This window comes from Thunnus maccoyii, chromosome 3 (assembly GCF_910596095.1).
Source record: "Thunnus maccoyii chromosome 3, fThuMac1.1, whole genome shotgun sequence".
NCBI lineage: Eukaryota > Metazoa > Chordata > Actinopteri > Scombriformes > Scombridae > Thunnus > Thunnus maccoyii.
The window spans coordinates 7,989,038-8,097,276 of NC_056535.1; the positions used below are offsets into that span (position 1 = coordinate 7,989,038).

General features: G+C 39.3%; 11 protein-coding genes and 1 long non-coding RNA gene across 27 annotated transcripts; 2 read left to right on the forward strand and 10 right to left on the reverse strand.

The window, feature by feature from the left end:
* Positions 1–2,301: 2,301 nt before the first annotated feature.
* Positions 2,302–7,243, reverse strand: comtb (catechol-O-methyltransferase b). 2 transcript variants are annotated; one of them, XM_042406428.1, is made up of 6 exons: positions 6,846–7,243; positions 5,490–5,661; positions 3,258–3,375; positions 2,940–3,133; positions 2,725–2,856; positions 2,302–2,651 (listed from the first exon to the last, which is right to left on the reverse strand). In XM_042406428.1, coding segments are annotated over exons 1-6 (798 nt in total). In that variant the 5' UTR covers positions 6,848–7,243; the 3' UTR covers positions 2,302–2,471. The 2 variants fall into 2 exon arrangements, with proteins under 2 accessions (XP_042262362.1, XP_042262363.1); XM_042406429.1 differs by lacking the exon at positions 6,846–7,243 and adding an exon at positions 5,810–6,811.
* A 285-nt stretch (positions 7,244–7,528) lies between these two features.
* On the reverse strand, positions 7,529–18,535 carry LOC121894085 (SRSF protein kinase 3-like). 5 transcript variants are annotated; one of them, XM_042406423.1, is made up of 15 exons: positions 18,406–18,535; positions 14,111–14,393; positions 13,926–14,034; positions 13,753–13,840; positions 12,936–13,023; positions 12,606–12,712; positions 12,298–12,463; positions 12,077–12,102; positions 11,905–11,961; positions 9,951–10,317; positions 9,673–9,770; positions 8,564–8,671; positions 8,347–8,416; positions 8,171–8,263; positions 7,529–8,040 (listed from the first exon to the last, which is right to left on the reverse strand). In XM_042406423.1, exons 2-15 carry the CDS (start codon positions 14,337–14,339, stop codon positions 7,856–7,858), a joined length of 1,791 nt encoding a protein of 596 aa, XP_042262357.1. In that variant the 5' UTR covers positions 14,340–14,393; positions 18,406–18,535; the 3' UTR covers positions 7,529–7,855. The 5 variants fall into 5 exon arrangements, with proteins under 5 accessions (XP_042262357.1, XP_042262358.1, XP_042262359.1 ...); XM_042406424.1 differs by lacking the exon at positions 18,406–18,535 and adding an exon at positions 16,456–18,398; XM_042406425.1 differs by lacking the exon at positions 18,406–18,535 and adding an exon at positions 16,430–18,398.
* On the forward strand, positions 16,118–22,782 carry LOC121894088. Its single transcript, XR_006095478.1, has 3 exons — positions 16,118–16,175; positions 20,075–20,152; positions 22,063–22,782. It is a non-coding gene; the product is annotated as an uncharacterized LOC121894088 (long non-coding RNA).
* On the reverse strand, positions 22,059–34,049 carry ccdc120b (coiled-coil domain containing 120b). 2 transcript variants are annotated; one of them, XM_042406420.1, is made up of 12 exons: positions 33,670–34,049; positions 30,088–30,210; positions 27,205–27,363; positions 27,024–27,123; positions 26,432–26,562; positions 25,657–25,758; positions 25,442–25,562; positions 25,189–25,248; positions 24,696–24,849; positions 24,437–24,538; positions 23,129–24,157; positions 22,059–22,155 (listed from the first exon to the last, which is right to left on the reverse strand). In XM_042406420.1, exons 4-12 carry the CDS (start codon positions 27,070–27,072, stop codon positions 22,059–22,061), a joined length of 1,845 nt encoding a protein of 614 aa, XP_042262354.1. In that variant the 5' UTR covers positions 27,073–27,123; positions 27,205–27,363; positions 30,088–30,210; positions 33,670–34,049. The 2 variants fall into 2 exon arrangements, with proteins under 2 accessions (XP_042262354.1, XP_042262355.1); XM_042406421.1 differs by lacking the exon at positions 30,088–30,210.
* Positions 34,050–34,923: 874 nt separating this feature from the next.
* mbd1b (methyl-CpG binding domain protein 1b) lies at positions 34,924–51,054 on the reverse strand. 4 transcript variants are annotated; one of them, XM_042407039.1, is made up of 17 exons: positions 50,745–51,054; positions 49,553–50,125; positions 48,977–49,117; positions 48,333–48,474; positions 47,956–48,242; positions 47,710–47,792; positions 47,550–47,590; positions 44,237–44,377; positions 44,042–44,146; positions 43,600–43,620; positions 43,393–43,485; positions 41,067–41,228; positions 40,790–40,945; positions 40,592–40,672; positions 40,420–40,500; positions 38,831–38,929; positions 34,924–37,655 (listed from the first exon to the last, which is right to left on the reverse strand). In XM_042407039.1, the coding sequence occupies exons 2-17, from the start codon at positions 49,918–49,920 to the stop codon at positions 37,185–37,187; spliced, it is 2,472 nt and encodes an 823-aa protein (XP_042262973.1). In that variant the 5' UTR covers positions 49,921–50,125; positions 50,745–51,054; the 3' UTR covers positions 34,924–37,184. The 4 variants fall into 4 exon arrangements, with proteins under 4 accessions (XP_042262973.1, XP_042262971.1, XP_042262974.1 ...); XM_042407037.1 differs by having other exon boundaries at positions 40,790–40,966; positions 50,745–51,053; XM_042407040.1 differs by having other exon boundaries at positions 40,790–40,966; positions 44,066–44,146; positions 50,745–51,052.
* Positions 51,055–51,694: 640 nt separating this feature from the next.
* On the reverse strand, positions 51,695–58,275 carry cxxc1b (CXXC finger protein 1b). The gene is made up of 14 exons (XM_042406187.1): positions 58,102–58,275; positions 56,678–56,793; positions 56,484–56,584; positions 56,227–56,366; positions 55,507–55,662; positions 54,483–54,629; positions 54,250–54,357; positions 53,968–54,146; positions 53,130–53,337; positions 52,935–53,045; positions 52,773–52,822; positions 52,595–52,691; positions 52,301–52,453; positions 51,695–52,110 (listed from the first exon to the last, which is right to left on the reverse strand). Exons 1-14 carry the CDS (start codon positions 58,102–58,104, stop codon positions 51,964–51,966), a joined length of 1,716 nt encoding a protein of 571 aa, XP_042262121.1. The 5' UTR covers positions 58,105–58,275; the 3' UTR covers positions 51,695–51,963.
* On the forward strand, positions 56,847–61,456 carry si:dkey-245f22.3 (uncharacterized protein LOC492819 homolog). Of its 6 annotated transcripts, none has more exons than XM_042406190.1 (6): positions 56,847–58,061; positions 58,909–59,073; positions 59,839–60,009; positions 60,114–60,215; positions 60,309–60,545; positions 60,657–61,456. In XM_042406190.1, the coding sequence occupies exons 3-6, from the start codon at positions 59,868–59,870 to the stop codon at positions 60,941–60,943; spliced, it is 768 nt and encodes a 255-aa protein (XP_042262124.1). In that variant the 5' UTR covers positions 56,847–58,061; positions 58,909–59,073; positions 59,839–59,867; the 3' UTR covers positions 60,944–61,456. The 6 variants fall into 6 exon arrangements, with proteins under 6 accessions (XP_042262124.1, XP_042262127.1, XP_042262126.1 ...); XM_042406193.1 differs by having other exon boundaries at positions 59,033–59,073; XM_042406192.1 differs by lacking the exon at positions 58,909–59,073.
* Positions 60,978–69,843, reverse strand: tfe3b (transcription factor binding to IGHM enhancer 3b). The gene is made up of 9 exons (XM_042406188.1): positions 69,662–69,843; positions 66,753–66,978; positions 66,428–66,652; positions 65,796–65,891; positions 64,787–64,898; positions 64,604–64,660; positions 64,359–64,434; positions 64,029–64,176; positions 60,978–63,314 (listed from the first exon to the last, which is right to left on the reverse strand). Exons 2-9 carry the CDS (start codon positions 66,942–66,944, stop codon positions 62,850–62,852), a joined length of 1,371 nt encoding a protein of 456 aa, XP_042262122.1. The 5' UTR covers positions 66,945–66,978; positions 69,662–69,843; the 3' UTR covers positions 60,978–62,849.
* Positions 69,844–70,773: 930 nt separating this feature from the next.
* On the reverse strand, positions 70,774–75,228 carry gnl3l (guanine nucleotide binding protein-like 3 (nucleolar)-like). Its single transcript, XM_042403746.1, has 15 exons — positions 75,125–75,228; positions 74,993–75,036; positions 74,171–74,281; positions 73,939–74,055; positions 73,759–73,842; positions 73,493–73,628; positions 73,297–73,400; positions 73,010–73,154; positions 72,580–72,667; positions 72,315–72,492; positions 72,085–72,227; positions 71,860–71,996; positions 71,395–71,558; positions 71,093–71,267; positions 70,774–70,864 (listed from the first exon to the last, which is right to left on the reverse strand). The coding sequence occupies exons 1-15, from the start codon at positions 75,135–75,137 to the stop codon at positions 70,797–70,799; spliced, it is 1,707 nt and encodes a 568-aa protein (XP_042259680.1). The 5' UTR covers positions 75,138–75,228; the 3' UTR covers positions 70,774–70,796.
* Positions 75,229–77,385: 2,157 nt separating this feature from the next.
* opn1lw1 (opsin 1 (cone pigments), long-wave-sensitive, 1) lies at positions 77,386–83,162 on the reverse strand. 2 transcript variants are annotated; one of them, XM_042403762.1, is made up of 6 exons: positions 82,762–83,162; positions 78,473–78,769; positions 78,179–78,347; positions 77,923–78,088; positions 77,594–77,833; positions 77,386–77,499 (listed from the first exon to the last, which is right to left on the reverse strand). In XM_042403762.1, the coding sequence occupies exons 1-6, from the start codon at positions 82,808–82,810 to the stop codon at positions 77,401–77,403; spliced, it is 1,020 nt and encodes a 339-aa protein (XP_042259696.1). In that variant the 5' UTR covers positions 82,811–83,162; the 3' UTR covers positions 77,386–77,400. The 2 variants fall into 2 exon arrangements, with proteins under 2 accessions (XP_042259696.1, XP_042259686.1); XM_042403752.1 differs by having other exon boundaries at positions 79,420–82,828.
* Positions 83,163–90,789: 7,627 nt separating this feature from the next.
* Positions 90,790–94,144, reverse strand: LOC121894828 (blue-sensitive opsin). The gene is made up of 5 exons (XM_042407693.1): positions 93,766–94,144; positions 92,362–92,530; positions 92,095–92,260; positions 91,757–91,996; positions 90,790–91,412 (listed from the first exon to the last, which is right to left on the reverse strand). The coding sequence occupies exons 1-5, from the start codon at positions 94,142–94,144 to the stop codon at positions 91,308–91,310; spliced, it is 1,059 nt and encodes a 352-aa protein (XP_042263627.1). The 3' UTR covers positions 90,790–91,307.
* Positions 94,145–98,127: 3,983 nt separating this feature from the next.
* Positions 98,128–100,284, reverse strand: LOC121894784 (blue-sensitive opsin-like). Its single transcript, XM_042407629.1, has 5 exons — positions 99,906–100,284; positions 99,626–99,794; positions 99,348–99,513; positions 98,773–99,012; positions 98,128–98,229 (listed from the first exon to the last, which is right to left on the reverse strand). Exons 1-5 carry the CDS (start codon positions 100,282–100,284, stop codon positions 98,128–98,130), a joined length of 1,056 nt encoding a protein of 351 aa, XP_042263563.1.
* Between the last annotated feature and the right edge of the window lie 7,955 nt (positions 100,285–108,239).

Below are 108,239 nucleotides of genomic sequence, written 5' to 3' on the forward strand. Positions count from 1 at the left end.
GTTGACAATTTTCCTCTTATTCCAGTCAACTTGCAAGTAGAAAAAAAAATCATATAAAGGCACTTCTTACCTGCCCATTCTTCATTGAACAGTCTTGATTTTATCCATTACATGAGCTCTTCCAAACAGGCCTCCATCCATGGTGATTATATCTAGAGACAAGGCTCTCCTCTCCTCAACAAAAGTAAATCCTCTATCATCTCAGCCTGTGTGCACTCTCAAAAATAACTATAACCAGACTAAAAACAATGGTCTAAAAAACAAGTAGTTGTGATTTCTAAAAAAACAAAATGAAACACTGACTTTTGAGGCTTTAGGGTGTAGTATCATGGCAGAATGAGGGAAAAGTGGAAAAAAAGCGCAATATTACAGCAGTGAGATTCTACAAATCACTGCCAAATCCCTTAAAAGCTCTCTCTGTCTCTCGTTCTTTTCCCTCTGTGTGCATCTCTGTCCAGGCACTCCCCCCTCCTCACTCTCTCCCTCTCTTTCTCTCTGTTGAACCCTCTCCTCGCTCGCTCTCTCAGTGCACTAATGGCCACAGATTGGGATTATCATGCAGGCGTCTGTGAAGAAAGCACTAGGTGGACTAGCCCATATATTTTTTTTTTCATACAGCTGAACCAAATGCAGAACCCTCCCCCCCACCAGTATGATGGAACTCTGTCACTTTGAGAGATTAGATGAGCAGCGATTTGATTCATACTCTCACATACTAACATGTCCTACACACACACACACACACACACACACACACACACACGCACACACGCACGCACACACACACACACACACACTCCCTCTCTCTCTCTATCTCTAACACACCTGTCAACACTGGCACAATGGTAGAGAATATCAGTGCAGAAAAAAAGGTTTCTGCACCACAGAATGCAGCTGGATTAGATTTATTATTGATTTGAGTTGACGCTGTGGGAAAAGCAGCCCCCAGATCACTTTGCAGTTCATCACCTGTCAATTACAAGCTTGAAAATATTATCACTACTGCCGCCTACTGTACCAATACATACATCTCAAAGAGTGCTTCCAGGATTGAGACCCCCACCATCTGGTTTTACAAAGGAAATGAAGCACACGACACATGATTTCCCACAAGTTAAACTCTCACCTTTATAAAGATTAAAAGTATCAGGAGGGCAAGGTGTGCTAAATTTTAAAAAATATGTTTGGTCTTTCATTTTCTGTGCCGTTTGTGTTGGGCTTAACCCATAATTGGAGCCTGTGTGGCACTCAGCTGAAGAAGACATTGTTCATCCTGACCAACGTCCCTTTGAAATCAGCCAAAGATAAGTTTGGCCTGTTATTAGCAACGGTGTTGTTTGGTGCCTTGTATGCCAGGGACTTAAAATCAACAATAGATGGCAGGTAGATACTCCAATATCTTATAACCATGACCGTCTTGTAGGTGGTCATCTGATTAGTGAGGGAGTCCTCACTTTAAAAGATATTGTTGGACAAGATGGTCTGCTTACTTTCCAATTTAATTCCTCCTTTTTTTTCTACTTACTATTACGCACTGCACTACATGCTTATGGAAAATCCTTAAGTAAACTGCTAGAGGAATAAACTCAAGGCTTTACAAATTTATGTTAGAATATAAGCAATTGGCACTTCCTTTAAATACTTTATGGTAGCAAGACTTATCTGCCTTTAAAATAAACCTTAGCAGTCAAATGGCACTCTTTCATCTAGGAACTCCGATGTCAAATGATCCATTATAAATTCAAAATAAGTAATACATTTGCTCATTTTGCTCTAATGGCATGCCAGGAACTTTTATACATATGGTGACTTCATTCACTAGCTGCCTCAAGTGCTTTTACTAGATTGCACCAATTTGTAATTATCACTATCACAAAAGCAATTGTGGTTAATCGGCCTCATGTCAGCAAAAGAGATGATATCTGTATGGAAACTGCCACACATTATCCAAGTGAGAGTGGTTGCTTTCATTTTTGGGTGTAGTATTTCTAGAAGGCTCTGCAGCAAAAATTCATGGTGCTAAAATCTCCAACTGCGCACACTTAATGTAAGTTTATTTTGTACTTTTTTTCTTGTTTTGTTTTTTCCACCTGCCATGTACTGTGTGTATACTAAAATATATGTTTGCATGTATTGATTTGCAGTTCTGCTACTCCCCTTCGCAAGTTGTGAACAAACATTGCAAGTGGACATTATGTATGGAAGGATGCATCATTGGTGTGACTCTAGTGAACCAAAAAAAGGCATGCTATTGACCCATGTTCTGTTTACAATAAAAACACATAAAAAAATCCAAATGACTTGTTTTTCCTTTACTTTTAATTCCAAGTTAACACATTCAATGACATATTAGAAAAACAGATTTGCCTCTTGCCCATGACATCAGGCAAGCCTGCACAGTCAACCCAAGACAATGAAGGTCTACTGATTTACTAGTACCTGTGTAATACATGACACCTTTTTGTTAAAAACTACCCTAAGAATACAGACTTCTCCAAGCCATCCTCCACTTTGGTGTACTCCAGGTGAGATTTGAAGTACTGGCTCTCATATTGCGGGCTGCTACGGATGTACTCCAGGTACTCAGGAGCTCCAGGGCAGATGACGTTGTCAGCCAGCAGGATGCTCCCTTTCCTGAGGAGGCCACACTCCTGATGACAAAGCAAAGTGGGTGTCAAAAAGAGTTTATATTTGATAAGTATAACATGAGCATAAAAAACTTGCCTCTATCAACTTTGTGTCGGGAAGGTAGCGATCCTTCCAGTGATCCAGGAAAACCAAATCAAATGTTTTCACTCCAAACTGCTCCTTCATTTTTGGGATCAAGTCACCAGAAGATCCTTCAACTAACTGCACCTGGAAGAAAGAGATGCACTGACCTGACCTGTGCACATTGATTCATTTGTCTTTTCAGTTCATTTAAAGACAGCAGGGTTTACCTTGTCCTCTAGGCCTGCCCAAGAAATGACTTGACGAGCAATAGCAGCAAAGTCTGGGTTAAATTCAAGTGTGATGAGCTTGGCATGAGGGGGAAGCAGGCTGGCGATCCGCACCGTGGAGTAGCCACAGTAGGTTCCCAGCTCCAACACAGTGGCTGGGTTTATCTCAGACACCACTGAGTCAAGAATGCAGCCTGTGGCAAACAACATGGATATAAAAAAACAGAAAAAGGTGATATTAAAACATCTAACTGGGTCAAGTGAGGTAAGGATTTTACACCTGAATGCACACAGTCATATCACAGACTTAATCAGTACCTTTCTCATCCCCCACATTCATGGCCCACTCCTTATGTCTGCAGAACTGATCGATGGCTTGGACCACGCTGCGAGGGTCTCCTCTAGTGGCGTTCTTCTGTACTGCACCCAGGAGCCGCTGAAGAGAGGAGTTGGGGGGGAAATAACACTTGGCAATAAGGTTATTTTATTAAAGGCCATTAAGGTGTCACTTAACTGTCGCCCCAGATACATAAGTTAAATGGTTAAATGGTAAAAGAAGCTCCTTACAGGACAGGATTCATTGGAAATGTTTCAGCCCAGAGTAGTCTTCCTCAGGCAAATACATGAAACTTTCAACAAAGCTGAAATGTTTTAACATAAAGATAACACGCATCAGGATGGCTGACAGAATGGACTTTCTTAACAGCTAATATACTTTCACTCTTTTATCATCAGATGGACTTTTGTATGTATCAAATCTCTCTTATGTATGTACATACAGTATATTTAGATTTTTGGGGGGATTTTAATTGAATTTTTCTGCCTCATTCTCCTGCTTTCAGTGTCGTTTATGACCTTTTATTGTCTTTACTTTCCTAACTCTGGAAAAGGGTCTATGGTCTATCAATAAACTATCATTATTATTATTTATTTTACTGTTATTCATTTTATCATTATTATATGATGTTATAAACCTTCTCCTTCCCTTGAATGAGAAAGTGTGTCCAAACCTTTGCCTGATTGAACCTCTTCTCTTTGTGGGCTTTATGGGCACATACAGACTAGACTTGACTGACTCCTTCACTCTCTTAGTAGTTTTGTTACACTTGTTATGATGGGAACACTTGCATCTGATTGGTTTGTGTACATAGAGTTTGTTGTCCTCAGCAAGTGTCCAGCATACTGTCAAACTTCAACATGAGCAGAGGATAAAGTTAACAGAACACAGTATACTGTACATTATTGGGTTCCTAACTGTAGGAAGCCCTGTCTACAGATTTAAGTGAAATGTTATAACTATAGAAGGTTATGGTTCATACATTTTTTGTTATTATCTGTTAATTGACGATGGCACATTTCTGACACGATCAAAAGACAATGGGGCCTGTGCTTTGGGTTTTTTATTAGGTTTTTTGTGTTTGTTTTGTTTTGTTTTGCTTTAATTAGGGACAGATGAAGAAGAATCAGCCCTGATTAATTAACACAAAGAAACAGAGGAAAAAACACTTTTCAGTAGACAATAAACAAGCATGAATGGACATGTTTGTATATCCATGTACTATTCACTGTTTACTTTTTGGTGTATGGGTGTATGCATGTGTTACATGCTGGGGTTGATGTAATTATAAAATACTTTTTATCTTTTCATGATTGTAATATTGGATCTTTTTATTAGTTATTTGTTATTTGCTCAATTTCTGACACATGCAAAAATTTTCTTTGGTACGATTATGTCTTGTAAAACTTGCTATTTCGGGAGTCACTATTAATGCAACAAATGCAGGCAGGACCTGTTGTCATAGCAGGAAAAGCGCAGGTGCAACTAATAACATTAACGATGGTTCTGTTACAGTCAAGGGCCCCACTGAGCCAGCTTGCACAAAAGTAGGGCAGTGGGACATCTAAATGGGATGCAGTTGTTATTGTGGTATTAGTTACACCTGCGAAGGGCCTTTTGTTTCATGTTAAATCCACTCCTGAACTGCACCTGTCTTGTTTTCTTAAACACCAAGAGAGCCTGGATAAAAACAAAGGTCTGTCTGAGTTTTTACACCACTCTGTGAAAATTATTTTTTTTCCTTTTCCAATAAAAGTGCAATTTTACTTGGTCACATTATCACATTCATGTGTTGAAAAAATATCATTAATCAGGATTTAGCCATGCTAGCGGTGCGGTTCTACAGATGACAACGTCTGTCTGTTGGTCAGTCAGTCGGTCGACATCGGTCCACCACTTTGTTTCAGACTGAAATATCTCAACAACTATCAGATGGAGTGCCATGATTCTTCCACAGACATTTATGGTCTTCAGAGGATAAATCCAAATGACTTTTACGTCTCCCTGATCTTTCCCCTGGCGCCACCATAAGGTTGACATTTGTGGTTTTAAATGAAATATCACCACAACTATTGGATGGATTGTTATAAAATATCCATCCTTTTGCTCCTCAGGATGATATGCAATAACAGTGGTGATCCCATCATCAGGTCAAAATTTGAATTTGTCCAATACTTCGGTTTATGACCAAATACATGCAATCGACACCATACCTGTGGACGTGTAGACTGGGTCAGCGTGTCCAGCATCCGCTCCACTATGACATCATGCCAAATCAGAGCCAGTCCAGCATGATACTGCACAGCGGTGGGGATCACCCATCTGTACAGAACATACAGGAGAGCTGCTCCACCGGTGCAACTGTAAAAAAGAGTCAACCACATCCTACAAACAAGAAAGAGAGGGCATAAACATTAATTCAACATGGTTAGATGGTTCTGGTTAGAGGCTGGGATAAATGAACCAGAAAAAACGGACACACAATGCAATAAAAACACATCTGCATGAGGTGAATGAAAGCTCTCATATCTACCCTCACTCTTCCTCTCTCTTTGTGTTGGACTAATGAGATGGGTGTTTACTATTCAGTGTACCACTTCTGATTTCATTATCTGCTGCTGCTGCTGCTGCCAGGTCCAAGCTGCACACTCACACAATCTCAATGTGATGATATCACTGTGGGATATCATTTAATATCAACTGCAATAAGCACACAACACAGCGCTTTTTGTGTAGTTTCTTGAGCACAGATGAATTAGAGAAGAACAGAGCGAAAAGGAGGAGAACAGCACAGCCAGAATCCTGAACAAGGACTCTTGTGGGAAAGCAGTGATGCTGGAAACGGATTCACCTTGCAGTAATAATGCAACTGTGAAAGACCAATGGTAGTTGAGGTAATTCCTTTTGATTTGGAGTTTGAGTTGCATGGCAACTGGCTGGGGGTTAAGAGCTGTGTCACAAAAGGCAGAGCACTGGGACTTTAACCTTTACTTTGGCTTCCTCCTAGCATATACATAACCAAGAGGCCCAGAAAGAGAAACGCAGAGTATTCCTTGCAGGGCTTCCTGGCACACACACATACATCTTTAATCACCTCCAAATGTAGAAATGATTGAAGGGATGTGTAGGGACACTTGAAGGAAATACACAATTGCATAATACAAAGTTACATCCTGTGCATACAAACCAAATTCACTCTCTGTGCAAATAACATCAAAGGCTCTCAAATAAAAGAATAGGAAGGAGAACAAGAATATGCAGGTTATTTAAAATCCCCAAAACTTGTTCATTATTGAAGATATAACAAATCATTAGTTTTGAAAATGTCATGACTGAAGAGTATCACAGCAATGTCAGTTTTTTTGTTACTAAATCTAACATTTGGTGGGTCTCCACAATATTTCATTGTAGTAAGAGTGCACAAACAGTACAGTCCAAAGCGAAATTAAAACCAGATGGAGTCTTGTTCTCCCTTGAGCAACACAGGGGCAAACACTTGTTAGGCACAAAAAACCCTCCTGCATTTTTAAAGGGTCTCTCATTAAAATCTAATAGAAAATCAGACTTACATGTGTAGGCAGGCAGCGCTCCCTGTCCTCTTCTCACCTCTCTCTCCTCGCTGCTAGAGGAAAACTGACTTTCCCAACATCCGGACATATGCCTGCGTTTACATGAGACTAACTCCTCCCTCCGCTTCCTGCCATCCCCCTCTCTCTCTGGACTCTGTGAGAGTGCAAGGAATGCACAACAGACCAAATCTAACTTACATGCTTGACATTTACTGATTTACTAGGGCTCATTTTGAGTGCTGTTGCGACAAACACTATTTATTATTTCTAGATGTTAAAACCGATATTTAGCAAATGCTGAAGACCTCATTTTTTATTTTGATTACATTTTCACCCTCTTGTCATGTCACAACGGCTGCCTCAGTGTGATTATTTGTTACTCATTCTGTCCCTCCATTCTGCCGCTGCTCACTTTCCCCATTTAATCCTTAAATCAACCTGTCCTGCCTCAGCGTCTGTCTTCGGATCTGTGTATACACACCACGTGACAAAAGTGTCTTAAATAATCCGAAAATTGCTGAGCCCTTTTCCTTGTTGATTCATCCAGGTAATTCTTCAGATTGACATTTCTGAGATGGAGTGCTGTCAGAAAAAAATCCAGTTTTGCAGCAACTTGTACTGTGTTTCTTCAAGGTGTGGTCTTTTCATTACCTGTCTTAGAAATAACTACTGAAGAGTAAGAGTAATTTTATATCAATTTATTGAAACTCAAGAACCTTGTGATCATGTTAGAAAGCATGTTCCCTGTAAGACAAAACTTCTTGGTTATTGCTGTGCCTGAATTAGATATGACTGCCATTAAAATACTAAAAAAACAAACAACCCGGCTGGGTAAAGGCTCTTACTCAGGCTAGTAAATATTCATGAAAGCTGTGCTCATGATGCCAGCACCACACCACTACTGTATATCCCACAGTTGACCAGGTCCACTGTCATATCCAATGTGTCCAAGGCTGCTCCTGAACTGAGAGCTAGTCCACTGATGTCTGAACAAGACAGAGCCTGTGTGTCTATGAGGTGAGCCAAGGGTGTTTCAGACACTGGGCAGCTGTGGCTCTTTTCTCTGGCAGCAGCTCCAACATGGTCAGGAGGAACGAGCTGAACTGGACAGCTTCTTCCTGAGGCCACTCGTACTTATCCAGCAGGATTTCAAACAAGCTCCACGGCTTCAGCTTTGAGATTTGTCGCAGTTTTCCTGGACAGGGTAAAAATGATTCATTTTGCCAATACAGATGTTAACTATCACAGCTGATCACAGCTGCAGACAAATGAACTTTTTTGTAATTTTTTAAATAAGGTATTATATTTGGAGTAGTACATTTTACCTTTACGGTTGAAGTACCGTTTGGAATTTTTCCCTGAGAGGACAAACTGGGATGGAAGAGGTCCCAGCAGCTCAATGATGTGTGCAATGTGATCTGAAGGGACAGCGGCAGATACTGCATTATAAGCATATTTCATTCAGTCAAGGACAAAAAAAGATGCAATAAACAAAACAAACCTTCCTCGCGGGAGAATGTGCCTCCTGATTGGGGGTCGAACAGATAGTCCCCTGTGGCCAGCTCAAAAGCCTACAGTATACAAAAAGGGACAAAAAGACAGTTGTGACAAATTTAGAAATGCATTTGCTGGAGTGAAATGTATTTAAAAAAGGAGAAATTACATTTTTTTTTATAAAAATACACATCTACACACACGTGTGTAAGTACCCTGCTCACCATGCAAGCAGTGCTCCAAATGTCAGCCGGTGTGCTGTAGCCAGCGCCTATCAGGACCTCCACAGAACGGTACTGACATGTCTGGATATCTTCAGTAAAGTGTTTGTGCTGAAGGACAAGAGAGATAAAATGTAATGTTCCACTATAAAATCAACTGTAACTATGACTCTTATCCACTTTGTGGGCTACTATCCACAAAGTGGCTTTTAGTCAGCTGATAGGAGATACAGTCTGTCTCCAACAAGTCTGCAATCTAATAAACTGATGTGGTTGCAGACACTGAAATAATGTATTCACTTTAAGAGTGCTGCACTTGAGGGCAGAATACAAGAAGCTATAGTCTCTCAGAAAATATCAGACATTTTCCTAAGATGGGCAATTAGAGTCCATACGTTTGTAGCTCCCAAATCAAAAATGTATGAGGATCAGTTATGTCATAATGAATGAACTCTTGAATGAACGACTCTTTATTTTTCTTCTGCAAATTATTTTACAAGTTATTACAAACTTTTTCTCTCTTAATTAGTCTGATATGATTATCATGCCATAATGACATATGATACTATCTCAATAATTATTCTATTATAATATCTCAATATCATAATAAAACATACCATCAACCAGTACAAAGCTAATTAAAATATATTCCTAATAAACATGTTTTTAAAACATCATTGTCTCTGTCTCTGATTCTGCCAAATAAAACAAGAAGCATAACAACCTAGTAGTAGTACTGTAACACAAAAGATTAAACTGTACATCTCTCTCAGTCAGCCCACACAGTCCTGTCTCACTGGAAACATATGGCAGCTGTTTTTCACTGGAGCGCACAGTAAATATGGCTGTCAGACTGTGGTCTACAGAAAGCACCTGTCGTATTGGATGAGATGGAGGTGTTTTATAAACTAGACTCGTGGCCATTTATAAAAACACCTTATGATTCGCTTCATAGCTCCTGCATGTGTGAGGTGCAGGAGATCCAGATGCCAATTGAAAATGTTTCTATTGTCAAAATAAATTATGGATTGTGGAGGATTATGTTGCCATAGATGAGGTATGCAGATTTTATAGTTTTTCTCTTTTAGATCACCTGTTGAATGATCACTCACCACCCAGCAGGCATTGCCCAGGTCAGCAATCTTGATGAGAATTTTATCAGCATTCTGAGGCTTCAGTAGGTCCAGAAGTACATCAGAGTCACTGATACCTGACATACATAGAAGAAGAAGACTGATAAGAAGACTAGGATAAACTCTAGGATAAAATCTCATGTAGCTCATATAAACACGCCAAACAAAGCAGAGGTTCTTCTAACTGCTACTAACCACAGGAAGAGGAACATCATAAATGCTGACATCATAAAAAACACAAATGTCATAACACTAACCATGTGGAGAGGAAGGTGAAGGTGGAGGCGGCTCTCTGTCTGCAGTCTGATGTAATAACAGTGATCTCGGGCCAGAGACAGGAGCAGTTTTGTTGAGATCTGGAAATGAGCAGATGGAGTGTCTGTAGCTGTGAGGAGCTGAGTCCAGTCCATCCTCCAACAGCAGGGTGTGTCTCCTCAAGGTGAGGTTAGGACCCTGAAGCTTAGAGTGACAGGGGGAGCTAGGGGTGCTAGAGGGAGCAGTGACATCAGCAAACATCACATGAGGTTTGTCTCTTTGATTGTGGTCAGATGCACTCTCCTGTCCGCGTCGTCTCCTGTCCTTCCTTGTCAGTCGGTTAATCTGGGTCCTGGAGACCCTGCTGGACTGGACCCGGGGTGAAGTTAACAATCAGAGGCGAGCATGGAGTAAGAAATGTACATGAAAAATACTAAATGAATAATCACAATAACATCATGATTTGCATGTTTTGCACGTCATGCAAATCAAAGCTAAAATGTGTGAGATTAGAAAATGTATGATTTTAGTGCCCCTTGTGGTCAAAAATTACACTGCAGCAGACAGCAGCGCACCACATTTTCATTCTATCATTAATAAATTAAAGAAGTATTACGCACTCTGAACTTTTATGGACCCATTTTATCCCCTGTTTTCATAGTTTTTTCCCCCATAGGTGTTTATGGTATGCAAATAATTAGTGAATCCTGAAGCTGAAATTTTGAAGCTGTTTCTCTGCATATTGAAAAACATTCATAAAGAGAGAATATAAAAAACATGCGAAATATAATCATGGACTACTTCATTGTTTCTATCTCTGGCTTCTAGCTGTGGCAATTATAGTATTTTTTTATTTTGAATATAGGAGATGTCCAATACTGTAATATAAACATCGCACAAAAAGTAAGGAAATTTGTGTTTGGTAGATTATTTCTTTGTTGTAACAATGCTTTGTGGCAATAAATCTTATACCGTTGGAAAGCCTGTTTATTTCCCTGCATTTGTCGGTTTGTGGGGTTTATCAGAGACTACCTCCAGAATTTAGGAGTGGAAAGGATGGAATGGCCTGCCAGCAGTCCTGACCTCAACACCATTGAACACTTGTGGGATCAGCTTGGGCGTGCTGTTGGTGCCAGAGTGACCAACATATCCACGTTGGCTGACTTGCGACAGATGCTGATTGAAGAATGGGATGCCATCCCAGAGCAGAGTGTGACCAGGCTGGTGACCAGCATGAGGAGGAGGTGCCAGGCTGTTGTGGCTGTGTATGGTTCTTCCACACGCTACTGAGGCTCCTGTTTGTTAAATGGATAAATTGTTAAATTGCCAATATGTCTTGTTTCTTCAAACTTCAATCACTTTACTTACTTTTTGTGCGATGTTTATATGTATTTCTTGTTATCTAACCTGGTAATTTGCTCTACACTTGTCTTGACGCCAGTGCAGAAAGAAGCCATAAAGGTGTTTCCTTCAAATATATAGTATTAAGTTTATGTTGCAAACTGTAATAACCTCCTAATATTGTTTGGGGATTTCCACTGTCTCTTAAGGGTCAAAGTGTGATAGCCAGAATAGTACAGCAGGATGAGTATGGTGAATACCTGCTTTGGACCCCAACCTTCTAAAGAGTTCTCTGTCCTTACAGATCCCAATGTAACACCTGCTTTCTTTTTATTTATAAAAAAAATGTTGTGTTGCTGGTGTGTGTATGATTAGGATTCAAATATCTTCCTTCTTGAGCATCACAGCCATTATGAGTATATCAAACATGCCAACAGAATTGTACATGCAGTGCTCTTGTCTAGGACTGTAATCTGACTTAAGTGAGTTGAAAAAAGTTTGATGTCCTATGTTTTTACAAATTCAAATACACTCCAGATTGTTCCAGGTTTTAGGTGTTGTCGAGATGCAATTTAAAAGGTTCAAGTGCAAAACCAAAAAGAAAATCCATCTTACCCACTCCCCAAGAGTATGGAAGACCCCAGTCAGCTTCCCCAATAAGTTGGACAGACTCTTAGGAGGTCATGGCAGATAGGTACAGGTCATAATGCAGTTGTAAAAGAAATACAAATGTCTAAATAAAATGAATGAAATAATGAACAGAAGAACACATTTTATAGTTGCACACCTGTTTTTCTCTGGAGCTTCTTTTCACTGGCAGAAAGTGAAAGCAAAAGCAGGAGAAACAAGAGACAAAATGTGAAAGAAAAGTGGAAAGACGACAGCAGTAAAAAAAAAAAAAATCCTTCCATCAGCGTGTTACTCTGCATATTCACATAACGTATTCCTCTGGGATTTTACAGAGGATCTGTATCAAGCCTACATGATTGCTAATGGAGCATCACTAACCTGAGGATCTGGTGAAAGCAGAGGACATCGGCAGATGCCACAGCTTGGTGTTCGCCGCCAGTTTCTGAATGTAAGCCTCGTCAACTCTCAGGAGGATGTTCTCTGGCTTGATGTCTGTGTGTATAATCTTGCATTTGGTGTGCAAGTAATCTAAACCCTGCAGAACCTGCGATAAGGAGAGAAAATAGAGTCACTGTCACTGCCCATGGGGAACAAAAACAGAAGATAATGTGTTCACTACAAAGAGCTCAGTCAGTTGTAAAAGACAAAGAAGAGGATTAAAGGTGGAGTGAAGGGTTACACAGCACCTGTCTGAGGATGCTCTTAACACAGGGCAGGGGGAGACCAGTGTAGTTGGATTTGATGATCCACCACAGGAGCTGGTGGCCCAGCACCTCCAGAACCATGCACACATCTGGTGAGCAATTAAGGACACTGTTTCATACCATACAGCTTGAGTATTTGGAGAAGGCTAAAACACATGGACACAGTCTGTGCTGCTATGGCACTAGGTGGGTGGGGTAAGATCATGGTTTCATTTGTATGTCTCTAGACAAACTTGTAAACAAAATAATTTGCCTCACAGGTTACAGAGAAGGTGATTACGGGGGGACGTTATGCGTCTCTGTAAAGGATACGCTCTCCATTCACTCCTGAGATCCTGAAGTCATCAATGAGGTGCACCACTCTTTCACGTTTAGGATCTTTAGGGTCGCTGTCCCTTACCTGACAGTCAAATATTCACAATATATATCACAATATCAACAAAAGATTAAATGTATGAAAATGATTAAGATGTAACGGAGTGATACTGTGAAGCTGAGTAAGTGCTAACGCTTGGTGTATACACATTTAATAAACACAATATATTGTAGTTATAAGCAGATATAAGGACATTTTAAGTTTTTATTAATGTACAGTGTTTGTCAACAATAATAACTTCTCCTATGTATAAGACATATTTTATATTATTTCAACTGTTATCTGTTTATACAACAGCCTCCACTCATGGGTGCCCACGGGAGGAGTTATCGCACATTAATCAACATTTATATCTGCTTACTACTACATTACAGTGTGTAAAGCCATTTATTAACTATTTATATACTGCTAATGCTAAATAGGGGGACTTGTGAACATCTTTTCCCCATGATACATTTCTTTCATTATAAGATGTTACCAAACCTGGGAACTGAGATTTTGAAATGACATTAGACATTAATATTGCTTTCTGGGGAAAATTCAGATTGAGCTTTGTAAAATGCAAAGCTTTGTCACTCCAACACAACAACCACCACAGTGTTGATCTGACATTCACACACATTGCCAACACTCTGGCCAAGTCTACTACTTTTATATTGTATGAATACTCTAAAATGACAAAAAAAAATGTAAGTACATATCTAAAAAAAAAAAACAACAACAACAATTTAACAATGTGAAGATCTCACTGACACATTTAAGAAGTTTGATCTCATCCAGCGCCGTCTCTGTAAATATTTCAGCACTCTTCACCACCTTCAGAGCCACAAAATGCCCCTTCCTGCACACAAATTATAATGGCAGTCTATAATTAAGTTATATGATGTTTTATATATGAAAAGTCATAAGATCAATCCTGTACTTACTCCATATCCCAGCAGAGCCACACAGTAGAGAAGTGACCCCATCCCAACTTTCTGACCACTTGGTATCTGTCAACGAAAATCTCTCCAATCTCTACAGAGTAGTAACCACCTGCAACACAATGTGTCATCCGCATCAAGGTGAGCTTAACCAGCGTGTCAGGATTTAGATTCGGGGGGCTGCCTACCTATCCCATAGTCTGCAGGATTCTCCTGGTGCTCATCATAAGATGCCAGAAGCTCAGGTGACTGAGGGTGTACTTCAACAGCTGGAGGGCGGTGGGAGGGAGTGAGGGGCGAGGAGGCAGGTTTAGGACCTCCAGCTGTGCGTGGGGCAGGACGGCTGGGTTTGATGGGTGGATCAAGAGAGCCGGTTGAAATAAGGGCTGATATAGCAGCAGCATATGATGATGACATGTTCGATTGGAGCCGGGTGTGTTCAAGCACAGCTGAAGATGGCACTGGAGAGAGCTGCAACAGAAAGAAATGTGCATGCTTTCAAAAATAGAGTTCTTGAATCACGCTTAAATCTCTGAAACAAGAGTTCACTGTTTGTCTCTGGCAGTAACAGAGCAGTATAGTAATGGAGATGTAACAGAGAGTTTCTTAAACTACTGCAATTAACAGCTACACAACCAGATATCCCTAAACAGAGACAGGATTACACAACTACGAACACTAACACACTGCTGGCAAAGTTGCTAAACATAATGTAATGAGAATATATTCATGTAATCAGATATCTTGATGTGGCTTATCTATCAGTGTCTATTTACCAGTAACAGTATTAATTCAAGCTGCAAGCAGCGTTGGCCGGGACCTCGCACTCTGGCCCGTCGGGATCAGATCATTTTGCCTTTTAAAAATATATTTCTCACGAATGTGGTGTGCTTTTATTTTGAAAGTTTGATTGACATGTATACTGTCAGGTGTGTAGAGACAATAAGTAACTGCAGCAGGACACAGAAAAATATTCATATATTGGAATAGAGAGTGTGAGCGAACCCACACCTTTTTGAACATTTACTGCTTCCACATAGTTTTAGATACAGACTTCACAGACTTTGACCTACAAATCTTGAATTTACATGTTTGTTCTGTCTTTTACTGTTTTTGAGATATTAGAGTCTGAGTTTTAAAGTCTTTTCTTGCTCCTCTTGTGATTTTATAATCAGTGTCAATCGCAGAATGTTTCACAGCACTGAGGGAGTGACATCACCAGGACAATTTGGAGAGGAGGATTTTAGAGTACCCTTCTTGTGAAATCCCCTCATTAAGAGAGAGACCGTCCTCCCCCTCAGTACACACAGCCCCATCTACACACCAAACTGTAATAAGCATATTCAGCTCTATTTTCTAATTTGGTGAGTTTTTGAGCATATTTAGGGGGTCAAATCTCGCAATAATAGAGAAACAAATACACGAAATACAATAGCGCATTTGCACCTTCAGTGCTCAGGCCCTAATAAAGAAAGACACAAACAAACAAACAAACAATCAAACACATGAAAAACAATAGAGTCCTCACCCTTAAGCGAAGACTACTGTTTTACAGTAGTCCTCTGTCTTAAGAAAGAAAGAAAAAGAAAGAAAGAAAGACAGAGAGAAAGAAAGAAAGAAAGAAAGAAAGAAAGAAAGAAAGAAAGAAAAAGAAAGAGAGAAAGAAAGAGAGAAAGAAAGAAAGAAAGAAAGAAAAAAGAAAGAAAGAAAGAAAGGAGGAAAGAAAGAAAAAGAGAGAAAGAAAGAAAGAAAAAGAAAGAGAGAAAGAAAGAAAGGAGGAAAGAAAGAAAAAGAGAGAAAGAAAGAAAGAAAGAAAAAGAAAGAGAGAAAGAAAGAGAGAAAGAAAGAAAGGAGGAAAGAGAAAGACAAAAAACACACGAAAAACAATAGGGTCATACCTTACTGGTTGGACATTCATGCACACAGGAAAAGGAGTCTGATGCTCGGGTTCGCGCGTACAAGCGTTAGCGGAGGGACCATATTTGGTGTGAATCATAGACATATAGACATAGGTCTGAGTACGACCCATGTATGTATAAAGAGATCTGGATACAGCGTCAGAGGCGGGGCCCGTTCATTCCTATGAAAGTTGTTCAAACCGCTCTCAAACCTCCGTCAGGCAGCGGGACGGCTGAGGGGGCGTGTCATCCCGCCGCCCGACTCTAAAGCGCAGACTCTGGCTCCAAATGACGTCACGCAAGCAAGATGGCAGCTTCCGGAAAGGAGATGTCTTGGCTTCACTTTTGCATAGCGGTAGGAAGTGGCGGCGCGTTGTCCATATTTATATACAGTCAATGGCCGGGACACACATATCGGCGCCCATGATTAAAACAACTACACAGCCCGCTGCTGCGGCGCTCTCGCCTATTTTTTTCCGCTTGATACGCGGTTCTCAGCGAAAATAGACAGTGAAAATGATCTGTTGATGTTTGTATTTACATCATACCAGCAACATTACACCTTTCACTATAGTTTCAAAGTCTGTATCTGTAGAATATGTCACAGACATGAAGTGTCACCACTGCGGGTCAACCTGCGAGGTGTACGCCGGGGCAGGGAGCCTCCCTGGAGGGGAACTCCAGCGCGGAGGGTCGGTGACACACGGAGCTTCACCTCTCCTGGGAGTGGAGCCTCACTATCAAGAAAGACTGGAAAGACTGATTTCCCCCTCGCCATCCTCCATCATTATCTCTCTCTGCTTTGTCCCTCTTTTTTTCTTTTTCTTCCGGCCTTTTTGCTCGCTTTCTGTGATATTAGTTCAAACCGGGACTCCCGCCTGCCGTTTTAACTGCTTGCAGACGGAGATTAGGTGTTGTTATTTTCCATATCTGTTGTCATTTAGTTTGGAGGTTTGTTTGTCGGAGTGTGTTTGGCTCGTTTGGGGAACTTGGTGATCTCTGAAGGGATTTTCTTCACTTGCAGCTGTGACAGCGGGGGTTTAACTGGCGGAAATAATCAATATAATCGATTAAAAAAAACCCTGTCCTGTGTGAGGACTGAAGTATCCCCAACCAACCCCACCATGCCCGTCAGAAAGAAAGCCACACATATTATTATTTGAGCACACGCTTCTTAACCTTTTTCTGTCTGAACTAAACATAAATGAAGTTTATAATGAAATGATATGAAACATTCTATTATTGATGCCCATTATCAAAGTTCAACACTATGTAGAAAGATAGATCTGGCAGCAGCAGCAACACTGTCTGTGTGGACACTGCAGCAGTTCAGTGACACACACACTCTGCTCAGGTAGATGTAGCTGTGTGACCCAAGCTAACCAGTCTATTACACAGTCTGTTTGTGCCACTTTTCAACACTGATTGCAGTAGGCTGTTTGAAATGACATTTCAAAGGAGCCAGTGAATGTGTATGTTTATTTTTAGCTGTTGAATGGCATGTCAACGTAAATAGCTCCTGACACTGGCCCAACTGCAACTGAACTCTTCCTGATATTGCATTGACTGCTGCAGTGTGGGAGCCTCCGTTGTAAGCATGAAGCTGGCAATTCAAATTAGTTCATGTTCCTTGAAGGACGTCTGGCTGGGACAGTTCTTTTATAAAGACTGCTCTTACTGTACTCAGTAATTGATAATAGATTTATTGGTGGTTGTATACTTTCAGTAATGGATCTCTCAGGAGGTAGTAAAAGTCATCTGACATTAAATTAAAAAATAGAACAATGTATTACTGGTACTTCAAAATTAAAGTCTAAAATTTCTACTAGCGATACATCTGGATTAACTTGATAAAACCTGAGAGTCCTGACACATGTTAAATTAAAATACAGTGTACAACGAATATACACCTAACTGGTGTTTATGCACTACACAGTTTAGCTTTTTGTTTGTTTGAATATTTTAGAGGCTACAAATATTCAAATATGCTTATTGTCACCTTGCTATTGTCACCTTGGGTAAATGAAAAATTTCAAGTTGGGATCAAAACTATTGGCTTTACTTATATTAACAACACGGATGGTAAAAGAAGGCCTATGGAGGCCTTGCTACTAATGTTTTAAAAAACTATTAGTAGCAGCTCTTTTTTACACACCTGCTACATTTTTAGGTTCAAATATTCATATAAGGTAGAGTTATTGCTCCATGAAACTTTGTTTTTACTTTGCCAGTTAATTCATGACACTTACAGGTAGCTAAACTTTGTATAGGTTATTCCTCTGCATTGGTTGACAGTTAGCTTGAGCCCTTATGTTTATATGTCTTGTTTTATAAATTGCATTTTGTATATTGTGTATACTTTCCATTTCTTAATTGACCTCTGTTGCCTTTTGCTCCCACAGCGACACCAAGTCAATAATTTTATTTTGAAGGTTTTTGCAGGAAGTCTAGTTTATTCTAGTGCAGGACTAAAAAAAGTGCAGCACATGTTGCAGGTTTTAATAATGAGACTTGGTAAAAGAAATACTCAGTGAGCCTTATTCAGTCATAATAAATACTCAATATTAGAGGTGGAGCTTACTTACCCCCTTGTGTGTGATAGCCTATATCCAGTTTTAATATTTGTAACGCGGGAAATAAAACGAGCCACCCTGGAACGAGGACAGCAGAGTCCCTCCTCACATGCTCTGCCCCTAACTCTGCTCTGTGTGACTGAAAAACACTCAGGTCCAGAAATAGCTGCTGCCAGCTGCTGGTGCTGCTGCTTCTGGTTGCAGCTACATGTTGCTACCGGCTGGTGCTGCAGCTACATGTTGCTGCTGCATCTATCACTATGTGGCTACCAGCACTATTTCCACAGGCGGTGAGGAGATCATTCTCTTATTTATTTATTTAGCTTTGACTTTCCTATCCAAATACAGGATTTAGAAGGATGCTACACTCACACCTATCACACCGGGTCCTAATGGACACATTAAAAATATTACTGTATATAGGCTACTAGTGATACTAGAGCAGATTTTTTAAAAGTTAATAGCATCTGCTGTACTAAAGAACATGTCACTTATTATTTAATAGTGTGGACATACTACAGGTCACCTTGAAGAAATTTGCCACAGCAGATTAAAAAAAAAATACCAGAACACATAAGGTCAATATTACTCTTGTAAATCTGTGTATCAAAAGAAAATTAATTTTAAACTCTTTCTAAACAAGTGCTTCTGAGATTATTATAAGATTATGGACTATAGTGAAGAGTTCACCAAAAAACCCCTCTTGAAACAGTTTAAAGCCCTTTAACACCCATAGGTCCACCAACACAGGTGTTCACTTACTTTTACTGATGAGGCCGCTTCTCAGGACTGTATGAGTGAATACAGACTGTGCTTGATTGTCATCTCCCTACTACCTGTAAGACCATTATCATTTTTATTAGTACATTAAGTTTGATGACTTTATGTAATATGCCAAATAGGCCCTTTTCTTTTTATCTAATTATTTTTGGGGGCAGTTTTATGCATTTATTACTGACAGTAGAGAGCTGACAGGAAATGAGAGATGTGACAAAGGTTGCTGGGGAACATTGCAGCAGACATGTTGACTTAATATAGCAGATTACACAGGTGTAATTAATAATATTAATAAGGGCTGCACTCCACTCAGTTTTGCATGCTGGTTCACTAACATGGCCGACTGATACACCTAAATGGACCAGAGCCATCGTTAACAGTTATTAATTACACATATGCTTTTTCTGCTACATAAGCTCTGAATAAAGAACAAGAAACAGAAAGGAACAACTTCTTTACTTCTGCAAAACGTACTTTATGTCTTACAATAAACAAACCTTCTGTGTTGATTTCAACATGACACTTTATTTAGTAGAATGAATGCACAATCTCATACATACAGTATAGGGCAGGCCTATTTAGCCTTATTTAATAGGCCTGATTATAAAGAGAGGAGGGAAAGAGAAAACAGCTGCTCTTAAAGACGAAAAAAAGAGAAGAATCAAATATTAACACGTCACACTGCTGAGTGAAATGGTTTTAACACACATTACCAATTCCCGCACTGATGAGAAAGAGCTACAGTAGATAGCTACAAAATGTTATAGGTTCATAAATATAATATAGTTTGAATAAATTTGCTTTAGAGCTAAATTTATATCATTTATTTTCAACTTACAGAGTACATTATATGAAAAATACATTTACGACCCCCAGTGCACAGCAGTTTGGTCTTTGATTTCAGGTTTTAACCAGCTGGAAGAAGCTCTGTGAAGCTGGATACTGAGAGGATGTGAACATATCAGACAGCAGAAGAAACCAGGTAACATTCAATGGTGTGCTACAGTTTGTAACAGAGTAGAAAACATCATCATCACACAGTATGAGACTTATGACACACAGAAAGAATTACATTCAAATGAGTCCCAAGATGGCCAAAGATCAAGTACATTAAATGGAAAAGAAATTTAAACACTTAAAAAAAAATATGTGGAGTTCTGTTTACACCACAACAAATAGGATTTTATTTCTTACTCTGATTTTTCTGAAGTTTAAGTTGCAGAGTGTTATCAAGACTCTGAGTACAAACTTAGAAATATATTATGACGCATAACTACTCAGATTTAAAAAAAAAAAAAAAGTCAAGTAATTTTTTTAAATGACACAAAAATCAAGCACATGTTATGAGTTGAAATGCTAAAATCATTACAAATACAAAAATCAGCCAGCGTGAATTCTCATATTCTCTGGTGTGAGACCTGCTCACACCGCTATTCACAATACTGCAGCAGCCCTATTCTGTTCACACCATCAACCTCACTTTTTACAACCAATTAAATAGTGCTCACTTGGGGGTAGAAGGTGTGGGGGAGGCTTTTGTGATTACATACAGTATTATGTGGTTAGTTTAAAAATTACATTGTTAGTACGGGAATAAAATATCAGCTTGTAACTCATCAGTCCAATCCACGCTATATACAGACTAACACTGAGATAGACCTTCAGCAGATGATGACAAAACTCACTCTCCTTAATTTGTCCCCATTATAAACCCTGTCAAAACCTTCCTAAAGCCTGTCATCTCTCTTGGTGACAATTTCATAGGGAATTAAGGCTTAAGATGTTCATAAAGTGCTGTGTATGACAGTCAAATCCTACACAACTAAGTGCAGAAAATCTGATTTGAACAGAGTACATTGTTGTCACACAGTCATGTGCTACTGCCATACAGTAGGTCTCACAACAGCCCTCAGGTTTTTCCTAAAACTGATCTAATTATTCTGTCAAGGTCGACACAGAGAAAGCTACATTTGTCAGCCAGCACTCAGCTGAATCTAGAAAACCAACCAAAAAAAATCACAATAGAAATGACATCATTCCAAATACCCTAATTTAGTGACATCATGAACTGCTTTCAGTTTTTGATTCGACTAAGCTCACAAAGGCTTAATGCTAGCATTACAGATTATTAGAAAGCACTTTAAAGTTTTCTAACCAATATTTATGTTGCTGCATTAGAACATTTAGGCACTCCCGTTCACTACTCCAATATGCTACAGTTCATGGCCTGTTACAGTTATCAAACATGAAAAATACAAATGGCTGTGAAATTAACGGCAGATGAAGACTGAAGCATGTTTTTTGCGTTTTATATAGTTTACAAACACACATTCACCGGCATGTATTAATACTTTTCAAATGACGTGAGCTCGTATAACATCTATGTATATCACACGATTAATGAGCAATAAATTACCTCTTTAATATAACTGTTCTTTATATCTCAGAAGATACAAAATAGTAATTTAGAGTTGTATATATTCTGTAAAAAAGTATATGGGAGACTTTTCAGGGTTATTAGGAAGGATCTTACTGCTCGTGTTGGACCAGAAATATTGATATATGAAGTACAGCATGACCATATTGTTATTAGATGCACCATAAGTCACCTCCTGGGTTTGAAGTTTATATACTGGTGGGATCAGTTATAACACATGGAACTTGCCAAGGCTTTTTCACACTGTACAGCTACAGTTTGTCATTTATTACAGTCTTTTTTCTGCTGAGGTTGCCATGTTTTGCTTTGCAGTTGAGGTCACACTGTATCAACTTGTCTGTATAAGTGTGTGTGACTATGTGAGGTTATAGTGTTTTTGCTCATATAATGTAGAGAGGGTGTGTGTGTGTGTTTGTGTGTGTGTGTGTGTGTGTGTGTGTGTTCTGCTGCTTCAGACAAGGGTGCCTGGGTCTGCACTGGGTTCCTTTGGGGTCGCCTCCTGCATCTGTGGATGAGGAGTCTCCTGATAGAGAGAGAACTCCATCGACCTGTCGGGGAGGCAACACAAATCAATACAGCACGCCACAAACAAGAAGCAGGCAGTGGAGGGTAAAACCACAGTGAGAATAAGTCTTGAAATTAAAGTTTTATTTCACCCTAATGCAGTTTAGGGAGGAATGTCCTTGAAAATTCATAAAATTCATGTGAAACATGCATGCATTTCCACAATTTATTTCTTAAGTTGTCAAGTTTTACTGTGTAAATATGACTCATTTTCTTTTTTGGGCAATTCATGGAAGCCTATGAGCTCTATGTGAGAGTGTTTTTGATCAGGAAACAATCACAATTGAGAGCCTGGATGTTGGCACGAGGCAGCCAGCAGCAGCAGGAGATAATGCTGACAACGCAAAAAACCAAACACAAACAGAAATAAAACAACCTAGATTGTAAAAGTCACAGGATGATAGATGGATTGGTTTGGGATAGAGTGAGAGTAATGGAACCATCCTTGGCTGCCGGCTTCCAGTGAGACAGAAGTTAAAGCAAATCTCAGTGGTGCAGACTGACTGAGTGGCTGTATGTACAAACATGCATGTTGATATTCATAGTTTGCAAAATTCTTACGGTGGTACGAACCATAGTCAGCACCACAATTATGTAATTTACAAGATAATTAATAAGTGCACTCACGGACAAACTTGACAGGCCTCTGTTTTTTCTACAATTTTACTGTCCATTGTGATGCCTCATTGTTATTTAATGTATTTCAGTTCTCTTAGATATATAGCTATCAGACCATTTTGTACACACTCCTACACATCATAAGCTGAACTGTGTGGAATAGCTTCTCACAGCTAAAATCTTACATCCAAAATTTCTTCTACTAGGTTAGGTTTATTTCTTTTATATGTTTTTATGATGTGTAAATGAACATCATATAGCTCACAACACTGTGATGATTCTCACCAATAGACATATAGGTGTAAAATAGAGAAGGTGAAGAAAAAAAAAAATACTGACCTTCCATGCAGCGGGTGACCGTGGAAGCTGGCTGACTGGGGTATCTGAGGCCTGTGGAGGTTGGCTGGTTCACCTTGAACAGACTGGGCCAGGGGGTGGGGGTGTGAGAGGCGAGAGATGCCTGCCTCGTGGCCCTTTGGGGCAGCAGGAGGATAGCCGAGGGCGTTCCTCAGGTACCAGTCCCTCAGTCCCTCCAGAGCCAGGGCTTTATGCAGGCTTCGCGTTGAGTCCTCTGGGGTTGGAAGAGAGAACTGTGGGGGTCTGCGGCCAAAGGAGGTGCCAGACAGCTCGGTCTGGTAAGGGTGCAGGTTAGGGATGGAGGATGTGGTGGTGCCAGAGGCAGGAAGGGGAGACTCATACGCTGACAGCAGGATGGCGTCCTGGGGATGTTGCTGCAAAGGAATAAAGGGCCCACAAGATTTGGTTCTAGTGACTTTGACCCTGCGCAGTTCAGCTTGAGACCCTCGGAGGACCATGGGGCTGTAAGGAGGTGCAGCACTTGGGAGGTGCACCTGTGAATGGGAAAAGCCGTTGGCATGGGGAGGCACTGCCGCAGTGGAGGAGCGAGGAGAGGGCAGGTCCTGCCAGATCCTGCCTGTGGACTGGTACAGGTGGTGCTGCACTTGCATCCTCTGCTGCTTCCCCCAGATATAGTCCATCAGCAGCTCGTTGTAGCCTCCCCCGGCTCCCCTGCCTCCCATGGACAGACGCAGTTTGGCCTGTTCCACAGAGCTGTCCACATGTCTCTCAGGGCTGCCCAGGTGAATGTGTCGCAGCTTGCCGTCAGTCAGTGTCTCTGAGCTTTTGTAGGGCCCTCCTCTGGGGTGCATCCCGTTTCTGGGCGCTGGATCGTCAGGGAGGCTCGATCTATCCAGCAGGGCCTCAGAGCTGTTACTGCGCCTGGCCCTGGAGCTGTAAGGGCAGCTTCGATGGTCAGAGGAGGATCCCTCCTGGGCCAGTGGGATCATATATGGCACATCCAGGCTGCCAGACCACTGCTTCAACCCATTACCCCCTGACGCATCCGACCTAAGGCAGAGATGGAGCACAACAACAACTTACATTAGGAGAAGACTCAGAGCAGCTATGGATAAAGACGAGTGACTGAAAGCAGTTTTAATCAAAACTGTGTAATTGCATTTCACAGAAAATCACTTAAGAAGGGACCATTTTTATGATTAAAGACCAAATGTTGAGCTAATGCCCTTGCTGGTAGCTAAATATGACACTAATCGACACTAATCGCAGTGGGGGGGGGGGACTGTAACTGTGCTACATAGACTGAAGCAGCCCAGTATCACAGATTACCTGACATGAACGCTGATTGGAGCAGTTCTGGCCAACAGAGGAGTAGCTGGAACACTTCTCCCTTCAACGTTAGATGCACTTCTTGGTAAAGAGTGAGTTGGGCTGTGAAAAGTAACACCAGATTACATGGATGCATTTACCGATTATCACCGATACATGACAACAATCATGATTGTGCACACATACAGTACAGTATGTATGTATGTATGCTCTCAGACAGATCAAGAAGACTCTCGCAGCCGGCATTTAAGAAAAGTACCTAACAGAGCTCGTGACAGAGTTGCGGCGTGTCCTCATCTCGTAGTAAATCTCTACTGGAGACAGCTTCCTGCTGATCCTGTGGTCAGGGCTGCCCACAGTGAGCCGGGGCTGCGACAGGGAGCGCTGGTCAGCAGCCACACTGGGAGAAGACTCTTTTGGGAGGAGACAAACAAACAAATGACATGAAATGCAGCCCATTCACAGATGACTCTCATTTAAAGCATGAAGATCCAACTAGGCTATTTTGGGTTTACAACTGTAATGTGATTCCGTATTCTGCTTCTTAACAACACAAGTGCTAATGAGTCTCCCACTCACCAAGTTGAATGTGAAATGCAAAACACTGGCAAATACATAAAGCTATTTCTACTGCTTGTTTTAGAAATTATGCTGACATGTCTTTCAGTTAAGCTCATCATGAATGTGGATGTATAATACACATGAGAAAAAGAGACAGCTGTAGGGAGATGGTTTGCATATAGTTGACTCACCATTGTCATGGGATGTTGAGTCTGACATGGAGCTTGTACTCTCTGACATGACAGTGTCCTCTAAAAGACAACAAGACATTCAGCTCAGACAATACAGCATGAAATTTTAAATCTTTACTAAAATAGATGTATATGGCTGCATGAGCTTTTGAAAAGCTTAAAAAGTTTCATGATTTTTATGAATTTATTCCAGATTTTTCAGTTTTTGACAAATGTTGGTACAAGTGTGCATTAGATTGCTGTGTAGTTCTACCTGTATGACACCCCCGATGGACTGTCCTCTTGCTATTTGGGACATTTCGGTCTGATTCCGTATGTCTGTACAAAGCACCGGTGAAGATGGCTTTCATCTGCTTTCTCTGGGCAGCCTCATCCTGCAGCCAGGGACAGCGAGCTGTGTTAGACCACAGTACACACGGCAATACAGCTGCTGCGTAAACACAATTGATATTCAAGGTGTTGACTTACCTCTGCCTTGCTATTGGGCGACAGGCCAGCTCTGCGCTGCACCACTGGTGGTTTCTCCCCCGTCTCCAGGGGGAAAGCACGTGGCAACTTCCCAGTCAGCTCCTGCAGAGGACATTCATTAGCCTCCAGTAACTAAAATCCTTCTTCACACTTGCCTGTGAGGTTCAAAGTGTTGCATAAATGATACCACTTAAGAGGTAACTTTAAGTCGCAATAAAACCATCTTTTAAATGCTTCGCTGCTCTGAAATAGATACGCAAGAAATAATGTTACCATCATAGTTTACCTCTAAAGCAGAAACAGCGTAACTCTGCAGATGAGTAGTGCATCTAACTTCTAAATTAGCTACACTGACAACAGAAAAGACAACTTGTGAACCCAAGAATAGAGCATGCGATGAGAGAGTGAGTCACGACACATCCTGCTGAAAACATCAAGATGTGTTAAGCAGCTGTTAATGAAAAGCTGAGGCAGCTGGGGCTTTATTAAGATGTGCCGACAAGTTCTCTGGAGCAATCAAGCAAATATTAATATCCAGCCTTTTTTATCTAAAAAAAAAAACAGATTCTCAACAAGTTGCCAGTTAAATCTCAGCTCAAACATTAAAATGTACTGATTTTTCTAATGTTTCACATCTATAGAATATTAAAAACATTATGAAACCACTCTCATCAGTTAAAACACAATAGATTACTACTTAACATCTAAACCTGAGGTGTGTGGAGTGAGAACACTGTATTCAGAGTCATGTACGGTTCAGAGCTGATCTACTCACTGCTTCCTGCAAACAGACTTGTTTGAGCTCTCCCACTCTGCTGTTGAGGAGAGCCTCCAGGGCCTGCTTCCTCTCTTGCAGAGCTGCGACCCTCTCAGCCTGCAGCTTGCTGTCCTGGCAGCCTTGAACATCTACACAACACAGCACACATAAGGCATCCTCAGAACATCTGCATTAAAAATAATAGACTGGACATTTCAGGTCATATCATGGGAATTCATGTGAGACTCAAACTACTTTTACTGTTTAAAATAGTCTAATTACATTAGAAATGCAGTCTTTTGGAAATGTTTTACACTTTCACAATGGTTGCCTTTTAAAGTGTCTGTTGCTAACAATATGATGTCTGTTCACAGTTAGTCAGTAATCTGATAAGATTATCTGACAGCTGTGGTGACAGTACGTGAACAAAAGGCCTTCACACATACAGCTGTTTTTCTAGTTGGCTGTTCCCTAGAGAAAAACACTTTTGTTTTCATTCAGTTGAAGTGTCAGAAAAAACACAAGCTGATAGATTTGCCAGGCCATTTCAGGCTTGTCCAGACATTCAAGTGTGTCTTCACACCAGGATCCGCAAGAAGTCATTACTCACCTGGAGCCCCCAAACCCATGGATGTGATCACATGTCCTTTGACCTCCATGTGATGTAATTCTGGGGACTTTACAATTCACACACCCAGCCACGCCCTCACCTGATGAAAAGAAACTGAGATTTAACTGCAGCTGAGATGCAACAGCAACACACATTTGTTGGTCTTCTTTCCCCCTCTAACCTTGCAGTATCAGCCATGTGTTCTCTTGAGGTGTAGAGTCAATGGTTGCATTTCTAGCAGGTCAGCAGTGGATAAACATGGGTGTCTCCTACTTCAGATGACACTAAGTACCATCAGGGGGAGCCACTGCACCTCTGATCAGGTGTCTAAAGCTGAATCCTTAAAAAGATTTTTAAAAAAGTATTACAAATTCAACTTGGTAAAAAAAAGAATAGTGAAATAATATATTTTCTTCTATGTAAAATATACACAAATCATCAGAAACTCAGCAGGTCAGAGAATCTGTCAACATTACATTACGTTAAAAGCACTACAAACCTCGATTTGACAATACAGAAAGCCATATTTAAAATATGCATTTAGCCAGTTTTATCGAACATTCAGAAAATAACATAAGTTCAGCAAAAGCCTTAAATAACTTGTACCTTAAAACATTCTGAAAGTGAGTAATACTCTAAAATTAGCTCTCAGACGCAATTAGCAACCAATTAATTTGCAAAGAGGAGGAAAAATGAGACAAGAAAAGTAACATTAATAATGTATAAAGAGAAATGAGGGGGAGAAACCTAAACCCTGTGTGTTTTATGTCTCAACAGCTCTATAGTTACTGGTACAAAAGGGAGAGAGAGCCAGAGGAACAGAGCCAGAAGCAAAGTGATGGAATAAATAACAGGCGAGGAATAAATGCAATGTTCAGTGGGGTTTCCTCTTTGCTGCTGTCATAAATATCAAGGTTTACATGGAGCTCACTTTCAATGGAATTACCTTTACTATGTTTTATGGCTTCTATGTTTCAGATCATCTCGGATAATTCTATTGACGTGGAAAAAAATCAAACTGAATAAAACACTTTTTTTTTTTTTTACAACCTTAGACAAGAAATGCTGCCTTCACTTGCCTGAACAGGCAATGTTTCATGTGCACTTTCCCCCACATAATAGAGGTTCATTACAAACAAAGCCTCTTCCCGAATACCCAATAGAGACCTGACATCCAAAAATAGCGTTAGCGTTTTCTGCCAAAAGCCCCTCACTCAACGCTGCTCACAAATCGCTGCCATAAACAAGCATCTTGCTGTCTCCTTGCCAGTCGAGTAAATCATAAAATCTAAATGGAAGGCCTCAAGGGCTGAATCAAAATTACCCTTCCAAAGACTGCTTCTGGCAGCATCACATCTTTCAAAAGGAAACATTTATCTATCAGTTATTCTGCTGAAAGGAGCAGCTGTCTCAAAGCTCTGCACACAACTGACCAGCTTTTTGCTTTTTTGGGGTCAGTAAGACACAGTGTTCTGTTTTCCTGACTCAAACAACATAAAAAGTGAGGCTCGCTTTGTGTAAAGACATACTTGAAATACTTCTACCCAGTTTGCGTTGGCTCCTGTCCTGGAACTGAACCAGTAACTGCTGTTTGCTCCTGTACGTGTGAAAACCCCCAGCATGCTTGACCTCCCACTGACAGACAAGTAGGAGCCTTTCACACTAAACAAGTGGCAGAGTTACGACCGCCGCTCAGACAAAAGCTCACATGAATCCTGTTAGACAAAACCTCGTTCATGATGATCAGATTTTAAGTTAATCTAATATACTGAGCAGGACTTTCACCTGGGAATGTAGAAAGCAGTGTCACAGCTGTGCTCTGTTGAGCAGTAAGCCCTCTGAGAGAAGCAGTCAAGGGAAGACAGAAAGAGACATTTGGTATTTCTCTGGATGGTTGCTGGGCAGCTGAATGCTGGAGCCAAAATGCTGCCATGCCTCCTAAAAATGGCTTTGTCCAGAAACCAAAACATTTGCTTGGAAAGTTGGTGCTGTCCTTTTCACTCTCTGAACTCTGGGCTTTATCTCTTCATAAAGCTAACAATCCATTTCATACAAGTTTGATTTGTTACGCTATAACTGCTAATACAGTGATTTAAAGCAAGACTAAGTAAGTTTTCAAGAAGAAACAACACATTCTCCCTCTTACTAATGAAAAGTTACATTTATGAGCAACTAAAACATACTCTTGCTAAATTAAATACGCTGCAGTTTTGCTGCTACAGCCTCACATGGTCTGGTATGACCAGTGGCTGATGGTGGCTAATGTTAGCTAATGTTAGCAATCTATAAAAAAAAAGTTAGCAAATAAATAATGCTGTTTAAGTGACATTACTGGGTAAGTTTGCTGACATACTGACTCTCCTCAACGTACTACTCTATATGGCAACACACTCTCACTCTTCTGTATGTACAGTACCAGTCAAAGTTTGGACACACTTTCTCATTCAAGAGAATGGGAAGGTGTGTCCAAACTTTTGACTGGTACTGTATGCTTTTCCAGTATGTGATGCTGGCACCAGTGGACATGACGCTCAATGACATGGCCAATGTTTTAGCATTTGTCATTATCCTGTTATTGCCAGCTGTTCAACAAAAGTTATGGTCTCACTTTAGTGTAGCCCAGAGCATATCCAGTTCATGGAAGCTTTTACATTCCCTACTTCTAAAACTAAATATTGCTGTGGAAAACTTTCTAACATCAGTTGTTGCTGTTTGGAATCAACAGAAGATGATTTCCGTTGCATGCTGGCAGCAGTAGTTACAATAGATAAGCTGAAATTGAAAAGGTGTCACCAGCAGAGTGAAAAATGACAGAAAGGAAATGTAAAGAAAATGGCATCACAATAGGAGCCACAATCTCTGGTAAAAGATCCCCAAAACACCACGGTAGTGACCACTTAGCACCAAAACATACATAGCCTACATTCAAACAGCACATCACTCAAGGGTTACCACAAACATAAGCATCGCTTCAGTGAATGACAAGAGCTAGAGGAACAGTGAGAATCAATCAACTGCAACAGGTCGCCCTTCTAACTACTACTGAGTCTAACAAATAACACACCTGAGAGGATCAGTGGGCTCACTGGTTGAAGTCAAGCACTAACTGCTTAAACATCTGGTGTGCAGATGTGTGCGGAGGTACAGGTATAACAACACGGGACTGCATCACATTCCAGAGAGAAGCCTGCGGGAGACATGGGGGACAATGAAGAATCAGATAAAGCAGCATCAAAGATCAAAGGAACGATTGAGGGAGATATGAATACAAGAGATATGAACGCAACACGATCGTCAAACACATGTTGACTTAGCGTGTGTGTGTATGGTGGGGGGGTGGGGGGGGTATCAGGGGCTGGATGGCGGTATAGATAGCACTGTGGGAGCCATGTTGATTAAAACATGAGCCGTGCGATGAGTGAGCTGCCCCTGTGCAGCTCGCATCACACGAATGCAAATCAGCGAGGAGTTTAATATTCAAGTCCGACGGGCTAAACACTAAAGCCTGTACGGTAGGTCCAATCCTACCATGTCCAAACAAGGAACTGCTATGCTCTCTCTTCTGCTTAGAAGTCATACATATTAGATCTCAACATTCATAGCAAAGCTAAATTACTACCGGCAACAGTTTTATATCCAGTTTCCTCATCCCTTGATAAACACGATGCCTCCCAGCTTTTAAAGAGATTCACTATCTCTGCTGTCAGCTTTTATCTGGCCCAGGAGTCCCAGGAACAGGCTACTGTTGTCAACAGCATTTATGGAACAGATATATTCATGACTTACAGAAGAACATGTCTTAATATGTTACAGTAGATGCTTCTCCATCTGTTGCAACTGGCATTGGATGCACAATATGTTTGTTAGTCCTGTCAATGGGCAAACTGGAGCAGCTGACAAGAGAGAAAGAACAGCTGAAATACCACCTCATGCTCACTACAGACAGGTGAGGCTGGCAGCCCTCATGTTGACTGTTGGTGTTGACACAGCTGCTACTGTTGTGAACTTACACATGGTAACCAGACAAGGGTTACAACTATTTAGCTCCTGTTAGACAAGTACAAAGGTCCCAAAACTGTCGCTGAGGAGTTAAAACTAGGCCAACAGTGTTGTAGACTGTGTATCATTGACATTTTCATTGAACATGTTGGAAATCTGGTTCTCACAATTCCTTCAATGGTGCACCATGACTACACTTCCTGTGTTTCCTCTTGACACGTCCAACCTCTGAACCTTACTTTCTTTATTTGTTAGAAAACAGTAATGTGACCTTTGTCTTCATGCTCTCTCTGCCATTCATATCAAACTCCAAGGACATTATACACCCATGGGCAAATTGTAATGATGAAGATGAAGAGTAGAAATGTCAATAACCTAAAGATAAAAAGGCATACTACATTTATGACTGTATGAATAGAAGATCGTGGTCAGTTAGAACATACAGCTGACTCAATGCAGAGGATTTACTACTGAACTACCTCCACCTGACTAACCCCAACCAAAGAACTGTAGAGGGTTTATAGAAGGTCAGGTGACCCTGCCCCCAACCCCCCACCAACTAATATGATCTCTTCTTGCGCTCTGTGAAATACTGATTTATAACACGCTTATCGGCGCACAGCAGGGCAGCTTAGCTTGGACTGACCAATCGTGTGGCTAGCTATTTCTCCTCCCTGGCCTTGACGCTCACCTTTGCACGTTTGACACAACTACCACTGGTGAAACAAAGCAATCTTGGTGATTGCTATCCACCTGGATTCTGCTAAGCTGAGGTGGGGAGGAGTAATAAAGAAAGGAATGTGGCTCTAACGTCCGAGGGGATTATTCATATACATTTTCCCTTTGCTCTGTAACACCTGGAGGTATTTCTGTATGTATTCCATAGACATTTCCATGTTCCACTGTGCCTATAATCCGCTTTGTTGGTTTTGGAGGGAGTTCAGAACTGCTTAGGATGTGCAGCCACAGCCATACACATCCATTCATTACTATACATGCATAACAGCCTGATCTGATTCTTTTGTGCTTTCATGTTCTTTATAACTGAAGAAATGTGGGTGAATTCTCTCTGCGCTGCCACTCTGGTGTATTTTCAACACTTGATAAGGTCTGGGAATTGATTCCCTGAGCTCACACACTAAGCACTGAGACACGTTGGATGAAACCAATGGCATCTTTTATTTAATTTTAAATCCATGACAAGGTAAAGGTAAAAGGGTTTGCTGAAGGTTCGATCTGGATCGGGGGTGAGAGTGTAAACACACTTGTAAACATGCATGCATGTCAGTAAACTACTACTGAACCAGATGCTCAAATTATGTCAGTCCACGTCTTAAGGGCATAATAAAAGGAGCAGTGTCACCTTGATGTGCTCCATGTAAGAACATGGCAAAAGAATACTATTGTGTTTGCACCAATCTGGGTCAAGATCTACTTCCATGGTGTTTGATTGAATTGTAACACTCAAGGTAGCGTGAAAACCACAGGGAGTGATTCATAAACAAGTAGAGTACAATGCTACGGATTTGAACAGAACAGTGAACAGAGGGGAGAAAACAAACACCAACATGTGTTAAAATCCAAAGGGATCAAGATGAAAGCAAGCATAAATGGTCTCCTACCTTCACTTGCAATAAAACAGCAAAACCATATGTCTTTGGAAACAGTCTAATGGTCCGTGATGATTTCAAAGCCCCGGAAAATACAAGAACCCCAAAATAGGAACAATCAGCACTTTTAAATATGCTCGGCAGTAAAGTGGAAAACACTCCTCTGAAAACAGTGAAGTGTTTCCCAAATACACCAAAGGTGGACTGGCAGTGAATCAGCCTCAAGGCACTGACTGAACCTTGCTACAGATTTAGATGAGTTTTTTCAGAACCAGACAGACATCCTTGTTCAGGAATCTGTTAATAATAGGGCTTTACACTGCTGCATGAGAACAAGCAGTATTAATAAATGAGAACAGTGAAATCAATAAGGCCCAGCAGACAGCAGCAGCAGCATGCTTCTGCCTATTTTGCTCCATAACAATGCAGCAACAGGGAGAAGTTGTGTATTCCCAGGAAGCATGACACAGATTTTCACTCTTTTAAAGCTGCCCGTTTGAATTCATGCAGATGTGGTTGCAATCCTGGCATTTCCTGCCTTTTAATGAATGTACCACACAAACAATATGTTGCTCTGTTTACAGGCGCTGGAAGACAATACGAACCCAAATGAGAGACACATTGCATTCCATTTTCTTACAGTCCTTGCATTTAATTTTACAGGCGTGTTGTTTAGCTCAGTCTGGAGAGCATGTGTGCCCACATTAAGCCCGACTTCCGAGGCTGCAACAGCAGCCATCCTTCATCTGCATAGCCGTTGCAGACGGCAGCACCGGCTGATAAAGAAACACACTGGACTACTTAATGGAAGCAATAACATATCGCAGGTGTGTCACTGACTGACACGATGACAAACCCGGTTTTTACGATAAGGTGGATACTACGTGTCCAAATAAATAAAATTCACAATAACGCTTAGTAGACTCCTATATAGGCCAAGCTGTTCTTACAGAGAATATATAGGTTGTGTTGACTGCTTTTCATTCATATGCCCAGTTAGGATGAGAAGGACATCTTGGAGCAGAATCCCCTCTTACCAGAGAGCATGACCGGAGGTCTCCATGGTCCTCTGTAGCAAAGCCAAGCCGAGAAAAACCATTCCTGTGTGAGACTACAGGACGAAATCCTCATCAGAAGAATGCTCTAATGAATAAAATGTGCGGTAATTCGCAACAAATAAAAAAAGCCCCTCGTTCATGGTGGCTTCGTATCCCAATTGTAATTCACCAGCAGCCTCTCGACCTCCGCTGCGTCGGAGCCCTGCGCATCTACAGACCTGTTTTCAGAAAGAAGAAAGGTTTCCCTTCTGCACCGGATGAAAACCCTCTATTCTACACAGCCAACTGACTCGACACTGTCACAGCAAAGATGCCCCTCCCAGATGTTACATGCCTTCAATGTGCGCCACTTAATCCAGTAATAAATATGTTATCCAGTTGTTGCCAGTGTGTAGTCCGGTCCGCCCCCTGAGCAGATCCAATTACTCTCTGAAGACTATTTAAATTAGTTATATTTTCAGTCTACATGCAGACATATTGATAACATCAGTTGTTAATTCATTTTAAACGTATATAAATCGTAGCCTATGTGTGTGTTATAAATATAGTCTAACACTGTTTGAACTGTCACAAATCTGCAGCAGATATGTGAATACATTTATTAAATCAAATATTTAAAAAAAATCCATTTTAAACAATACTTGTTAGCTATAAAAATACAACTCTTTCTGTCAGCCATGCTAATATACAATATACACACTTACAGTAGTTGAACATATGAAACCAGGTATAGCATGCCAACACTTAGATAAAATAAATCACAACAGTCTTAATAGCGCTCAACTCTATGTTGAACGTGTTTTAGGTTGAAGTGGACATTTGTTTTCTTTTTAAGAAGGAAACGTATTATTCTACATTACAAGCTATACTGTTAAATGCAGTAAGTATCATCATCAGAGATGTTTGACGTTAAAAACACAGACCATATCACATCAGGTTCAAATTAAGACATAATTGTGTTTCCCATTGAAATAATGCATAATAATAAAACCTATAATTCATCCAACACCTAGTTCACTCTGACAGTGACTGAAACATTATCTGACTCAGTGTACTGTTGCCTCATCATCTCTTTGTTAGTCACCCTAACAAAGGATGAAATAGCTGGATAAACCCATGAAGTAGCAGCTATATGCTAATATGTTTGGCCCACCAGGGAATATAAAAGCATACATTCTTCTCAGGAGTCTTTGAGATGTATTAAGTCCATCAGACGTATTTGACAAATATTATAAAGGAGTCAGCAAGAAAAGTTTATTTTCACACTGCCTTCAAAAAGACAGACAGGAAATATGGAAAACCTTTCATGTCAATTCTGTAAATATGTTTGAATTCAAAGACTAACAGCAGGTTCTAAAAGAAAAATTAACTGCCCCCAAACATTTCAAAATGTGCACAGTTACTTGAGGAAACCATGATAATAAAAATAAATCATTTATGCTAAGGATACATAAACTTTCACATTGTTAAAATCACAGGATTGCAATGGAGAAGGGACGGGCCAAAAAAGTTTATTTTTTAAATTTACATAGTTCAATTTTAAAAATCCATCAAAAGATTTAAAATACATTAAATACTGAGAATAATGCTAGACTAGAAGATAAACGGAGGGACATGTTTTAAGAAGGTTTCACACACTTTTACCAGTTTAATAAATAGTGTCATCTGTAAAATGACTTTTGGCTACAAAACCAGTTTTATTTGAGGATATCACTAAAAAAAAAAAAAAAAAAACATTCATACTAAAGGTATTCTGGTTTCTGCGTGGTAAAATGTCAGCACATGTTCAATCTGCCGATCTAAACCAGCTCATGTCCTGTCTGCATCAGCCCAAAAATTTTGATGAATGTGGAAAAGACAAAAATACTAAAGACTAAAATAACGTCCTAGCAAGATTAACGTTCAATGAATCTCATGATTTCAAATGGCACAACAGATTTACAACATTAATCACAACGGTTGTAAAAATGAACCCAACCTTTTCACATTATACTGTTTTGTTTTGTCGTATTGTCAGAGTTTCAGAGCCCTGCGGTTTGGACTCTGACTGGTACACTGCAAGACAACATTGTTGTTGTAGCTTTGACTTTATGTTTTGGGTTGTTGTCTGGAAAATAAACTTTCATGCTGAGTATAGTGACTTTCTGCTTATGTGTAGTGTTTGTCTTACACCAAACATAGCTTTTAGCATAATGGTTAAAAACCTCAATTTTGTTCCCTTCAGACCACATAGCTTACTAACACTCACATTCTTACACTTTGTTTTAGTCGCCCACGTCTTCTGGTGATCACTTCCTCAGACGTCTACAGTTTTTTTTAACAGTGGATTTGCCTCACTGACATAAAGCTGCAACTGTTGAAGCAACAGTTGTTTTCTGAATACCGTCTCATAACTCACCATGGAGCCATAGATCATCATGATTGACCTTCATGCTCCGTATGATGTTCAGTGTTCTTGTATCCGTCTCAGTTGGTACTATTCACTAACTCTGTTGTACACTTGTTAACGGGTGATCTCTACTCAACATACAGTGTCATTTACTAATAATTTAGGTGCATCATAATAAATGGGGTGAATATTTGGGCAGTCACTTATTGTGTTTTACAGTTGTACTTAATTTGGTCAATTTGTAGATATTTATCTTTACGTTATCAGTTTTCACATGAAGTGAGATTCAATATTGAAAAGCAATTTTTTTTTTTTTTTTTTTTTTTTAAATTGAAAAAAATCTAAAGTGGAGGTAAATCCATGTAATGAAATCAGAGTCTAATATCAAAAAAGTACATTTCAAAGTCTCCTTTTTCAATTCTTTTTGCATATACTGGAAAACACAATCATTTAGAACTTTAAACATTAAGTCGGAGCCAGTAATGCACAGATAAATATCAAAACCTTTGATGAATCAATAAAATCAATAATTTTCTATAAAATGGAAAAGGGGGACAAGATGCAAATGAACTTCAACAAAAACATGCTGGCCAGCTCCACTCGTTATCTTATACAGAATACGGATGCATGATAACATTGTTAACATGGGATTAAAGGATAAGCAGGTTCATTGCTAATAATGTTATTTTTGGGCTGAAAGATCCAATTTGGGGAGGGTTATCGATTCCTCAAGTAAGAGTGTGGATCGACCAACAACACATTAACCACACAGCATGATAACAGATTTGACCTCTACCCGTCACACTGTCCAAACTCTGATATAACAGTCATGACACAAGAAAAAAAAAACAAAAAACAGAAGACATCTGAGAAAGAAACGCACCTGGATTATAATGTCACAGCTCCTGGAATGCCTTTGGTGATTCTTCAGATAAACAAATCATACTAATACAGTCCAGAGGTAAATCTGTAAAGTGTCTTATGTTATCACCAAAAGAAAATCAGAAACCAAAATGAACTAAATGGCACAGAGTTGTACCATAGGACTGGTGGTCTCCAATATGGTCGTAGATTTTTGTTCTGTTTCTGCAGAAGTTAAAAGTTCTCATCCTCGCAGCATTCTGCAGTTAAAACAGATACTCACGTTTTTCTTAACCAAGAAATCACATGTTGACGCCCGCTCTAGTGTGATTGGGTCTTTATTAGATAACGGCTCTTTGGGGGGCAGGCCTTGGCACACCACGTACTTCTCCAGACCCAAAAGCAGATTCACCACTTCAGTCACCGAGGTCAAGCGTGCCGGGTAGTCGTCGTACAGCGGGTGGGTGGGGAGCAGCGGCTGCTTTTGGACGGTGACCTGATAGCAGAAGCCGGGGTCGATCAACACTATGGTGTCGGCCATGTTGGACTGTTTAGCACACTGGATAAGCTGCAGCTGCGGGCCCTCCACCATTATGGCATACCATAGGATTGGCAGTACAGAGGAACGTAAAGACTTAAGCAGTTTCATTAGGTGGTTTTCAATGTCCGCACCAGTCCCGGCTGGATTATCAGCTAAACTGAAGATCTGCGTAATCTGCAGAGAACAGAATGAAAATAAAAATACACACACAAGTTTAGCATTGTGTGTGGTTATCCAGACAATTAATATAAATATATTTTGTGAATGAAGACACTACGCACTCATCATTAGGGATGGATATCCTGGGGATTTTATCATTACTACTACTCTTATCAATACTCCTTATCTGTCTGGTTCTTTATCGATACTTTTATCGGTTCTTTTTCATTACGCAAAAATTGCTTTCTTAAAATACATTATTTTAAAAACTAATAATTTTTTATAAATAATATAAAACATATTATTTTAAAAAGAATACATTCAGAACAGGATTAGAGATGATTTATTTTGACATATAATTAAATATTGTTTCTAGAGCAGCAACAGTAATGTTCACAACAGCAAAGTCACTATAAACTCAATAATATATCACTGGAAATAAAATCTAACATGTCAATAAAATAAATAATATTTCTGACATAAGTTTATAAAGAATGAAGAACACAGACATCAGTCAGTATCAGTCATTGATCCTGTCCTCCTCCCTCTGCTGCTGATGTGATTCACTTCTGCAGGTAGCGCTGGTTGAGCGAGGGGGGGGGGGGGGGGGGGGGGGGGGGGGGCTGGTTTGAAGAGGGGAGGGGGGCTGTCGTCTCAGCCAGTAGCTAGGTTTACAAGAATTTGACTAGTTTTAAGATGCGTTAAAAACTAAGCTGAACAGTTAGGCTACATACAGAGAGCTTTGGTTTTAGCTTGTTCTTAACAATTCACTATTAGCCTAACCAGCAAGCGGTGGTTGTGTAAAACATGCTGAGTTAATAACTACAGACTTATTTTTATAACGATAAAGAGTGTTACCTTGACTTGACGAGGTCAAGACAGTTGGATTTTTAGTTTCAGTATCTTAGCTGGGAGGCTGCACCACTGAGGACGTAGGTACAGCAGCCACTTGGCTAAAACAATCAAACATGCTGTGCTGCTTCAAATTTAAAGAATGTTGTATTTGTGTTTCGTGAGATTGCTGGTGTGACCCCCTTTACACGGCGCAGTCACGTAACGTCAAACGTAATCACCTGACGCCAGCAGCTTCATCAGCACTGTTTGTCCAGGAGCTTATCAATATTTCAGTACTGACCAGTCAGGAACCAGTACCAATTTAGTAACGGTTCTTGGTACCCATCCCTACTCACCATGGGCAACTCTTCTTCATCTTCCTCTTCGTCTTCAACATGCCTTTGACCATCTCTGCCTACAAATGATTTGTCTCCATCCCATCTGCTTAGCTGGTCCTGGATTGACAAAGTTGAACTCATGAGCTTAACTATTAACTGCAACTACTGTCAGTCAAATGTCAATCTGTAACTCATATGCAATCAAAATTATCCAATCTGGAAAAAAAAACAAAAACCGAAATTGAATCATCGTTTCACCTATGATAGTACAAGAAGGGCCAGGCCCCCCAAAAAATTTTAATGGCAAAAATAACGCCAAATATCCATTCATTTGGAAATTAATAGCTTTTGTCTGTGCAGCGCTGTACCAAAACATGAGTTAACCTCTGTGTCGTTGCCTAGGAAACCGTTGGAAGTAACTCTTTTTAAGAAATAGGGAATTGCGTAATGTGTCTGCATGGCGATTGAGTGGTTGAGTGAGAGAGCGAGCAGCAGAAAAGTGATGGTGAATGTGAGTGGAGCAGAGGAAAAAGGAGTAGCAAGTAGCAGTAAGTTGTCAATCTGGCAGTAAATGTACAGTACAGACTACAGTGTTTCAGTTAATAAATGCTGCAGCTTCTCAAGACCAAGAAAAAGTCACATCTGTTATTTCCCCAAGTGCTGGAAAAATAGCAACAATGGGTTAACCTGACCCAAAGACACTAAACAGAGAAACAGAGAAGGGAGAAATGTGTGGCTGCTGAGTTCACTCTGTCCCGTATCATCCAACACAGCATTCAAGACATTGAACATGACACAAGTATGACTGAAGCTAAATTTGTGCACCATTAGTAGTTGCAACATAAGTGACATTATGAGGCCTCATTCACTGACAGTCTGTACTTGCACAATGACCTAAACAGTAGTAACTGTGCTGCAGCACTCCACTGTAATCCAGTAAGACACTGCAGTTGTGTAATTGTAACAAGCTGGTGCAAAATTTGCCCTTCTGCCTACTACACTGACTGAATGCTAAAGCGTTGATGATGTGTCCAGATATTTTCATCTGTTCAAGTGACCACATGAGCAAACTGAAGGACAGCCAAGAACAGACGAGTGACAAGTAGAGAGCACAAACAGCTTGGCAGCGATATGCTTCCTTTATAAGGAGATCAAATTAACTTCACCCCCAAGACAGTCAAGAGTAGGGGGGGGGGGGTTACTCCTACTTGAGAATAGGGTGAGAAGCAGCAGAAAATTGACAACTCATCACATGCGTGCACACCCGTAACAAACTCAGTAATCGACCTCGAATTAAATGCTTGGAGGTGCAGGTGTGACACTATACACTGGTCAACCTGGTCAAACAGTTGGATCCAGGCCTGGATTCACTGAGGAGAGCCAGAGCCAAAGGCCAAATAACAGCATGACAACAGATATATAAGGAAACAGACAAGCAAAAGGCTCATGTGACATGGCTTAATGTCAAAGAAAAAAAAAAAAAAACAAGTCAGGAGGAGTGTTGCTTTCCATCCTGGTTTTCAAAGCACAGATTGACAACCAGCAGAAACAATGTGTGCAAATTTGCAACATCCCTAAAATGAAAAGCAGGAAGAACGTAAACTTACTAGATGGGAGTTGTTATGGTTGCCGATGTGAGGGACTCTGTCAGGCAGCCCATTTCGCACTCCAAAATCTGAATGATTTAACTGTTGAAACACAGCGTTCAGTTGACGTTCAGTTTGGTGAGATGAGTTTTGAGGCGAACAAGAACATGTAGATAAGAATCTATTTTCACACCTGCATAGATGATTGGTGGTTTCTCAAGTTCATCTCATAAGCGAGTTTACTACCGCCGGCAGGCTCGGAGCTCCAATTCATCTGCAACGACAAAATATAAGCAAAGTAAGAAGAAAAGAACAAATCAAGTTTCGGAATTATCAACTGTGATGTTAAAAACATATTTTTTGTTAAACTCAAAAGGCACTGGCAACTCACTTGTAAGTTAATGTCATCATCTTCATTGTCAGTGAAGTCCATGCCAAGTTGTGCTCCCTTGTTTTTCTTTAAACCTGACTTTCGACTGTATGTGTAGTGAGGCCTTGGCCTGCCTGGGAGTAGTGGATTATCTGCCCCATAGTCACCTTGTCCCATCTGGAAGGGTAGCAAGTGTCTCTGCCGAATACAAGCATTGACACATTTCAAACAGACGCTATTACATCAGTACCACAAGATACAGCAAATAGATTAAAAATTTGGCCCAGCAGTGTCCCACCATTGCCTGTCTCTGACACTGACGTAGACGACACTTCTGTCTCTTTTTGTTGCTACCTCCGAACTTGGGTTTGTCTATACAGAAATCACACGTGCCGCAGTCTTTCCTGCAGAGACAGGCTTTGCATTCCCCACAGGAACGCCGCTTCCGCTTCTTATGCCACTGAAAACAAAGAAGAGGAGAATTTAGCAAAAACATGAAGACATAATGTGACAATGAAGTGAACAAATCAGCAATAATTAGACCATGTTGTCAACTATTAGGTAGAGGAAAAGGGCATATATATGAACTCTAAACCTTTTTAAATAAGTCTGAAAAAAAATGAATCAAATGACAATTATAAAAGAAAGATGGAGCTATGCAACTACTTAAATACTGCCAGTGGAAACATTTATGTGGATAACAGATGATGAATAAGAAATCTCTTCTGACAAACCACACACAACCATGTAGAAAAACATATAATCTCTCAAGAGACTTGATAACCACATGACACCATATTATATGCACTACTTGTCCTGCACCCTTTCCTAAAAGGTGTCCTTTTATAGACCTTGCCAGAGAAAACTCTGCCTCTGCTGTGAGTGGCCAACATTGTTCCAACTAGAAACTGTATCCAGCCATACCTTAGCAAAACTATGACCAAACTGGGCATACAATCATAGAGCAGATTTGGTTTTAGGGCTGCAACTAACATTTTTTTTTTTTTAATCGGTTAATCTGCTGATAATTTTCTCAAATAGCCTAATCGTGTTATCTGTTGTTTTGAGAAAAAAAAAAAGCTTTCTTAGAGAAATTTTGTCTGATCAACAGTCCAGAATCAAAAGTGAGTTAGTTGACATTATTAATTTCTAATTAACATTGTGGGTGTATGTGATGTGCTGTTGTGTGTAGCTTTGTATTTTGTATAGTGTGTTCTTTGTGGGGTTTTTTGTTTGTTTTGTTTTGGTTTTTTTGTTTGTTTTGGGGTTTTTTTTTGCTTTGTACTGTTTGTTGTTGTGCTGTTGGATGTTTTGATTGTGGGGGACTACGGATGCAAATTAGCTTTGAGCTAACTCTGGTGCAGTGCATCTTTAATATTTAAAACTGCACACTGTCCCAATCAATAAATCAAATCAAATCAAACATATTCATTTTACTATCATGTATGACACAGAAAAGCTTCACATTTGAGGAGAATCCTCAAATTGTTTGAGGAGAATCCTAATATTTGAGAAGCCACAACTAGAAAATATCTGGCATTATTGCTTTTAAAGTAAATAAAATGATTATTTGATTATCAAAATAGCTGCCAATTAATTTTCTGTCGATTAACTGATTAATTGCCTAATCTTTGCAGCTCTATTTGGTTACAGACATTTTGTTTCTGCTTTTCCCACTGTGAGAACTTGATACCACTGGAGTGCACAGTGGGGATGCATGATATTGGATTTTTTGCCAATATCCGACACACTGATATTTTCGAACTCATTTTGGCTGATTGCCGATGCTGAAATATACACATATTTTTTTCCACCTGGCTGAGCAGACTATTACACACGCAGTCATAGATTTTACTAAGTATGATCAAGAATATATGATGGAAGAACTTAGGAAGACTGGAGTTCAGGAGCTCAGCATTAAAACTTTAATGAACCTGCCAAGTGGGTTGAGCAGTAGAGTTTTCTTTGAGGTTATTAGACAGACAGGATTAATGTGTAGGATTTAATCTCTGGCCCACACTTTGGAGCAGAAGGTGAATACACCTAATACGCTGGTTGCCAACCGCCGTTATAAACTTAGAAGAAGGAGAAGGAGTTTTTTTCAAACAGAGTGGTGCATCTTGTCAGCCGAGGTGTTTCCTATCTATGCAGCCGAACACAGCAGCTCATTCGCGGACTGTTTCACCTTGACAGTCCCGGTGCTTCGTCTGTAAGCTCTTCTTCACTCAGCTGCCCGACAGACCTGCTGCTTCTTCCTATTTTAACCTGAATAATGAACTGGGGCTCAGTGCTCCGGTCGGATCCACGGAAAGCCGGGCTAGCTGGGAGTGGAGCCTGCGGAGGAAGCACCGGGACCGTCAGGATGAAACAGTTCACGGAGGGAAGCACAGCCAGGTGGTGAGAGAGAAGGCGACCAATCAACCTGTCATATCAGTAAGAAATGTTCATTTCGGGCCAATATTTCATTTTTAAGCCTTTATCGGCCGATACTGATGACATGCCGATATTATCGTGCATTCTTAGTGCACAGTAACTGACATGAGCTCAAGTGGACAACAGCTGTGAAGGACTGCTCTGGATTGCTTTATGTCACCCGGTCTCTATGGAAGAAGAAAAACACTCACATCATCATCGTCATCGGTTGACATGTCTTCGTCGTCATCTACGTCCACGTTAACTGAGAAGTTCTCAGTGTCACTGCTTTTGAGACTCGGGTGCTGCGGGAGTGAAAAAACATAATGTGACGATGGGAAGATTTAAAACATTCTTTAGAGAAAAAAAAAGATATTGGATTTTTTTAATTTGGTAAATTATTTGATGATGACTATTACCTGTGAGTCCGTAATTTCACTCTGCAAAATAAATTACTTATTAGAACTCAGTGAATCAATCACATGAATCATTTCATGTCAAAGCCATAATTCATGATTTGTGTCCACATTGCAATTACAAACCGTGTGATACATTGTTGAAAGTCTACAATTCGGTATAACTGAGACCAAGTCTGACCCTGACTGTAAACCTTCAGAAAAACAGAATATTCTTGGCCTATAGTGGGTGTATTTGAAAGATTTGTGCATCTATAATCACAGCCAGCAATCACCATTGACTTAACAACCAAGCAGTGGAACTTTGCTTTAAATTTGCCACATTATAGCCAGTTTTACACATGAAGTTCAACAAGAACCAATGAAAATCTACAGAAGCCTTTGAAATCACTACATGGAGATCTTTGACCCCCCCCCCCCCAGCAAGCATCTTAAACAAACGTACTTTGATTACACATGTTTTCATCACCTGGAAACTCATGCTGTCATCAAATGTTTCAGGAATGTCATTATGAGGTCTCTGGTGCAGGAAGCCTCCACTTCCAGGGCCCTAATGTAACAAACAGAACCAAAAGAGAATTTTAGAAGACATTTTTCTATTTAACAATAAACAACTAAATAAACAAGTGTTGTAGCTTACCTTACGAATAGGACATATACACCTGCGTTTCCGGCATATTCGTTTTCGGGTCTCAGGGCTCTGCAGTCCATGCTTGCAGTTGGCACATTGTCCACAATTAACTGTATTATGGCATCCGACACACTGCCCACAAGGAATCCACTACAGTAGACATAAACAAGAAAAAAAAAAAAATCACCCTTTTCAGTTGGATAAGAAACAGCAAAACATCAGATGAACTAATCTTTATCACCTCATTATGTATCTTTTTCCAGATGTTTCTTTGTTTTTATCAAACAAGTGTTATGATGACCTTAAGAAGAACAAAGCTGGCCTGCATTACAGTAGCAGAAGTTACTAAATGTGAAGATGACAATTGATATATATATATATATATTTAGATTGACAAGTTTTCTTTTCTAATATAGCACCAAGGTTTACAGCACGCACCATCCCTACAATAATTAAATAAAATATTTATTTATTGTAAACTCGTTTGTAACAAACAGTTATCTTTTTAATATGTAGACTAAATAACATCAGACCTTATCTCCTTATTGACAAGACCTCGTCTCCCCATTGAGAGACGCTGTGCGCATTAACCCACGAAGCACAGCGGCGTAACTTCATTGATTATTTACATCTCCAGACACGCTGTCAGGATCAGTCAGGATCTAATGTTAATTAAAAGTCCTGTGTTCTTCTACACATACAAAAAGGTCAGCTGTTACACACACAGTCCAGGTTCATACAGTGCAATTGTTTGAAGTAAAGCAGCCATCCTGACGAATCCTGAGCTCTATTATGTCGAGCAGCACAGCAAAACTAATTATTGTAGTTATCAACTTGACAGGACAGAGGAAACTATCCAGGGGAAACAGAAATAAATGTTTAGCTTCTGAAATATTTTTTTAGACAGAGAAGCGAAAAACAAGTTATTTTCTGGTTTTGGATTAATTTCTATTCCAGTTGCTGATTTGAAGATGGAAAACTAGTTAGAGGAGCAGGAAAAAACAGGGAGTGGATTTTTTTTTTTTTTTTTAATTCACATGCATTTGTTTATCCTGTTATCAAACAAGTTGAACAGAGCTTTGGACGGAGGGTACATGGACCGGGAGGCAGCATCACACTTCCCGTGCCTAGTCTGCCGGAAAATAGAGGACGTCAGTTGAGTGGGCGGTCCTTCAGTGTCGCCCAGGACACATTGCGTTCACACTGCTAAAAGAATGTGCCCACATGTGGCCCAGACCACCTCCGAATGTGGTCTGAGTGATCAGATCTCAACACGTCTTGGATGCATTCAGACCTGCATTTAGAGCTGACCACTTGTGATCTAGCCCGCATATGGACACATTCTTTTAGCAGTGTGTATGCGGTGTGGTCTTGGGCCATACTCATACATACATACTCATTTGCGCACAAACGCCAAGAAATGAATGACAGTGTATGTAATTGTCAGCGTCTCTCTCTCCTCTGCTCCACTCCATGTGTATGTGTGGAGCCGGAGGGGTTGAGCTCCGCCCTCAGTGAAAGAAGAGAAGAGAGCAGAAGAGAGAAGAAAAACCTAGCATGCACATAAATGACAGCATAACACAGAAGAGACTATATTTGTGTTATTTACCTAATTCATGTGCACTTGTTTCATTTCAGCTCAGTGTGAGAGTCTCTACTGTGTTTTGTGCTAATTTATGGTGGCACTAGTTTCTCTCCTCTGCTCTCTGTGTTTCACCGAGGGCAGGGCTCAGCCCCTCCGGCTTCACACACACAGAGTGGAGCAGAGGAGAGACAGACAACTACACTTGTTACGTTACTGTAAGTGCAATTAAAGCTCTGTGAGTAAAAAGCCAAGAGTAATTTATTAACGTAACACGCTGTCTGATTTCCATTTGGGCAGAAGAGTTCTGATTTTGCCCACACGCCAAGGTCTTTGCAAACTACCACTTCTTTTAATTTCCAGCCAAGTAGGCAAAGGAACAACAAACACATTTGGTTTATGCAAAAGGTAATGATGTGTTTATTTGCATATAGAACAGGGAAGTGAGATCTGATAACAAGCGCTCACTAAGATGCATGTGGAGACGCATTCTAATGCTTTAATGCCAGGTGTGAAATGATGTACTAAGAGCTGTTCACTTGTGATCAGATCACCCAAGATGCATGTTAATGCCAGGTGTGTACAGGGCCCCTGTATGTGTATGTGTGTGTGTGTGTGGAGCTCAGCCCCACCCTCCTGCCAACAGTCACAGACCACAGACAGAGAGCAGAGGAGAGAGATGGAGAGCGTGTGTGCGTGTGGTTTGCGTTAGTTGTGATTATTATGTGCAATGTCAAATTTGAGCAGTTAGCCGCAGCGCTGCACCACTGGTGAAAGCATACACGGGAAACACTGCGCTTTGCAAACATTAAATATTTGTTTAACTGTTTATTTTACAAGGGCATTTAAAAGCCCCTGTCATCCCCATTCCAAGGGCAATTTTACATTTTTTAGGGGCATTTTGCCCCAAGCCCCAATTAATTTCCAAACTACAATCCTTGCAGCATGATAACGCTTTCACACAGCCCAGAGTGATCAAACGTTCTGCCAGTTTCAACAATGAAACTCCATCATATTAACAGGATATTCACACACTGTGTCTGAACCCATGGTTTCATTATGGTGCTGGCCCGAACATAAGACAATAATTTATTCTGGAAATGACGTTTGAAGAAACTGGGGGGCCTCTTATATTCAAGGACTAGACAATACATGTTAACATTCAACATTCTTGTTGAATGGAGAGTGCACCAGTGTAACAACCTGCTCCTACAGAGAGTGATGTATTATGGGTTTTTTGTAGCCTTAATGTTGCAATGTTACAATGTTGCAATCTTGCAGAAGACATAAATGTACTTTTACAGATGATGAGGAGCTCAAAAAGATTTTTAAAAAGTCTGAAAAAGTTCACTGCTGGAGAAAATAATTTTGACCGTTTCCAACAACCTGACAGGAGAGAATGTGGTTGTGTGACTGATAGACAAGCTGCATAAATCTGCTCTAATGGTATTATTTCACTTTTACAAGAGAAAAAGCTTTGAGGAGGACTCTCTTCTCCTTGGATCAACAGTATCTCAGTGAACCTGTCCCAACAGGATGAGTGTTAAAGTGTGTTGAAATTTTCAAAAAGTCTTTTTTTCCAAAAACAGGTGTTGGAAAGGGGGTCATCTTATATTCAGGGTAGTCTTACATTCAGGCCAGTGCAATATCGTGTTACTGATAAGTGCCACCTGGACAACATGCTAAAACTTTGGCTAGTTCACATAGCTAAAATGCAGCTATTGACAGACAATGTTTTACCTTTCTAAAACGAATCATCGGATGTTCTTTTGTCTTTGAGGCTGTTGGAATTAAAAAGAAATAAACAACATGGGATTAGGAAAACTGTAACCCAACCCTCAATCAATGCCGTGATTTTTTTTCTGTTTCTTTAGAATCATGACACTGCACACTCACGTACCCCAACAGGTGGGACAGGAGGGCCTCTTTCTTTGCTTGTCGTACCATGTCCCTGTGAAGGAAATACCACATCTGGCACAGATCCTGTGGAGAAACATGATAATTTTCAGTCCATCTGCATGTATCAGCGACTCACAAATAAAACCCTTCTGAGTGAGTGGAAATGCTCATGCCTTGTAAATTACCATTGACAAGTTTTAGTGAAAAAGCTCATTGATTGACATATGAACTGAAGTTCATGACTCACAGAGTGCTGTCCTCTGACCCGATTTCTCCATTTATGGAGGGGAGCGGGATCGATCTGGATGATGAGGGAAGGGGAAGTTTAATTTTATCTTCGTGTACTGCATCCTTATTGCAAGCACCATGGTTTGGAGTTCCCATTGTACTCTGCATGGAGAAACTTGTTTGGTTGGAGTGGATGGTTTTGAGGCTCTGGCTTGGAGTGAGCCTGTGGTGGGAGTCTGGAGTGTCCGCCCCTTCTCCTCTCTCCATCCAGCTGGACTCCGAGGAAGAACGCTCTCGTATCTTTCTCTAACAGATAAGAACATGAGTGTAACTAATTGTAGGACACCTTAAATGGTTAAAGTTCTGATGTTTTATCATGATAAAAGAGGCCAATACCTTCGCTCTGTTTCGAACTCTTGTTGGTGGTGCTTCGCCATTGTAGAACTTCCCTGTTTTATATTCAAATGTTGACAAGTCAAGAACTCCCTCCAGCACTGACGCCAGCTCTACTCTGCTTCTCAGTCGATCACCACGTGGACTGTGAAGGAGAAAAAAAAAACAATTACAACTACAAAGAGCTGAATGACTAACCAAAATTTAGCCACACTCAACCTAATTTCACTGATGTCAGAAAAGAATTTAATCTTTTATCTTTTAGCACAGTATAATGCAATGTTGCATTGTCCCTTAGTCCTCATCATGATTAGAAGATAAAATTTTACCATTTTGTAAATGTTTTACCAATTTATCAAAATATTAAAATGTACAGTTATTTTGATAGTGATTTTTGATTAAATTGCACAGCCCTAAATTACACACTGTTGTGTGAATACTATTTACTAAAAAGTGCACAAGAAGCAGTTGCAAGAGGAATAAAAGAGTAAAGGAGTGGCAGAAAGTGGTTAAAAAGCAGTAAAATCTCAGCAATAAATATTCAGAACATTGTTGAGCACCAGGTAGGTATATGATAAAATATGTTCTGCCCCCTGAATTAAAAGCAACTGTACAGTGGGATTATTTTTCAACAGGAGAGGACTTACCTCAGGTAATAAACATCCTTCTGGCCAATGCTTGAACCTGAGCGCCGGACAACTTCTTTGCGTTTCCAACCCTCTCCAAGTACAGGCCACTCCACCCATCCCTCATCAGGATGTGATCGCTTACGGCGAGGAATGTGAAGCCTGAAATAAGAAGAGATAATGTTACTGTGACATGTTAGAAATGCATACAAAAGTATTTCACATAGCACAAACAAGACACATTCAAGAAACGGTTAGCTATTTTGTGTAAATATTTGTTTCTTTCAAAAGAGGGAGGCAAATTTGCCTAGAGGTTTAAGATAAGCTGATTCTTTCAGCCACAATTGAAACAAACAGCAAGACATTTAAACGCCCTCTGATTTATCACTGGCAGGTCCTCTGAATATCACTGTTTACACTTTAAGACAGATATGTTGTAAAACAAATAACACTCACAATATATTAATATATAATATGCTGCTCATTATCAGATTTTGCTACAAGATATATGGGCTCTGCAGACAAGCAACATGTTGGAGAAACTGTGACAGTGTTTCAGTATTAATACATGACAGAAAACAACATTATTCAACGTACTGATAAATCTTTTTGAAGGCCTTCTCACTGCCCGCCACGCTCTCACTCCTTTCACTCTCTCCTGCTAGGCTTTCCACCTCTGGATCATTGTTACCCGTGCTATTGACATCATCATCCTCCTCAAGGGGCTCAAACCAGTCAACAGGAGGCTCACCACCAATGGCCTTAGCCTCCTCCTTTGTCTCTTCTGGGACAGGATCTGACTTGGGGGTTTCCTCTGCATCGATAGTGTCTGAAGGTGTCGATTGATCCTGTGCTGATGCTGCCTCTGAGGTGTTTTCTGCCTCACTGGGGGTCTTCTCTGTGTTTTGTCCCACATCTTCTTCCACGGGCTCTCTGCCAGGGCTCTGCACTGGTTCCTTGTCCATTGATGCACCAGTTTAAACTACAAACAATCCAACGCGTTTTTCCAGGAGACAACCAAGATATCCTTTCCAATCAGTCTTGCATCCCATTTAAAGCGGTGTATTTTCCACACAGTCCGGGGATTTAGCCGCTTGACCTCGGCCTGTGATGTCTGGGCAGGTGAACCGTGAGAATAGTTGGCAGCTGTTCAGGTTGTCATGGCAGAACCTAGAAAAAGGATGTTGTTAACACACAAATTAAACACGACATATGTCTAGTGCAATTTACCTAGCTCGATATGTTACTGTCGGTTTTACAACGTTACTTGATAGCTATGACTTCACGAGCAGACATTCCCTTATAGTTAGCACAGTATTACAAAGTATTTGCAACGCGAATTAATTTGGCTGACGAGGAGTATTTCCCAGTCTTGAAGATGTTATCTAGCTGCCACAAGGACGTAGCTACCGTTTATCCATGGTTGATTAGCTAACACTGGGATGTAGCAACTGTTAGCTACACTAGCTAAGCTAACCTCAACTGGTGAAAGTGCTCACATTCTCTGATATGGTGCTGATTATCTCTTAATACACAGTTTAGCGACATGCCGCATAATATCACCAGTGCAATGCCAGTACTTAAATAAGGACCGTAAGTAAGGTGAGCTGGAGTAGAAACACTGAGACTAAAAACGGTAACGGTAGTAACGTTAGCTTCCGTTAGCTGTAGCGTTCCTTCATGGTTACTATAACGTTACACATTTACTCCTCTGGGTTGAGAGCTGTGTATCACCACCACTCTACAAATGTTTGCTGTTAGGCAGGGCCGACAAAATACATGCACACACCTTTAGAGTAATATTCCTCAGATGCTCGGCACTCCAGTCACTACACACATCACTTCCATTTACAAGGTAGGGCTAACGTTGCTAACTACGAATCGAGGCTACACCAAAGATGCAAATCCGCCTGACTCCGCCTACAGACATTAAACACCCATAGATCCTGTTCATTGATAGATGTTAACAGACGCTACACGTTGACGAACTGCGGAAGTAGTTAATAACATAATAACATGATACATTTTGTCAGAAGGGAAAGGTAAAAAGAGAATTAGTAGACTGCATAGTAATATTAGAGTATGGAAGTGAAGGCGTAAAGGGGTGATTCCTCTGTTCCCGCCTCATCTTTCTCCTTTAACTGTGCTGCATTCACGGGTTATTAGAAAGACATGTAAGCGCACCTAACCGCTGGGAGTGCGGTGTTTCTCCTGAATCCTGGGTTGCCTGGACTGCTTGGTTGTCAGTGCGTCACATTATAAGACGCACAGCATGGAAACTACCATGAAAATGAATGTCATATGATATAGTTTCCCTCTCCATGTTTATACTAAATGTCTATTTCGAGGCTCCATCATATGCATGCCCAATTGCATTAAGCAGCTTGTACTATAATCAGCAGGCATATGAACGTTTCTTATTCAAATGATGTATGGTAAATGTTTTACAAAAAAGAAAAAAGAGGTGTTAATAATGCAAAACCTTATTTGTCTTACTTCACAAGACCGGTTGAGGGCATTTTGTGCCATTGCCTGAGTCCTTTAAATATTATCCTATAAAACCTAGGCTAACCTTATTAAGACTTTAGAAAAATAATACTGGAGAATCAAATATGAAACAAACTGTTTTCATGCTATCAATGGCATCTTCATGGTGGAGAAGGATGGACCACTGAAGTTGTAATACTCATAAATCAAAGGCATAAAGTGTAGAAAGGCCAACAGAAATGATGAAATAAATGCAAGTTAAAGGTTTTTATTTAGGGCGTTCATACCAAAAACAGCAGTTTTCAATCAGCAGTAATTCATCTAACCGCAGTCAGGAAAAATATATATCCATTTACCACTTTGAGTGAATTATCATACAAAGATTTAAAATAATTATTTAGTTACAAAATCAGTTCACATCAAAATGGTAGTAACCGATCTACAAGTTAAAACCCTCACACTCATGTCTCTTGTTATGTACAGTGATCTACAGATCTGAGGACAGATGCAGACTAGGTTGACTACCTATCCTTGTTGCTACGGAGATCAGTCGTCAAAGGGTCGTGCTGAATAGTCTGGTGCAACATCAGAGCAAGCAGACCGGCTCTGTTGGTCATAGCAGTCCTGACATTACGCTCCTGTTCAAAGAGCTCGTCCAATTTGTACCACTGTAGGGAAGAAGAAAAACAGGTTAATGAAGAAGAAGAGGTCTACTGAATGTACAACTACATCTGACTGGATGGATGCAAATATCATCAAATGTAGGATTTTCTTTGACATTTCCAAAAGAAAAGCTGCAGAATTCCCAATAAATACCAGAAGTTACGTCTCTTTACACCAAATCCACAATCAACTTACCACCCTGACTCGCTCCAGGTCTACCTCAGCCCTCCTGAGCTTTTCCCAGTTGTAATGTTTGTTGCATTTCCTTTTAGAGACTCTGCAGTACTCTCCTGTCAGCTCAAACACATTCTTCACCAGAGGACATCCACACACCTCATCCACTGGGATCTGGACACCGGAGGAGAAAAAAAAAAAAAAAAAAACATGAAAGATCGCAGACTCCACATAAACACTGCTTTATCCTTCACAGGTTTTCACAGTTTTTAGTGATTGATAGAAATTGTACTGCAAGTTTTATAACTGGCTGACCTTAGGATCTCTGGAATGTTCTGGACACAAAACCTGAAGCCTCTTACAGTAAGTCTTGCTTTGGGGATTGTACACATCACAGAAGAGTCTGGTTGCTCTGTGGAGGGAAAAAAAAAAGAATCAGTAAAGTGACTTCACTGAGAAAAACTCTATACAATTTGAGATATCTTTTTCTTACCCCTCAATTCTTGTAGGGTACATGGAACCAAAGGAGGTCTGACTCTCATACTGTTCAGATATGAAGATTAAGGATAGAAATGTTACAAGTAGGCCATGTGCTTTTGTTTATGTTTACATCTCATGCTTGGAAGAAAAAAAAAACCCTAATGGAAATAATCACCTTTGCGTAACATCTCTCCATATGTCTCAGAGCCACTTTTGGATTGATGGGATGACTACAAGACACACAGAAAATCTGCAGGTCCGTGTCCTCGCTATCACCTTCATTCACCTGATAACATAAGCCAAAGCATTTCATTGACAAGAACAAGGAGTGTAACTGAATGAACAAGCAGGCAGATCGCTGCCGACTCACCTCCTCGTCCTGCTGCACCGCCTGCTGCTTGGCCTTGGCGATGATGCCCTCCAGTTCGTGGAAGCGGCGCTCCATCTCGGTGAGGCGCAGCCGGGCGTTCTGCTGGTCCCGGCGGATGCGCTCCAGCTGCTTCTTGCCGTGCTCCTCGGCGATGCAGGGACTCTGCTGCCACTGCTGGATGCGCTGAGGGAGAATCTCATAGATCCGGCTGCGGATCGACATGGAAACAGATTAACGCATTTCAAAGTAAAAAAAAAAAAAAAAACATAGAACATGAACATAATCAGATTTGCACTTCAACTGTAAATTAGTTTGTGCAGTGGGAAAGTATCAGAAACACTATTCAGACCATGAGACACTACATTAAGGATGACAGAGGCAGAAGCAGGAGAATAAACAGCCATACTTGAACCTGAACCTGAATACATTTTTAAAACCACAATCTGATCAGATTCATCATAAATTCCCAACAAAAGCCAACGTAATAATCCCAATAAATCAGACAACAAATAAACAATCAAAAAACTGCAAAAAACTGGTCTGAGCCATTTTACCAGATATTTCTTTGTGTTCATTTAAACCTTCTAACACTAGGTGGAGCAATAGTACTCATTTGAATAGGAACAAGTGCTAGAGGCAGTAGAAGCAAACAGTATTTGACCATGCCCTTCACTTTACCCTCCTCAGACAACTCCAGTGAGCAGCAAATCAAATGAACTGAATGTATTTAAATTCACTTTAGGCTTTGTTTGTTCTAAGCAGGTTTCTGAAATACTGTATCTGTCCCTGTGGCAGAACTGGTGTTCCTGGCATGAAAGGTGAAAGTGAGAGTTCTTACTTGGCAGCTAACTTCATGCCACATTCCTCAGAGCAGTATTTGGAGTTGGGTCTTGCTGCCTCTACACAGCTTGGCCCCAGACACTGATGCTGCCCTCCGTTATCCCGGATATCCCCCTTCTCGCTGTGTCTGTTTTTGTCCTTGTGCTTCTGCTTCTGCTTGTGGCGCCGCGACTCTTTCTGCACAGATTTTTTTTTTTGGAATAAAAAAGGTAGCAGAACAAATGTTACCACCATTTATTAACACCTGGCAGTACATTTCATGAGGAAACAGAAATCTTACCTTCTTGTCAAACTTCTTTTCTCGTCTCTTGACGTGCTTCACCTTCACCGCTTTCTTACGCATGACGGGACTGAAAGGCGGTTCATCATCATCATCACTACCCCATGCCTGGGTGAAAAGAGAGCAAAGAACTGCTAAACATACATCTACTGACACATGGATGACATCTGTTTGAGTGCATCTACAAATGAGCAGGTTTATGTGAACAAATACGGCGTGAACTGTTGTGCTACCATGTTGTGGTTGAGTCCTGCTGCCTTGTACTGCTGGTAGAGATCTGCCTCACTGTCATAGTCCTCAGAGTACCGTCGGCGCCTGTGGTAGGAGTTCTCCCTCCTTTCCCGCAAAGAGAATTCCTCATCCTTCACACGCAGCATTTTCTGTACAAAACAAGAGGCAACAAGTTGCACATTTCCGGAGTAGCCACAAGGGACTGCACAAGTACATCAGAGATGAGGGAGTGCTAATCACTTCAGGGATTGAAAAAAGATGGATCTTTTAAGTTTCTAATATAAAAACAACTTTATAGTTTTGAAATGGCACCATGCAAGATTTATGAATGTGGCTTTATTACTATTATTAGGGGTCCAATCAGTGAAGCTCGCTGCTACAGCCCTATTGTTCTTGTTCTCATTATACTTCTTTCTTTCTTTTTCTCTACTAAAAGTGTTTGTGCAGCAAAAACCGTAAGACCAAAAAAAACTGGCAGGTGGGTTGTAAACTCTACCCACTACTCAGGCACATAAAATGACACTCATTGTCCTCAAGGTGGCGCTGTACCAATCAAGTTTACATTTTCACAATTATATCAAAAACTGCCTGGCCTAGAGTCAAAATTCTTTCATCATTGTAGCCTCTCAAGTCATCTGCATCTGGTCTTCTGCTCTAAAAATGTCAAATTTTGCGATTTTTCACAAGTGCTTGGAATGATTGCTGCTTGCGGCTATATTTATTTATTCATACATTCATTTATTCATTTATTAATTATTACTACATAAGATCATTTTCAGTAAAGGGTCACTGTATAAGCTTGCGTTTTTCACAATGCAAAAATTCTAACTGTACAGCATAAGTCTGCACACTTGGACCAATTAATAGAAAATAGCATCAGGAATACTCGTCTTGTTCAGGCCCTCTTATTTAGATTTTCAAACATACGACATCTGTAGACGTTGCCCAATCCAGACTTTTTAATACTCTGCTACACTCTGATGTCACAATCTAATTTAAAAACAAGACAAAGATAAAGTCACTTACCCTTGCTCGAACTTCACATTGCCTAAATCTGCACTTCTGTCTTATTTTGTTGGGGCCCCCAAACTTCTTCATGTCTTTGCAGAAGTCACACTGGGCGCAGTCCTCAGTTCTTCTGCAGGGCTCACATTCCCCACACATACGGACAGAACGCTTTACCTGAAAAAATAAAATAATGGACAATAACAGCCATTACATCCCATGAAACCTTGTGTTTGACATCCTGCATGTTCACCTCATGGTTAAAAAATGAGTCAATGTTGCTATGACAGCAAGCTTTTTGTGTTATTTTAGTTTTCAATATAAGATGAGGTTTTCACTTTAAAACGTATGTGCAAAATGATCAAGAGAGACAAACTAAAGCTGTTTTCTCATATGAACTCCAGACAATGTCAAGAGAATCAGGTCCAGACATTGTCCAGAGCTGCCCTTTCACACATGTAGCACACAACAGGAGATTATACGTGTCAGACATGTTCTCACCATCATCAACACGCCCAATCGCTTGCTGTGAATTCTCCGGAGAATATTCACACATAAGCTCAATCGGACATTACAAAGACTTTGTACCATGGAGCTGGCAGGGTAAAGTCCATTTAATGTCCGGTCTGACTGATTCAGACATTTGCGTTCTCACATACAGCTCCTCCAGGTAACGTCAGGATAACTTTAGGGTTGCAGTGCATGTGTGAAAGGGGCTTAAGATATTTATATGCAACTTACTTTTGATCCACGCCGCCTTTCACTCTTATAGTCCGGAGTACTTGGGGTGCTGTACTGTTTTTCACCTCTGTCAGAGTCAGCCTCCTTCTCCCGGTTTTTCTTTTCTTTTCTATACTTTATTTCCAACAAGGGGTTTTTATCTGGTGACAAGAAGAATAAAACAATTATGTCCTGGTTTATTTGACTGGTTTCATGATATATGTAATGCTAAGCATGGCACTCTTAAATGCTGTGATAAGAGAATAATTCATCATCACCTCTACATCTCATGCAGTACCATTCCCGGATTGCCTTCGCCATCTTCTCAGTGATGTTAATACAGTGCCCGTGGAACCACTCATTGCAGTTATCACAGCCACTATCAGTGGGAGAAACATATTGTATGAGCATGGTTGCATCCCTACCCAGTAACTGACTGACTGAAACAGCACCGCTGATTGTGTGACCTTACATCATGAAGCAGTTGATGTCTGGTTTCCGGCAGATACAGTAAAGAGGAGCGTTCTCCCCCTCCATACTACTGGTTTCAGGCCCTGGTATAGGGTCAATGTCTGACATTTCACTGTCCTGAAAAACACAGTAAAACATGCATCACAAACTACATCACTACATATGGCATTACACCAAGCACCAATAATAACTGACTGCCGAGCTGCAGGACATTTTTCTCAATTCCAAAGGTGAGCAAAAGGCTTCAGGTGTGCTTTTAATGTTTTTGCTTCTGAAGTAACAGAGCAGAGTAGCTCTGGCTCATTAATTTCTCCTACGTTGGTCATTATTTTGCATTTTCCCACCATACAGGCCCATTAGTGTTTAATGACTATTCTTCTCTCTGTGTTAAAGACATCCTTACAGTCAAGAAGAAATAGCCGTCTCATGTTATTCATCTATAAAGCTCTACTGTTGAAGCTTCCAAACTACTTCACATCTCTTCTCTCATTTGAATCAAGTAATTACACCTTGTAATTGCACCTTTGTAAATAGGATGAACTACAAACTGCCCTCAAACTTGAGTCTTTCACTCCTCTTGGAGATTTTAAAGCTTTATTATCTTAAGTTATTAGGATTCTTGAAACTGTTTTTATCAAATCCTTGTTTATAGTGTAGTTGTGTTGATGCTGTTTGCTCACTGTGTCTTTGTCTCATGAATGTTTCTTGTTCTCATGTCTCTCTTGGAAAAGAGATCTTAATCTCAATGACACAGCCTGATTGAATGAAGATTAAATAAAATAAAATAAAGTAATTATGCTGTAGCACTCTCCCAAACTAATATATTATAAAAGAGGACATTCGTCTCACTGTCATTATATCCAATGTCTCTCTCTCTCTCTTCATACCTGCTCCTTCATTTCTTGGAGAATATGTTGATCATTCTGCAGTATAAAGTAGGCGTGTAGTACGTTTGTGATGCTATCACGCTGATTTAATAACTAGCGACGTTAGTTAAGGTCGTTACTTCTAGCTTGAAATTTCAATGAAAGTGCTTTGATATGTAGACAATGAAATGTAGATATTATTGAAAAAATATGAAGAGTTGGTAAGCCAACTTAAGTTAGCAGTTCAAGGCAAACAGCTAACCCAGCTACTTTGTTTACACACAAAACTGTGTCATGACTAACGTTTCCCAGCTAGCCATCTTTTCTGTGTTACATAACTTACTCACACAATTGTCAAATCAAATTTACACTTATATCATTCAGTATTTACAGGACTTCTGTTTAAACGACATGCGTTGGATCACAACAGTTTAGAGGAAGACATGCTCCTGTCGGGTATAACTTAGGCCGTGTTTTCACCGACCGACTTCAAGTAGCTTAACGCTATTAAGCCAAATCGTAAGTTTGACAAAAAAATTCAAGTTTTTTTTATACTTGCCATTATGTGAGATCTGTACAGCCTGTGGTTGTTCTGCAAATATAGTTGAAAGGCAACAAACGTCACATTGGACAACGAACCTATTAGCCAGCTAAGCTAAGTAAACGGATTCGTCTCCGCGGACATAACATCGCTTAAAAGCGGCCGGACTCGTTACTACTCGGAAAATAGTCATTGGTCGGTTTTCTTCTTCTCTGGTGGAAAATTAACATCCAATGTTGCAACATCGCCACCCGTTGGATTTGTTACGAATGGCGCGGGTTTTTTTTTAGCACACGGTTCAACATACTGTAAATCAGAGTGACATATTATAACCTTGGCCTGAAATGATGAACTTATTCTCACAGTCTCATGTAGAGCAATATGTAAACTTCAACTACAATAAACATAATAATATTGTTTAATTAAAAGCTATGTTAATATTTGCTAAGATATTCAGTTTACTATCATGTGTACACGTTACAGAAAAGCCTCAAATCCTCACATTTGAGAAGCTACAACCAGCAAATGTCATTTTTGCTTAACAAATGACTAAAACAGTTATTCGATTATCAAAAATAGTTACAAATTAATTTTCTATCGATTGAATAATTGATTAATCGACTGTTTGTGGCAGCTTTACTCACATTTAAAGTCAGTAGATGTACACAAACACCTGTCTATCTTAATAAGCAATATTAATACAACCATTCTTGTTCTTGCGTTTAATGGACATGCACTCTGACTCATTCTCACACACACACAACCACACAAACACACACACACACACACACACAAACACACACACACACTCATACTCAAACCCAGAGGAAATCATGCAGAGACAGGAGAGAGATCCTTTGTGATGCAGCTACAGCACCACTGCTGACAGCTGACAGGTCATTGTGAGGAATGTACTTAAAGAGGATGCGTCTGGTTTGTTTGATTGAAGCTTCACACTTGATCGTCTACTTCTAGAATATTTCATGAAAAGTAAGTAAAATTTGTTTCTTACAATACTCTAAACCTACAGAGAGCAATAAGAAGAGATAAACAGCAGGATTTCTGCATATTACAGTAATGAATCTCATAAAATGTCTCCTAAATGCATGCTGTTGCTGTTGATTACAATGAATAATTATGATTTATTTTCAACACCGTTATCCACTTTGACTGATTACTGATTACCTATAATTACCTACATACAAATACTTTTGAAATTTGCCAAAATATTTCAAATAGGTGAAATCAATGTGTTTTCACCTGCATATGTGAATAAAAACTCTCAACCTTTCACATAAGGTAAAGTACTTGAGGTACTACATGAAATATTAACAAATAGTGAAATCCAGATCACTTACATTCCCATATAGCTGTCAGGATATCCCTGTGCCACCTTTCATCTATATCATAAACATTTCAAAAATGGATTTTAATAATACATTAACTTTGCTGTAGATGTAATTTTCCAAGATGACTCATCACTAACAGCTCAGCTACAGCGAAACCTCAGCTACAGATCTGACTCTGGGTTTGTGGTATCTACACAGAATTATGAAGTTTAATGTTATATTTTTATACTACAATACTTGTAAGTGGATTATTCCAGTTTAACAAAAGTAGCAAGTTTACAGCAAACACATTCTCTTCTGATGAATTTATTTCTTATAATTTGCACTCAGATTGATAGGACTCCTCCTTCGTTTTGGCCTCCTTTGCAGCCCTAGTTGATTGTCTTTCTTTTTTTTTTTCCCCAAGAGACTGAATGACATATTTAAGTGGATGCCATGATGGATGCCAAATTCAATTCCACAGTTAAGAATGAAAAGATGGATGATGAACACGGCAACCAATCAAAGCTCCAGGACTCACTGATCACTGCTTCAGAGTCATCCATTGTGCCTGACAACACCACTGCTGATCAAACAGGTATATCCACATTTTAACTGTAAGTGATGGATTGGAAACTTTGACTTTGTTATATAATAAAATCATTGTGATTTATATAGACCACCTTGTTTGTTGTCTCACAGGATCTCTGGCTGAAGTCTCTAGTTTAGAGCAGATCTCCACTGAGGACACTGAATTATCTTCACATGACTTTCCTGAGAACACATTCCCAAATAAAACAATAGGTACTTTAGCCTATTAACTCGACTTTAATGGCTATTTCCTTGCAAAACATTTTTCATGAGGATGTTATTTGTTTATTTGTGTGTCCGATGCAGGGGTCCCCACTGAATCCAATTTGCATAATAAGCCAAAGGGCAAAGAGACCCGAGCAGTATCCATCTGTGGCCCATGTTCTGTGAAGAAAGACCAGCCACAGCCTCTATGTGCCCTGCTGCCACCTTCCATGGAGGCTTGCACCGTCTATGAAGTGAGTCAGTCATTCACATCTATCAGCAGGAGTCAAGAGAGGCTCAAAACCACTACGGTCCGCAGTGAGCCAACACATGGAGACGGTAAGGACACCACATTGTGTTGCTAATAACACTGTTGCTTATCTCTTGAAGCTTTTTCCTTCAACTGAAGCTTTCTTCTCTTTTCTTGCTCACTACCTTCCCCTCCATGAGACCTCTGTGCTTCAATCCTTTTGGCCTGCCTGTTCTGCCACCCACTGGACTGTTTATTGGCTACGGTGAGAGGCTGTAATGCATGTGTTTGGTCTCTGTGCTCATCACTGTGCGGCTGCGAGTCCAACGCCCTGCAGCCTCTCCTGGACGTCACCCACCACTGTGACTTCTGCAGGTGTCTGGGTGTCCGCTGCTGCCTGTGTGACTGTCCCATCTGTGATATCTGCCTCCAGGCTACAGAGTGCCTGGACCTGGCAATGGAAATCTCTCAAATGCTGTACCACTAACATCTGGCTGCAAGCAAATAATCACATTCAAACATGAACCTGTGGGAATCATTTATTTATTACAATCTTCTGAAAGCCAACTTGTAAGGACAAGACACAAATGTTACCTGTAGCACGTAGAGGATTAACAGTCCATGTTAGCACTCAAATATATGTAGGGGTAAGACATGGTTAATATCGTGGAGAGCAGTTGAGTATGAGCAGAAAAAGCTGACCACTGGTAATTAATCTTATGGGACTAAGAACAACACAATTTGCAGCACTGAGCTATGGAGTGGAGCTGCTTTTAGCTCAAAAACAGGAGAGACACCTTAAATCAGCGACTTTTCCCTCACTGAAAGGTAAACACTAATCAGTGTCACTCAAGACTGTGAACTAAAAAAAAAATTTTAAAAAAAAAGATGTTTTTTGGCTGCATCAATTGATTTGTTTTTGTGTTACCACGGCTCAAATATAGTTTAAAATTCAAGCATATCACTAACTTTGAAAAGACATGTTGAAGGAAACCAAAAAGCAATTCTCAAATACAGTACGTCAGTGTAAAAAAAAAAAACAACACACAAATATGCAGGTACTTTTTCAAACACACATTCATTAACTGTACATAAGGTTGCATCAAGCATCTGACAAATTAAATGCCTTTCTAAAGTTTGTGGCTATTTCATAGAATAATAAATGTGTTGCAGATTTCACACTGCAAACAGTTATACCTTATTATTACAAACATGAGGATAGTGGTTGCTGTAAAAGAAGGTCAAAGCCTTCTGAATTCATTCTACAATGAGCAATAATGTATTGTTAGTTCTAATCAATTTTGATCGTCAGGAAAAACAAAAAAGCCACAATCTTGGTGGAACATGCTAACCGTAAAATCACTCAGTGATCACCAAGGTTAATGAAGACAATCACTGACAACACGTATATTAGTCAGGAAAAACTACTTATCAAAGGATTATTCAGGTATCAAAAAAATATGTGATGAACTACAGTACTATTGTAAAAGGATAAAATTGTTCTGCATTTCTCATAGTGACTCAGTGAATATATTCAAAAAATAAAATGTTGATTTGTAATTTGTAGCTACTCTGGAAGAAGTCCTGCTTTGGCTACCTAGCTGCAGCAGCAAGTGATTTTCCACTGCTCTTAAGGTTTATTACAAATACATGCATCCTGGGCGTTAGCTGTCGACTGTGTGTAATGGTAATAAAACAAGACAAAAGCTTTCATAAAATGCATAGACTGCCATAAAATAAGGTGCAATAAAATTGCTCAAAATAAAATATTCTTATATACAATATGAAGTAAATATTTCAACAATGTGCCAATTCACTTTACAAAGATCCCTTCTGTAGCTGCTGGTGAAACAACCCAACAAGAATGAGCATGCGACTGCTATTAACAAACCCTGATTCCAGTCAGTTGAAAAAAACAAAACAAATATCTTGGCATCTCTCAACCAGTTTGTTATGCCAATGTCATGAAAAAGAAACCTCACAGCTTTCTTTCTTATAAATGAGCACATAATAAATTCAAGCAAACTTTATATCCCTCTTAAATCTCTGAAGAAAATCTTAAAAACTATTTAATGTAATAATTTCTTAATGTCCCTATTATACAATATTCCATTTTAATAAGATTGCATTTATAAACCCAGACATAATCATTTGACCAGCTCCAAACAGGAACAATAACAATTAGGTCTGTATGGCAAAGAAAATCAAGAACTTTCTCCTGATGCAAAGTTGATGTTAGTTTTTTGATCTTAATGTTAGCTATTTTTGCTTTACGAAGTTCAGTTCTACAGTGCTATCAATAGACTCACGTTATTTGAAGATAGACTGCACTTCCTGACATTCTCATCCCTACAGACAGTCTCTCTGGCTGCGTGACCTCCACGCAGAGCTTATCACAAGTCCTCGTCCATTTCAAGGCTGCTCCTGCGACTGCTGGTTTTAGAGGCACCTGGTGACAAAGGAGAAAACAGGGGCTCCTCCACCCTCTCTGGAGACAAGGTGCAACCCTCGTCCATGAGAATGTCTCCCAAACCCACGTCAGGATAGAGTGCTGAGGCGGAGGGGTCGTCTAGCTCGGCAAAGCTCAGGCTGCCCATGTCCAGAGGGCTGCTGATGGTGATTCCTGCTGGAGAGTCCGAGGAGGGCGGTGACAGGAAAGAGGCTGGCAGAGGAGGTCCAACGGCTGTAGCACCCATGCTGAGGAGGTTAAAGGAGGAGGCTGCTCCTGCACTGGGAGGCAGGGACTGGCCGCTCTGTGGGACTGGCTGCTGCTGGAGCAGGGAGGTATCGGAGCTCAGACTAGATGAGATGCTGTTGGCAGTGGAGAGGCCGTGGAGCCGTGCCTGCATTTCCAGCTCCTGAAAAGAACACACATGCATTCAAATGTCATGTCCTGGAACGACTGAAAAATGTCATTATTTTCCTGAACCCAGCCATCTCTTTGTGCATTTTGCCAGTGAAAAGTAATGTCTCTACAATAAACATAACTTTAAAAAGTAAATTTTAGCTTTATCAACTACATGACATTGCATTTGATTAAAGCTTGAGAGTGTGGGATAACCAAGTGCAGATTTCTGGGACTAAAATTCTGGGACTAAAAATGTCCTAAAAAGATTTAAAAACAAGAACTGATCAATTTTAGGTTCAAAATAAAAACAAACTCATGAAGGCAGACTTAAATGTAAGCTCATACTTCAGCAATTTCCCACTTAATTAACAAGATAAATCTTTACAGATTGTTTAAAGGATGCAGATTAATAATTGTACACCATTAGTTCTCTTTCTCAACTCTGCAGTAATGTGAATCATCTGTGGCACGCTTACGCATCCTGATATTGCTCAACAGCACCACTAGTGGTTATAAACTCCACAGTGCACCTTCAATGTCTACACACAGTGAATTTAACAATCATAACCAGTCATTTATTGTAACATGAAAAAGTTGAATTATCACAGTGTCACCACTGAGTTTATTAAAGATACAATGTTTCCGTCATTGACTGTTAAAATGCGTCAGTTTTAGAATAATTGTACTGTGCATGTCTCCTTCTACCTAAACAACAAATACTGACCTGGATGCGTAACATTAAACTGTGGTTTGCTTGCTCCAGCTTTTTCTGACGCATCTCGACATCCTTGGCTCTCTGTTGCTCCTTCTGTAACTTCCTGATGTAGTCTACAGAGGCTTTCAGAATAGTGCCTTTATTCCAGCGCATCTCACTGTCATAACATCAGTAAATATTGCAGAGGCGGTGAGGAAAGGAAACACAACAGAAACAAGATTAGGTTTTTTCTTTACTACACAACGGTTGCAGGCATTCAATTCAAGTATTGTAGTTTCATTTTTATTAAGTTATTCAGATATGCAAAATAACTATCCTGAAAAACCAGGCCACACTTACGGATCACTTGACTTGGGTATCAGGGTACCAAGTTCCTTTATACGGTCATTAATGTTGAATCTCCGCCTCCTCTCAACTGTAGTAAAGCAAGAATGACAGGATATAAGGATATGAGCAGACAAAAAGAGAGGCCAAAGTACATAACCTTGTAGTTAGGAAGCTGCTTGTCACACTGTAGTCCTGGTTTTACTGCATTACCATTCAACACAAGTGCTTGAAATAATGTAAAATAAAGCTTGACTTACTGAGGTTATGGTTGTCTTTCTTCTGCCTTTCTTTCATTAGTGCTTTGGCGTCTGCATCTGAAAGATATAGATTCTTATTGTGTTTCATATTATGATTCCAAAAATGTTATCCAACTCTAAAATAAGTTCTCCTGAACATAGAAAAAAAAACAATCAAAGTAAGTAGCATGTATTTTACGGTACCAGTAATTTCCCTTTTAATTTTTGGAAGATCAGCAGGGCAGGAGTTGCTGACAGTGAGAGTAGGTGCTGCCATTCCAGGGCTATGGTATACATCCAACAGATTTCCTGGGAGCTACAAGACACAGAATGTGTTACATACATGTGATAAATGCTCACTGATTTACATGAACCTCGAAGCAGATATGTGAAAAGGATGTGTTCCCCATTCTTTCTTAAAAGCAGAGAACAACCAGTTCCCCGAGTTCAAAATAGAATCAGAGCTGGTTGCTGCGGGATCACTTAAAGGCTACTAGATGTCATACAGTGGAACACGACAGCTGACAACATTGTTTTCAATTACACTTTGAAAACAATGATTCCGAGAATCCATAAACCAGCCTTCAACACAAACCTAGTCCTATGATTGACATTCCTATTTTTGCATGAAAAGTTAATTTATTTTAGGATAAAGCACATCTATGTTTTCTCAAACTCCAACCATTGATATTACATTGTGACATGTTAAAGCTGAACATTACATGGAACTATTTAAAAATCACAAAATGCTTTTACCTCACTGTTCTTTTTCTTTTCCTCCAGCAGCATCACCATAATCCTCATTTTTTGTTCTGTGGCAGAAGTTTGGCAAACGCTTTCTATCTAGCAAATTACTTGTTAAGCTGCTAGCTTTACAGTATACCTTTTATGAGCACAACTCACTTTGTCTCGCTTCTCCCCATCTTGTATCCTCTGTTAACTTACCCCGCCCAAGCCACACTTTTGTGACGAATAGTAAGTGAGTGCCAAAAGTATATATTTACTCCTACGACAACACTGAATTCCTGCTTCATTCCACACATAAAAGAGACAGTCCATTCACAGAAAAGACTTCATGTGTAAAAAGTTTGTTCGATGGAGCTGCCTGAAATCCACTGTTACGCTGTCAGTGTGGAGTTAAAGAAGAACCTGTAAATTCTAGAGGAAGCTTTAAAAAGGAAGTGTCCATGGTTAAATGCATTGTTCTTCTTACCGTGCTAGGCAACTGAAGACCTGAGTCAATCAACGTAATGATGTCGTCATTAAAACTGGATTCAAGACTAATGATGTCGTCGATCACATCGTCAATCTAGATAAAGTAGATGAGAGAAAACACCGGTGGTACAAAGTAAGTAAAAAGCCCTACGTGTTAAAAGTGTGAGAGTAATCAACACGTACTATACTGTATGTATATAGCTTTGTTGCCTAAAAGAGTTTGAAATAAAATCCTCTGTAAAGACTGAACGCCAGCATTCAACATCTAAACCAATGTAACACTTCTAAAGAGGCCTAATTTCAAAGACAGAGACGTGTGCAAGAGAACTGCTGGCATCGTTAAACTGTGGGTGCAGTATTTAACATCATATTGTGACATCAGGCCAACAAGGGTACGATGACAAAAGGCATGCATCATCACAGTGGGACCTTCGGGTACATCATTGCAGAACAAACAAAAAGTAATTAACTAAGAAGTGAGCAGAGGGTAAGACATTTAACTTCTCCAAAAATGTACTGTAAGTCTGCAGAAAGGCAAAGTTTACAAAGTTGTGTAATCTGCTGAGCCAGCAAATCAAACCCGTACACACAAGAATTTAAACCACGTTTAAAATGAGGAATTTCTCGTACTTCCTCCTTGTTGGATCCGATGTTAAGCAGGGCCATGGGACTGTTAGGTGCACTGCTGGCAGTAGGAGCAACTTCAGGGGCAGAACTGCATTGTGGCACAGGAGACACACCCATGGTCTGAGAAACCGCCTTGTTGCCTAGAGTGGTGGAGAGGTACTGCTTCACCTGCTGCCTCTGTGCCTGCTGGATGTGGTACTTGGTGGGGTTCTCCAAGTGGGTCTGCACCTGATCATTTAAACAGTTGTTAAGGGCTTGTGTTCTGACATAAACCCACTGCATTGAATAACAAACACAAGCGATGACCATAGACAAAGGATGCTCTTACCTTCAGCACCTCCACAGGCACCTGTGCTGGAGGTGGACGGGCAGCATTTGGGGGCAGTGTGACAGAGATGGCTGGAGTGGAGTCGGAAGCCCGGAGCTGAGAGGCAGAGGCCTGCTGCTGGGCCTCACGTCTCTCCTGCTCCTGGGCTTGTTCTCGCATCAGCTGCTGCCGCAGCAACACACGTGACGACATGGCTGAGGAGAAAGATCAAGATCTAGGGATGGAGCTGGAAAACCAACACAGAAAAAAGGAGCGTTATAGATGGGTAATACCAGTATTTTAAAGTCTGTAGTTATTAGAGTCTATCATGCAAACTATAATACATGGTATTAGAAATTCTTACACTACCCTATCCTTAAAATCAGTCACTACAGTATTCTAGTGATTTACAGGCAAATCCAGATGTTACTTCCATCAGCAGATTTTCAATGGAAATTTTTCACTGGGTTAAACATATTTCAGAAAATAAGACCTGCAGTAATCAAATCTCCACAAAGCCACACACTTTTTACTATTTTTGAACAACACATGCAGTAACTAAACTAAAAACAAATCATATACTGGGACCTGGATCAGGATTAATGTCCTGAAAAATGATCAGTGGATGGAGAAATCTAAAACTATGCAGCCTCACCATTCACAGCTGACATATTGATGGATATTAATGGGTGTAATTTATGTCATAATGAGGTATGAAACTTCTTCAGTGAACAACAGGCTCTTATTTTCACCGTAAATTGACTGGCTCACTTCAGGCTTTAGAATTACAATCTATAACGCTATGCGGTTATCTGACTGCGAGACCTCTGAGAGCCTGATACAATAACATGTCACAGATCAACTGCTCAACATCAGCTCAGCATTTTAAAATAGTCTTCCTAAAGCACCTCTTCCTTTATTTAACTTACCGCTACCTAGCTACTGTCCTCTTGTGGGTGTTATCGCCAACAGGGATGGTTCAACCTGTTGCCCTGAACGCTGCTAACAAATATGAAGCTGACTCTACAAAGCAGCTGGTTTCATGTAGAAACACTAACAAAACCAGCTGCCCACAACATGCTGCTTACCCTCTTTTAACTGAAACAGCAACACATCTGATCATTCAAAGTCAAAGTATTCCCATTTCTCACAGATTACTGGTCAGATTTTCCTGCCTTAAAAGAACACGCAGCAGAACTGAACACAGGTGGATGTCCAGTAAAGTGCAAGTTCATTATTTAGTGCGTAAAGCTTTGTTAATATTGTGTAACCGTAAAGCTAGATAGGCAAGAGACCAGTAATTCACCATTTTTGCCAACCATCACAATCACAGAATTTTGTTCAATGCCACCAATCAACTTCATCAGCTGCTGATTGTCAAGAAATCTTACTTTCTTACCTTCTGTGTCAGTAAGATTGATCACATCGGGGCCAACATCAATTCTCCCATTTCTACAGTGAACTTCTCTTTTCTCGGTCTAAATTTGTTGAACTGCCTTCAACTGATATCACTGCACGATCTAATGGATACCGTGTCACCCATTATCTCATCTAGCCCCCTTGACAATATCCCAACAAAACCGATGATAGTGGCCGTTGGTCCTAGCATTCTCCCTTGTAATAAAAGCTCTCTTTCTTCTGGATGTGTGTAACACCATTTAAGCCATTTAAGATGGCTTGTGTTAAACCACTTCTGATGGCACAAAGGCTAGATTCCAATGATCAAAAAAAAAAAAAACACTTAACACTTCCAACCAAGTACTAAACTGTCCATCACCTGAAAAATTATTTTAAAAAGTAGTAGAAAAACTTTCAGAGGTAATCAATAACACTCATATTTTTGAGTTCCGATCTACTTGCTTCTTTGGGTTTGGAAAATACTTTTTTATTCTATTACAGACTTCCATAATTGTGCATCCTCTTATTTTCTGTTATTATGAAACGTTTCCTCTGGGAAATTGTGTGGGCTCATATAGACCTCTTCAGGATCTAACCATGTGCTGTTATATTATGCACAGCAGTTAATCTGCCAATTATGTTTCTCTTTTAAACAACTGATCTTTTGGTTTACAAAATGTCAGAATGAAGTGAAAGGTACTAATCATAATTTTCTAAATCCTAAAACGACAGCAAATGTCTTGTTTTATTCAACAACCGTTCAAAACCTTAAGTTTCAGTTTACTATCACATAAGACAACGCAACAAATCCTCAGTTTAGAGACTGAAACTAGAGAATCTTTGGCAATACCAATATCTTTGGCATTTGGCAATACCTGAAATCATCCTCAACTGTGCATGAACGTGGGTCACTACCATGTTTTTTAGACTTTTTAGTGCAGACTTAAGCACACGGTGACTACTATTATTCTAGTGTGTACATTACTGCAGATGCATACCTGGTTGTCAGTGCTGCCTCTTCCAGTGGGTCAGTTGTGTAAGAGTAAAGTGACAGTTCTATTATGTCATAAAAAAGGCTGATTTACGTCATGTCAAGTTAATTTCTGGGGTTGTTTTAGGAGCCGTTTAGACAAGTATCTCAGCTGGTTAGCTATCTTACTCATGTCTGTTTTCGTAATCTCTATTTTGGACGCGCTGTAATGTCGCGTCATGAGTTAGCGGAGCTCACTTGACAGCTGAGTGTTGCTAACGGGCCCGCATCATCCCGCTAAGTGTACACAACATGTTAAAGCGAATATTTAACCTGTAAACGCTTTACATGTTGACTACCAGTAGCCAACTAGAGGAAGGTTGGTTATTTTTGTAGAAAGCAGCAGTGTTTCAGAGGTGCCGAACGCCACAGCCACGGTAAAGTAAAAATAGGAAGTTGTAGCTTAGCTAACGTTAGCTGACCAGTTAGCAACCTTTAATTTCCCAACAAGCTAATGCTACCTGGCTACATTAACTCATAAGAAGTACAAATAAAAACGTACCGTGGCTATAGTTTGTTTAACGTAATCACATCCACAAATCCCTGAAATCCTCCGTTTTCTTTGCCATTTTAAGTCGGTGAGTACACGCTCTTCAACAGTCGCTAGCCGCGGCTAACTGTGTTTACCTCGGGCCAACGGGCTGACGTCATCCTGGTCACCCGGAACTTGTTGACAGCTGCGAGGTTCAATTACGGTCTACAAGGCTTTACACATTTTCATTCACAGAAAGTCAGAAAAAACATCACCGGATACGATGATGGGACTCTCTTTGGGGGCTGATTCGTTATAGTGATTTACAGGGTTAGGGTTACAAAATTCTCGAAAAACTGTTCACTTCTAAATCTTTTGCGGTCACTTTTGTATAATTTCAGTACAAATGCATGATAATTTTTAATTATGTTGTTTTTTCTGACTTTATATGAATGAAAATGTGCAAATTCACCAGTTTTCTCATTAGAACTAGATAAAATCAAAATATTGTCCAGGTCACAGTTTGGAGGGAATAAATAAGCTATTTTGTGTTTACAACTGTTATGCAATTACATATTCTGCATCTTAACACCACAAGTGCTAATGAGTCTCCCACTCACCAAGTTGAATGTGAAATGCAAAACGCTGGCATATACATTAAGCTATTTCTACTGCTTGTTTTAGAAAAGATGCTGATATGTCTTTCAATTAAGCTCATTATGAATGCTTTCAATACTTTTTAGGCACAAGCAATTAGGAAATAACACTTACTACCCAGGAACAAAAATTATGTTACAGTGTAATTACTGTAGCTTAGCTTAGAATTAAATAATTAAATGTGATGCATAAAAAGGTCCTATGAGTTTATATTTGATACTAATGGCTCCTGTTGTGAGAACTGAAGTGTCAAGAGCTCTGAAGGTCAATACGTAACAAAAGGCATCTGCAATTTGTACTAAAGGCAAAACTTTCAGTGTTTGCACAGGACAGTGACTGAGACAGAGTGTAATCCACCCAGTGAAAAGCCACCAAAGAAAACAACAGGGTTCCAAGAAGCTTAAGTTCTGTAGGAGGATAGTAATGTTTCTTACATTAAAACAGAAAACTGTAAAAGTGTTCAGTGAAGGAAAAACACAAACACATATTCCTTGATTTTTTATTTTAATCAGCTATCTGAAAATGAGAAGTCCATTGCAGATGTCAAGGTGTCCGAGAGTTTGGTGGCAATTTTGTCTGCAGATGAAAGAAAATGAAGAAAAATGTATCAATTTAATTTGCATAGTTAAATACAGAACAAGTAAAGCAAAAAAGATATTATAAGCCTACCTGTGTGGGTGTATGTGATCAGTAAACTAAGATTTTAAACTCCAAAGGTTTTAATTAGATTTTAGATTCATATCCAGAACACACCACAGGCAAGATTTTGTTTAGTATTTGACTGAGGCTGATATTTATACAAACCAGCTCTTTTCTGTTGCTTCTTCCTCTTCTTGCTGGCAGCAAGGAGTGCTTGGCCCTGCTGTAGAGGATCTACATTCAAGATATCCTTCAAATCTGGAGCCCTGGATGCAGCATCACTTTCAGGTAAATCAGTCTTCGACTTCTGAGATTTTATCTCCACTGTCATTGGTCCAAACTATTTTAAATGAGACAGAACATCAGACATAACGAGAGTTGAATGAACCACATTTTACAAAAGTTAGGGGCTTAACAAGTTATACTTCAGTGAACACTGAAGCTGTAAGGACTGAACTGTTTCACACCTCTGGGTCCTTGTCATCCTCCATAGATTCAGTTTCATCTTTAAATTCTGGCTCTTCCACTGACTCTCCTTCCATTTCCAGGTACGAGAGTGGTTCACCACCACCTTGTGTCATTCCAGTGGTTTCCATGCAGAATCCCATTTGGACATCAGAACAAGATGACTCTGAAACACAGCAGAAGCAAATCCAAATTTGAAACTACTACTGCTTCTTTGGGGTCTTTTAACACTTGATTATTACGGTATTATATTTCAGTTGTCCTTCTGTGACACAATTATCACATGAAAAAATTGTTCAATGGCCTTTTATTTAGATAAAAACTGCTCCAGTTGTTACTTTAAAGTAACTGAATGAAAACTGTTGACAGTGAAGTCTGTTCTGGGTAACTGGGACATTGTTCTTACTGCAAGTAAATGAGAAAAATGTTTAGGGGGATTTGGGTGAAATGAGCCTGTTTTCTTTTACCTGCCAGAACCTCCTGATTTCCTTTTTCAAGCTCGTCCCAGTCAAAAGCTTTTCCCATCTCCGTAACAATCTCAGCGCTGACGTGTGTAGGAAGAGTGTGTGTCTCTGGAGGGTGCGTGAAGTAGCTGATCCTTCCCCTAAATAATACAACATGCTGAAATTAACACAGTGCTAGTGGTTGATTGTCATTTGTAAAGCTATAAAAAAATCCTAAATTTTACCCACCCTGTCCAGTCCATTAATACACTCTTAGCTGCTTTGTCAGTGTCGGGCAGTCCTCCCTTCCTTAGTTTGCCTTGACGTCGAGCAAGCAATGCCAAGAACTCCAGAGCTGTGTGGAAGTCTGGCACTCCGTAGTGCTCCATGATCTGCACATCCAACAGAACTGATGTCATGGCAGTGTGCGACTTACACAATCTATCAATGTGCAAATGGCTGGAAAGCAAACAACATACCTGTGCCTTGTTGCAGCGTCGAAGGATGGCTTCAACAGGTGGAAGGGGATCTACAAGTTGTTCGATTTTCACACAGTTACGAAGAATCATTGCTGCATCAGTCGTTGAAGTTGCCATGACAATGCCGGGGCAATCTAGTAGTTTAATGTGTTTGTCCAAATGCACCTCTTGAAGGCATCTAAAGTCCGACAAACTCATCATTAAAACAGGTAGGAAACAAGCAGGACTTCACAGTTACAGGATCAACAACTTAGTGTATACTTACTTGGTGACACCAGGAGTGGCTCCAACATTACACGCTCGTACGCGTTTCAGACTGTTGATCAAACTGCTCTTTCCCACGTTAGGAAAACCTACAAAACAGAAGTAGCAAAAAATTATTTCACTTAGACATCTTACGTCATAAACAAGAAAACCTAATGTAGTATGGTTTGTCTTCACAGGAGACATTTCAGCTGCGTTTTTTAGTCTGAAGCAACAAATACTTTTCTATTTTAATCAATACAGCTGTCTACACAGGCTGTACTACGGGTCACGCTTAACTTGCACTTTATACAAGTAATTTTAAGCTTAAAATCTATTTTCTTCCATTTTACAAACATACCCTGTGTAGACACTGACAGAAGAATGACACTGATGTGCTGCTTTCACTACCCAGCCTGTGTTAACACTGTATTACTGGATGTGGTGCTTACCTACAACACCTACGGTGATGGCCGTCTTTATGTCCAGGTTGCGACAGTAGTTGCCAAGTAGCTTCATCAAGCAGTCTGCACCAATACAAGCACTGCTACTAAGAAGCTCTGTGGTGGCTTGTGTCACTGGTACATTACTGCGTTTCTGCCCACAGCAGGAGACAGAAAATAATGTTTAGTTTTTATGTGAAATGCATATTTAGCAAAATAATATCATAAATATTAGTATAGAGCTTTAATTATTTGAATCTTAATTAGCATTTTCAGATGATAGTTTAACTACATACCAAGTTCTTGGACTGTTGCTGAGTAGATGCTTTGAAAGCCACAGTAGGAAACTCATTACGAAGATACTTGATCCACTTTTCCACGATTTCCTTTGACACCAAATCTATAATCAATGTAAGACCATGTAAGTCAAGATATAAAAATATAGACAATTCCCAAAAGACATGCTTTCTAAATTTGTATTGCAAAACCTACCGATTTTATTAAGCACTAACACTATCTTCTTGTTCGCTCCACTTTGAATGACTGCCTGCTCCACCTGAGGACATCTGCAGCCAAGAGGGTCACGTGCATCCAAAACCTCTAAAATCACATCTGATGCCTCCACTACCTTTAAGAAAATAATAAAAAAGCAAAATGTCCATTTCCAAAAAATCTAATGTCAAATTACAGTGATAATTCTGTGTGTACAAAACACATCTAAAATCATAATGTTCATCATGTATGAAGCAGCTGCATACCTTTTTAAATTCTCTGTAATATGCTTTTCTTGAATTCTCATTTTCAAAGTTGACATGTTTCTCCAAACTCTGCATCTCTGTCTCCTGTGAACACAAACAAGAAAAAAAGAAATCATTATGATGCACAACATGCAGTGATTCAAAATAGAGTCAGTTTCCCGCAAACAGGCTGACATTTACCCTCTGCTCAAATTCTTTCTGCCGCTGTAGGATGTCATTCTGAAAGCTTAGCAAATTCCTCCTCTTCATCAGCTCTCGTTCTCTAGAGATTTTCTGCTTTTCTTGGAGGTCCTGAAGCTAATTAGGAAAAATATGAATCGAGAGATTGGTTAACCCCTCAAAATAAGACGTGTAATAATAATTTGCAGTGCAAACTCAAATCTGAGTGCAGGCAAGAGTTTCCAAAAGTCACCCTTTGCCTCCTGATTTCTTCTGGTCTTCTGTGGTCCTTGACATGCTGCACAGATGACTGCTCTTTATTCTTTGTCTGCCTTGAAGCATCTCCCTTTTGTCCATCTTTGGTCTGTAGACAGGAAAACATGCCAAATATTAAAATAATATCTTTTCTTTCAGTTCATTAAAAGACAATCAATGCAAGCAGGGAACAGTTGATTTATGTACACATCACGTCTGTGAGGCTTTGAGCCATCAACAACAGTAGTTTTCTGAAAATCTCTTGAGAATCAGACTAATAAGTAAAAACATCAGGTAAAATGTAGTGCAACAGATCTGTGTTTTTACCTCATGGTCAGCAGATGTCCAAACGTGAAATTTTCTTTACTAGCCTTATGTTGTGTGTGTGTGTGCTTAAGTCTTAGATGATATGTCATTGCCATACAGTGTATGTTTGATAGTATCTGATCCATCGACACTGCACAGTAGTTTGGGTTGTTTATAGATTAACACAGTGACATTGAAGCTGCTGAATGCTAAATTTACACGTAAGCAGCGTGATTAAGGGAGTTGGGACAGTATATTTTCCACTCCAGTAGTTTATCTGTCTGTCTGTGCAGTGCACCAGTCAGCAACACTGATACCTAGCTGGAGCTGGAAAGACATCTATCAATAATAACATCACCGTTTTCATATAATAGTTTCTTGAACGAAAAAGCTGAGCTACCGTACAGTTTAGCGATACATTTGGCAACTGTTGAATATATTTCTGTCACCACAGTAGTGACGACAGAGGAGCACTAAAAGTTAGCTCGGGTAACATTTGTCGGGCAGCGCTTACCTTCAGTTTTCCTAGAAAGCCGAGACGTTTTGCTCGTTTTTGTTCTGTAAGATACAAGAAACGACACAATTTAAATCGTTCACGGGTAATTTTAGGTGAAAGTATTAAATCACACAACGAAAAAATACGTACTAGCTTTAGACATAGCTTCAGTTTTCAACCTCTCAGACTTCACGTGTGTGGCAAGAGGGTGGACATGCGCACACAGTGACGTCACTCATAACATCCGGGAATATTTCAAAATAAAAGAGTTTGTATTTTGGCTACAACAACTGGTTCCCAAATTGGTGTCTGTAAGCGGGACCTCGACTGCACCTGCACATCAAACTGTTTTGATCCCAACCGAATCAAAATTATTTTGCTCACTTTATCACAAAATTTCATTATACAAAAATTACAACTTTGGTTTTCTTGTGCTATTCCTAACTAGCTGTACCAATTACTGCAAAATCACTGAGAAGGGTCCAACTGCAGACCTCCCTCCTGGAGCACCTAGTTCTGTGAGTCGATGGGGTTTGAGCATGAACAGTAGGGCTGTATGACGTACGTAAACTTTCACTTACTTACCTTAGCATTCCACCGAAATCTGTTTCTCATCAAATTTGATGCGAGAAATAAGCAATCCAGTTGCTGAATCCTCATTCATATTAGATCTACAAGACCTAAATTAAAAGTTTGTTCCGACTTTCGTAAGGCAGGGGCACTACTGCACTGCCGGTTGCCACTTCTTTCTTGGCCGTGCCTCAAGCTTGTGGGGGATACAGAAGTGAAGCAGCAATGCCTCAAACGACAATACATGTAAATAACGTTACTCTAATACTACTTTTATGTCATCAAATATTACAATAAAGCTGATAATGTATTCATATTTGTATTCAGAATAAACACTTTGTTGTTTAATATGCATTTCAATAGATATTTCAATGTGGAGTCGGAGCACCTGTAAATCATAAGAGGAGATTGACCACCAAGCTCAAGACACTGAAGGAAGTGTGTGAGAAGAAGGTGAGACTCATAATCCAGCAGAACATTAAGCCTCAGGTGCCCCAACTGATCATTTCACTCTGAATAATGGGTTCTTGGATTCTAAGTACTTACATTTAGCGTTGGCATTTGGAAGAGAAACTTCTGAAATGCTAATTCATCAAGAGGTTGCCATAAAAACAATAAAGAGAGGGGAAAGATGTAGATGTAGAGGGAAGAGAATTTGAGTCATACCTTTGTGCCATAAGGTTCACTATAAATGGAAAATTCTCGAAGAGCCATTTCAATGAACAATTTATGGCCATTCATGTTCTGTAGGCCCAAAAACGCAGAAGCCTGATGAAGGCTGAAAAAAGTTTTCCAGGCGTTTGCGCCTACTGAGCAAGTTTCATTGGAAAGAATTGGGTCCTATCTTGGAATACGGTGTCCAATGGTCTTAATACATCCATGAGTTCCACAAATAACACTATGTTTTGAGGTCAAAATGTGTAAGTGCATGGCATTTACCAAAAGAAAAGTTTGATATAGTGAAAATGGATATGTTGTTTCATAATAAGGGCTTTGATGGCTTGTGACATACACATAGTTCATTTCTCAATACCTCTAAGAGCTAACTTTGTGTAGTCTGGGTCAGTTTTATTACTGGAACTAGCTGCCATATTTTGGTGGAGGTCCATCTGTCATGTCAGCTAGTTAGAGCCAACAGATGTCTATCCACATGTGGCTTGTAGAAAACATGTTTTGGATATGTGAGGACATGTGCCACATACAATTTACAAATGACCTTTCCAGAAAGTTTCTTTCTAAATGCTGAAATGTCCAGCTATCATGTCATTGTTGCAATGTATTTTTTAGCTGCTACCCACCTTTACTGCAGCCCTCTACTTTATTTCTGATATAATATTAATACTAATAAACTGTTGTGTAAAGACATGCTTTTTGCACCTTCTCACTTAATTATGAATATGTGATGTCTGTCTATATTGGCATCCTGTATGAAGGATGACTACTTTCCTCACAGCTGATTGGTGAGAAGGTCTTTTTTTTTTTTTACATGTTTTGATCTGTGAGCCTGAAGAAGAACTACCCCTGGCAGGTTTGGTCTCTGGCATGAGTTACCATGGCTGCGGAGCTCATTTTGAACATGAGACAGAAAATGTGACACAGAGCGCAAATGCACATCCTAAGCCACCAAAACTTCTTTGTGAGAAGTGAGCCTGGTCCATCTGTGCCAAGTGTCGCCCACACAAAAAACACTGCATGGAAAGCTTTTTTAGTATACTTTGCATTTATTTGCTTTATGTGCTTTTTTTGTGCTTTTTTTTGTATTTGCAAGAAAGCTAGCTAAAGAAAAAAGAGAAAATAAATATTTACTGTACAAGTCATAATGGTCTTTTTTCATGCAACATGTAAAACATACAGGTTTATGCAGGGGCCACAGAGGACACCTCTGTCTTTGATGTGGATACTTCAGAGCCATCATCGGCTTCTTTGCCAAAGAGCTGCAGGATGCATGTGCGGAACTGATGGGGAGAGAATAAAAAATAAGTTAAACAAAACACATTTGATTTAGACAAAGGCAGTTGATCAATGTGACAATGAGACTGTTGTGCCAACCTGACGGTTCATGAAGACGTAGATAATAGGGTTGTAGATGGTGGCGCTCTTGGCAAAGTATGCAGGCATGGCAGCAGCCAGAGGATGGAAGGCATATCCAGGGTTGGCTGCGGCAAAGCAGGCAAAAAAGGTGTAAGGTCCCCAGCATAAACAATATGCCAGGATCATCACAACAACCATCCTGGATACTTCTCTCTCCGCTTTCTGGGTTGACTCTGATTCCTTCTGCTGCAAGGCAACCTGTGATAGATAAATTGGCACATTATAAGATTCTGCCAGGCTGTGATGTACTTTCTATGATGTATAAAACTGCAGGTAAGATAACTTACAGCACGGATAGCCAACCAGACTGCAAGGTAGCACAAAATGATGATAGCCAGGGGAATTAAACAACATGTAATCATAAGAACAATCATGTAGGACTGAACACCAGGGTCGTCACTTCCACTGAATACATCAGGTCCACAGGAAGTCTTCAGTCCATGAGGCCAGTACCTGAAACAAGACAACTTTTAATTTATGTCAACTGATAAACACTCAAGATCTTTATTATGTATATATCTGTAAGATAAAAACACAGGCTACCTGCTCCATCCAAAGATGGGAGGAGCGCACCATACAGCTGACCAGACCCAGGAGAACACAATTCCACCTGTGGCCCATTTGGCATCAAACTTGATGTTTCCAAAAGGTTTGCACACAACGACCCATCTCTCCCAGGAGATGATAGTCAGGGACCAGAGAGCAGTAATGCCTGTGTAAAGAAGCACAATACTCAGTAAAGGAAATTAACGAAATATGTAAGACCAAGAATTCCTCTCTTTGCAAACTGCTTCCAAATACCTTTCCATGAAAAAGAAAAAAAATATGACCACTCACCACAAACTGAGACAGTGTAGCCCTCAAAGATGCACATAGGGTGTCCCAGAATGAAGTAACCAAAATACTGGTTGCATACACTGATGGTACTTGCAAAAACTGTCTCTCCAAGATCAGCAATAGCAAGATTGACCAAGATCCAGTTCAGAGGGTGACGGAGTTTTTTGAACTTTGCTGTAGCCACCAAGACAAGACCATTGGTGAAGACTGATAGAACGACCACAATAAACATCCAGAGTGTTGCGACATTGTAAACCCATCGAGGAGCAATGTGGTAATTCGGACCTTCAAAGGGATCTAGGGAAAAAAGCAAACCAATTTCACATATAGTCTCATGATTTAAAATTTAATGTGGTTCATATTGTCTTATTCTGTAAAGTATAGGAAGCAACAGTACTAACTTTTGTGTACATAACACAAATCTTGAATTCATGTAAACAGTGCATAAGCTTTCTAGTGAGGAAAATAGGACAACTGTCTGATGCTTGCATTTAAGTTTGACAATACTGTGCAACAATATTTACTTTTTCAAACTGTCGAGCTCTAAATCCTCAAATATGTCAAATATAACTGAAAAAAACACCAAATTTAATGAATTCAGTAAGTTATGCTTTCAATCACATATTACGTCCCTCCAAACACACTCAATTAACCAAATTTAATAAGTTTAAGTCAACAAATTTCAACCATACTAACTTTCTGATGTCAGATTCAGTGTCTGAATAGTGAGCAAAAAACAGCAGTACATCATTACATTTGAATCAGGATCTAATTGAAAACTTAACTTTAAAAAGCAGACGACCACTGGCAAAAGATGAATAGATTATGATCTGCTCTGGTTTGAAGTTCTGCTGTCATTCCTTGTAGGTCCTTACTTTTTGTTACAATCACTCATATAATGCACATGCCCATCAAATTATTAATAAAATAAAATGGCAATACTGTACCCTTGGTATGATTGCTGTTTGTGTAAACAAAGGCAGATCCTCTTGTTGAGTCTTCATAGTTTCGCCTTGCAGCAAATGCCTGTTTTCCCCACTCTTCTGCCATTCTGACCTTCAAAGTCGTCTTTAGTAGCTGGCCTTTCCTGTCACTCGTAACCTCCTTGGGTGACTGGTACCACACATCTGACCTTAGCTTTTATACTTATGCTTCAGAGACCTCCAATAGGATTAGGTCACAATCAAATTACAGTGCAGTATGCTGCGTTGCAGTGACACTCAGCAAGGCAATGGACTTGAACTGTAATAAAACTATGAGCCAATTAGGTTAAGATACAAAATACCAGAATAACTGTGTTTGAAAGCGGATTTCCTTCCACCCACTTAAAATGGGGATTATTTGTGAGACCTGTGACTGACATGTTATTGAGAATTTTGAGCCATTTTTTGCCTTCATTAAGTCCTGCCGTAGTCAATATTGTCTATTTCTTACAACTATAGAAATGTTGAAATTAGTATTATACGCAACATTCAATTTGTTTCTCAAATAATCATTTAAGCTCCAAATCAAATGTTTATTATCTCATACTTTTTGATGCGAAGAAACAATTCTACATTAGTACACTTAATATCATGGTCCGATATTGCATCCGTTGCATGATATTATGTTCATTTGAGAAATAAAAACAAACCTAACAGTACAGAATTGTGTGTATCAACTATTGCTGTTGCTATTGTGTATAATGTTGTCTTGACAGGTGCACAGGTGGACCCTGGTGAGCATGAGAGGACAGCCAAGTCGTAAAGCAGCTTAAAAGTAGAGAAACACGTAACATTTCACAGTTGTTCACACATGAGGTAAGTAAGACATCTGTAATCCCTCCGGAAAGATAGTTCACCTCAGAACATAGGATTTTTCTACACCGCTTTGATCCTACCACATACGTCATAGTCCTCATGGAAGGGCAAAGTGGAGGGGGTAAACTCAGCCTGACGTTGTGGAAAAAGAATCTAATCACTCTAAAGCACAGGCCACATTTGTTTATGGTAAGAACATGACAGTCAGAGATTTTATATTAAGTTGCAAACAATTTTTCTGAAGGTGTGAGATTACATTAAGGATATCTGACCTCTACATACTTTTCCTAGTAGTGAATTTCACATATAAATGCTGCGCACAGAATTTTGGCAAAGTGATGCAGGGACATACGTGTCTGGCAAAAGCTCTTCATTTCTGGGTATTCCAAACAAGATAGTGTGTCTTCGGGGGACAAGAGCAACCGGTGATTAGGGAATGTGTTACTGTCTCTGAGGCTTAATTACTGTCTTTACTTGCTGCTACCCTCTTAATTAGCTCAGTCTGCCTTTTGGATATGTCATAATTGCCAGCAAGTGTTGCGTGTAAATGCAAATGCCAACCAGCTGATGTAGCTCATGCAACTGAAGTTGCATGGCTGAATTTGAGAGGATTCATTCCAAACATTTTGAATCCATTTTAGAAAAAAAAAGCTCCCTGTAATTCACCAGCTAACATTTTAGAAACATGTGCTTTTTTTCTCAAAATCAAATTATTATGCAGTCATTGTCATATAGCGATAGCCGTTTCATTCAAGTATACTTCAAACAAAGTGCTTGTTGGATCAACTAACAGAGTCATAAAACCCCCTTTCTGATGGCAGATTGCTGCTTTCAAAAACTGCAGCTTCCCTCAACACAGAATCCCACAATCATACACATTTTAAGCCTTTACTGCCAGGTGTGCGAAGGTGTGTGAAAGTAGGCAACGTTTCTCTTCTCTCTCAGGCACTCTTTTTCATTCCTTACACAACTACTTTTCGTGTGTACAACAGATAGCAACATCATGAATGCCCTCAAGGAGAGACTGTCCAAAAGTGTGCCATTATCCCCATTTGTAGAGTTCATTGCGCCAAGGCAACTCAGACATACAAAAGGAGCGAGGGCATTCAGTCATTAAAAACAGTTTCAAAAACTGCTTTCTAAGTTATTTAAATTTCTCTAGAATTTGACTGTGATGATGGCTGACCTTCCCTCTCAACATAATATTTAAGGCACAATTATAAAGACCAGTACTCTTTTAGGCTCATGAGACCATGATGTTATACAATACGGAAAGAGTGAAAGATCAACAGAGTGTGCTGTTGAGGTGCAAATGGAGTCCTGCTAAATTTTTAACATGTTTGTCAGATTTCAGATGGGATTCCAAAATAATTCCATCCTATAAAATTCAACCTTTGATAGAAAACAGAACAGTTTTTCTGTCAAAAAAACTGACTGATACAATTGTGTTTTTTTTTCATTCAAGGCTTAAAAAACTGCTTCGAAATAAAAGCCACAGAGCGATAGAAGTTACACATTTTGTTAGTTGCTTTACAGCAGTGGGACCAGCCACATGTGTAAGTCATAGTATCATCAGCAACAACAACCAGCTCCAGGATAGACTTCCGGTCCAGTCCGATACACTTCTGGTCCGGTCATTACATCAACAGTATAATAGGTCCTAAAGTGAGGGCTAATAAGATATTGTCTGATATTTTGAATTAAAATTAGTTTTGAAATTAGTATAATTTGATGGTGTCACTCTCTTGCCCTTATCAAATGTCAATGAGCTAATAGTGCACAGTTTGCTATTTTAGTAGAATGTTTAGGTCAAAACCAAAGGGGTCATGATGAAGTAACTGGTGCTCTGCCAGATGGGTCAGCAGTTGCACTGTTACAACTTTTTCAAACTTATTTAGATAAAACATGGGATTAATTGTTTTGTAGTGTAATTCAGTAGCTTCAGTAGCATTATCATTTAAAGTCCAAGTGAAATTTAATTGCCTAACTGCCTGTTTTTTGACCACTACAGCACACATATCTGCTCTATAAATCACTCGTCCTGTGTTCTCCTCAGAAACCAAAAGTGAGAAATTCATACTTTAAATTCTGTGATTTCATTATGGTGCCCCATAGTTTAACATTATTTCGATTAAATACTGTGCCACTTAGATAGCTGAAGTACTTATTTTGATACAGCAAATCAAATCTTGAATAAAGCAATAACATGGCGTTCAATCATAGGCAGAGTAGATGGTCCCACTGAGCCTGATAGCATCTTGCTACACAAGAGCCACAGACTCTCAACAACAACCCACATTAGCTTTCCTGTTAAGTCTCCTGCTTTTCAAGCTTACGAACATGAACACATATCTTGTCCTGCAACTTAGCTCATTGGAGGAGCCACCAAACAAACACTCCCTGGGGAAACCACACTGCTCACATCAGTTAGAAGACTGGGTGGCTAATTAGCTTCTTAGCTACAACACATTAAACAGCATGTCAACATACCTGCAAATGTCACTTTGGTCCCGTTAGATGCTGTTAGATGTTTGTTCATTGCTCTTCAAAATCCCTATTGCACTCAGTTGTTCAAATACAAAGTTGAGTAAATAGTTGTGTAAAGAACAAAAAAAATCTAACCCTGACTAGCAAATAGGGTACACTTAACTTTATCAAACTAGCATAAGCTAGGGGTAAAGCAAGCTCAAGCAAAGTTGACATTGTACTTGCAACCTATAAGTGCTGCAGGTCCATAATATATATTCAACTCGGTGGTAGTTATGTAAGTAAGGACGAGGGAGAACCAGAATTCATCTTTACACATTTGACACATTGAGCATTCACCAGCAGGTAAAATTTTGTGTTCTGGGCCAGCAGAACTGTTGTCAACCAGATTTCAATTGGCCTAAAAACAATAGCCGACCTTTCTCACAGGAGACATTTGGACAATTCACAGTGGTAAAAAGCACAGATGTAAATAAAATGAATGAATTTTACTGGTTTGGTTTTATAAAAAAAACATTAGATTGTTTGACATGTATTTACTATTTTAAATACCAGTATTTGTTGTATTTTGCGACATTTGGTCCCGAAGGGCATTTAGTGGGGGAGATCAAAGACAACTTTTGTGGTGAGATTAAAATTAAATGAAATAATGAAATGAAATAAAAGCGTCAATATAAGCAAACTAACTGCAGCAGTGATTTGTAGCCTTATACTTTTGATAGAGAAATAAAACATACTTGTCACAGTTATGCAGAACATTAAAAAGGTGAGCAAGATCCCATTTTAAATGTTCTGACTGTTGGTTGAAAGTTTCACTGGATTGAAAGTGAAGAGTATAGACTTTAGGCAATTACTCCAAAACATCATCAAAGGATAAGGCAGGTGATTTTCTATATCTTTCTTATTGTCAACAAATCTCATTTACAGAGCCAAGCCAACAATGAACTGATCCTACTTACAAGTGTTGTGTGTATATCCAAATCCTGATATATTGTATTCCTCTGTGCCATACACATTCGTTGTGCTACAGTTTTATCAAAGAACTTCAGTACAGTCTTGAGGTTGTGATATATAGCACAACAAGGTAACAAAGCACTGTAAACAGGCATGCGCAGTGGCGTCTGAATTGCTCTCCTGAGACTGAAAGTGTTATTGCTATTATTAGTCTTTGGAGCTGTTTCTAAATAATCTACCATAACCGTAGTATTCGGGGCGAAGGTACATGTCACCAAGTGCAACTGTGCGGCCCACTGAGGTGTTTTTAAGTGAGGTCTATGGCACAGACCTTGCCGTAGACCTCAGAGTTTGGCACAATACTTGTAAAAGTAGAAAATCAGTTCACTGTTTACTTATTGCAGAGTCTGCTATCACTGACAACTTAATGGTCTCCCTCATTAAGTTTTCTGTTAATATTGTTCACCTGGCCTCGTTATGTGCCTGCTCAGCTGCCTCTCATCAGATGTTAGTCTCTCCAGAAGAAGGTTGCCTCTGCGGTCTGTATTAAATGCCCAATACAGTAGAGTAGCCCACCAATGGGTTAGGTAACCCTAACCCATTGGTGGGCTAGGTAACCTAACTCATCTGAAACTTTTTGTCTTGAATTTTCATGGTCCCTGTCCCTGGGGCAGGTGTATACACAATGTTCAGTATGTGCACAAAAGCCATGCATGCAAGGTGCATACCATATACTAGGGACCTTTATTGTCTGTACTCCCAAAAAAATTATCTGTAAAAAAAACAACGAAAAAACATGCATGCACCATTTCCCACACATAAACTGGTATTTTAAAAACAGAGCGTATGGGGAGATTGTGCTCATTTTCACTTCAAACTAGGTGCACACAATCTAAGTGTGAAATGGTCAAATGGAAATGAGAAAAAAGGTAAGAGATTGAATCTAATTTTCACAATTAATGTTTTGGTTTGCTAGCCAATTTCACTGAGCTTGCTTGATGTTTTTTCTGTCTGCACACCTGTTTATAATCTGCTAATCATAGGCTCAGGTAAACTTAGTTGTTTAGATGTCTATTCGATGTTGTGCATTGGGTCCTAGGTCAGTACATCATTGTTACAACCATGTGTTAAAATGACTTAGATGTTTGAGAGTAAATCATAACTTGCTACTCTCATGCAAATATCGTTTTGTAAAACTAGCTGTAAGTTATTTTAAAAGAGTCTTCATCTGGATCACACTACAGTGAGAGGGGTTTGAGGCATTGAGGATCTTTTGGCTACTACCTTCTGCTTTCTCATTCAATTCAAGGTTGTTCAAAACAGATATGACTTGCATTGCCTGGTTAAGAGCCTCAAGAGGCAACTTTACATGATTGAAATATCATGTAATCATAGGTGAAGCAATTCTAACAAGTCCTCCAAATTAAACGACCGCATAGTTCGTTTGACCTTTCACTTCAGAACAACCCATAGGAGCTTTTTCTAATATGCCGCCTCTATCAGCAGTAATCGGCAGGACAACATAATTTGCCTGTGCTTTTCAAAATCGTTACAAATCACTGTTAAAAAACAATGATGTTTTATGGTGTGACAACGCTGTGGTTACGGTCTGTGTGTGATTAGGTTTAGGCACAAAATCACTTGGTTAGGGTTAGGCAAAGAATATGGTTTGGGTTAAAATGATCACTTGAAATGTGGCATAGGTTAAAGTCATTACTTCCTTTAAGTTAGGCAACCTTCGTCGTCATGGCAACAGTAAACGCCACAACAATCGTATTTACGGTTTTTAAAAAACTGTCCTGATGGTTGGAAACGTGACACTCGCGGTTGGAAGCGAGAAGCGAATGGCGGTATTCTGCAGAAAAGTCCACTAAGTCCACTTTTTGCAAGTTAGGTTCTAACCTGCCACCCAACCCACCACCTCTGAATATGGAAATTTGTCACCTTATATAGACATCATCAGAAATACACCACTTCCCCAGGTCATAGTTACTACGGCTGCTAGATGGCATCTGTCACTCAAACGTAACTATAGGTCATTTTTGGCGACTGACATTATCACCTATAGCGTCGTTTTTCTTGGGAGGACAGGCTCAGCAATTCGCTTACAGCTCAGTGATATATAGAAGTGATATTATATGTCTCTAAGAAACAGTAAAATATATTGAAATTTAAGCTACATTTGATGTTATCTCTGTTTATCTTCGTTAAAGTACTGTAGAGTAGCAGTTGTCACAACAGTTTATCCCCTCTAAGTGTTGACCTTTAAACTGACCCGGTGAAATGCAGGTGAGGATTTCTGGTGTCCCCAACCCACCAGAGCATATTATGCGGACAACTCAGGTTCTTCCACAAAACAGATTAACACAGAGTAATTACCTCTGACATGCTCACGCCATAACATTTTAATCTCTCCGGAATGACAGTTCACTTCAGGAGAACACAGAGGTTATCCAAAGCTGCTATGGTGGTTTATTTTAATCTGTTGATTCTGTGTTTTTCTCAAATCCACTTCATGAGCAGGTAGCCAGCTTGCAGATTTGACAAGAGCTACACGTGGGACAAGGACTTTACATCAAGAAGAGGAAGGATCCTGAAACTGAAGAGATCTGTAAACTTTTCTTCCATTTTCCACTATTTCCAAATATGTCTGTAAGCATATTAATATTAAACTTTGCCGAACTTCCTCTATAGTTATATATTATATTGCTTTAAATAGCTTAACTGCTCCTTTTGATTAAAAACTAAACAAGAAGTCAAACATGTTAAGTTAACTAATATCTTTGGGAAGAGTATTTTGCTTTCAGTATGTTAATGTAAATTTACACATCATGCAAGAGGTGGGGTTAATAGTAGATATTGTTGTTTTTCTAAGCCCTTGTGATTCCTATTTCCATGTGCTCCATATGCATGTCTTATTTATATGATGTTTCAGCCATCGGGCCTTCCTCAAGATCAACAATAATAGTAGGAAACAGGCACTGGCATGTTATGTAGGCCACACCCTTGTAACACAACTGATGGTTATAGACAATCCTGTTCCATCATTAGGGGGAGAAAAATAATCTAGAGGCCTTCAATGAATCAAAACTCTTAACAGACAGTGACAGGAACTACAGCCAATCAAATCCCTTTAAACAAAGTGACAAGAACCATTTTGTCTCATACCACATATAGAGATTTAAATGTTACATTACAATTCTTTGGTTAAGTACTGTATATTCAAAATGTTAAAAAATACATTTATTTTAAATCAATTTCCAATAGATATACAGAAAAAGTTAAACCTGAGCTCTAGATGAACATCATAAACAACTTAATCTAAATATCCAATGAGTAGAGGTACATTACAGAAAACCCTTCAAGTCATAATCTATATTCAATCCATGAGGTGACAGGGAACAGTGGATCCAATACACAGATCCAATACACAGAACAGTGGATCTCAAACAGTGGATCCAATAGTGTGCCCTCCTCAAAAATAAAACATTCACCTTACCTCCTCTTGGGGGGGAGGGATACCTTCTCAATACCAATATATTTTAGAGGAGAAATAGGATGATTAATGATGATTAGTTCTGTTTTTGCATCTAATATTGCTTCTGTGCTCAGCAATGCAAGTTTTTAGTGCTCTATTCGTCTTTCCAACATATGACTTACCCCAAGGGCAAGTGATAAGATAAATGACTGACTTAATGTGATATGAAATAAATCCTTTTACAGGGATCTCTTTACCTGTGTGAGGATGTTTAAAACTGTTACGACGGTAAGTATACTTACACTGACTACAACAACACAGTGGCGCTTGCCCTCACGGATAGGTGCTAAAGTAGCTTGGGCTGGTATTGATTGAGGATGAGCTAAATATGTGTGTACCAGGTGGTCTCTCGGGTTTTTACCTCTTTTACATACCATGAAAGGTTGTTCTTTGAATATACCATTGAGTTGAGACTCAGATTCAAGTGTATGCAAATGTTTTGTTATTATTCCTTTTATCTGTTCTGTACACTTAGAATATTCTGTAGTAAACATTATATGGTCATTTGATTTCACTGTAGGTTTATTTTTTAAGAGATCAGACCTAGATCTGTCTTTTACTTTAGTGGCAGCATCATTTAGGACAGATTTATTGTATCCTCTTTGTTGAAAGTTGTTTTTCATTCATTCCTGTCAATATCATCAGTTTTCTGGCAAAATCTGTAAAACTGACTAAAAGGGAGCCTATTTTTTAATGGTAAGGGATGATCAGAGTCTGCCCTTAGTAAAGTATTTCTAGCTGTAGGTTTTCCAAACAGATCTGTACACAAGTAATTTTTCTTTGTAATGATCCATAAATCTAAAAAAAACTGATGCATTTGTAGTAATAATCTATAGTAAATGACAGAAATTCAGAACATGAGTTGAGATAAGTAGAAAATGACACTTGCTGGGTCTTGGACTCTTTGAACAAACAAAACATATCATCCAAATACCTCTTCCATAAAAATATATTCTCCTTGAAGCCATGATTAGAGTGAATAAACATCTCTTCAAACAAGCCCATATACAAGTTGGAAAATGAGGGTGAGAAGGAACTACCCATAGGTAGGGGTACCTTTGGGTAGTTCCTTCTCACCCTCATTTTCCAACTTATATATGGGCTTGTTTCTGAATATAAAAGGTATCTTGGAACATCCAACAGTTGTGTATTGAAATCAACTTGCCAACTCCAAAAGACTTTGAGGGTTCTTTTAGGGACTTCTGATAGAATTGTGTTTTGAAAGAAAGTATTCCAGGGGCTCAATACCTCCATCATGCAATATGGATGTACAGATAGCATTCTCACCAAGGTCACTACAGTAAAAAAAAAGTTCCTCCTCATCTAAGAGAGCGTCAGTGGATTCTATAATGCTTACTATGTGTCCTGTGTCCTTTGTAAAGGAAGCAAGGTTCTCAGCTAATGGTTTGATAAAATAATCTACAAAGGTAGACAAACTAGAGGTGAGAGAGCCAATACTGGCAACAATGGGTCAGCCTGGAGGATGTTCAAGACTTTTATGTATTTCTGGTAATGTATAAAAAGTAGGAATGATAGAGTGTTCAACTTTTAGAAAGTCATATTCTTTTCTAGAGATTTCACCATTCTGCAATAGATTATCAGGGGCTTCATGAACAATATTTTTAAAAGACTGAGTTGGTTCCCCTGGAAGTTCATTGTAAAAAATCTCATCAGAAAGTTGTCTTAGACATTCATTAACATAGTCAACTTTATTCATGACCACAGTAGCATGCCTTTTGTCTGCTTGTTTAATGATAGTTGATTCATCTGAATCCAAGTCCTTAAAGGCAGCCATCTCTTCTCTGGTTAGATTTTTTTAAGATATATGACTCTATTTATTTTTTTAAAGTCAACCTCTTGTTCCACTAGTCTACAATATGTCTCAATAGAGGTACTATGGTTAGAAGGAGGTACAAACACACTTTTGCCTCTAAACATGTAGGCTACTCTTGTTTCCATTAGGTAATGTAGAACTTGGTGGTTTTCTAGTTGCTCTGAGATGGATCCATTTTGTTTGAAAAATTCCTTTAGACATATGTTTCCGCAAAACTTGAGCAGGTCTACTTTAACATCAAAGTCTTTGACATGGTTAGTAGGCACAAAAGAGAGTCCTTTGTTTAATACCAGTATTTTCTGGTACCAATATTTTTTAACAGTTGTACAGTACAGTTCAGCACACATGGCAATGCTGCTGCTGTAAAGGAGGCTCATTATGAAGTATGGCGCCATCTGTTGGCCGAATGCTGGACACGTCTACATCTTCTAACCTTTACATACTGTTCAGGGTCAAATCTGACCCAATTTTACATTTGAGAGCAGTAAAAATACCCTAAACACTTTTTTCTTTAAGCCTGAAATTGTATGACTTCTCCTAATGTGACCCAGGATATACAAAATAGGAAATATTTCAACTTTTTAAAAAAACATTTTTGTGCAGCTGATACACATTTTTGTAATGTATGACCCATATTTATTCCAAAAAAATTACTAATACTAGGACCATTATATAGTGTGATTGTAATGGTTGTTTTTTTTCTCCATAAACAAAAAGCATAAAAACTAAAGAATAAGCTGCTTCTGCTTTCTCAAAGCTTCATTAAGGATTAATCACACATTTATCTGTGACTGATAAGGTATTTATGAAGGATTTGTGGTTCAGAAATTTGGTATAGAGGCTAATTATGAGGGTGAAGGGTCAGAATATGAACAGTATGTGAGGGTTAATTGACAGTGACATCTGTTATTTTGTATACATTTGAAAGTTATGTTTGATAATTCAGAAGATTTATTTCAGACATGAAAGAATGGAAGAACTGCTGGACAATGGAAGCTGTGTCAGATGGAGAAAATTTGAGTTGGACACCACTCTCCTTGTTTATTTATCCTTTAATTAACCACCTAATATTTAAGACAAATTAAGAAGTAGCCTAGATTTGGACCTGCTACAAGTTCCTACTACAAGTGTTTGCGTGATGCAGCAGAGCCAACAGTGTGTAAATGTTCTAATCAATTACCGACTGGCAGTCTTCCAAAAACCTGGTGGTAGTAGCTTTTTCAAATTTCTTAGTGTCAGTACAGTGCCAGTCAAATGTTTGGACACACTGTGTACTGTATAACAAGTTTTTGTTTGTTTGTTTGTTTGTTTGTTTTGTATGGGTCTTTTTTGGAGTGTTCTGTTGTGCTCTTGTTGTATACTCTGAAACTGCCATTCTGTTATTTGTTATAACTGATGTTCTGAAACATATCAAGTTTCAGAATATCCACCCTGAGCTGAAAGAAAATGCTGCTGTTTGGGGTCTTTATTGAGCACTATTTAAAAAATGGGGAGTCTAAATGAAGCAGAAATGTGGCTTGGGTCAGTTTGCCAAAAGGGTGTAAGGACCATTTTCTTTCAGTAACTGCCATATTAGTTAGAGCATGATAGAGCTGAGTGTGTCTCCAGTCTATAACTTTGGCAAGCTTGCAATGTGTCACAAAGACTTTCACTGATCACATAAAGTAACACACTGAATGTGAGACATTAAATATTTTGTTTATCTGGAAAACACCAACTGCACTGTATGTACTTTACTTTTCCTAAATATATCCCATTAATCTCTACTATCTGATGGGTGTTGCAGTTTTCATATTGTGAGTAATCATTTCTCAAACTTGTTGGTCACCTGTTAATTTATTCTCTATTAGACAGCAGTTTTTATATACATACATGAAACCTCATACAACAAATGCAGCACATCTTTTAAAAGTCATTCACAAAGATGTTTACGGCATTAGAAGTATTTGCTTTCAAATATTTACTCAGTATGGGTTTCTTGACCTCAGTCCTTAAATATCCGTCTTAACATGTCATTTTTCCTCTCGCTTCAACAGCACACATCTTCAAAAGCAATATTTTCGGACTGAACACCTTTATTTTTTTACTGTATTTTTTTTTTTTTTACATTTTTCTTTGCATATAACTTTTCATCTGCACTTGTAAGAATAATATCAGTAAATTTGTGAAATTATTTGTCCATTCGATGCTATTTACAATTTTCCAGTCATAACCGCAAATGATCTAAGCAGGTCCAACTTTGGAGACTTCAGTCACTGATTGACTTGTTGATGACTCCTCATCATCTCCTCCACTCATCCCCAGCATCTTCCGTATACATGAGCGGAACTGAAAGGGAGAAACAACATGAGCACATTTGTTTGCTGTACTTTCTGCATGTAATTTAATAGCAGCATACATAGTGAAACATGCTGTAACAATATCACTATGACTTTGATTTCTTTGTTGACATAATCCAAAGAATAAAGAATTTAAAATCTGAGTTTTTAATCAAAGGTGGGTCAAGCCTTTTGTATGCTTTGAAAGTGACCAACAGAGGGCTCTACTGGCCCTGTTACTTTATGTTTGTCAATCAAACATTCAGTTCAGCTGAATGAATGCAAAGCTAACCTCATGCCAAGAAATAACAGCTAAATCAGAGTAAACACTTCTGTCTGTGACAATGAACCAACCTGTTTATTGAGGAGGATGTAGATGACAGGGTTGTAGACTGTGGAGGCTTTAGAGAGGCAGGAGGGTATGGTCGCCAGTCTCAGGTCAAACGGTTGCCCTCGGTTGTTGACAACCCAAAGAGCAAAGGAGGCGTAAGGCATCCAGCACACCAGGAAGCCCAGCACCATGACGACCACCATCCTGGTCACCTCCCTCTCTGCTTTCTGGGTGGAGGCTGACTCAGCCTGGGCCTTCGCTGCCTGTGGAGGGACAGGAGAGGTAGAAAGTCTAGTTTTTTGGGGTTTTTTCAAAAGTACATGCATATATAACATTAGATAACCTGAGATATATTGCCTACCGATTTCAGCATGATAAGCAGCTGTGAGTAGCAGAAGACGATGGTAGCGAAAGGGACAGCAAAGCAGAAGCAGAAGAGGAACATTACATAGGACTCATTGTTAAACTTGTTGTCTGTTGTGTACCAGTCCGGTCCACAGGAGCACTGCATGCCCTCTGGGATATACCTGGAGAGACAGACAATGAATCAGTATGTGTGTGTACTGTAGGTGCCTGTGCAATCGTTACTCAATTGTGTATAGTCATGTGTCTGCTCTATAATACTGACCTACTCCATCCAACCAGAGGAGGAACTGCAGCAAACAAAGCAAAGACCCAAGTCATTGCGCAGCAAGCGATAGCATGGTGAGACTTGAAGGCAAAGTTCCCGAGTGGCTTGCAGACAACCAGCCACCTTTCAAAAGCAACCACAGCAAGAGACCACAGGCTCACCATACCTAAAACAAGAGAGAAAAGAATTCAACTTAGACTGATTAGAGTTCCCCCACTGAGCTGCAACTTATATTATTGTGTTTTTGTAAAACTGGGGTTTAAATATAGCAGCCTGCAGTGCATGCCAATCTTTTTTTCTTTTGTATTTGTCCCAGATGTATACTTAACCTGTAGTGTCTTTAATGACATAATAAAATTTGCTGGCTTATTTTCAATGAATAAATAAATAGGCTGCACTGGCATTAAGACAGTTTAAAAGTGTTAAGTGACATTAATATTAATTAATATCATGGAATAAAAAAACATGATAAATGTATTTATCTCAAAGGAAGCATATAAAAATGAGACTTTTATTTCTGGTGACATCCATAATAAATAATAAAGGATCTGATGCCCATCAGGTTTGGTTTTAGACAAGTTTAGGCAGGAATAGTGTGAAGTCTTTTACCCAAGGATTTTAGAATAGTCCTCATAAACAGCTGAAGGGTCAACAATTAGACATGAAACAGGCAAAGTTTGCTCATCTTTAAAATTGATAAAAAATAAAATCTATAATTCAGTTCAGAAACCAACAAGAAAATAACGTTGATAGGATTTATTAGCTAAACCAAAAAGATAAAATTATAACTGCATGGGACATTGGCTGTTTACTAGTTATTTAAGTGGGACAAAGTGTAGTTTCTGTGGAAAAGATTTAAAACCACAATAATATTTATTTAATAGACTATCAAAGTTAAAATAACATGAATTTAGCCAGTGGAGAGCTGTTCCTTCCAATACCTTTGATATAAGAAAACTAGCACTTTAACACTCTTATCTAGCGTACAATTAAACAGACATGCTGTTATCCGTAACAGATTTTCTTGTCATGGGAAGACATGAAAGCTATGTGTTGTTTTGAAGCTGTTTTGTCTGAGATTAAAATCTTAACAATGAGGTTAGGAGACTATGTGCTGTGCGAAAACAGATCCCAGTTTAGAAGAGGAGGTGTTAGGGCAGAGAGAGCCAGAGCACAAGTATTTCATTGTATTTCATTGTATTTTTAATAAACATGACAATAAAGTTGAACTTTAACTTAATTGCAGTTTTAATACAACACATCACAGTAAATATAAGCATAAAATTTGTGTGTGTAAAAAGTTTTACCTCTATCATACCATACAGTAGATTACTACCAATAAGTTAGTATTGCATTTTCTCTTTACTTAATAGAATACATGTTAATCCTGATGCTCCTTACCACCAAGAGTTGCTGTAAATCCTTCAATCTTGCATCCCAGTGGTCCAAGAATCATGTATCTGAAGGCAAAGCAGTAGAAGCAGGTGAAGGAGCCCACGGAGGAGACGAGGAGGTTTGCCACAGCCAAGTTCACCAAGATGTAGTTCAGGTGAGATCGGAGCTTCTTATATTGAACAGTACACGCAATAGTGATGACATTGATGCCTGTGCCAGCTACAAAAAGAAAGAACATAAAGGCTGACATGGCATAAAAGATCCCCATGCTACCTAGGTGATCCTGGGGAACCAGGAACGGGCTGAGGGATGTGATATTGTTGGTGTCCAAAGGGATAGGGATCCAGAAGTCCTCTGGCAACTCCACAGGACGATTCCCTCTCATTTTTCTGTGTAAGCGTGTGTGCGTGTGTGTCAAATAAAAATTCAAAAACTTTTCAAAAAGATATTAAAATTATATTACTGTAGACAACAAATTATTTGCATCTAAACTTAAATTATACTGAGATTTGATGTTTTTAGTGTCTTCTAATGGAGGTACGTCTCTGTCTGATGGGGAGTTAAAGCCGCATTTATAGGAACTTTGAATATTACTTAGGCTCAACTTAATTGGCTCAAGGAGAGGATTTAAAGCTTTGGTTTACACACGGTGAGTAAACAGACTTGTGTATGTGTATGTGCACACACATCATGTACTCCAATAACAAGATGCGCTACCTTTGAGCTAATATAGAGATAAGTATCTCAATACCAGAGCTGGCAAGGATGATCTGATTTCCCAAGATAAAGAGCCCTGTGTTTGTGCACCACATAATCTCATCCTCAGTGATGTTCAGGAGGTCAGTTGCATGCATTTGGCCCTCAGTAATCTGGGTTGTTCTTGTTCACCTCAAGCTTTGCTATGTCTCTTGGCACAATGCCAACATTTTCAAAGCGCTACCCTGTTTGCTTCAGAGATATTCTGGCCTATTAGAGGAGATCCCCCTTCACTCTAAAATATATTTTGTTTATTGTTGTTTCAGTTGGATTATTGAGTTCCCTGTGCAAACTTAAACACTAGAAGACATTTTTCACATTAATCTTCTGAAAGTAGAAAGTTTCTCTGTGCTCACCTTAAGGAGTTGAAGGAGTGTACCTATAAGCATGATTTTGTGAACTAGTTAAACCAGTCATGGTATACAACTTACACAAGTGTGATTTCGAATCATGAATTCTCCAGTGCACATATATACTGAGAATGGACTTTTCAATGAAGAAGGAGATGTCTTGTGTCCAGCAGTTGAACATTTAAACTACAGATATTTGCATTTTCATAGATTCAGGATTTTTCAATGGAGAGGAAGGAGTAGATGTAATTTTAAGATATTTTAACGGGGTAACTGAACATTTTTGTGGAAAAAACATAGCAGACATGAATTATTATCCTTAGCAGAGTATTTTTAGATGTCAAGTCAAGTTCATTTATATAGCACATTTAAAAACAACCAAAGAGTTGACCAAAGTGCTGTACAAATTACAGTGAAAGGCACAACAGTAGAGAATGAAATACAGTGACATCAGTAGTAAAAGGCACAAATAACAACAATGAAAAGCAATGATAAAATACATGGCAATATCAAAATATATGTATAAATGTAAAACAGAGAAGAATAAAAATCATTTATAAATAAGTGAAAGATTGTAAAAATACTAAAATGATTAAGAGCAACCAAAGGCTATTGAAAACATGTAAGTCTTGAGTTTTGCCTTTAAAGTGTCAATGGAGGGGGAACACTTGATCGAAAACGGGAGACAATTCCAAAGCTTTGGTGCAGCTACCACAAAGGCATGATCTTCCTTACCCACTAGCCTCGATTGTGGAACAGTTAAAAACAATTGTTCTGAGGATCTAAGAGGCCTAGAGTTGGAGTAGGGGCAGAGAAGTTCTGAGACGTACAGAGGAGCCAACCTATGTATGACTTTAAAAAAAAAAAATAAAAGAACCTTGAATTCAGTTCTGTATTTGACAGGTAGCCAGTGCAGGGATACTAGTACTGGTGTAATGCTGTCTCTCTTTCTGGTACCAGTTAGGAGTGTCACTGCAGTGTTCTGCACCAGCTGCAGGCGAGACAAAAATGACTGGCCAACACCCAGGTGCAGTGAGTTACAGTAGTCCAGCCATGAGGAAGTAACGCAGTGGGAATGGTCTTCATGTCGTTGAAAGATAGGATGGACTTTAGCTTGGCAATGTTCCCCAGCTGAAAGTAGCAACCTTTTACTACAGAGTTGATCTGATTATCAAATTTTAATACCAAGTCCAAGATGACACAAAGATGTCTGGCATGGGCATGAAGATTCAATGTCAGTGGTCCTAAGTGTCTTACTATATCCCCTGTGGTGTTGGGGGGACCAAAAACAATCACTTCTGTCTTGCTATCATTTAACTGGAGACGTTTTTTTTGCCATCCAGCATTTCATATCCTGGAGGCAATTGTGGATGGATATAACAGAGCTGGCATACCTTATATTTAATGGAAGGTATATTTAAGTGTTATTGATGTGACAGTGAAAGGGGACATTGTGATTGCAGAAGCCTAAAGGGAGCATATGGAAAGCAAACAAAATGGGCCCTAAAATGGAACCTTGAGGTAGTCTAAAAGTGATTGGGGCAGTAGAGGAGGAGAGGCCCCCAATCTTAACAGAAAAAGTCCTGTATATTAAGTAGGAGGCAAACCACAGGATGGCAGGGCCGTGGATGCCAATCTGGTCCTCGAGACGGTTTAATAGAATATAATGATCAACCGTATCAAAAGCCGTGCTAAGGTTTAAAAGAATTAAAATGGCACATTTACCACAGTCTAAAGATAACAGTGAGTCATCTGAGACTCTGAGAAGAGCAGATTCTGTGTTGTGACAAGCCCTGAAGTTTGATTTTCTCCATGATGTTGTTTTTGTCTAAAAAAGACAGAAGCTGTGTGTAGACAATTTTCTCCAGTACTTTGGACAAAAATGGGAGCTTGGAGATGGGACAGAAATGCTTTAGTTCTGAATTGTTAAGGTTAGGCTTTTTAATAAGGGGTTGAATTATTGCAAAGCAGAACAGGACCATTCCATTTGCAAGACTGCTATTTATAATAAGAGAAATTGTGGGACCTACAGTGTCCAATATTTCCTTTAAAAATATGTAGGAACAATCTCCAGGGGGCAGGTGGTGGACTTGTGTTAGAGACTGCAAGCAGACACCAGAAAGAGATCATAGGCAGGTCGTATGTGATCAATTTTTGTTGAGAAAAAGTTTAAAAAGTCATCACAAATGGCTGTGGTCAGCACAGGACAGGTAGTAGCGACAGGGTTGAGGACTGAATTAATTGTGTGGAATAGAACTTTGGGACTGTGGGAATTTCTGGAGATAATGATGGCAAAATATTTTGCTATTGCAGCTTTGACAGATTGCTGATAATTTGCCAGACAACCTTTCAGTATCTCAAATGAAACATGAAGCCTATCTCTTTTGCATCTACAATCTGCCTTTCTACAAAGTTGCCTGAGAGCACTGCTGTTATTGTTCAACTGAGTTTTGGCTCTGGGTTTTCTGACTTTCAAAGGGGCAACAGAGTCCAAGATGTCTCCACAGATTGAATTAAACTTTGTGATCAGTTGGTGTGTGTTTAGCTGAAGGGGTTGGGCCTTAATACTGCTGAATAGAGAGGAGGCTATGTAGGCATCTGAGAAATTACTGGTTGTAGATGGCTTTAAAACATGTCTGAAAGGGACCTTTAAAATGTGCGTAATGTGACTGTCTGACATGGTGAAAGTAGAACAAAAAGGTTTACAGTATATCCCAGAAATCAAATAATGTAATGAAGAAACATCTTAAGGAACACTCTTTATGCTTCCTATATACTTACAAAATATGCTGGCAGTGTTTGCAAAGACCCATTAACTTAGATATTATCTTATCTTGATTAGAATCAGTGGATTGTTTTTCTTTTTGTAGTTTAAAACACTGACTGTAAACTGCAAACCAGCTTGTGTAATGGCCCCTTAGTGTTGCAGTGAATCTATGCCTCACAACACAATACCTATGTAAGGAACTATGTCCAAACCAGTGAATGTGTTCTTTTCCAGTATTGACAATACACAGATACCTTTTACATTTTTCATGTTGCAGAATGATTATTCACTATGTCTTATTTGAATTGCAAATTTATTTGAATTGCAACATTGCATATATATATATATATATATATATATATATATATATATATATATATATATATATATATATATATATATATATTGCTGATATGATAAAATACATACATTTATAGTTATTTACAATTGACAACTAGTTAACGACAGAGGAATCAAGAAGTGTTGATGCGCAGTCTAGGCAGGCCCAACTTTGGAGACTTCAGTCACTGATTGTGTTGTTGACGTTTCTTCCTCTCCTCCACCCATCCCCAGCATTGTCATCATGCATGAACGGAACTGAAAGAGGACAACCAATAACTGAAATAGTTCAAATTTACATTGATTCTATGGACAATGTGATGTTGTCTGTATCAATCATCCCAACAACATCTTCATCATCAGACATGAGCAGAACTGAGAAAGAATCCCTTTGTACTGTAACATTAAAGCCACTGTGTATAGAATTAGAAAATCTCCAACTTTGGTGCTCTTAGTGGAAGCATCAAAAAAGACACTGTAGCTGGCACTCTGCACCAGTTTTCACTGGCATTGTCTAATTTTTCTACAAAAAGAAACAAATTCAACCAGAAAAGATTTTCTAATCACATAATAACATAATGACTTTAATATAGTGATTCACAGAGCCAGCAAAGTGATTGAATGACTGGTATATCACAACACTGAACAGACCTGTTTATTGAAGACAACATAAATTACAGGGTAGTAGACTGCAGAGCCCTTTGAAAGGCAGAAGGGTATGGTCGCCATTCTCAGGTCAAAGGTCAAAGGAAATAGCTTCTAAATCAGAGTAAATACCTCTGTCCATGACAATGAACCAACCTGTTTATTGAGGAGGATGTAGATGACAGGGTTGTAGACTGTGGAGGCTTTAGAGAGGCAGGAGGGTATGGTCGCCAGTCTCAGGTCAAACGGTTGCCCTCGGTTGTTGACAACCCAAAGAGCAAAGGAGGCGTAAGGCATCCAGCACACCAGGAAGCCCAGCACCATGACGACCACCATCCTGGTCACCTCCCTCTCTGCTTTCTGGGTGGAGGCTGACTCAGCCTGGGCCTTCGCTGCCTGTGGAGGGAGAGAAGAGATGTGTGTCATGATGAGCAGGATTTTAGTATATTTAAAGACTCATTAGTTTTTACCAAGCCATTGGACATGATAATTGATTGTAGGGATTGTATGTGTACAGAGCAAAAAAAAAATAGCAAAGGGTCAACTTGTTTTCATATACTTTTATATTTAACTTTTTTGTTAAGTCGGTTTGTATGATAGATTTGTCATGATACACTGATTTTAGCTCTGATATGCATTCAAGTAGAAATCTTGTTCAATCTAGAGAGGACAATTGTAGTGTCACAAGCATGTTTAATGTTTAAGTCTTATTTTGTGATGCTTTTCCTCACAATTTTCAGTGTAATGAGCAGCTGGGAATAGCAGAAGACAATGGTGGCAAAGGGAACAGCAAAGCAAAATCCAAAAAGGAACATCACGTAGGATTCGTTGTTGTATTTGTTGTTTGTGGTGTACCAGTCTGGACCGCAGGAGCACTGCAGGCCTTCTGGGATATACCTGGAAAGACAGACAATCCTTAATACTGTAAATTTAGCATCTGTCCCTACAAAAATTAATTGCTTTGCAAGGGGAAAGAATGTTAATGTGAGAGTCAGTGTGTAATACTGACCTGCTCCATCCAAACAGTGGGGGAACTGAGGCAATCAGTGCAAACACCCAAGTGAACGCACAGCAAGCTAAAGCGTGGTCAGGCTTGAAAACAAAGTTTCCCAGTGGCTTGCAGATGACCAGCCATCTTTCAAAAGCAACCACAGCAAGAGACCACAGGCTCACCATACCTGGAACGACACAGGCATTTTAAACCCTTTTTCAAATCATTCCATACTTTAGAGCCACACTGTATTCATAAAAGAGTATGTATCATTTCTTAACTACAGGTTACATCTTACCACCAAGTGTAGCCAAAAAACCTTCAATCTTGCATCCCAGTGGTCCAAAGATGAAATATCTTACTGCAAAGGAGCAGCAAGCAGTAAAGGAACCCACACCGGACACAAGAAGGTTTGCCATGGCCAAGTTCACAAGGATGTAGTTGAGGTGAGACCGAAGCTTCTTGTATTGGATGGTGCATGCAATGGTGAGGATGTTGATGGCAGTGCCAACCACAAATATGAAGAACATGAATCCTGCCATGCTATAGAAGGTGCCCGTGCCCCCTAAGTGGTCCTGAGGAACCAGGAAGGGGCTGAGTGATGTGATGTTGTTGGTGTCCAGAGCGACAGGTATCCAGAAGTCTTCTGGCAGTTCCGTACCACGATTTACCCTCATTTTGCTCTATTTATATTATTATTGATCAAAAACTACTGTTACACCTGACAAGTGATTTCCTCGGGTACGTTGATACACAACCTACGTGTCCCATATACCATATAATGAAAATAAAGAATAAAAGTTTTAAGAACCAGACTTGAATGCTGCAATGTCAGTGTACCTAATGTCTTCCTCAGTTTCTTGTGGGACATTTACTTTTATAAAGGGCCCCAAATTAGCACTTATCCCCATTAACAAGTTAATTGATTGTATAATTGATTGATTTATTGGAGTTTGCATTCATTATTGTAATTAATCTATTTTGTTCCCTTATGTCTGTGCTGCCAAACAGATTACAGCACGAATGATTGAAAATGTTTGGCATACAGCTCTGATGTACGGCTTGTTGAGGTCAAACTCTGCCACTCTTAATAGAAAACAGCTGCAACTTTAATAATACGAGGTGTTGTAATCAGAACCTACAGAATACATTTGAGAAATATATGTTGATGTTGGCGTTTCTTCCCATACTTATCTAATTGCTACTTAATAGGCCCACGTCCTGCTGTTAATAACCTCATTGTATTTGGCAAGACTTTCAAGATTTGGCCCTTTGTAGAAACATTACCTATTGACATTTTGATCAAGGAACACACACACACGTGTGTATACCGTACAGCCGCATAGACATGCATGAAGACTTGTTCTTAACATCAAGACCTGGTTAAACAGGTTAATCCCAATTTCCTAAGGAAGAGCGCAGCAGGTCTTTGCCCGCTAATCTGGTTTCCAATAACATTAAATCTGATAATCTAAGGCCTTGTAGCTCTTTGTAATCCACTCTGCTGGTTTAACTCAAGCTTTGTGTTACCTTTTTGGCATTTTGCCTCCTTTCCTGAGCTTAAGGAGTGCTTAAGATGTTGAGAACACCGTGTAATGGCAGAAGGCAACAGACCTAATGCAGTGAAGGACATTATACATCAGTATGTCTGAGGAAGCTGGCTATAGATAATACAGAATTCCAGCAGAGGGCAGAGGATAATTTTGAAATGAATAAATAAAGAAATTGTTGAAATACATACAGACATGAAGATCAACATATAAAACAACAATCTTAAAATGGCATTGCTGAGCACCTTGATCTGAACAATTTTTTATTTTTTGCTTTTTTATATTTGCTGTGCAAAATGTGTAGTTGAGGTGGGACCAGAGCTTCTTGTGTTGGACAATGCATGTGATTGAATCATATTGACGGCAGTACCCACAGTAAATATAAAAAACAGGGGCTGACAGACGTGATGTTGTCTGTATCCAGACTGATGGGGATCCAGAAATCCTCCAGAAGCTCCATAACATCTGTGACAATCCATTACAGAAGACTGGGAGTAAATTTATAGGGTTGTCTGACTGAGCATTTGATTAATTAAATTATTGAATAATTAAGTGCTTGATTTACTCTGCAAAAACATTGTTAAAGGAGATTAAAAAAACACAGGAAGCAACACCATGTGTACTAACTATCTAGTTCAATGTGTGGGATATAAATATGAATAAAACTATAAAACTGACAGAGGCCAATATGACATTTCAAGATAATCTTCTGCTCTTATCTCATCTCTGAGATGCTATTTCAGGTCAAAAGGAATGATACACAGTACACTGAGACATGCTCACACACACAACACACACTGTAGATGTACTGATATAACCAAATATGCACAAGTAAGTAAACTTGCGTTCAGTCTTTCACAGCCCAAGCTGGTTCAATTGGATCAAATCTAGAGAGGAAGGGCATTGTTTTTGGAATTAGCTCATCAAGTCATCAGCGCTATTACGACTGCTAATCACATTCAGCCCCTGGGTAACCTGCTTTCTTTTAGTATTAGGATGGATGATCTCTATCTTCGTTATCGTATCAGGATCAAGAAAGGATTACCCCATGTCGAGCGTAGATCTCAGCACAAAGCAGAGTATTTCCATTTTTCCACATCAGAATCAGATATTATTGACATTGTTGTGTTTCAGGAAAATAGACAGGCTGTTTGCATCTGCTTAAACTAGGGATGGAAATCTTACCATTAAGGAAGTGAAGCCAATATGTGACCATAAGTGTACACCTCACGTTTTAAAGGATGTGAAGGGTTTTACAGTTTCTATTGAACACAAACCTATCTTACACGCTAACCATACACTTTGTTGCCAGTTTATTAGGTACACCTAGCTAAAAGTAATACAGTCTATTACAGCAGTTCTGCAATAATATCATACCCTTATAGAAGTTATAATGTGCAGCTTTTGTTGAAATAGTTTTCTAAATATGTTAATTAAACTAATGATCATTTTGGACAATGTTGTTTTTGAATTGACAAATGTTTCTAATCTTTCAGCCACCACATTTACATCAACTGGACGTAAAACACTTCTCGGTTACAAGTAAAATTCAGCTGCTCCACAGCCTCTGTAAAACAAGTTCAACAAATACTGAACTGTACTGTGTAACCTTGATGAAGGATTTATTGCATGGCTGTTACAGTAGACTGCATTATTTTTAGCTAGGTGTACCTTATAAACTGGCAACTCAGTGTAATATTATATAGTAAACAACAACTTTTTTTGACCAGTGCAACAAGGAACTTGGCCAATAATAAAAGGTGTGAAAAGTTTTCTTCTATAACATTAGTTACAAAGTTGAAAATATAAGTGTAGACAAACTGATAATCTAACAAATGACTCAATATATGTAATTCTGTATATTTGAGTGTATTGTATTAAGTATTATTAGTTGTAATATTATTGTAGTATGTTATTCAGGAACATGCTGTGACCAGCAAACAGGTTCACATGAGGCCAGTGGAGCCAAAATAGATCAGTAAGGAGAGTAAGACTGAAGCTCTAACTTCAGTCTCGGGTTTCGGCAGAATGTGTTTCCTCTTTCGTTGTTATATACAGTCTTGTATATTAATGTAACACTTTCAAATGAAAATGCCAAACAAAACTCTCAGGCCAAATCAACTGGTTGTTAGCTGCCAACATAAAACTAAAATCTAACAGTCATAGCAGAGATAATGTTGAAAACAAATTAAACGAATTGGAATAAAATGAAATAAGCGTTTAAAATGAATGTCTATTTCTTTGAGTATGACTGGGAAAATTTGAGTTTATAAAACATTGTATCTTGTTGTTGTTGTTCGTGGGTAAAAAACATTACCAAAAATATAATTAAACAAAAATAGTTGGTATACAGTTTAGGTAATTATAATACAATACATATCATTGTCAAAGATTCCATTTCTAAAACATCTCTCTTCCACTATACGATCTATTCCTGTAGGAACTAAAAGGAAACTTTAAGGGAGCTTTTATATTTCATTACTAATAGTCATAATTAACAATCAAAATCAGGCGACCATAAAAAATAGTTGCACATCATTGTTTACATCTTTCAGCTGGTTAATGAGGCTTTACATATGACGCCATCTCAGGGGCGCAAAGCAAACAGGATAATTGGCATTTAGAGTAGGAGACTGAGAAAACATTGGGCTTACATGAGCATGTGACTTTGTTCTTTCATCATAAACATTATGTGATACATGCCACTGTGATTCTTCTCACAAAATCACAATGCCAGGATGTGCATCCTCCACTTTGACAGCAGTCACCACTCGAAAGGTAAGTGGCTTATAGTTTTGCTGCAAATATGTGCATTTGAAGAAAAAAACATTAATCTTTCATTAATGTTCAAGTGGTGTGTGCAAAGAGACTCTGAATATGACGAGTTATTTGTAATGTTATGACTTTTGTATAATAATGATTACATTTTTTAGACTTTTTAGACATCAGTCATCTTGTGTGCTTTCATCTTGCGCCTCAGTGTGACAAATCCCTAAAACTATCAGACTATATATCAACAAAATCTGATAGATGTGATAGCACAATTTAACCCACATGAAGATGTTCATTAAAAATGTTGACACACTGTGACGCTTATCGTGGGTGAAAACCCACATACACCTCCTCAAAATCCTCCACCTCCTGCTGCCATAATCCTTGATCCATGTCACGTATGTGGCTTTTACATCATGATCTCTTTAGGCTTTCAACGTTGAGTTCTTTATTGTTTCTTAAGGCTCTTACCATGTGTAAACCCTTACAGGCAGCTCAGCGCAGTACAGAAGGTCAAGGTGTTTGTCTGAGCTCCACTGACCTGTTTAAGTCCCTACTTAACATTCCCACTGAACACATATGAGTGTGGACATATTACAGTATGAACTGTATAACTGACTATGTGACCATGAAAAGGCTTTATGGCATGTAAGAGAGGGTATCAGCATGTACTTGTACTCTTAGTAGCATATACAACAGATGAGCTGCATTATTAAAACAAATGATTGGGGATGTCTTGCTTTTATGGCCTAAATTGATTTAAGTCATCAGTACCTTCAAAGGAGACATTTGACATCACATCAAATCAGTCATAATGACAATGACAGTGAGTCATTTGTTTATAAGCCTTAAAAGGATTTGGGGTTAAATGTTTTAAATGCTCAGATGGTCTATTTTTTTGTTCTAATTGACTAATTGAAGTTCCTGTAACAGACTGTCTCTCTGTGAACAGACTCAACTGTGTTTCTTGGTATTTTTCCAGCCATTTATCCAATCAATATCTTAATGACATGCCTAATGAGTCACCAACCTGTTTGAATGCATTTCCAGGACATCAACTAGACTAGATAAAAGAAGTACCCGCACACTGAATCACAGCTCCCTTTTCTTTATTTGTGATGTTTGGACCAACTACAGGTCTTCCTCAGGCAAATACCCACAGGAAAGAAATGGGGCATATATATAGTCCAATGACAAATGACTTCACAATCATCCAATCACATTCACATGTGTCAAGACACCATCATCATAAGAAGAATAAAAATCAACAACACAAAAGGTCATACAAATATAATAGAAGGTTTTGATGCTAATTGTGTGCAAATTTACAGTCAATAAGTCACAAAAATTTACAATGAAAAATAGAAATATCAAACACTCATTTCATATAAATAGTAGTAATAGGGTTGGTGCCATAGCTTAATGACACTCGAGGGCAACAAGAGTAATTAAAAAACATATGTAGTGTTTCTGATAAAGAATTGACAGAAATAGAGTAAGAGGAATATCAAATGCCATGTATGCATACAGATCCTAGGAAAAAACAAGACAGGAGAAAAATGACAGGAGAAAACGCATATATATACACACACACACACATACATATATATACATATGTGTGTGTGTGTGTGTGTGTGTGTGTGTGTGTGTGTGTGTGTATACACATACATACATATATATATATATATACATATATATGTGTGTGTGTGTGTGTGTTTATATATATATATATATATATATATATATATATATATATATATATATATATATATATATAAGAGAGAGAGAGAGAGACAGAGATAGATAGATAGATAGATAGATAGATAGATAGATAGATAGATAGATAGATACTATACTATATGTATTAGAGGCACTGGAAGACATGCACAGTAACCTACAAGAAGGGTTTAATATCAAAGTCCTCATTTAAGCCATGAGGTGACAGGATGTTGAGGGAGTAGATCCAATACGTTTCCCGCTGCAAAAGCTTCTTCTTGTGATCACCTCCTCTAGTAGCCCCTAGTAGACTACACATCACCTGTTTGTGTTCATAGACGTGAATGCTTAGGGTTTTTGAGGTTTTACCTACATATGAGAGTCTGCATGGGCACCATTAAATATATAGCGTGGTGCAGCACAAGATCACACCACGTATCTGAATACTACAGTCCATGTGTGGATGGTGGAAAGAGCGGCTCTTGTTGGTGAACACACATTGGCTGCAGCAACCACATTAGAGACCCTAACCTAAACCATCAGCTGCACGGCTCAGAAGGAGAAGAGAAACTTGAGAAAATCACAAGTAACTGTTACTGTACAGCATATGGCATGGTGTCACTGAAATCAATTTTCAAACTTAATTTAAAACCCAGAAATAGATTGATCATGTCTGCAGTTTTGCAACAAACAAACAAATTGCATTTAAGTGAGAGAATGACTGATCAGTGGCACTAAAGTTTGTGGTTTCTTCCTTCTAGTTAATAAAATGGAGTAAATAATATAGAACTATGTCACTACATATTTAGCCAACCTACATTTTTGATTTTTTAATACATTTTGGAAATAAAAGTTATTCTCAATATATTAATTAATATACACATACTGTGCCTTTTTTTGGAATATTATTTTATCACTGATTGATAAATTATTGATAATAGATTGATCAGAACATATTGTATTTGTTATGTTGTAGATATGCATAAAAAAACTGTGTCCACACAAAATCTGTTGGTGTAATATAAAATAATGCAAATAAATACATTGTGCAAATTAAATTTATGAACATTTTCTTTCCTGGCTATGTGAGGTCAGTGATAATTTTGCACGGTGACTTTTTCATCATTCAGTCATTATTAATTGTGTCATGTGTTGGCACTTTGGTGCTATTACTGCTTCATACACAAAATAAAACAACCAAATTCAAGTTCAAATGTGTGCTATTCACTATGACTTTCATATGGAAATGTACATTTTTCATTTGGGGACACAACATGTGTTAATGATGAGAACCAAAATCTTTCTCTTTCTCTTTTTTGCCCTGTAGGATTCAAACAGCTTGTTCACTAAGCAACAGACCACATACAGAACATAAACAGAACAAGTCTGCCATCTAATGGACTAATATTGTACTGTAAAAACCAAACAGTTAAACATTTGAATGAGACAGACAGTACTGCATACTGTAAGCATGTTCATTTTATTTGTCATAAGTAGACTACTTTCTCATATTTGTCATTGAACCAATAAATAACATAATTTTCAATATGAATAGTAAAATTCAATTTTTTTCCCTTTTTTTAGTGGAAAATCAGGTTCGGTGCTGATTCTGACAGGTCTTCGGCATGCATAATGTAATAACTAGTAAAGCCTAATCATGGGCACCACATAACACAGTCAAACGTCAACATTTCACAAAGATGATGGAAACAAGAATCAAACCTCAGTCACCTATATTTGTGAGTGCATTAATATTATTTACATATTATTATGTGTGTTTTGTGTTAGCACAAAGAGTTTTGTACAAATGTAGTTACTCCTCTGCACGTAGGATCTTCACGCACCCAATATTGGTTCAAGTATGCAGGATCACTGGAGTAACGGTAGGCTATGTGGATAGCACTGAGTCCAGCTTTTACCTGCAATCTGAAACAAGCCACAGGGCTTTCTCAGTGAGATGTAGTGGTGATGCTGCTCCTGCTAATGTGCAAAATCTATACCCACATCCCCATATTGTATAATGTTTTCTTATTTCTCTCTAGCTAAAAGATATTGTGCCTTTGATAATCCCATCCATATTGAAGAAGCAAGTTTTAAAATAAATGGGGAATATGTTGTACATTTCATTTTGGGCTACAATGATGAAAAGGATTCCAGCAGAGAGCTGTGGCTGAATATACAGCCTGCTGTTCGGAAGAAGAGGAGATATTGATGGTAATATAGTATGGATTGGATGGATGTTGATGGTACTATAGTACCAGTATAGTAATGTATAGTACCAGCATAGTAATGTTTAGTAATGTAATATAATGTATAGTAGTAGTACAGTAATGTATAGTAATTAGTACCAGTATATTAATGTATAGTAATGCATAATACCAGTATAGTCATGTATAGTAATATATAGTATTGTATAGTAATGTATAGTAATACAGTACTTTTATCAGTGGAGGGCGCACTCATGGTGAATGTGGGCGTGGCAACTTTAATATGTGTAAGCGCTAAATCTGTAAATGAGTGCTTAAACACTATTATTGTGCATTTATGTGCATATCTAAGTAGGTTTAGAGCGGAAAGAAAGCGGCAGCCCCTAC

What these genes read in the sequence shown, in the direction of transcription:
- LOC121894784 (XM_042407629.1), bottom strand. Translation starts at nt 100,284, where the DNA reads ATGAGGGTAAATCGTGGTACGGAACTGCCAGAAGACTTCTGGATACCT. An exon ending in CCACTGTTTGGATGGAGCAG is followed by an intron (nt 99,514 to 99,625) that starts GTCAGTATTACA and finishes CTGTCTTTCCAG; the next exon opens with GTATATCCCAGAAGGCCTGC. An exon ending in TGCTCATTACACTGAAAATT is followed by an intron (nt 99,013 to 99,347) that starts GTGAGGAAAAGC and finishes CTCCCTCCACAG; the next exon opens with GCAGCGAAGGCCCAGGCTGA.
- ccdc120b (XM_042406421.1), bottom strand. Translation starts at nt 27,072, where the DNA reads ATGGAGGTCAAAGGACATGTGATCACATCCATGGGTTTGGGGGCTCCA. An exon ending in AAGTCTGTTTGCAGGAAGCA is followed by an intron (nt 25,759 to 26,431) that starts GTGAGTAGATCA and finishes TGTCCTCTGCAG; the next exon opens with GAGCTGACTGGGAAGTTGCC. An exon ending in CGCCCAATAGCAAGGCAGAG is followed by an intron (nt 25,563 to 25,656) that starts GTAAGTCAACAC and finishes CCCTGGCTGCAG; the next exon opens with GATGAGGCTGCCCAGAGAAA.
- comtb (XM_042406428.1), bottom strand. An exon ending in CCCAGTCTACACGTCCACAG is followed by an intron (nt 3,376 to 5,489) that starts GTATGGTGTCGA and finishes TCCTCTCTTCAG; the next exon opens with CGGCTCCTGGGTGCAGTACA. An exon ending in GAATGTGGGGGATGAGAAAG is followed by an intron (nt 3,134 to 3,257) that starts GTACTGATTAAG and finishes TGTTTGCCACAG; the next exon opens with GCTGCATTCTTGACTCAGTG.
- cxxc1b (XM_042406187.1), bottom strand. An exon ending in AAAAGAAGTTTGACAAGAAG is followed by an intron (nt 54,147 to 54,249) that starts GTAAGATTTCTG and finishes AAATCTGTGCAG; the next exon opens with AAAGAGTCGCGGCGCCACAA. An exon ending in AACATTCCAGAGATCCTAAG is followed by an intron (nt 52,454 to 52,594) that starts GTCAGCCAGTTA and finishes TCCGGTGTCCAG; the next exon opens with ATCCCAGTGGATGAGGTGTG.
- mbd1b (XM_042407037.1), bottom strand. Translation starts at nt 49,920, where the DNA reads ATGGACAAGGAACCAGTGCAGAGCCCTGGCAGAGAGCCCGTGGAAGAA. An exon ending in GAGTTCGAAACAGAGCGAAG is followed by an intron (nt 48,243 to 48,332) that starts GTATTGGCCTCT and finishes CTTATCTGTTAG; the next exon opens with AGAAAGATACGAGAGCGTTC. An exon ending in TGAAAACATGTGTAATCAAA is followed by an intron (nt 43,621 to 44,041) that starts GTACGTTTGTTT and finishes TTTATTTTGCAG; the next exon opens with AGTGAAATTACGGACTCACA.
- si:dkey-245f22.3 (XM_042406190.1), top strand. Translation starts at nt 59,868, where the DNA reads ATGATGGATGCCAAATTCAATTCCACAGTTAAGAATGAAAAGATGGAT. An exon ending in CACCACTGCTGATCAAACAG is followed by an intron (nt 60,010 to 60,113) that starts GTATATCCACAT and finishes GTTGTCTCACAG; the next exon opens with GATCTCTGGCTGAAGTCTCT. An exon ending in TGAGCCAACACATGGAGACG is followed by an intron (nt 60,546 to 60,656) that starts GTAAGGACACCA and finishes CCCCTCCATGAG; the next exon opens with ACCTCTGTGCTTCAATCCTT.
- gnl3l (XM_042403746.1), bottom strand. An exon ending in GTATTAATGGACTGGACAGG is followed by an intron (nt 71,997 to 72,084) that starts GTGGGTAAAATT and finishes TGTATTATTTAG; the next exon opens with GGGAAGGATCAGCTACTTCA. An exon ending in AGGATGACAAGGACCCAGAG is followed by an intron (nt 71,268 to 71,394) that starts GTGTGAAACAGT and finishes CATTTAAAATAG; the next exon opens with TTTGGACCAATGACAGTGGA.
- tfe3b (XM_042406188.1), bottom strand. Translation starts at nt 66,944, where the DNA reads ATGTCGTCACGTGTGTTGCTGCGGCAGCAGCTGATGCGAGAACAAGCC. An exon ending in TGCCTGTGGAGGTGCTGAAG is followed by an intron (nt 66,653 to 66,752) that starts GTAAGAGCATCC and finishes TTAAATGATCAG; the next exon opens with GTGCAGACCCACTTGGAGAA. An exon ending in GTTTAATGTTACGCATCCAG is followed by an intron (nt 63,315 to 64,028) that starts GTCAGTATTTGT and finishes TGTTCTTTTCAG; the next exon opens with GAGCTGGAAATGCAGGCACG.
- LOC121894085 (XM_042406423.1), bottom strand. Translation starts at nt 14,339, where the DNA reads ATGTCATCATCATATGCTGCTGCTATATCAGCCCTTATTTCAACCGGC. An exon ending in GAAGCTCCAGAGAAAAACAG is followed by an intron (nt 11,962 to 12,076) that starts GTGTGCAACTAT and finishes TGACCTCCTAAG; the next exon opens with AGTCTGTCCAACTTATTGGG. An exon ending in CACATTCTCCCGCGAGGAAG is followed by an intron (nt 8,264 to 8,346) that starts GTTTGTTTTGTT and finishes CTGTCCCTTCAG; the next exon opens with ATCACATTGCACACATCATT.
- opn1lw1 (XM_042403752.1), bottom strand. Translation starts at nt 79,522, where the DNA reads ATGGCAGAAGAGTGGGGAAAACAGGCATTTGCTGCAAGGCGAAACTAT. An exon ending in CTACACTGTCTCAGTTTGTG is followed by an intron (nt 78,348 to 78,472) that starts GTGAGTGGTCAT and finishes TTCTTTACACAG; the next exon opens with GCATTACTGCTCTCTGGTCC. An exon ending in CCCATCTTTGGATGGAGCAG is followed by an intron (nt 78,089 to 78,178) that starts GTAGCCTGTGTT and finishes GTCTTGTTTCAG; the next exon opens with GTACTGGCCTCATGGACTGA.
- LOC121894828 (XM_042407693.1), bottom strand. Translation starts at nt 94,144, where the DNA reads ATGAGAGGGAATCGTCCTGTGGAGTTGCCAGAGGACTTCTGGATCCCT. An exon ending in ATTTACAGCAACTCTTGGTG is followed by an intron (nt 92,531 to 93,765) that starts GTAAGGAGCATC and finishes CTCTTGTTTTAG; the next exon opens with GTATGGTGAGCCTGTGGTCT. An exon ending in ACATCCTCCTCAATAAACAG is followed by an intron (nt 91,413 to 91,756) that starts GTTGGTTCATTG and finishes TCTCCCTTTCAG; the next exon opens with TTCCGCTCATGTATACGGAA.